The following is a 144,179-nucleotide window of genomic DNA, read 5'->3' as shown; positions in this document are numbered from 1 at the left end:
TACCCACAAGCACCAACCTTAGTGAGGTAGGATGAGGTCACAAATAGGGCACCCACTAGTTTCTAAATCCCGGGAGAAAGTCCTAATGGCTTCCTGGCTCTCAGGCAGGCACTTTAAGATTAGTAATTCTGTCTTCTTCACATATGCTCTAGATGCTTTTCAAATTGGTGTTTTTGTGTTGGGTTCCAGTGTGAGCAAGTCTGTACTTGAACCCTTTAAAAGCAAGTTCTCCTTTCACTACAGTTCTGTATTTTCCTGAACATAATCCCTGTTGGGTTTTCAAAGTCTGGCATTTAGAAGGCTTGTCTCTGTCATGCAGAATCTAAGGGTTGGGATGTCTGATGTAGAACACAAGCCCCTCACTCCTCAGGGAACAGTTCCATATTTTGAAAGATCATTCCCAGCTGTGGACCACTACATGTGAGGTGCGGTTTGTTTTTGTTTTTGTTTTTTTTGGGTTTTTTTGCAAAACAGTGTCTCTGCCTCTCCTACCCATCTTGATGCTGTCCTTTTTGTCTATTATTGTGAAGGATCTTTTTATCCAGTATTCTGGTCTTTTTCAGAGGAAATTATTCCATATGTAGCTGTATATTTGTGATTTCCATGGGAGGGAGAGAGATCAGGATCATCCTTTGCCACCATATTGAATCCCTCACATTTTCCTTTTCTTAGATTTACCTAAAAAGACTAATCTCTTCAGGCCATATCTTTCCCTAAAAAAATTAAGTAGTGTATTATAAAGTTAACTAAAATGGAAAATTCATAAGAACTCTGTAACTATTTGGGTTCAGGAATAGACAATACTAGATAAAGGTAAAACAGTTTTGCAGATATTCCACATACAAGCTGGGGCTAAACATTTTTGATGATCCTTAGTAAATGTCATGTTGATTCTATTCATCCTTTGTCATAAAGGGAATAGGAAGCTTGGGAATTAGACTAGTAAAATGGCCAGGTACTGGGTGAAGGTAATGCTTTAATTAACCAATGTTTACTAAATATTTATTATATTTGAGGCATTATGATAAGCCATAGGATAGGAGAATGTAGGATGTAAATATTTATAAAATGTTTATAATTATAATATTATAGTATAGTGGAGGTTACTGACAAGTGAATAACAGGAGAAGTTAAGATTGCAGAAATCCAACAGTTCAACTCAACAATACTGAATTTCAACCAAGTACAAGGCTCTTATTTTAAGTCCTCATCAAATAAAGACAAATAACTTCAATACCAACTCTCACAATCTGTAAGAGGTGGAAAACAAAATAAATGTGATTAGGTCTTATGAAAACTATGATGGGTGGAATGTGGAACAAGTCAATGCCACTTAGAAGAGTAAGTCTAGGCTTCATATAGAAGATGGTATGTGAACTGTGTCCTGAAACTTGTGTGGGTTGAGAGGGGAAAAATTACTTGTAAAGCAAGATCCTGGAGTGGAAAACAGTCTGATGATTAGCAAAACAGTGAGTAATTCTGTAGAAAGAACCATCTCCATCTACAACATACTAGCCTATGGTCTTCATTTATAAAATGGATGGAATAGAAGTAAGTTCCTTCTTTATGGAGTTAATTTGGAAGTCATACAAGATAGCACATGTAAAATGATGGATACGGTAGCTGAAAAATAAATGTTCAATAAAAGTTAGTATGTTGATAATAATTACAAAAAATATATTGGTAGTTAGCAAGAGGGTGAAGGAAAGAGGAAAAAAGAAGATGAGAAATAAGTCTGGAAACTAGGCAGAAGCCAGATCATGATGGACCTTATGTGCATATTATGGAGTTTAAAATTTGTTGTGTAAGTAATGGTAAATTGTAAATGGTTTTAGGCAAGGAAAAAACTTGATAAAATTTACACTTAAGAAAGAACACTCTGGCATTAGTATAAAGGATGGACTGGAAGAATCAAGAGTTAGAGGCAGGGAGGTGAATTAGAAAACTATTGTAATGGTCCAGTATGACAATGAGCTAAGGCATAAAAATGGGAACAGATATGAGCAGTTTTAAGGATAATTCTCAGATATATATACAAGATTTGTTCTTTGATTTCATGTGGAATGTGAGGGAAAAGAAGAAATCCTGAATGATTTCCATTTCTAGTTTTATTGACTATTCTTCAAAACAGTAAATAAAAGAAAAAATAAATTTTAGAAGAAAAATAAGGAATTCAGAAACTCAAGGTAACTTTTACACATTTAACTTGTTCCATCAAGTGTGCAATCCAAAAAATCAGATCCAGAAATCAGGGAAGAGGTCTCACTTGGAGATAACAGAAGTGAGATCAAGACTTAGAGATGGTAATTGAAGCCAGGAGAGAAAAAGCACACAGAATTAGATGTAATGGGGCCACTTACAGAGCCCTATGAAACATAAATATATACAGATAAGCAAAGAAAAAAGAGTAGCAAAAGGAGATTGAAAAGAGGAAGGATACAAATGCAAACATCAATAATGCACACCTCTGGATATTATAAAAGCCAAAACAGGTGGCTTGAGAAAACTGATGAAGGAGAATGTGGTAGAAAGTCCAGTGACAAAAGACTGTTGTAAGGATATGAATGAAGATATCCATCAGGAGGGCTACGTTTAGATTGGGAAGAAAAACAAGCAAGATTGGAGGTGAAGGGAAATAAGAGCTTAGAGAAAAGGTAAGAATGAGGACTACAGATTGTGATGAGTTCAAAAACGAAGGAATGAGATAGCTGAAAGGATAAAATATTGCAAAAATGAGTGACATACAGAATGATTAATTTAGGGGTGCCTGGGTGGCTCAGTCGTTAAGCGTCAGCCTTTGGCTCAGGTCATGATCCCAGGGTCCTGGGATCGAGCCCCGCGTCAGGCTCCCTGCTTAGCGGGAAGCCTGCTTCTCCCTCTCCCACTCCCCCTGCTTGTGTTCCCGCTCTTGCTGTCTCTCTTTCTGTCAAATAAATAAATAAAATCTTTACAAAAAAAGAGAATGTTTAATTTATTATAAAACATTTCACACTCACTAAAAGAAATGAAAGTAGTATAATTAATCCCTGAACGCCTATCATCTAATTTAAGAAATAAATCAAACCCATGTATTCAAAACCACTTTGAAAAGCCCCCTTAATTCATTCTTCCCCAAAGGGAAACACTGTTCTCCATTTTATGCTTACCACTGCCTTTTTCTTCTTTAAAGCTTTATGACAAATGTATTCATACAAAAATATTAAATTTTGTATATTTTTGAACTTTTTTGTATTCTGAATTTTTTCCTATTCAGCATTTATATTTATGAATTTCATAAATTTATTAGTTCCAACTTATTAGTTCTATGTTGAGCTCAATCATTCAGTCTTTTTTCTCTTCTAATATAAACATTTAAGATTAGAAATTTCCCTATAAGTATTATATCAGTTACATCCCACAAGTTTTTACTTAGTATATTTTATTTATTTGTAACTATTTTCTGATTTCTGTTGTGATTTTTTCCTTTGACTCATGTCTTTCTTTTTAAATTTCCAAGCACTTAGGATTTTTTTATTTAGCTTTGTTGGTTTTTTTTCTTTTTTATTATGTTATGTTAATCACCATACATTACATCATTAGTTTTTGATATAGTGTTCCATGATTCTTTATTTGCGTATAACACCCAGTGCTCCATGCAGAATGTGCCCTCTTTAATACCCATCACCAGGCCAACCCACCCTCCCACCCCCCTCCCCTCTAGAATCCTCAGTTTGCTTTCCAGAGTCCATCATCTCTTACGGTTCGTCTCCCTCTCTGATTCCCCCCACTTCATTCTTCCCCTCCTGCTATCTTCTTCCTCTTTTTTTTTTTTTATCATATAATGCACCATTTGCTTCAGAGGCACAGATCTGTGATTCAACAGTCCCGCACAACTCACAGTGCTCACCATAGCACATACCCTCCCCAATGTCTATCACCCAGCCGCCCCATCCCTCCCACCCCCCACCACTCCAGCAACCCTCAGTTTGTTTCCTGAGATTAAGAATTCCTCATATTAGTGAGGTCATATGATACATGTCTTTCTCTGATTGACTTATTTCACTCAGCATAACACTCTCCAGTTCCATCCACGTCGTTGCAAATGGCAAGATTTCATTCCTTTTGATGGCTGCATAATATTCCATTGTATATATCTACCACATCTTCTTTATCTATTCATCTGTTGATGGGCATCTTGGCTCTTTCCACAGTTTGGCAATTGTGGACATTGCTGCTATAAACATCAGGGTGCAAGTACCCCTTCGGATCCCTACACTTGTATCTTTGGGGTAAATACCCAGTAGTGCAATTTCTGGATAATATGGTAGCTTTATTTTCAACTTTTTGACGAACCTCCACACAGAGCTCCCAGGTATCGGAGCAGGGAAGTCAGCTGCAGAGAGGGAGCCGAGGAGCGGGCTTTCATCTCGGGGATGCCACAAACCCTGATCCACAGCAGTCATACCACTGCTCCTCTGGCAGGGACCCAAGAAGCGGCAGATCCGGGGAGACTCCCCTTCCTCCCCTGGGAGCAGCGGCGCGGGAACACACCACAGGAATCTGCTGGGTTTGGAGACTCCAGACGGGGTCGTGTGCCAGAGACAGAAATGCTCGGTCAAAGGCCAGGTGAGCACGGAGTCGGCCAGAGACCGGAAAGACGGGAGTGACTGACTGCTTTTCTCTGGGGGCGCACTGAGGAGTGGGGCCCCAAGTTCTCGGCTCCTCCGGGGTGGAGATTTGGAGGCCGCCATTTTCACTCTTGTCTTCCAAAGCTGTACAGAAAGCTTGCAGGGAACAAAAGCTCCCGAGAACAAACCCGAGCAGATTACTTAGCCTGGACCTGGCAAGGGTGGGGCAATACCGCCTCCCGCAAAGACATTTGGGAACCACAGCAACAGGCCCCTCCCCCAGAAAATTAGTAAGAACAGCCAGCCAAGACCAAGTTTACTGATCAATGAGAACGGCAGAACTCCAGCGCTAGTGGAATTCTGCACATAGAATTCATGGTTTTTTTACCATGATTCTTTAGTCTTTCAAAGTTAATTTTTTTTAACTGTCTTTTTTTTTTTGAATTTTTCTTTTTCCCTTTTTTCAACCAACATCTTATCAATTCCTTTTTTAAAAAATATTTTCTTATTTTTCATTTTTAGAGTCATGTTCTATCCCTTCATAGTAATTACCCTTATTTTTGGTTTATATATAAGTTGTTCTCTCTTTAAAATTTTGAGATACAGTTTCTTCAAACAGATCAAAATATACCCTAAATCTCTAGTGTATGGCTTTGTTCTAGTCTCCTGCCTGATCACATTCTCTCCCTTTTCTTTTTTTTATTTTTTTATTTTTCTATTTTTTTTTAAGATTTTATTTATTTACTTGAGAGAGAGAGAATGAGAGACAGAGAGCACGAGAGGGAAGAGGGTCAGAGGGAGAAGCAGACCCCCTGCTGAGCAGGGAGCCTGATGTGGGACTCGATCCCAGGACTCCAGGATCATGACCTGAGCCGAAGGCAGTCGCTTAACCAACAGAGCCACCCAGGCGCCCCTCCCTTTTCTTTTTTTTAAATCCTCCTCTTTCTTTTTTCAACCAACTTCTTATTTTATTAATTCCTTTTATAAAATCTTTTATAATTTTCATCTTTACATTCATATTCCATCCCTTCATTATATTAACCCTTATTTCTGTACACATATAAGTTTTTCTTTCTTTAAAATTTTGGGAGGCACTTTCCTCTATTAGACCAAAATACACCCAAAATCTAGTGGGTGGCACTGATCTATGTACCAGCCTGATCATATTTGATCATATTCTGTTATTTTTGTTTGTTTGTTTCTTTTTCATTTTCATTTTCTTTTTTTTTCTTTCCCTTTCTTTTCCCCCCATTTCAGGTCTTTTCTGATTTGTTTAGTGTATATTTTCTGGGGACGTTTTAACCCTGTTAGCATTTTCTTCTCTCATTCATCTATTCTCCTCTGGACAAAATGACAAGACGGAAAAAATTACCTCAACAGAAAGAACAAGAGGCAGTACCAACTGCTAGGGACCTAATCACTACGGACATTAGCATGATGGTGGAACTAGAGTTCAGAATGATGATTTTAAAGATACTAGCTGGGCTTAAAAAAAGCATGGAAGATATTAGAGAAACTCTTTCTGGAGAAATAAAAGAACTAAAATCTAACCAAGTCGAAATCAAAAAGGCTATTAATGAGATGCAATCAAAAATGGGGGCTGTAACTGCTAGGATAAATGAGGCAGAGGAGAGATTAGTGATATAGAAGACCAAATGATGGAAAATAAAGAAGCCGCGAAAAAGAGAGATAAACAACTACTGGATCACGCGGGCAGAATTCGAGAGATAAGCGATACCATAAGACGAAACAACATTAGAATAATTGGGATCCCAGAAGAAGAAGAAAGAGAGAGAGGGGCAGAAGGTATATTGGAGCAAATCATAGCAGAGAATTTCCCTAATTTGGGGAAGGAAACAGGCATCAAAATCCAGAAGGCACAGAGAACCCCCCTCAAAATCAATAAAAATAGGTCAACACCCCAACATCTAATAGTAAAACTTACGAGTCTCAGAGACAAAGAGAAAATCCTGAAAGCAGCTCGGGAGAAGAGATCTGTAACCTACAATGGTAGAAACATTAGATTGGCAACAGACCTATCCACAGAGACCTGATAGGCCAGAAAGGACTGGCATGATATATTCAGAGCACTAAATGAGAAAAATATGCAGCCAAGAATACTATATCCAGCTAGGCTGTCCTTGAAAATAGAAGGAGAGATAAAAAGCTTCCAGGACAAACAAAAACTAAAGGAATTTGCAAACACAAAACCAGCCCTACAAGAAATATTGAAAGGGGTCCTCTAAGGAAAGAGAGAGCCTAAAAGCAACATAGACCAGAAAGGAACACAGACAATATACAGTAACAGTCACCTTACAGGCAATACAGTGGCACTAAATTCATATCTTTCAATAGTTACCCTGAATGTAAATGGGCTCAATGCCCCAATCAAAAGACACAGGCTATCAGATTGGATTAAAAAACAAGACCCATCGATATGCTGTCTGCAAGAGACTCATTTTAGACCCAAAGACAGCCCCAGATTGAAAGTGAGGGGGTGGAAAACCATTTACCATGCTAATGGATACCAAAAGAAAGCTGGGGTGGCAATCCTTATATCAGACAAATCAGATTTTAAACCAAAGACTGTAATAAGAGATGAGGAAGGACACTATATCCTACTTAAAGGGTCTATCCAACAGGAAGATCTAACAATTGTAAATATCTATGCCCCTAACATGGGAGCAGCCAATTATATAAGCCAATTAATCACAAAAGCAAAGAAACACATTGACAACAATACAGTAATAGTGGGGGACTTTTAACACCCCCCTCACTGAAATGGACAGATCATCTAAGCAAAAGATCAACAAGGAAATAAAGTTTTAAATGACACACTGGACCAAATGGACTTCACAGACATATTCAGAACATTCCATCCCAAAGCAACAGAACACATTCTTCTCCAGTGCCCATGGAACATTCTCCAGAATAGATCACATCCTAGGTCACAAATCAGGTCTCAACCAGTACCCAAAGACTGGGATCATTCCCTGCATATTTTCAGACCACAATGCTTTGAAACTAGAACTCAATCACAAGAGGAAAGTCGGAAAGAACTCAAATGCATGGAGGCTAAAGAGCATCCTACTAAAGAATGAATGGGTCAATCAGGAAATTAAAGAAGAATTTAAAAAATTCATGGAAACCAATGAAAATGAAAACACAACTGTTCAAAATCTTTGGGATGCAGCAAAGGCAGTCCTAAGAGGAAAGTATATAGCAATACAAGCCTTTCTCAAGAAACAAGAAAGGTCTCAAATACACAACCTAACCCTACACCTAAAGGAGCTGGAGAAAGAACAGCAAATAAAGCCTAAACCCAGCAGAAGAGAAATAATAAAGATCACAGCAGAAATCAATGAAATAGAAACCAAAAGAACAATAGAACAGATCAACGAAACTAGGAGCTGGTTCTTTGAAAGAATTAACAAGATTGATAAACCCCTGGCCACACTTACCAAAAAGAAAAGAGAAATGACCCAAATCAACAAAATCATGAGTGAAAGAGGAGAGATCACAACCAATACCAAAGAAATACAAACAATTATAAGAACATATTATGAGCAACTCTATGCCAGCAAATTAGGTAATCTGGAAGAAATGGATGCATTCCTAGAGATGTATCAACTACCAAAACTGAACCAGGAAGAAGTAGAAAACCTGAACAGACCTATAACCACTAAAGAAATTGAAGCAGTCATCAAAAATCTCCCAACAATCAAAAGCCCAGGGCCAGATGGCTTCCCAGGGGAATTCTACCAAACATTTAAAGAAGAATTAATACCTATTCTTCTGAAACTGTTCCAGAAAATAGAAATGGAAGGAAAATTTCCAAACTTGTTTTATGAGGCCACCATTACCTTGATCCTAAAACCAGACAAAGACCCCATCAAAAAGGAGAATTACAGACCAATATCCCTGATGAACATGGATGCAAAAATTCTCACCAAAATACTAGCCAGTAGGATCCAACAGTACATTAAAAGGATTATTTACCACGACCAAGTGGGATTTATCCCTGGGCTGAAAGGTTGGTTCAACATCCGCAAATCAATCAATGTGATACAATACGTGAATAAAAGAAAGAACAAGAACCATATGATCCTTTCAATAGATGCAGAAAAAGCATTTGACAAAGTACAGCATCCTTTCTTGATCAAAACTCTTCAGAGTATAGGGATAGAGAGTACATACCTCAATATCATAAAAGCCATCTATGAAAAACCCACAGCGAATATCATTCTCAATGGGGAAAAATTGAGAGCTTTCCCCCTAAGGTCAGGAACGTGGCAGGGATGTCCACTGTCACCACTGCTATTCAACATAGTATTAGAAGTCCTAGCCACAGCAATCAGACAACAAAAAGAAACAAAAGCCATCCAAATTGGCAAAGAAGTCTAACTCTCACTCTTTGCAGATGATATGATACTTTATGTGGAAAACCCAAAAGACTCCACCCCAAAATTGCTAGAACTCATACAGGAATTCAGTAAAGTGGCAGGATATAAAATCAATGCACAGAAATCAGTGGCATTCCTATACACCAACAAGAAGACAGAAGAAAGAGAAATTAAGGAGTCAATCCCATTTATAATTGCACCCAAACCATAGATACCTAGGAATAAATCTAACCAAAGAGGCAAAGGATCTGTACTCAGAAAACTATAAAATACTCATGAAAGAAACTGAGGAAGACACAAAGAAATGGAAAAACGTTCCATGCTCATGGATTGGAAGAACAAATATTGTGAAGATGTCAATGCTACCTAGAGCAATCTACACATTCAGTGCAATCCCCATCAAAATACCATCCACTTTTTTCAAAGAAATGGGACAAATAATCCTAAAATTTGTATGGAACCAGAAAAGACCCCGAATAGCCAGAGGAATGTTGAAAAAGAAAAGCAAAGCTGGCGGCATCACAATTCTGGACTTCAAGCTCTATTACAAAGCTGTCATCATCAAGACAGTATGGTACTGGCACAAAGACACATAGATCAATTGAACAGAATAGAGAGCCCAGAAATGGACCCTCAACTCTATGGTCAACTAATCTTTGACAAAGCAGGAAAGAATGTCGAATGGAAAAAAGACAGTCTCTTCAACAAATGGTGTTGGGAAAATTGGACAGCCACATGCAGAAGAATGAAACTGGACCATTTCCTTACACCACACACAAAGATAGACTCAAAATGGTTGAAAGACCTCAATGTGAGACAGGAGTCTATCAACATCCTCAAGGAGAACACAGGCAGCAACCTCTTCGACCTCAGCCGCAGCAACTTCTTCCTAGAAACATCGCCAAAGGCAAGGGAAGCAAGGGCAAAAATGAACTATTGGGACTTCATCAAGATAAAAAGCTTTTGCAAAGCAAAGGAAACAGTCAACAAAACCAAAAGACAACCGACAGAATAGGAGAAGATATTTGCAAATGACATATCAGATAAAGGGCTAGTATCCAAAATCTATAAAGAACTTCTTAAGCTCAACACCCAAAGAACAACTGATCCAATCAAGAAATGGGCAGAAGACATGAACAGACATTTTTCCAAAGAAGACATCCAAACGGCCAACAGACACATGAAAAAGTGTTCAACATCGCTTGGCATCAGGGAAATCCAAATCAAAACCTCAATGAGATATCACCTCACACAAGTCAGAATGGCTAAAATTAACAAGTCAGGAAATGACAGATGTTGGCGGGGATGCGGAGAAAGGGGAACCCTCCTATACTGTTGGTGGGAATGCAAGCTGGAGCAGTCACTCTGGAAAACAGTATGGAGGTTCTTCAAAAAATTGAAAATATAGCTACCATACAATCCAGCAATTGCACTACTGGGTATTTACCCCAAAGATACAAATGTAGGGATCCGAAGGGGTACGTGCACCCCGATGTTTATAGCAGCAATGTCCAAATAGCCAAACTGTGGAAAGAGCCAAGATGCCCATCAACAGATGAATGGATAAAGAAGATGTGGTAGATATATACAATGTAATATTATGGAGCCATCAAAAGTAATGAAATCTTGCCATTTGCAACAATGTGGATGGAACTGGAGAGTGTTATGCTGAGTGAAATAAGTTAATCAGAGAAAGACATGTATCATATGACCTCACTGATATGAGGAATTCTTAATCTCAGGAAACAAACTGAGGGTTGCTGGAGTGGGGGGTGGGGTGGGAGGGATGGGGTGACTGGGTGATGGACACTGGGGAGGGTATGTGTTCTGGTAAGCGCTGTGAATTGTGCAAGACTGTTGAATCACAGATCTGTACCTCTTAAGCAAATAATACATTATATGTTAAAAAAAAAAGAAGATAGCAGGAGGGGAAGAATGAAGGGGGGGAATCGGAGGGGGAGACGAACCATGAGAGACAATGGACTCTGAAAAACAAACTGAGGGTTCTAGAGGGGAGGGGTGTGGGAAGATGGGTTAGCCTGGTGATGGGTATTAAAGAGGGCACGTTCTGCACGGAGCACTGGGTGTTATACGCAAACAATGAGTCATGGAACACTACATCAAAAACTAATGATGTAATGTATGGTGATTAACATAACATAAACATTTTTTTAAAAATTAAAGAAAAAGATCATCTGTTTGATTTAGTGCTCTGCTGCATCACTATGATATGTCCAGAAATGGACATATTTTGATTTATCCTATTTCAGATATACTTTTTGAAACTAAAGAGCCATTGTAGTCATCAATTCTGGAAAATTAGATTCCAATCCACAAATATGGTATATCCGTTCATTAATTTAAGTCTCCTTTAATTCCTCTCAATGATGTATTATAATTTCCTGTGGTCTTTCATATCTTCCATTATACATACTCTATGTCTTAAGTTTTTGATGTTACTGTCATTTTCTAACTGCTTTTTGTTAGTATCTGAAAGTAAAAAATGATTTGTATATATTGACCTGCACCCTGCAACACTGTTCAATAATTTATTAATTCTAATAACTTACATATAGATCCTTTTGAATTTTCTTAAGTACAAAAGTATATCATCTAAAATAATAATAGTATGATTTCTTCCTTGTCATCTCAGATGAATACAAGAAGCCCATGTGTCATCAGCAAATTGCTAGAATCCCTTCTTCCTCTGCATGAAGGGGTATGAATAATAATTTCTCTATAGGTTCAGATGGCCTGATCTGTAGCTCATGAGTCATAAGATCAGTCCGAATGAGCACTATTTATTTTTCAGATTGCTAATTTTTCTTCACAAATATTTAGTTTAATAGCTCACCGAACTTTCCTCAGAATTTCCAGAATCCCTACAGGATTCAAACTGTGTGATATTTCAAATCAGGTTAGATTTGCCTGGAAATCCATCATCAGAGATTTTTTACATAAAACATTCACCTCACATGTAACTATAAAGTTCCTACTGGTAATATTTACATATAAATACACATGGGTCCCTGTAAACCATACAGTATATAGTACTTGGGGTTTTTTTTCTCTGCATGCTCACATACCAATTTAATTATTGAGAAAGCAAAGAAAGGAATGAGATAGAGATAATTTGAAAATAAATATTTATCCTGTTAAATTTGGACCTATATAAGAGTTTATAAACTCCTAATTTAACTCAGGTCCTAGTGGGGAAATTTTTAGGCTAAGGAAAAGCAGAGAGGAGGAGTTAAACCCAGATTACAGGGTGCATGTCTTTACATGCTCATATTTCCTTTAGGACAAGATACTAGGCATGTATGTAGATTAGGAAAACATCAATACTATCACCTTAGGACTTTTGTATAAGTTTTCCCCCTGCTGAAGAAAATTTTTCCCCAATTCTTCATCTGAATAATTCCACTTATCTCTCAAGTCTCAGTTAAATGTCCCTTCCTTAGGCCCCTTTTAACCCATGTGTTTCAATTGAAATTTACCTTCCCTATGCTGTCCTTTCATCTTTTAGGTACTTTATCAAAAATTTTAATTCCATATTTGTGTGTTTACTAGTAGTTCTCAAGATGCAATGTGCTTAAGAACCATTTGGGGAACTAATTAAAAATGTAGATTCTTACATCTAACTTCAGAAATTTTCACTCAGTAAATCTTAGTTGGGACCCAGAAAACTAGATTTTTAACAAGCTTCTGCAAGTAATCCTGATGTAGGTGGATCTAGGAGCACACTTATGGAAGTTCTCCATGAGGGCAGCAACCATGTTTCTTTATTTCTACATCTCTAGGATCTAGCAGAGTGATCAATAAATATTAGTGGTATTACAAATAGGACAAAAAATGTCCAACACGCTTTGGCAAATAAGCCAGTGGACTAATACTGCTATGGTAAAGACTACCTACAGATCCAAGAAAACCTTCAATATCTAAATAATGGGAAGAAGTTAGAAAAGAAGAAATGGAAGAGTTCAGAGGGGGGTAAAAAAAAGAAGCCAAGTGTTGGAGTTTTGGCCAGAAGTCAAAGTTGATGAGCTGTCAGCAGCCAGTCTTTATTGTGATGAGTCAAAGACTGTATACAAGACTCCCACAGGGTATCCAGTTCAAAATTTCAGCTGGATAAGGGCACTATCTTCCTTTCATCGCAGTGCTGCTTTCAACACATCAGGAAACACCATATCACTCCTTGACAGAGGCTGGCAATTTGAACTAGGGAGATAATCTGATGCCTTTAAAGCTGGCTGATATTTTCATTTGTGATTCTACATGGCAGCACCCTCCCCTTTTTCTACTTTGTCCCCCATTGTGCAGTTTGGCAGCTAGCTCTTATTTCAAGGCAGAGCTGGTGGTGGGGTGTTACAAGGGAACTGTAATGCCAGCAATTCTGGTATCTGATAAAAGACACTCTAAGAGACAATGATGCATAGGAAAATGGCTCTTAGGGAACTAAAAAAAACCTGAAATGAATCAGAGGGACTTGAGAGTTAAGGCCTGAGGTTAACTTCTGGAGCTACAGATAAGCAAGAGTAGACCTTGTTTGCTGTTTTAGAGTGTAGAAAGAGTATTTAGGGTCTGCCTTTTCAACTTTGTCTTTCAAGCATAAGTTCAGGTTGGGTACAGTGACTTTAAGGAAAGTCTCAACAAAATCAAGCATTCAAGAAATCAGTTACCGAAAAAATCAACTCAGTAAGGAATGGTAAGCTGGAAAGAAAGTCAATCATTATATGGCAGTCAATATAACTGTGTGAATTCTACCTGTATCTTTAAGGGAAAACAAATTTTTGCCTTCTCACCTGCCATTCTGTCTTTATAAATGTCTGACTTTAGATGTTCCTTTTTATGGAGCTGGCATACAGACAGTCTCTGACAAGGCAAAATATCTTTAATGGGTTCTCTCTGAGTTAAGATCTTTGGCCTCTTCCAATCTTTCATCTCCTTTGAGCAGAAAATCCTTTTGCTCTTTTAGACAGCTCTTGAGACCAGGTTGACATAAACAGTAATATCTTCCAGGAAGCATGGCAGCTCTGCTTAGAAGAACCTGGAGTGCCTGGGGAATACTTGGCTGCAAAGTTTTGCAGTAAGAAATGTGGCAGCAGAGATCAGAGAGGAGACAGGTCCCTCTGGCTTTTAGTTTGCACTCAATGGCTATGTTGTCAGTGACCAGAGGTGAAAACTAGAACAAAGGTTCCTTAATCTGTGCATCTACCGACATCTTCTGCATCTGGCAGGAAGATTCTCCTCTTCTGTTTTCAGTTACTACCAGTTAATATTTCAAACAGAATTTTTATTTCTGTGGTCCCAGATTCTAATCAGACTCCCCCCAATCTCTAAAAGGCTTGTGTATCTCCTTTTGCTGTCCTGTTCTCTTGACTTTATCTGAAATACTCAAGATACCACCATGCTGACATTTGGCCTCCAATCTGACTTTAATCACAATAAGTATAAATTTCAGATGGCATTTTTCCCTTATCTTAACTCTATCTCAGTATGACATTCTCATTACCTACAACAAAATTACCATGAAAGGGGAGGACTACTAAATGAAAGCTCTTGAGTCCCTGCACAAACATATTTAGGGTCTTTGTAGGTAAGACCTGATAATTTGCATCAGCTTTTGTGGAAACAAGGACTTCCTCTTCCAGCTATGGCAGAAGAACTGCTTATCAGACTAAACTTCCACCATAAACAGCTATAAAAGTGCACAAAATACATAAAACAATTTTTGTATATTGGAAAACAGTACTGAATTGTGATCTCTGAAACAAAGGAAACAAATGAGTTGAGTTTCAAATTAGATCAGCTTTCTGCCCACAATCACTTTCCAGATGATACCCCAGAAAAATATATCCCAAAGAGAGCACAGAGATCTTACTGGAGTTAGGAGACAAAGACAAGAGTTCAGTGTTACTAGCACAGATGAAATTTGTAGGGCATATTACGAGAAGAGGGAGCCATGCAGAAAAGGAACTCCAGAAATCTGCATAGAGGTTCCACTGAGGTTTGCCTCAATACTAAACTACAAATTTTGCAAGTCCTGGCAGAAACTATCAGAGGTCTCTGAATTAAATGGATATTCCAGAGCTTACACAGGGCTGGGAGTTGAGGTTGTGACCATCCATAGTGGAGAAATATTGCTAAACACTTCAGGCATTGAATTGATATCCCCAGAAAGTGTACACCTTAAAAGCAAGATTACTCTAAAGCTAAAGTGAGGACAAATCTATCCACAAAAATCAAATTCAAAGCTAAATAAAAAAACATTGGCTTTGAATGACACACTGGACCAGATGGACTTAACAGATATATTTAGAGCATTTCATCCTAAAGCAGCAGAATACACATTCTTTTCAAGTTCACATGGAACATTCTCCAAAATAGATCAGATACTGTGTCACAAATCAGGCCTCAACTGGTACAAAAAGACTGAGGTCATATCATGCACATTTTTAGACCACAACGCTTGAAACTTGAAGTCAACCACAAGAAAAAAATTGGTAAAGACCACAAATACATAGAGGTTAAAAAACATCCTACTTATGAATAAAGGGTTAACCAGGAAATTAAAGAAGAAATTTAAAAAATACATGGAAGCAAATGATAATGAAAACTCAAGAGTTCAAAACCTTTGGGTTGCAGCAAAGGCAGTCATAAGAGGGAAGTATATAGCAAGAAAAGTCTCAAATACAAAATGTAAACTTACATCTGAAGGAGCTAGAAAAAGAATAGCAAATAAAGCCTAAAACCAGCAGAAAAGAGGAAATAATAAAGATTCGAGCAGAAATAAATGATATAGAAATAAAATTAAAAAAACACTGTAGAATAGATCAATGAAAGTAGGAGATGGTTCTCTGAAAGAATTAACAAAATTGATAAACCCCTACCCAAACTTAACAAAGAGAAAAGAGAAAGGACCCAAATAAACAAAATCACGAATGAAAGAGGACAGATCACAACCAACACTGCAGAAATACAAACAATAATAAGAGTATATTATGAGCAATTTTATACCAACAAATAAGGCAATCTGGAAGAAATGGACAAATTCCTAGAAAAATGAAACAGGAAGAAATAGAAAACTTGAACAGACCCATAACCAGCAAAGATATTGAATCAGTAATCAAAAATCTCCCAACAAACAAGAGTCTAGGACCAGATGGCTTCCCAGGGGAATTCTACCAAACATTTAAAGAATTAATACCTATTCTTCCGAAACTGTTCCAAAACATAGAACTGGAAGGAAAACTTCCAAAATCATTCTACAAGGCCAGCATTACCTTGATTCCAAAACCAGACAAAGACCCCACTAAAGAGTGAACTACACACCAATATCGCTGATGAATATGGATGCAAATATTCTCAATAAGATACTAGCTGATGAAATCCAACAGTACATTAAAAGGATTATTCACCACAATCAAGTGGGATTTATTCCTGGATTGCAGGGATGGTTAAATACCTGCAAATCAATCAATATGATACACCACATTAATCAAAGGAAGGATAATAATCATATGATCCTCTCAATAGATGCTTTAAAAGCATATGACAAAATACAGCATACTTTATTGATAAAAACCTCGGGAAAGTAGCTAGGGAAGGAACATACCTCTACATCATAAAGGCCATATATGAAAGTCCCATGGCTAAAATCATCTGCAATTGTGAAAAACTGAGAGCTTTTCTTTTACCATCAGGAACAAGACAGGGATGTCCACTCTCGTCAATGTTGTTCAACATAGTACTGAAAGTCCTAGCTTCCACTAATCAGACAACAAAAAGAAATAAAAAGCATCCAAATCAGCAAGGAATAAGTCAAACTTTCACTCTTCACAGACGACATGCTACTCTATGTAGAAAACACAAAAGACTCCACCAAAAAATTGCTAGAATTGATACTCGAATTTAGTAAAATTGCAGGATCCAAAATCAATATATATGAAATCTTTTGCATTTCTATACACCAATAATGAAGTAGCAGAAAATCGGGGAGCCAATCCCATTTACACTGCACCAAAAACCATAGATGCCTAGGAATAAACCTAACCAAAAAGGTAAAAGATCTCTACTCTGAAAACCATACAACACTTATGAAAGAAATTGAAGAAGACACCAAGAAATGGAAAAATATTCCAAGTTCATGGATTGGAAGAACAAATATTGTTAAAATGTCTATACTACCCAAAGCAATCTATACATTTAATGCAATCCCTATCAAAATACCACCAGCATTTTTCACAGAGCTAGAACAAACGATCCTAAAATTTGTATGGAACCACAAAAGACCCCAAATAGCCAAAGTAATGTTGAAAAAGAAAAGCAAAGCTGGAGGCATCACAATCCCAGACTTCAGGCTGTATTACAAAGCTGAAGTGATCAAGACAGTATGGTACTGGCATAAAAACAGACACATATATCAATGGAACAGAATAGAAGACCCAGAAATAGATCCACAACCAACTATATGGTCAGCTAATCATTGACAAAGCAGGAAAGACTATTCAGTCTCCCCAACAAATGATGTTGGGGAAAACTGGACAGTGACAATGCAGAAGAAGGAAATTGGATGACTTTCTTACACCATATACAAAAACAAATTCAAAATGGATGAAAGACCTAAATGTGAGACAGGAATCCATCCTAGAGAAGAAGACAGGCAGCAACCTCTTTGGTTTTTTGGGGTTTTTTGGGGGGAGGGTTAATACAATTCTTTTTTTTAATTTAAATTCAAATAGCCAACATACAGTACATCATTAGTTTCAGATGTAGAGTTCAATAATTCATCAGTTGCATATAACACCCAGTGCTCATCACATCACGTGCTCTCTTTAAAGCCCATCACCCAATTACCCCATCTCCCCACCCACCTCCCCTCCAGCACCCCTCAGTTTGGTTCCTATAGTTAAGAGTCTCTCATGGTTTGTCTCCCTCTGTAATTTCTTCCCATTCCATTTTCCCTCCCTTCCCCTATGATCCTCTGTGCTGTTTCTTATATTCCACATATGAGTGAAACCATATAATTGTCTTTCTCTAATTGACTTACTTCACTCAGCATAATACCCTCCAGTTCCATCCATGTCGACGTAATGGTAAGTATTCATCCCTTCTGATGGCTGAGTAATATTCCATTCTGTGTGTGTGTGTGTGTGTGTGTGTGTGTGTGTGTGTGTGTGTATCACATCTTCTTTATCCATTCATCTGTTGAGGGACATCTCAGCTCTTTCCATAGTTTGGCTATTGTGGACATTGCTGCTATAAATACTGGGGTGCATGTGCCTCTTCAGATCATTACATTTGTATCTGTGGGGTAAATACCTAGTAGTGCAATTGCTGGGTCGTAGGATAACTTTATTTTTAACTTCTTGAGGAACCTCCACACTGTCTTCCAGAGTGGCTGTACCAGCTTGCATTCCCACCAACAGTGTAGGAGTGTTCCCCTTTCTCCACGTCCTCGCCAGTATTTGTTGTTCCCTATCTTGTTAATTTTAGCCATTCTGACTGGTGTAAGGTGGTATCTCATTGTGGTTTTGATTTGTATTTCCCTGATGGCAAGTGATGTGGAGCATTTTTTCATGTGACTGTTGGCCATTTGTGTGTCTTCTTTGGAAAATGTCTGTTCATGTCTTCTGCCCATTTCTTGACTAGATTATTTGTTTTTTAGGTGTTGAGCTTGATAAGTTATTTATAGATATTGGATACTAGCCCTTTATCTGATATCTTTGCAAATATCTCCTCCCATTCTGTAGGTTGCCTTCCAGTTTTATTGACTTTTTCCTTTGCTGTTCAGAAGCTTTTTATCTTGATGAAGTCCCAATAGTTCATTTTTGCTTTTGTTTCCCTTGCCTTTGGAGACGTGTCTAGCAAGAAGTTCCTGCAGCCGAGGTCAAAGAGGTAGGCAACAACCTCTTTGATACTGGCCATAGCAACTTCTTACTAGACACATCTCAGGAGGCAAGGGAAATAAAAGCAAAAATGAACTATTGGGACTTCAACAAAAGCTTCTACATTGAGTCTCACTGATATCTTCCATTCTTTTCTCAGGCCCAGTGACTAGCCTTATGATCATTGCTTTAAATCTCCATCAGGCATGTTACTTATATCCACTTTTCCTAGATCTTTGGCTGTGGCCTTATCTCATCTTTCATTTGGGATAAATTCCTCTCTCTTATTTTGTCCAGGTCTCTGCCTTCTTCTACGTGTCAGAAAAGTCACTTATATCTCCTGTTCCTGAAAGTAATGGCCTTATAAAGAACAGGTCCTATAGTGCCCAGGGGGAGGGGCCCTGCTGTGCTGGGACTGAGGTAAGCATGACTAGTTCCACCAGAGCACAGGGCGGTGGGGCTTGGTATAAGCAAGTTAAGCAGCCGGTGTCTGTGCTGCCCTGCTTCCTGCACATGGCTCCGTTTTTATGCTGAGGGGAAGGGGAAAGAAATGGTGCCACCCTTTATCCCTGGTGAGATGTCTCCATAACTGCTGTCTCTCAGGGACACACTCTGAAAAAAGTAAGTGATCTCCCTACTGTGTGCCCCAGGTGCATTTCAGGTCACTGTTTCCATGTTATATGTCCCCAGGTTGTTTGCCTGCCTTCTAACGAAGAGTAGCAGAGTGACCTCTGGGCTCTATCCCAGCCAAGCCCACTGACCTTTAAAACTCCTGGCTTTATTTGAAATTGTGTGGATAGAACTAGAGGGTATTATGCTAAGCAAAATATGTCAGTCAGAGAAAGACAAATACTGTAAAATTTCACACATATGTGGAAATCAAGAAACAAAACAGATGAACATAAGGGAAGGGGAGAAAAATCAAATAAGACAAAAACAGAGAGAGAGACAAACCGTAAGAGACTTAACTATAAGAAACAAACTGGGAGTGGGGTGAGGTAAGTGGGTGATGGGCATTAAGGAGGGCACTTGAAGTAATGAGCACTAGGTGTTGTCTGCAACTGATGAATCTCTAAATTCTACCTCTGAAACTAAAAACAAACAAACGAACAAACAAAAACAAATCCAGGCTTTAAGCCCTGCTGGTTGCAAGAACTCATGAAATTCAGTCCCTCTCATTTTCCAAGCCAATGACTATGGGGAAACATTCTCCATGTGCGTTCCAGTGTACTCCTCTCTCTCACACCCTTCTCCATGACTGTGGCTCCCTCCTCTCCCAGGAGCCAGGGTCCCTTTCTTCCCTAAACCATATCTCTGCACTTCCAACCTTCTTCAAGGTGGCCTTCTCTTTCCCTTTAGTTGTGGAGTTTGTTCTGTCAGTCTCAGGTCAATTTCTGGGGTATTTAGAATGATTTGATAGTTATCCAGTTATATTCATGGGACAAAGAAAAGTTAGGGTCCTCCTACTCTGCCACCATCTTCCTCTATCCTCTCAATAAATAGTTAAATATAAGGATGCATATTAAAATCCTTAAAGAAACCAATAAAAGTTAATATAAATGGTATAACTAAAAAAGGAACAAAGTAAAATGGAATTCTGAAAACCAGTCAAAGTTGAAAGCAGGTAGAAAAGAAGGAAAAGAATAATAAAAAGGAGGAAACAAAATGCAAATAGTAAAATAGCAGATCTAAATACAACCATATCTAATAATTGAAAAACAGAGACTGTCAAAATACATAAAGAACTAAGACCTGGGGTGACTGGGTGGCTCAGTTGGTTAAGCGTCTCTGACTTTGGCTCAGGTTATGATCTCAAGGTCCTGGGATCAAGCTCTCAATCAGGCTGCCGGCTCACCAGGGAGTTTGCTTGTCCCTCTCCCTCAGCCCCTCCCCCTGCTCCTGCATGCGCACACACACACTCTCTTTCTCTCTGTTTCTCTAATGAATAAATCATATCTTTTAAAAAATAACTAAGATTTTGTTTTCAGTATAAATGATTTTATTTTCTTAACAATTTAAAGAGTGGTTTCTCTTGCTTACAGTAATTTGAGAAAACTTAAGAAATATAAATTATGTCTCCATAGAGCTATTGAGATGCCCTATGACAAAATGATTATTTATTATATTTTTATATAATTTTAATTTATAAAATTTAATTTGTAAATTTAATTTTTATATAATTTATTATATATTATATTTTATATTATTTATTATTATAACTATTTACTTAAAATAGTTTATTTAGCTATCTTATTAAAGCTTATACTTTATAATGAGTTGTTTTATGATTTTTTTAAATTTTTTTATTGTTATGTTAATCACCATACACTACATCACCAGTTTTAGATGTAGTGTTTCATGATTCGTTGTTTGTGTATAACACCCAGCGCTCCATGCAGAACGTGCCCTCCTCAATACCCATCACCAGGCCAACCCATCCTCCCACTCCCTCCCCTCTAGAACCCTCAGTTTGTTTTTCAGAGTCCATCGTCTCTCATGGTTCATTTCCCCCTCCGATTTCCCCCCTTCATCCTTCCCCTCCTGTTATCTTCTTCTTTTTTTTTTCCCCAACATATATTGCATTATTTGTTCCAGAGGTACAGATCTGAGATTCAACAGTCTTGCACAATTCACAGCGCTCACCAGAGCACATACCTTCCCCAGTGTCTATCACCCAGGTACCCCATCCCTCCCACCCCCCACCACTCCAGCAACCCTCAGTTTGTTTCCTGAGATTAAGAATTCCTCATATCAGTGAGGTCATATGATACATGTCTTTCTCTGTTTGATTTATTTCGCTCAGCATAATACCCTCCAGTTCCATCCACGTCGTTGCAAATGGCAAGATCTCATTCCGTTTGATGGCTGCATAATATTCCATTGTATATATCTACCATATCTTCTTTATCCATTCATCTGTTGATGGACATCTTGGCTCTTTCCACAGTTTGGCTATTGTGGACATTGCTGCTATAAACATCAGGGTGCACGTACCCCTTCGGATCCCTACATTTGTATCTTTGGGGTAAATACCCAGTAGTGCAATTGCTGGATCGTATGGTAGCTCTATTTTCAACTTTTTGAGGAACCTCCATACTGTACTCCAGAGTGGCTGCACCAGCTTGCATTCCCACCAACAGTGTAGGAGGGTTCCCCTTTCTCCGCATCCCCGCCAACATCTGTCATTTCCTGACTTGTTAATTTTAGCCATTCTGACTGGTGTGAGGTGGTATCTCATTGAGGTTTCGATTTGCATTTCCCTGATGCCGAGCGATGTTGAGCACTTTTTCATGTGTCTGTTGGCCATTTGGATGTCTTCTTTGGAAAAATGTCTGTTCATGTCTTCTGCCCATTTCTTGATTGGATCATTTGTTCTTTAACTGTCTTTTTTTTTTTTTTTTAATTTTTCTTTTTCCCTTTTTCAACCAACATCTTATCAATCCCTTTTTTAAAAAAACGTTTTTATTTTTCATTTTTAGAGTCACCCAAATAACTAAGATTTTGATGGATTCCTGTCTCACATTGAGATCTTTCATCCATTTTGAGTTTATCTTTGTGTATGGTGTTAGAGAATGGTCAAGTTTCATTCTTCTGCATGTGGCTGTTCAATTTTCCCAGCACCATTTATTGAAGAGACTGTCTTTTTTCCATTGCATGTTTTTACCTGCTTTGTCAAAGATTATTTGACCATAGAATTGAGGGTCTATATCTGGGTTCTCTATTCTGTTCCATTGGTCTACATGTCTGTTTTTGTGCCATTAGCGTGCTGTCTTGGTGATCACAGCTTTGTAATATAGCTTCAAATCGGGCAACGTGATGCCCCCAGCTTTGTTTTTCTTTTTCAACATTTCCTTGGTGATTTGGGGTCTTTTCTGATTCCATACAAATTTTAGGATTATTTGTTCCAGCACTTTGAGAAATGTCATTGGAATTTTGATTGGGATGGCACTGAAGGTATAGATTGCTCTGGGTAGCATAGACATTTTAACAATGTTTATTTTTCCAATCCATGAGCATGGAATATTTTTCCATCTTTTTGTGTCTTCTTCAATTTCTTTCATAAGTGTTCTGTAGTTCCTAGAGTATAGATCCTTCACCTCCTTGGTTAGGTTTATTCCAAGGTATCTTATGGTTTTGGTGCTATTGTAAATGGAATTGTTTCTCTAATTTCTCTTTCTACAGTTGCATTGTTAGTGTGTAAGAAAGCAACTGATTTCTGTGCATTGGTTTTGTATCCTGCCACATTACTGAATTGCTGTATAAGTTCTAGTAATTTGGGGGGTGGAGTCTTTTGGGTTTTCCACATAAAGTATCATGTCATCTGTGAAAAGAGAGAGTTTGACTTCTTTGCCAATTTGAATACCTTTTGTTTCTTTTTGTTGTCTGATTGCTGTTGCTAGGACTTCTAGTACTATGTTGAACAATAGTGGTGAGAGTGGGCATCCTTGACGTGTTCCTGATCTTAAGGGAAAGGCTCTCAGCTTTTCCCCATTGAGGATGATATTTGCTGTGGGTTTTTCATAGATGGATTTTATGAACTTGAGGAATGTTCCCTCTATCCCTATACTCTGAAGAGTTTTAATCAGGAAAGGATGCTGTATTTTGTCAAATGCTTTTTCTGAATCAATTGAGAGGACCATATGGTTCTTCTCTCTCCTCTTATTAATGTGTTCTATCACAATGATTGATTTGCGAATGTTGAACATAGGCAGTAACCTCTTTGACATCGCCCACAGCAACTTCTTTCAAGATACAGCTCCAAAAGCTAGTGAAACAAAAGCTAAAATGAACTTTTGGGACTTCATCAAGATAGAAAGCTTCTGCACAGCAAAGGAAACACTCAACAAAACAAAAAGGCAACCCATAGAATGGGAGAAGATATTTGCAAATGACACTACAGACAAAGGGCTGTTATCCAAGATCTATAAAGAACTTCTCAAACTCAACACCCAAAAAACAAATAATCAAGTCAAAAAATGGGCAGAAGACATGAACAGACACTTCTCTGAAGAAGACATACAAATGGCTAACAGACACATGAAAAAATGTTCATCATCATTAGCCATCAGGGAAATTCAAATCAAAACCACATTCAGATACCACCTTACACCAGTTAGAATGGCAAAAATTGACAAGGCAAGAAACAACAAATGTTAGAGAGGTTGTGGAGAAAGGGGAACCCTCTTACACTGTTGGTGGGAATGCAAGTTGGTACAGCCACTTTGGAAAATAGTGTGGAGGTTCCTCAAAAATTTAAAAATAGAGCTACCCTATGACCCAGCAATTGCACTACTGGGTATTTACCCCAAAGACACAGATGGAGTGAAAAGAAGGGCCATATGCACCCCAATGTTCATAGCAGCAATGTCCGCAATAGCCAAACTGTGGAAAGAGCTGAGATGCCCTTCAACAGATGCATGGATAAAGAAGATGTGGTCCATATATACAATGGAATATTACTCAGCCATCAGAAAGGATGAATACCCAACTTTTACATCAACATGGATGGAACTGGAGAAGATTATGCTAAGTGAAATAAGTCAAGCAGAGAAAGTCAATTATCATATGGTTTCACTTATTTGTGGAACATAAGGAATAGCAGGGAGGACATTAGGAGAAGGAAGGGAAAAATGAAGGGAGGGAAATCAGAAGGATAGATGAACCATGAGAGACTATGGACTCTGAGAAACAAACAGGGTTTTAGAGGGGAGGGGGTGGGGGGATGGGTTAGCCTGGTGATGGGTATTAAGGAGGGCACGTACTGCATGGGTCACAGGGTGTTATATGAAAACAATGGATCGTGGATCACCACATCAAAAACTAATGATGTATTGTATGGTGACTGACATAACATAATAAAAAAAAAAAAAGTTAAATAAAACTTTTTCTTTTTTTACAATTCCAAAAAAATAAAATAAAAAAATAAAAAATAACTAAGACTCAACTATATACTATATATAAGAGATGCATTGCAAAAATAAAAATACTGATAGGATAAAACTAAATAGATGAATCTAAGACTTCTACTTAGCTCTGATTGATAAAGAGCTTGGAAATCATCACTCTGATCCTTACAATAAAAAAAGCCTGAAAAATTTAATGTTAACAACTTTTCTTGAGCTGATTAAAGAAATGAAGTTGCAGAGCAAATCACCACCCCAAAATCTGAAGAGACAGACAAATTCAGAGAGACACAACCAAAATCTGATTACCTGGGGCAGAAGCTGCTGAAGCCATAATCTGGTAGAAAACTAGTAATTTTGACAGTTTGCTGGAGACCAAATGTGGACTAGCCTACAAGTGATAAACTCATGGAAATGGCACATTTTCATGGACTTTACCTCCAGGAGCTCCACCATGTTCTCATAAAGAAGATGCAAGAAAGATCACCTCTTAGTTCTGGCAGGGGTAGGGAGAAAATAACCAGTGTGAAGTGTACCCATGGCATATTTCATAACAAAGGACTACTCTTCAGGAGAAATAACTTTGCCAGGGCCATGTCTCAGTTTGGAAAAGAGCATTTCTCCCACTCCACCTACCTCTAGATTTCCTATCTCATCTAACAACAACAAAAAGAATAATCAACAGAGGTCAAGGCCACAAGAAAATAGACTGGGAACACCATAGCCAGGGAAGGGAATGAAAATGGGGGATGGGGGCATTACATCACTGGATAAAACACTTGTGAAGATCACAGCCCCAAGACACAGGCTCACTAAAACACTAAGATATAATCAGATGATTAGAGAACACTCCCCCTTCCCCACACTTTACCACAGTAATAGGGCTCTAGTAAAATAACAGTAGGTTACAGGTGAAAAAGCTGCAAGATACAGACTCTTTTTGAGGAGGAGCGCTTAGGGAAGCTCAAAATCAAGGAGCGAGACAAATACAAGGACACTAGAGGAATCTGAAGCCTCTGACACCTACAGCTACAGAAAACATTAAACATCCTAAGAGATTACTGTAAATCCTCATACTGAAGGCCTATTTACCATAGTTCTTATTATCTAGAACAACAGATCTAGCTTTCAATAAAAAAAATTGTAAGCCATGCTAGAATGCAATAATAAACACAGTCTAAAAAGACAAAGCAATTACTGGAACCAGACAGATATGACACAGATGTTGGAATTATCAAAAAGGGAATTTAAAGTAACGATGAATAATATGTTAAGCACTCTAATAAAAAAAGTAGGCAACATGCAATAACAGATAGGTAATGTTAGCAGACAGATGGAAACTCTAAGCAAGTAAATGGATGGAGAAAGACCATGCAAATGGTAAGCATAAGAAGACTGGAGTTACTATATTAACATCAGCAAAAAACAGACACCAAGATAAAGAGAAATTATCAGAGAAAGAAAGAAACATTTCATAATGATAAAAGGGTGAAATCAAGCACTTAACACTCATAAACATGTACACAGCTAATAACAAAGTTTCAAAATACATGAAAAAATCCACAGAGTTGAAGGGAAAAATAGACAATTTCATAATCATAATTAACCATATTAGCATCCCTCTTAACAATTTAGAGATTAATAGACAAATAATTAATAAAGATATAGATAAATTCAACAACACTATTATTCATCTTAACCTAATTGATATTTGTAAAAGATGACTCCCAACAACCATATTATTTTCAATTACATATAGTATGTTCACCAAGATAGAGCATGTGCTGTGATCTAAAATAAGTGTCAGCAAGTTTCAAAGGACTGAAATAATACAGAATATACTCTCTGACCACAAAAGAACTTAATTAGAAAGCAAATAACTGCTGTAAACATCAAGGTGTATGTGTCCCTTCAAATCAGTTGTTTTTTCTTGTATCCTTTGGGTAAATATCTAGTAATGCAATTGTTGGATCATAGGTAGTTTTATTTTTAACTTTTTGAGGAAACTCCATACTGTTCTCCAGAGTGGCTGTACCAGCTTGCATTCCCACCGACAGTGTAAGAGGGTTCCCCTTTCTCCTCATCTTCACCAACACCTGTTTTTCCTGTATTGTTAATTTTAGCCATTCTGACAGATGTGAGGTGATATCTCATTGTAGTTTTGATTTGTATTCCCCTGATGATGAATGATATTGAGCATCTTTTCATGTGTCTGTTACCCATCTATGTCTTCTTTGGAGAAATGTCTGTTCATGTCTTCTGCCCATTTCTTAACTGGATTATTTATTTTTTGGGTGTTGAGTTTGGTAAGTTCTTTATAAATTTTGGATACTAACCCTTTATCAGATATGTCATTTGCAAATAATTTCTCCCATTCTGTAGACTGCCTTTTAGTTTTGTTGATTGTTTCCTTCGCTTTGCGGAAGCTTTTTATCTCAATGAAGTCCCAATGTTTATAGCAGCATTATCAACAATAGTCAAATTGTGGAGAGAGCCCAAATGTCCATCAACTGATGAATGGATAAAGATGTGGTATATATATAATGGAACATTACTCAGCCATCAAAAAGAATGAAATCTCGCCATTTGCAATGGCATGGATGGAGCTAGAATGTATCATGCTAAGCGAAATAAATCAGAGAAAGAGAAATACCATATGATTTCACTCATGTGGAATTTAAGAAACAAAACAGATGAACATAGGGGAAAGAAAATAAAAAAAGAGAGGAACGCCTGGGCAGCTCAGTTGGTTGGGCATCTGCCTATGGCTCAGGTCATGATCCCAGTCTCCTGGGATCGAGTCCCACATTGGGCTCCTTGTTCAGCAGGGAGCCTGCTTCTCCCTCTGCCTGCCGCTCCCCCTGCTTGTGCCTCTCTCTTTCTCTCTCTCTGACAAATAAATAAATAAAATCCTTAAGAAAAAAAAAAGAAAAATAGAGAGAGGAAGTCAAACCATAAAACAGACTCTTAACCATAGAGAACAAACTGAGGGTTGCTGGAGAGGAGGTGGGCAGGGGGATGGACTAAATGGGTGATGGGTATTAAGGAGGGCACATGTGATGAGCACTGGGTGTTACATATAAGCGATAAATCACTAAATTCTACTCCTGAAACCAATATTACACTATATCTCAACTAACCAGAATTTAAATAAAAACTTGAAACCAAAAAAAAAAAAAAAAAAGCAATTAACTAAACTATCTCGTAAAAAACACATCAAACATTTGAAAATAAACAACATATTTCTAAAAAGTCTGTGGATCCAAAAAGAAATCAGAGGGAAAACAGAAAATAGTTCAAACTGAATAATGAAAAATATGTCAAAATATGTATCAGTGCTTAATGGGAAATTTATCTTTAAATATTATATTTAAAAAGAGAGGTATGAAATCAATGATCTAAGCTTCCAAGCTTCCACTCAAGAATCTAAAAAGAAAAAAATTTTAAAAAAGAATCTAGAAAGAACAAAATGAAATTAAACAAAATTAAGAAAATGCACGAGAATAGTAAAGGGCAGAAATCAACAAGATAGAAAATCACATGAAAATTGACAAAGACAAATACTGGTTCTTTAAAACAATAAGATTAAAAACTCTTTGCTAGAGTGATCAAGAAAATAAATTTGAGAGAAGACACAAATTACCAACATGAAGAATAAAAGAAGGATTGTCACTACAAATCCTACACACATTAAGAATATATGAGATTATGAACAATTTGTGCCAACAAATATGAAAATTTAGATAAAATGAACAAATTCCTTCAGTCAATATACCAAGACTGACACAAAAAGAAAAATAGAATAGCCGTATGTGTATTAAAGAAAGTTAATTTATTATCAAAAACTTTCTCACAAAGAAAGCTCCATGCCCAATTATTTCATTGGTAAATTCTATGTTTAAGGAAGAAATAACACCAATTGTACAAAAACTCAGAGAATAGAAAAAACACTCCAATTTGTTTTATAAAGTCAGCATTATCCTAATAACAAAAGTTGACAATGTTTTTACAAAAATTATAAACAGTTCTAGTGAATACAGATGTACACATACTGAGGTAATAGCAAATTGAATCTAGCAATACAAAAAATTATATTTACCATGAAATATAAAGTAGGATTATAACATAAATGCAAGATTTGAAAATCAGTGTCATTCATATATTAACAGAATAAAAAAGAAAAATGATATCACTTCAAAGGATGCAGAAAAAGCACTTGAAATAATTCAATATCCATTCACCACTCTTCAAAATAGGGATAGAGGAAACATACCTCAATATCATAAAAGCCATCTATGAAAAGCCCACAGTGAATACCATTCTCAATGGGGAAAAACAGAGTTTTTCCCTTAAGATCAGCAGCATGACAGAGATGTCCACTCTCACCACTACCGTTCAACACAGTACTAGAAGTCCTAGCCTCAGCAATCAGACAACAAAAAGAAATAAAAGGCATTCAAATTGGCAAAGAAGAAGTCAAACTGTTGCTCATCACAGATGACATGATACTTTATGTGGAAAACCCAAAAGACCCCACCCCAAAATTGCTAGAACTCATACAGCGATTTAACAACGAGGCAGGATACAAGATCAATGCACAAAAATCAGTGGCATTTCTCCACACTAACAATGTGACTGAAGAAAGAGAAATTAAGGAATCTATCCCATTTACAATTATACCAAAAACCATAAGATACCTAGGAATAAACCTTAACAAAGAGGTAAAGGATCTATACTCTAGAAACTACAGAACGCTTATGAAAGAAATTGAGGAAGACACAAAGAGATGGAAAAACATTCCATGCTCATGGATTGGAAGAACAAATATTGTTGAAATGTCTATGCTATCCAGAGCAATCTACACATTCAATGCAATCCCTATCAAAATACCATCGACATTTTTCACAGAGCTGGAACAAACAATACTAAAATTTGTATAGAACCACAAAAGACCCCAAATCACCAGGGGAATGTTGAAAAGAAAACCAAAGCTGGGGGTATCACAATGCCTGACTTCAAGCTATATTACAAAGCTGTGATCATTCATGATTTTAAAAGCAAAACAAACAAAAACATCTCAGGAAACTAAGAATAAAAGTCAGATTCCTCAATGTGATGAAGAATATCTTCTAAAATGTACAACTAAAGTCACACTTAATGGTGAACTATGAACACTTTCATGTAAGCTTGAGAAAAAGTCCAGGATACTCAATCTCACCACTTCTATTCAACATGATACTAGAGATTCCAGCTATTTCAATAAGGCAAAAAAAAAAATAAAGGCATAGTATCAGAAATGAAAAAGTAAAACTATCTCACTTCACAGATGACATGTTTGTTTACATAGAAAATCCTAAAGAATTTACAAAACAACTACCAGAATGAATAAGTAAACTATGCAAGGTCACAGGATACAAGATTAATTTACAAAAAAAAAAAAAAATTGTACTTTTATATACTAACAATAAACAATTGAAAATAATTTAATAAAAATTTCATTTATAATAGCATCAAAAACCAAAATACTAGGAAATGAATTTAACAAAAGATATACAAGACTTTTACACAGAAAACTAAAACACTTCTGAGAGAAACTGAAGAACTAATGGAGTTCTTGGAGTGATTAAATACATGAATAAATTGTCCACTATCCTCTAATTGATACATGGATTCCAGGCAATTGCAATCAAAATCCCACCACCCTTTTTGCAAAATTTGATAAGCTGATATTAAAATTCATGTGAGAAAGTAAAGAAGCTATCCAAAGCACTCTTACAAAAGAAAAACAAGGTTAAAGAACATTGCTACCTAACTTCAAGATACAGTGTAGGAGTGACGTCAGCAAAATGACTGCAGGAATTTTGAGCACTTGTGCTCCTCCAGAAACGTCAATATGAACAACTATCCGCACAGAAAAATACCTTCACAAGAGCTAAGGATTTCAGGTAAAGCATTACACCAATTACACCACTTGGGCGAAACAAAGAAATAAGGTGCCTTGAGGCGGGTAAGAAAGATCGATTCCCACTACATCCATCAGCCGTCCTCCTTCTCCCCCTCCCCCCAGCCCAAGAGCCTAGGGCCAGAGACACCCTTCCAGTATGAGAAGCAGAATGAGGTGAGCTCCAATTCACTGTAGACTCTAGAGCCAGCAGGCCCCAGCACGACCCAACTCCCCCTGCCTTAAGTGGCTCCCCTGTGAGCTACTACGAACCCAGGCTCCATCCACCCGCTGGGAGCACCTACCAGCAGCCACCGGCCAGGCAGTTCCTGAGCCCCCAGGTTCCCACAAACCCCGACTCCCAGCCCACCCACTGCCAGCCAACTCCAGTGGGAACAGGCACTGGCGGCTCCTGGGACCCAAACGCCCCAGCTCACCTCAGTGCCAGGCAGCTCCCGCAGCAGGGGTGGCTCCAAGAAGCGCGAGTTCCTAGCGGAATCCGGCTCACCCAAGTGCCTGCCGGCCTAGCGCCCACTGGCTCCTGACCCAGGCCGGCTTCCGTAGTCCCAGGCTCCCATCAGTCCCCGCGAACCGTGGCTGCAGGGAGGCGCCCACCAACGCGGGCTTCCCGGCAGGCGCAGAGCTAGGCACACTGCCAGGGACCCAGGCTTTTCACTTATCCCAGCTCAGGCAAGCTTCCAGGACCCCAGGCCTGCAGCCCACCGAGGGGCAGGGCACCCCACAGACCCAACCTCCACACTGGCACAATCACTCCCACTTTGTGTCTGGTAACGCTAGCCTCTGCTTTTTTTCTTCGTTCCAGCCGGCTCAGGACTCAGCTTTCCCGGTCTAGGTGAAATGAAACCAAAGCGGCTCCTCTGGACAGTGCTTTGGACGCTGGAGAAACCGGTGCTCCATCCATTCTTTGTTTATGTGTGTGATAGGTACATACAATGGAATATTACTCAGCCTGAAAAAAAAGAAGGAAATCATGCCATTTGTGACAACACATGGATGAACCTGAAGGACATTGTGCCAAGTGAATAAGCCAATTACGGAAGGACAAATACTGCATGATTCCACTTATATCAGGTATCTAAAATGGTCAAACTCATAGAACCAGAAAATAGAGTGTGGTTGCTAGGGGCTGTGGGGTTGGTTAAACGAGAGGTTGCTTTGTTGTTCATTCGGTATAAAATTACAGTTCTAGAGCTCTGGTATACAACATATTGCATTTACTTAAAACTGTATTGTACACTTCAAAATTTGATGAGTGTTGATCTAATGTTAGGTATTAGGTGTTCTCAACAGAAACAAAACAAAAACCAACGAACCTTTGGAGATGATGGATATGACTGTTATTTTGTGGTGATGTTTTCTCGCTGTGTGCATATTTTCAAATTCACCAAATTGGCATACATTAAATAAGTTGTGGGCTGGTTTTGGTTTTTTGTTTGGTTTTTTTGGTATATCAATTATAGCTCAGTGAAGATGTTTAAAATGAAGAAATAAAAAAAATTTTATGGTAAAAAGTACTTCAGAAAATAGAGAAGAGGCATAGGAAATTTTGGGTAGTGGGGAGAGAGATACTATTTTAAATAGGTAGTTAGGGATGATTTCATTGAGAAATTCATACCAAGTAAAGTTTTCTAGCTCACTCTTCTGGCTTTTATAATATCTTGGTTTTCCTCCTTTATCATGGTTTCCCTCATGTTTTCCATATTGTTCATTCTTAGTTTCCTTTGCAAGATCCTATTCTTCTGTTTACCCTTAAAATTTAGTATTCCTCAGGTTTTGCCTTTAGGTCTTTTCTCATTCTGAATGCTTCCCCTAGATGATCTCCTATGTTCCTATGGTTTCAAATACAGACATGTATTTCCTAAACAAGACCACTTCCATGATCTCCTGGCCCATTATCCACTGAACTACTATACATTTCTATTTTTGTGGTTTACAGACTCCTCAAACTGAAAAAAAAAAGTATATATATATATATATATATACACACACACACACACATAATAAAAATAATTGCAACAATTTTCCTTCTAAACCTTCTCCCTATTCTGTATTGCTTTTGTTATAACTGTCAAAGGCCTGGAAGCCATTCTAAATTCTCCCCTGCTTCATTTCCAAAAATGAGACCGGAGACAGGGAGAATGCATAGGATGCTCATTCTCTTGCAACCCATCCCCCCACCAAAAAAAGGCCCACATGTGGAGAGTAGTAGGTGTTTCCTGCTACTAAGTAGCCTTCACCATATAGAGGATAACTGCCAAGGTGATATGAGTGAGACAGTGATGGCATTTGCTGTATTAAATATATGAATCTGAAGTTCAGGGAAAGGTTTAACTAGACAGATAGATTTGGAGATCTTTGGTGTAGAGTTGGCCAAATTCATATCTCCAAAACCACGAATTTACTAAACTGGTCAAATAACATCTCCAAATGTCAACTGAGGAGAGAGAGAAGATATGAGCTAGTTACATCAGTAATCCAGAGGTCAAGGCAATGTCCCTTAGAGGATGGAAAACTGTGTTTAGGGGACAGGATCTAAAGAGGATATGAGGTCTACTTTGGAGGCAACATTAAAAAAGGAAAGAGAAAGGGAATTGCTAACAACTAGAGGAAAAAGGGAAATTTCCATGGTGAGGTTGAGAGTGTCCAGGGAGAGTTATTTGCCCTCATAATAGGGAGCATATGCTGCTTGGGATAAAGCACTGGATTCACCCCTCAACGGAGCTCTGAGGAGGATAAATATGCAGTAGAGTTGGCATCACCAGAAATTCCAGTAGGAGCCCTCATAGCAGAAGAATTCCATCAAAAGTGAGGAAGTATGAGAGCAAGGCTAAACCAGTGATCTAACTGATCCCAAAATATGAGATTTATCCTCTAGTGACTGTAGTTGAGGGGAGAGATAATACTTCCTATGCATCATCCAGCAGTTGAGTATGCTAGAAGATGTTGTAGCTTCCGTTTATTGCATATCTCATGGTATGTGTTGATTTTTGTTTTCTTTAAAATTGATCCCTTGCAGTGTTCCTTAGTAGGGTACCCCAGTAGGGTACATTTTTTTAGTTTCTGGGAAGGAGCTTGAGCCAAAATATTAAGACCTCAAAAATATATTTGAGCCAGCCCCAATATAACCAAGATCCCAGATTCTGTAGCCATCTTTGATGAAAATATCCCATTAGCAAGTGTTTTGATCTGCTTAGAACTGGACATGGAAAGCCAATGGAAAAAGTATTTAATCTGGATTTTCACTGTGGAAGTCTCCAAGAAATCCCTGATACCATTTCACATATCAAAGTAGTTCACTAGGTTCAGACATCATCCCAAACCCAAAACAAGCTCCTGGTAATTTTAAATACTATGAATCCCAGACATGTGCAAATAGGGTGTATCAAAGAGCCAGCCACTACCATGGTAGTGAGAGTTATACAGTTGGAAGGAAATTGATCTTTATCCCATTTAAGTTTTAAATGTCTTAAGCTTCAGTCTTTGCAATTTTTACTCCTTCCATCCAGTTCTTTAAAAAAAAAAAAAAAGTCTTTCTAAGATTAGTGTCAATTGGAAAGTATTTGTATATCCTGGCTGTTAAGATGGAAAGTGTGAATTTACAGAAACTCTAATATGTAGAGAGATGGTGGTAGGTTTAGTAGAGTGATGGAGGGGCAGTAGATGAGAGTGGGGTGCCTATGGGACAGAGCCAAGAAAATGAGACTCACAGACAGAGTCAATTATGCTCAGATTTCACAGTCTCTCCACCTATGTGCCAAAGGCAACGTGTTAGATGCTGGGTGAAGTCTCAGCCAGGAAAAGAGAGCCTAGTAGTGTGTTGCTGTGTTTAGTAATGAGGCTGGTAAGCATTTGGCCTTTATTTAGTTTTGCTGGCACATGCAGATAACACTATACCAAGCCTAAACATAGTTCTAAGGTTAAATAATCTCTTGTGAATTTTGCATAATCACTTTGAAGGGAGGATATAGATCGAAATAAGCAACTGAAAATATAGACTTCTTTTTTCCAGATCCCATCCTCACTCTCCAAAAATATGGTCCACTAACCTAGGAGAAGTGGAGATGAGGAAATTAAGTCACCTTCTTGATCTTATCCTTAGGTTGAAGTTTGGGGACAAAATTCATAAACAAGTATTTAGTGAACAGTATTTTAAAGTTTTCTTTTCTCCCTTGTCCTGCCTTTTTAAGGAAAACTATTAGATCTCTCTAAAGACTTGGGAAAGAGAAGCAGTTAATTAGAGCTACAGGGAACTGCTTGAGATCTAAGCCAACTGGCTCAAATTGACCTGAGTGTGACTGGAAAGTTAGTTTGGCTCCTTCATGTTTTTGGTACTTTTATGGGCTTTATTTTGTTTTTCATTCAGAGTGATTTCATAAGCTCCAGAAAGTCAGTGCTGCTGGAAAAGACATGTGCTTATTTACTGCTTCCATTTTTCTAGAAGTGAGCTATTCCTCCTCACCACCCTACCTCAGCCACAGGCTTTAGTCTGCATCTCCATTGTTATCCCACATAGCTCCAGAGCCACCTGCTAGCCAATTCTGTGAGCTCACCTCTTGGTTCTCACACTGAGGTCTTGCTAAAGCTTTGCCAAGTCTGGAATAATCAGAGCTGCTTTGGGGAGCTACTTCACTGGGGTCACTGCTTTTCTAAAAACCAAAGTCCACAATGAAATATGGTGAGAGGTTAAGAAATAACATCCTATAGTCCCAAAACACATACCAGTGCCATTACACAACACTTATATATGAAGCCCCTTTTGAACAATTATGGGATGGAGCCAAGGCAGGAGCTGTTGGAGAGAGCAAGCTGAGAACAAATGTTGGCAGTTTTCTTTTAAAGTCACAAAACTATCTAGAGCAGCAATAGCTAGTTTGATCATTGAATATATCCCTCAAAGCAAATTGTTCTTTTTCCCTGTTTTTATATTAAATAATGGTATGCTCATTCTCATTACTATCTAGCTGTAATATACAACAACAAGAATGATATTGATTCTCAGAAGTATTTTAGTATGCCTGAGTGGTGGGAACCTAAGAAGACAACAAGAACCCCTAAACCCATCAGGTTATTCCTTTGGTATAAAATTACCAAAAAAATTTTCTAAAGGCTATCTGCAAAGTAATCCATATATGGATAATAGAGGGCCTTCCAGAAACCCATATTATGTATTACAATTAAAGTAACCAGTGTATGACCTCAGGAGAAGATCCATATTATCGTGTCTAAATTGTAGCCTCATCAGCTGTGTTATATCTTGTGTCATGAAAAATAAAGGTGCTAACATCCAGGAGCTGGTCAGCAGGGAGATTAGTGTAAAGGGTTAGTATAAAGTAAGAGTCTGTTCTGTGTATTTCCAGCTGTGTCCAGAAAAGAGAAAGCTTGGACAAAGGGCCCATATCCATTATTTTTGGTAGGTCTTCCTATAAGTGCATAGGGTAATGGCAACAGCCATTAAAATCTTCCAAAGTACTCACTTTTTTAAGTTCCATGCTTAAACTGATTCCATGCCTTTTGCAGGGAGGCAGGGGGAGATATGAAATAAGCACTGAGGGGTGGTGGTTCACTGTGGAGAGAATTGTTGAAAATGCTGAAAAAAGAGAAAGCAACAAGTCCAAATCTCAAGATCAAGCAGAGGAGCAAAGCTCATAAGCCAAAGAAGGGAGTCTAAACTAGTCTCTCAAAAATAATAGGACAGCAATAAATAGAGACACATGCCCAATTATAGAGCCAAAGACATGGAGCCCTGGGTAAGAATGACCTGCGAAAAATGGAGCAAGAAAAAAAAAGAAAACTGAGCAAGTGAGTAGAAGAAAGGACATGCAAAAATACTACTTTTGAGGCATATGATGCTGTCTGAACTGGTTTTTAAATACTCTCTGTAGCTGGATGTGAGGAAAATATTCAGGATCTGATCATGAAGGGCTGAGAGTGCCTAACTAAGGAGTTTTAATTTTATTTAAAAGATGTTTAATTGAACATAACAATAAAAAAAAAGTTTTAAAATAAAAAAAAAGATATGAGGAGCTACTGAGGGATTTTAATTTTTGAAGTGACATTAGCCAATGAGTAGAATGTCAATAAGGAGAAATGAAATAAACAAAAATAAAAGTTATATATCTGAATAAATGAATGCATTTAAAGTTGATTCATTTAGTAACAAACCAAGTGCAAAGAAAAATACCAATAGAAAAATACTATTCTCTAGTTACTCAGCTAGATTTTTAATTTACTCAGGATGTAATGTAATGAGAAATGAACTGACCAGACCACCTCCAACTCTGGATATGAGAACAGTTCCATCTTAGAGCAAAAAGTTCACTGGTAAAAGTTATATCAGAACTTTATTATTCATCACATGTCTACTTCTTGCTCTTCTCTTTCAGTCAGAGTCATCATTGATTAGTGAGGCCAAATCCTTTCACTAATTACCCTCATGTTCCAATAGAATATTGTGGTTCATGGCCTGTCTCTTATAATCAAGGAAGAAAAACAATGAAGAAAAATGATTTATCCAAATTGTTTCTTAAAAGGTATAATTTGGAAGAGGCTCTGACTTTTGGGGGGGATTTGATGCCTACACCCTGCCATTCCTGTCTACCTCCAAGCTGCTGGCTAAGAGACATGCACAAGAACCAAACCACCTAGCAGTTGCCAGCTCCTGTTTTACTGCTCCATAAAGCAGGCATTGGAAAGACAGGGTGGAACCTCCTTCTAGATTTTGAGGGACAGTAACCCAACATACTTATAAAATGCCATTATCCGAACAATCAAATCGGTTATTCCTCTCCTAGTGGGAGGAAACAGTGGGGAGAGGTGGAGAAGAAGCAGATGTCCTTATTCCTCTATTTTTCCCTAAAGGCATGGGAAATAGAGGACCCCTTTCTGTGGAAATGTGAAGAGGTAGAAAGACATAGCCCGGGGCGCCTGGGTGGCTCAGTCGTAAAGCGTCTGCCTTCAGCTCAGGTCATGATCCCAGGTTCCTGGGATCGAGCCCCACATCGGGCTCCCTGCTCAGCGGGAAGCCTGCTTCTCCCTCTCCCACTCCCCCTGCTTGTGTTCCTTCTCTTGCTGTGTCTCCCTCTGTCAAATAAATAAAATCTTTAAAAAAAAAAAAAGAAAGATATAGCCCTCCTTTCTCAACAATGATCAGCTTCAGTAAGACACAGTTTTACTTCAGAGGAGAAATAATGACTGGCAAAATAATACTTGTCTACGAATATTGAATTATGTCTGAGCAGGAAGTTGTAAAATATCTAATGAGTCCTGCACTGTTTACAATGAACTTAAAAAAAAAAACAACTAACAGGAAAGATGAGATACACTCAACTAGATTTGTAAGTGCCATGAAAAATTTTTAAGAGTCTCTGTTCCACTCACATGTTTTCACAACTCGTCAGAAAATGTACTTTCTGATGAAATATTTATTTTGGAAAATGAGAAACTTGGGGAAAATAATTTACGACCATTTTATCTTTTTACGATGTAGACATACTACTTTAGATTTTACTGTGTAAAAAGTAGACGATCCATGGGTATAAAAGGCTAAAGGGCATATGCATGTGTATGTGTATGTAATCATCTAAGTAAGTCATGCTTCAAACTACTTTTTACCTTAAACAGTTTAGATAATTCAGGAATAATGATTATAATTATTTCAGTTTTTCAGTTGACTTTATAAAAATGGTTCTACTGATAAATGACTTTCTCCTTAGGCAAGATTATTCATGAGTTGCCACTGAAACAGCTCTATCCCACCTCCTTGTAACTAATAGCACATATTTATAAAACTGATTAGAAAGGGAAATACAGTCTATGGCATTAGAACAACATTTTCCTCTGCATGAGGAAAATTGTCCCACTAAAGGAATCAAACTGGACTGAATGAGGATCAGACCTAGACTCATTAACACCATATTTTAACCTAGGAGAGTAAACGGCTGAATGCAAACTTAAGCATTGTGCCTGTTTGAGAGGATTCATATCAGAACTTTGTCAGTATTGGGATATTTTTTTTCCTAAGTTCTATTCAATATCTACCTGGTTATAGTACATGAAATAGCTCAAATGTTTTAGTCTCATCCTGTTCAATTTACTCAAATTGATTTTGCCGTAACTTAAACATGATTATATGATTATATCTCTTGGTGATCCAATCCAGTCTTATTCTTTTAAATATTATCTGTATGCTGTCAACTCCCAAACACACATCTCCAGCCTAGAACTTTCCCCTGAACTCCAAACTCATATAGGCAAGCACCTACTTAACATCTATTCTTGAATGACTAATAGACACTCCTCTCCAAACTCAGTACATCTTCTCCCCAAACTTGTTCTATCTTTAGCCATACCCAAATAGATAGAAAATTATCCTCCTAGTGACTGAGGCCAAAAAACAAAGAGTCATCTTTGACTCTTCTTTTTCTTTTACATCCTACTTTCAGCTAATCAAATCCCTGTTGGTTACACCTCCAAAATATATCCAGGATCTTACCACTTCTCATCACTGTAATTGCGGTCACCTGGTTGAAGCTTCCATAATCTCTTGCCTAAATTATTGCAGGAGCCTTTACTTGGTGTTCCTTCAGGTCACATTTTGCTCAAATTCTGCATAAGCTCCCTGTTTAACTCAGAATAAAAGCCGAATTTATCATTGATTTTAATTGGGGGAGGGGAATTGTTTTACTTTTTCCACTGACTAAAATAACTAAAATACTATCACCTTCATGTTTGGTACCTGACAGTTTTCAGTTCCCCTCAGCACTATGTGCATTTTCACAAAGTCATGGTCAAAATAAAAGAAAGATAGTAGACAATAAGAAAGCCTTTTCCCCTCATTCTAGGAGACTTCATGAAGCATTCTGTGTATGTAAATATCATTGTACTTTACAGACCAAGAAGTGTAATTTTTGTGTATCATTCTCACTAACGTGACAGTTCCTACAGGGCAGAGCCTGTTTTCTTTATCTTAGTTCTGTCTCCAGTATCTGACACATAATGACACGCAGTAAAAGCTTACTAAATAATGGACAAATTAATAAATGGTTAATTGGAGGCAGAGTAACAGGGAGAAAAGATCATAACATTTGAAGTTAGAGTTAGAGTTTTTGTTCTATGTAATGCCAGCTCCTTGCTCAAGAGGAAGTACTTTGATTTGGATTTGACACCAAAAGCAAAAGCCACAAAAGCAAAAATAAACATGGGACTATGTCAAACTAAAACATTTCTGAATAGCAAAGGAAACCATCAGCAGAATGAAAAAGCAACGTACAGAATGGGAGAAAATATTTGGAAACCACATATCCAATTAGAGGTTAATATCCAAAATATATAAGGAATTCATATAACTCAATAGCAAAAAAATAAACAACCCAATTAAAAATGGGCAAAGTACCCAAAAGGGCATTTTTCCAAAGAAGACAATAAACAGTCAAGAGGTACATGGAAAGGTGCTCAACATCACTAATCATCAAGGAAATGCAAATCAAAACCACTGTGAGAGATCACCTCACACCTGTTAGGATGTCTGTTATCAAAAAGACAAGAAATCAAGAGATAACAAATTCTGGCAAGAATGTAGAGAAAAGGAAATGAACCCTTATGCACTGTTGGGAATATAAATTGGTACAGCCACTATGGAAAATGGTATGAAGATTCCTCAAGAAATTAAAACTAGAACTACCATATGATCCAGCAATCCCAGTTCTGGGTATATGTCCAAAGGACAAGAAATCATTATCTTGAAGAGATTTTTGTATTTCCATGTTCACTGCAGCATCATTCACAATAACCAAGGTATGGAAACAACCTGAGTGTCCATCAATGGATGAATGGTTATATATGTATATAATAGAATATAATTTGGCCTTTGAAAAAGAAGGAAATCCTGTCATTTCTAACAACATAGATGAACCTGGAGAGCAATGTGCTAAGTGAAATAAACCAGAGAGACAACGACAAATACTGCATGGTGTTACTTACATGCAGAACCTAAGATAAGTTGAACTCATGGAACAGAAAGTAGAAAATGGTTACCTAGGGCTGGGGGTCAGGAGAAATGAGAGGATAGTTAAAGGGTACAAACTTTCAGTTACAGGTATCCTCTGCTTTGCAGAAGTTCACATTTCACCACTTCACTTTTAGGAAAGACCTACATTACTATCTTTTTCTGCTAACTGAAAGAAATCTGAGGGAGATTTTTGCTTTTACCAAAAAAGGCAAAAATGAAAATAGCATTCAGCATTTGTTTAGCAGCCTGCCATTTTAGAGGCAGCAAGCACCTTGAGCAGTCAGAGTGGCCCCACCATTGCTTCTTCCCCAAGAAACTATACTCATCATCTCAGCATAAAGCCTCCATAGTTATGAACTGTGTCTGTGAGTATTTGTGCTTTACCTCAATTTATTTTGTGCATCCATTAGCAAGATGTGTCCTACAGTATCAGAAAAAAAGAAGAAAAAAAGAAAAGTCTAAAGGAGGTTGTTTTTGGGAGTCTGGGAATGCTCAAAAATGTTTGATATAAATTAATGGCAGTTGCTTCTTCGCTACTCCATTTCAGCTTACAAAAGATTTCATAGGAATGCTCTACTTTGGGATAGCAGGGAGAAGCTCTATAATGTGGATAAGGTCTACAGGTCAAATGTATAATATGGCGACTATAGTTAATAATCCTGTATTGTATAATTGAAATCTGCGGAGAGTGTAGAATTTAAACATTCTCAACAAGAAAAAAGGGTAAATATATGAAGTGATGATGCTTAATTAACTCAACTATGGGAATCCTTTCATGATGTATACATATATCAAATCACATTGTACACTAAATATCTTAGAGTTTTATTTGTCAGTTATACCTCAGGAAAGCTGAAAAAAATTTTCTATTTAAGCAAAAAAAAAGAAAAATATTATAACACTGATCTTTACTTATTGATATTAAGTGGTATATATGGTATGCATCAAATAATCAAGTTGAAGAACAAAACTACATATATAGAATTTTCACATTTTTTTTAAATTGTATATAATTTTCCTTCAAATACTTTTGTTTGGAATTTTTTATAAATATGCTACCTTTGTAATTTAAAAATTACTATTTTTTTAGTGAAAGGACTATATAAATATAAATTCTGTAATTATGAGAATATGTACAAATATGATAAGCTAGATTTTCATAGTTTTTTTATATTTTACCAACTAGTTTATAATCTCTTTGAAATCAGAGAGAGAATTTCTACTGTTTCTGTGTCATACACTTGTATTGTATATAGCAAACATGGTCAAAAAAATTCTTGTTGGAGGAAAAATAATCCAGTGTTCTAGTGGCAAATTGGAGAACGGATGTAGTTAATCCTGGTATGTTTTCTTACCCTTTCACATTGATGGAAAAAAATATATACATACACACACACACACACACACACACACACACACATAGTGGATAATTTGGAGGATTCTGGATATGTATACAACACAATTTAGTCAAATTATCAGATGCAGTAGAGAGAATCCTTGGGTTGGGAAAATCAGAGATTACTCAATTTGATCAAAATCAGTTTTCAGACCAGAATCTTACGGGAAATGAGGATAGATGAAATGAAAATTAGTTAATGGAGAACTTTAAAGATGACAGAGCAGTAGGGGCCCCTAAAAGTTGTATTAGTTGTGTTACTGTCAAAATTTCTAGTATGAAAAATGTAACTAGTATGGTCACCAGAGGTTAAGAGTAAATACCCATTTGGGAATTGACAGAATATCCTTATGGCTGTGGTTTACATGAGACCTTTGTGGCTCACTTGAACCTCTAAAGAAAAGCTGAGTTGATGAATGGAGTACCAACATGGTTCTAGAAAACTAAACCTGGCAATAGCACACACAGACTGTGACCCTAAGCCCTTGACCAAGATATTGCTATCTGTGGACTAACAAATTAACTTACAAAATAAACAATTTTTAAGATACAACCCACAAGAGGGGTGCCTGGGCTTGCTCAGTCAGTTAAGTGGCTGACTCTTGGTTTCAGCTCAGCTCATGAGCTCATGGATCATTAGATTGAGCGCCTCATCAGGCTCCACGCTCAGCAGGGAGTCTGCTTGAAGATTCTCTCCCTCTGCCCTCCCCCCACTCACTCTCTCTCTCTCTATCTCTAAAACTAAATAAATCTTTTTTTAAACAACAACAAAAAGATATAACCCATGAGAGCCATTCATGTGCGTAAGCTATTGAGCTTATTTTCTAAAGTCCTGATGAGCAAAGCTCTAGAGGAAAAATGTCTTCCAGAAACTTCTGGCTGGAGATCTTACAGCCTACAAAATCAACATGCAGTGAGAGTAGAAGTAGGGGAGGAAGTGCAGGATTATTTTTTAATCACAGGAATGATGAACTTGAAATTGCAGGCATACACTCCCCAGCAAATCAGCAGTTGAGTGATCTGTATCAAAGGCTTGTTAGTGCAAAACATTGAGTCATTTCCCAGGAGGAGCATGAAACTAAACTCAGAGCCCAGGATTTTGCCCGGGAGACTACATTAAAACTGAAATTACAAATAGAAAAAATAGAAAGAAAATGGACAAAAAGACCAAGAGCACAAACTTGAGACGAGATGGTGCATAAATGACAAAGTAAAAAAAAGAGTATTAAGAATTCAGAAGTAGAAAAGGTGGGAAAAAACATGAAGCTAAGAAGAAATCATAAAACTAAGCAAAGAAATAATATTTTTGTATAAATACATCAGCAGCTTTGAACTTCTAAGTTACTTTACTACAGAATGGATAAAACAGGAGACAGCTAGTTCTTACACTGATATGAGTATCATTTATTTGATATAAATATATCATACTGGCTATTTGGCTACTTGTAGGTAACTCATATATACAAATAAATGTAGCATAGATCAGATGTGGTCATGAATGTCTGAGAACACAATTGGTTTCATAATTCTTACATAATTAGCTACCAATTAGTATAAATAGGGAAGTATTGAGGTATAGTATATATATATATATATGAAGAGATGAAATGATATATGTAAAAAAATACTTAGCCATGTAAAGCACTTCACCTTGAGAAGAGTAATGACCTACATTAAGGGAAAGAGCCAGGATGACCTCATATGGAAGAAAACAGAAGAATAAATACTCTGACTTGATTCTCTTTCCAATCTCAGATCTAGGGTTCCCCACCAGCTGATGGCAATGAAACCAGTGAGCAAGGGAGCTCTTCGGTGTAAATTCCAGGCTCCTGGGGCACAGAGCTAAGTAGAGAAGGGTGGAGAGGGGATCTAGAGGTGCAAACAGAAGTAGCACACTGACTTTAATGGAAATGTTTCAGATTTTCTTTTTTAAGTAAAATATTTGATGTAGTTTGGTGTAGATACTTTTATCAGGTTAGGAATGTTCCCTTCCAATCCTAGTTATCATCAAGTTGAATTTTTAATCCTTTTTCTACATAAATTGAGATAATTCTGTGGTTTCCTCCTTTAATCTGTTATTGTTTTGATCTAAACTGGTATGTTTTCTGATGTGAACCGACTTTACATTTCATAGATTAAATACTACTTGGTATCAATGTATTATGTGTATATAAAGAATGATTTATTTTGCTGATTATTTCCTTTAGAACTTTTGAATATCCATGTTTGTAAGTCAGAATGAGCTATAATTTTATTTTCTTGAGGTTTCCTTGACTGTATTTTCTGTCGACTTGTTTATCTACTGAAATAAGTTATATAGATAAAAATTGTGATTTTTCTAAAGGGTTGGTGAAATGTGTTTATAAAGCCTCTGAATATAATGCTTTATTTAAGGAGGGGTTTTTTTTATTAAATTGATTAATTTGTCTTTAATGATTGCTCCATCATTAAGGTTTTGTCATTCTTCATAAATCAATTTTGTTAAATTATATTTTCTGTAAATTGGTTTCATCCACATTTTATAAATTATGAATATATAGTGTTTGTAGCATTATGTATTTTTTAAATTATTAACATTATCTACTCCATCTGTGATCATATTACCCTACTCATTCTTTTTTTTTTTTTTTTTTTTACCATGATAATCATCTATGAATTTTTTTGGTAAACAATTCCACTGGAAAGTTTATCAGAATAGTAAAAGAAGTTCCCTATATCCTTCTCCCAGAGACCCCACTCAAGTTTTCCCAATTGTTTCAGTAGTTCCTTTATAGCAAAGGAGTCAACCCAGGATCACATGTTACTCCATTTGTCATGTTTTTCTAGTATCGTCAATCTGGAGCATTCATCATTTTTTCTTTGAAGGTCTACTATGACTTTCATAACCTTGGCATTTTTTTATTGACTTCCTTATTTTTATTTTTTTCTTCAATTTTTTACTTAAATTCTGGTTAGTTAACATATAGTGTAATATTAGTTTCAGGAGTAGAATTTAGTGATTCATCACTTACATAGAACACCCAGTGCTCATCACAAATACCCTCCTTAATACCCATCACCCATTTAGCCCATCCTCCCACCCACCCCCCCCACCACCAACCCTCAATTTGTTCTCTATAGTTACGAGTCTCTTATGGTTTGCCTCCCTCCCTCTCTCTTTTTTTCCCCTCCCCCATGTTCATCTTAAATTCCACATATGAGTGAAATAATATGGTATCTGTCTCTCTGACTGACTTATTTTGCTTGCCATAATACTATTTAGCCCTACTCATTCTTAATATTATTTTTATCTTTTGAGGCTTGTCTCTTTTGTTTGTTTTAAGTATCAGCTTTTATTTTTCTGGATCACCTCTACTGTTTATTTGTTGTCTGTTGCATTACAGTTTTTCTTTTACCCTTATCATTTTCTCCTTTCCACTGTTTTGTTTTCAATCTATCATTCTTTTACTTACCTTCATGAGTTAAGCAGTTTATTAATTTTCAGTGTTTTGTTTTATTGTGTTTTGTTTTCTAATATATGCTTTTAGGGCTATACATTCCCCCTCCAAATACTATTTTAAGTATGTCCCACAAGTTCCAGTAAGTAATGCTCTCAGTGTCATTTAACTTCTAAATATTTTTTACTTCATTATGATTTTTTATTCTTTATGAATTATTTAGAAGTGTGGTTCTTTTAAGTTTCCCTCTTGATTTTTTCGACACACCATTTTTGGGGTATCTTTTCATTGATTTCTAATTTTATTGCACACTCATCAAAAAATGTGTGGAATTTCAAGATACTTCCTTTGTGGATTATTATGTGGTAAAATTTTATAAATAATGTAATTTTGAAAGAAATGTGTAATCTTTATTCCTTGGGTTAAGAATTTATATCCAGCTTGTAAATCATGTTATGGAAATTTGATCAGAGAGAGGCATATGATAATTTCCCTCTATTAATTTTATGATTTCCATATTTTAATCAATTCTCATCTATATGTGTCAATGCTTTTTTAGATGCACATATGCTCATAATTAATTTTAGTTGGTGGGTGTTCCATTTTATCATTATGTAATGTCCCCCTTTATCCCTATTAGTACTTTTTGTCTCAAGTTCCTTTTCTTCCGATTTTAATATAACCAGAATTGAACAGCCTTATCTTGGTGGAGAGTGAATATGGAATGATTTTATCTTTCCCAATCCCCCCCATCTGTCTTTTAGTAACATATTGGGCAGAACCCACAGCTTTTCAGTCATTTACAGCCATTAAAAATTTAGTCCAGTCTAGTTCAAAACTCCAATCTCCTGTATAACTTAAGTCTCATCTCATCCCTATCCCCTAGTTTCATACTACCTTTCCAATCCAGATCCCTCAACCATAGCTAAAAGTTCCTCCACATAAACAATTTCTCATCCAAATCAGTGTTGAAATTTATTTTAAAGTAAAAATTGAAATAAACAAAAATCACCATATCTTTGCACAGAAATGAATAACAAAATGGGAGAGAAAACCTTATTAAAATTACTATTAATTCTGACTCTCAAACAACTTTACCTTAAATATCTAGAGCTAGGAATCCTGGAGGGAGAAGAATGAGAATAGGGGGAAAAATAAATGTTTGAAGAAATAATGGCTAAGATCAGAAACGCTCAACAAAACATTAGCAAACTGGATTAAGCAATAAATTAAAAGGATCATTCAACATGATCAAGTGAGATTTCTTCCAGGGATGCAAGGATGGCTCAGTATTTGCAAATCAATCAATGTGATACACTACATCAAAAAAATGAAGGATAAAAATCATATATAATCACAATGGAGCAAGAAAAAAGCATTTGACAAAATTCAACATCTGTTCATGATAAAAAAATCTCAACAAAGTGGGTTTAGAGGGAACAAACCTCAGTATAATAAAGACCATATATGGGGTGGGGAGGAGCAAGATGGAGGAGGAGCAAGATGGCAGAGGAGTAGGAGACCTGGATTTAGTCTTGTTCCAGGAATTCAGCAGGATAGGGATCAAACCATTCTGAACACCTACGAACTCAACAGGAGATCGAAGAAAAGAATAGCAGCAACTCTCTAAACAGAAAAACGACCACTTTCTGGAAGGTAGGACATGTGGAGAAGTGAATCCGAGGCGATATTTGGGAGGATAGACGGCGGGGGAGGGGGCCTCCGTCAGCCGCTTCTGGCAAGTGATAGAGCCAAGGAGCACAAAATCGGAACTTTTAGAAGTTTGCTCCACTGAGGGATGTCACTCCAGTGGCTAAGTGGGAGGTGGAACACTCTCTGAGACAGTGTGGTCTCAGGACCCTTGGGGTCACAGAAAGACCGGGGGTGCCTGAGTGCAACAGAGCTCCCAGGTATCAGAGCAGGGAAGCCAGCTGCAGAGACAGCTGAGGAGTGGGCTCTCAGCTCGGGGTTGCCATAAACCATGATCCGCGGCACAGTCGGGCCACTGCTCCTCCAGCAGGGACCCAACAAGCGGCAGATTCGGGCAGACTCTCCTTCCTCCCCCAGGAGGAGCAGCACGGGAGCGCACCGCAGGGATCTGCTGGGTTTGGAGATTCCACACAGGGTTGTGTGCCAGAGAGAAATGCTCGGTCACAGGTTGGGTGAGCACAGAGTGCGGCCAGAGACCGGAGAGACAGGAGTGATTGACTGCTTTTCTCTGGGGGTGCACTGAGGAGTGGGGCCCCAAGTTCTCGGCTCCTCCAGGGCAGAGATTGGGAGGCCACCATTTTCACACTCGTCCTCCAAAGCTGTACAGAAAGCTTACAGGGAACAAAAGCTCCTGAGAGCAAACCCGAGCAGATTACTTAGCCTGGACCCGGCAAGGGCAGGGCAATTCTGCCTCCGGCAAAGACGTTTGGGAACCACGGCAACAGGCCCCTCCCCAGAAGATCATCAAGAACAGCCAGCCAAAACCAAGTTTACCAATCAATGAGGATGGCAGAACTCCAGCGCTAGGGGAATACTGCACATAGAATTCATGCTTTTTTCCCATGATTCTTTAGTCTTTCAAAGTTACTTTTTTTAACTGTCGTTTTTATTTTTTGAATTTTTCATTTTTCCCTTTTTCAACCAACACCTTATCAATACCTTTTTTTAAAAAATTGTTTTTATATTTCATTTTTAGAGTCATATTCTATCCCTTCATAGTAGTTACCTTTATTTTTGGTATATATATATATAAGTTGTTCTCTATTGAAAATTTTGAGATACAGTTTCTTCTAACAGATCAAAATATACCCTAAATCTCTAGTGTATGGCTTTGTTCTAGTCTCCTGCCTGATCACATTCTCTCACTTTTTTTTTTTAAATCTTCTCTCTTTTTTCAACCAACTTCTTACCTTATCATTCCTTTTATAAAATCTTTTATAATTTTCATCTTTAATTCATATTCCATCCCTTCATCATATTAGCCCTTATTTTTATACAATATAAGTTTTTCTTTCTTTAAAATTTTAGGAGACACTTTCTTCTAACAGACCTAAATACACCCAAAATCTAGTGTGTGGCACTGTATCTATGCACCAGCCTGATCATATTTGATCATATTCTGTTTTCTTTGTTTTGTTTTTGTTTGTTTGTTTTTATCTTTTTCTTTCTTTTTTCTTTTTTCTTTCTTTCCCTTTCTCTTCCCATGGTTTCAGGTCTTTTCTGATTTATTTAGTGTATATTTTCTGGGGACGTTTTTACCCTGTTAGCATTTTCTTCTCTCATTCATCTATACTCTGGAGAAAATAACAAGACAGAAAAAAAAAACCTCAACAAAAAGAACAAGAGGCAGTACCAACTGCTAGGGACCTAATCAATATGGACATTAGTACGATGTCGGAACTAGAGTTCAGAATGATGATTTTAAAGATACTAGCTGGGCTTGAAAAAAGCATGGAAGTTATTAGAGAAACCTTTCTGGAGAAATAAAAGAACTAAAATCTAACCAAGTCAAAATCAAAAAGGCTATTAATGAAGTGCAATCAAAAATGGAGGCTCTAACTGCTAGGATAAATGAGGCAGAAGAGAGATTAGTGATATAGAAGACCAAATGATGGAAAATAAAGAAGCTGAGAAAAAGAGAGATAAACAACTACTGGATCACGAGGGCAGAATTTGAGAGATAAGCGATACCATAAGACGAAACAACATTAGAATAATTGGGATCCCAGAAGAAGAAGAAAGAGAGAGAGGAGGGGTGCCTGGGTGGCTCAGTCGTTAAGCGTCTGCCTTCGGCTCAGGTCATGATCCCAGGGTCCTGGGATCGAGCACCGCGTCAGGCTCCCTGCTCAGCGGGGAGCCTGCTTCTCCCTCTCCCGCTCCCCCTGCTTGTGTTCCCTCTCTCGCTGTGTCTCTCTCTGTCAAGTAAATAAGTAAAATCTTAAAAAAAAAAAAAAAAAGAGAGGAGCAGAAGGTATATTGGAGCAAATCATAGCACAGAACTTCCCTAATTTGGGGAAGGAAACAGGCATCAAAATCCAGGAGGCAAAGAGAACCCCCTTCAAAATCAATAAAAATAAGTCAACACCCAACATCTAATAGTAAAACTTACGAGTCTGAGAGACAAAGAGAAAATCCTGAAAGCAGCTCAGGAGAAGAGGTCTGTAACCTACAATGGTAGAAACATTAGATTGGCAACAGACCTATCCACAGAGACCTGGCAGGCCAGAAAGGACTGGCAGGATATATTCAGAGCACTAAATGAGAAAAATATGCAGCCAAGAATACTATATCCAGCTAGGCTGTCATTGAAAATAGAAGGAGAGATAAAAAGCTTCCAAATAAAAACTAAAGGAATTTGCAAACACAAAACCAGCCCTACAAGGAATATTGAAAGGGGTCCTCTAAGGAAAGAGAGAGCCTAAAAGCAACATAGACCAGAAAGGAACACAGACAATATACAGTAACAGTCACCTTACAGGCAATACAGTGGCACTAAATTCATATCTTTCAGTAGTTACCCTGAATGTAAATGGGCTCAATGCCCCAATCAAAAGACACAGGCTATCAGATTGGATTAAAAAACAAGACCCATCGATATGCTGTCTGCAAGAGACTCATTTTAGACCCAAAGAGAGCCCCAGATTGAAAGTGAGGGGGTGGAAAACCATTTACCATGCTAATGGACACCAAAAGAAAGCTGGGGTGGCAATCCTTATATCAAACAAATTAGATTTTAAACCAAAGACTTAATAAGACATGAGGAAGGACACTATATCCTACTTAAAGGGTCTATCCAACAGGAAGATCTAACAATTGTAAATATCTATGCCCCTAACATGGGCACAGCCAATTATATAAGGCAATTAATAACAAAACCAGGGGCGCCTGGGTGGCTCAGTCGTTAAGCGTCTGCCTTCGGCTCAGGTCATGATCCCAGGGTCCTGGGATCAAGCCCCGCATCGGGATCCCTGCTCCGCAGGAAGCCTGCTTCTCCCTCTCCCACTCCCCCTGCTTGTGTTCCTGCTCTCGCTATCTCTCTCTCTGTCAAATAAATAAATAAAATCTTTAAAAAAAAAAAAAAAGAAAATATTTCAAAAAAAAAAAAATAACAAAAGCAAAGAAACACTTCAACAACGATACAATAATAGTGGGGACTTTAACACCCCCTCACTGAAATGGACAGGTCATCTAAGCAAAAGATCAACAAGGAAATAAAGACTTTATTTTTATTTATTTATTTTTTTTTTTTTTAGTAGGTTATATCAATTTACTTCACATAAGAACAGCGTATTTCAGGCCTATGATTTCCATTTAGTATCAACAAAAACAATCTGTACAGAAAACCCAAAGGCAACGATAGAGCATTATACATAAAATGTGCAAATATACTTTAAAATGCAAGTTATTCTATAGTATTTGCAAGGTAGAACTTTATAGTAATTAAGGAACCAACCTCATTCCAGCTAATTTAATCATCCTTTTGCATATATAGCCAATGCAAATGCACAAGGCACAACTTAGTGTTGATGCTAAAGTGTGTAACATACACCTTCAGATTTATTTGGAGATATTAAAATAACATAATCATGTTTGTATTTTATTATTTAATGAGACATTAGCTCATTTCTAAAGCTTCACAAGCATTACACTTGATAACATATATGTGGCAAGGACAAACTGTTCCCTGGACTTAAAAGGTAAAAAGACCCTTGGTAGCCTATATTAAAAAAAAAAAAAAAATTATATCTATATATATATATGTACACACACACCCACAAACTTCCCATAATTCAAAGGGAAGCCATTCCTTTTAGCAAAAGTTCCCTTATAGTATTTCATGACAGAATTATTTAAAAAGTATGTATTTATTTGCCATCTCTTTTGGTCAATCTTCCTACAAAAAGATACTGAAATAGACAATTTTCTTCTTCAAGACAAAGACAATACCAATTTAGAAAGTCTTTCTTTTGAGACTGCACAGTGAAAGGTATTATTTAATTATAGAAGCTTGTTGCTTTTAAAGAAATTATTGAAATCTACACAAAGAAAAATGTTAGCCTATCAAAAATCAATGAGACTTGGCTAGAACACAATTCAGAATCTTTCAAGCCCAATCACAGTGCTCTTTGCTGTTTTATTGCCCATTCCTGAGAATATTCTATTATTTAAAATTTTTTAATTAAGTAAATAAATTTTACATTGATGAGAATTATGCTTAAGAATTGTTTTTCAAAATATAAAATAAGCCCTATTTCATTTTGGTAAAAAAGAAAAAAAAAAGAAAAAGAAAAAAAGAAATGTTCTTTGCAAATACCATCAATTCTAAATACTGGTATCTCAATCAATGTTAGTCCTCTTCTTAACTGGGTAATTCCTATTTTTTGCCATTCATGTATCACTCGTTTCCTTATTATCCATTATTTTATAATTTTTGTTAACAGGAGCATTTAACTGGTAATGGAGCAAAAATACATATAAAATTAAAGGAACTCTGGAGTGAGATCTGTATTTCCCTGTGGTAAGAGTTTTACTGGAAATAATCTGAATGCCATCCAAGAAAGGCAAAAGTACCTACGAAATAAAGAACACACATGGTCAATGTCTTCCTCGTTGTCTTTGGTTTAGCCTTCTTGGCCAAAATCTTCTGTAAACTTCTTTAATTTCAACAAGTCATGTTCATTGACTGTGGGTTTTGTGTTAGACAGCGACCGTAACATGTCCGACATGCAAACAATTGGCTCCAAAAGTTTATCCCCAGGAACGTCCATCCATGTCATTTCAATGGCACCAGGGTCACCAGGAGAACAAGGTGTTAGCAGGTCATCTATTATTTTGTTGGGATCATCTCATGAAGGTCCGCGCACCTTTTTAAAATGAGTAGCTGACTGCACTTTTCTAACAGGCTGCATCAGCGCATCGCGCACAATGACACTTATGTCTGCCCCCGAATAGCCGTCTGTTTTCTTCCCGAGTTCTTGGAAGTCTGTTTTTGTGAGACTGTTCTGAGTGGTCCCCAAGTGCAGTTTAAACATCGCTGCTCGGACCTGGGCCTCAGGCAAAGGAATATAAATTCGTTTCTCAAATCTTCTTATAATGGCAGAATCCAGAACCCAGGGTATATTTGTCGCTCCCAGAACCAAAATTCCATCATTGTCTATACCAACACCTTGCATTTGAACTAGGAACTCCGTCTTAATTCTACGGGCAGCTTCACTTTCATTTTCACTTCTTGAGCCGCACAGAGAATCAATTTCATCAATGAAGATAATGGAAGGTTTACTCTCTCTAGCAAGTTGGAATAAGTTCTTAACTAGCTTTTCACTTTCACCTAGCCACTTTGAGACAAGGTCAGAGGAAGATACTGAAAAAAACGTGGAATTGTTTGCTTCTGTTGCTACAGCTTTGGCTAAATAGGACTTTCCTGTTCCAGGTGGCCCAAATAACAGAATTCCCCTCCAAGGTGTTCTCTTGCCTGTAAAAAGATGAGGGAATTTAATAGGCAATATCACAGCCTCTTTAAGTGCCTCTTTGGCTCCTTCGAGACCAGCAACATCACTCCATTTCACATTTGGTCGCTCTATAACAATGGCACCTTGAAGTTGATTCTGTAGTTTCTTTTTTTCAGGATCATCAGATTCTCCTTCCCCATCACTGTCATTCCCCTTCTCATCAGCTGGACTTGGCTGTCCCACTTTCACTGGCTTCTGTGGATTTTTCTTTCTTTTTCAGGTACTCCTTTAGTTTTTCTGCTCTATCAAGATATTCTGTACACTTTGCCCTGATACTTTGCTTGGCTTTATCACCCTGAGCTTCATATTTAACTACATGAAGAAAATACTGAACAGCGTGTTGGTAGAGTTGAAGAGCTTCCTCATAGTTCCCAGCTTTGTCTTCCTGGGCTGCTTTGCCAGCAAGATCTATTGCTTTCTGGAGGTTGGGCGAGGTGGATGTCATGGCGGAGATCCGAGGAGATTCTCTGGGGAGGAACGAGGGCAGAGGAAGCCAACAGCGGCAACGTCGAATCGCGCCCGGTGTTGCCCCAAACGTGTGCAGGCTGGTGGCTCTCGGACCCCGAGCAGCGGCTTCCTCTCTGGAACTTCCAAAACGAAACGGCAGAAATAAAGACTTTAAATGACACACTGGACCAAATAGACTTCACAGATCTATTCAGAACATTCCATCCCAAAGCAACAGAATACACATTCTTCTCCAGTGCCCATGGAACATTCTCCAGAATAGATCACATCCTAGGTCACAAATCAGGTCTCAACCAGTACCCAAAGATTGGGTTCATTCCCTGCATATTTTCAGACCACAATGCTTTGAAACTAGAACTCAATCACAAGAGGAAAGTAGGAAAGAACTCAAATCCATTGAGGTTAAAGAGCATCCTACTAAAGAATGAATGGGTCAACCGGGAAATTAAAGAAGAATTAAAAATATTTATGGAAACCAATGAAAATGAAAACACAACTGTTCAAAATCTTTGGGATGCAGCAAAGGCATCCTAAGAGGAAAGTATATAGCAATACAAGCCTTTCTCAAGAAACAAGAAAGGTCTCAAATACACAACCTAACCCTACACCTAAAGGAACTGGAGAAAGAACAGCAAATAAAGCCTAAACCCAGCAAGAGAAGAGAAATAATAAAGATCAGAGCAGAAATCAATGAAATAGAAACCAAAAGAACAGTAGAACAGATCAACGAAACTAGGAGCTGGTTCTTTGAAAGAATTAACAAGATTGATAAACCCCTGGCCAGGCTTATCAAAAAGAAAAGAGAAATGGCCCAAATCAACAAAATCATGAATGAAAGAGGAAAGATCACAACTAACACCAAAGAAATACAAACAATTATAAGAACATATTATGAGCAACTCTATGCCAGCAAATTAGGTAATCTGGAAGAAACGGATGCATTCCTAGAGATGTAGCAACTACCAAAACTGAACCAGGAAAAAATAGAAAACCTGAACAGACCTATAACCACTAAGGAAATTGAAGCAGTCATCAAAAATCTCCCAACAAACAAAAGCCCAGGGCCAGATGGCTTCCCAGGGGAATTCTACCAAACATTTAAGGAAGAATTAATACTTATTCTTCTGAAACTGTTCCAAAAAACAGAAATGTAAGGAAAATTTCCAAGCTCGTTTTATGAAGCCACCATTACCTTAATCCCCAAACCAGACAAAGACCCCATCAAAAAGGAGAATTACAGACCAATATCCCTGATGAACATGGATGCAAAAATTCTCACCAAAATACTAGCCAGTAGGATCCAACAGTACATTAAAAGGATTATTTACCACGACCAAGTGGGATTTATCCCTGGGCTGAAAGGTTGGTTCAACATCCGCAAATCAATCAATGTGATACAATACGTGAATAAAAGAAAGAACAAGAACCATATGATCCTCTCAATAGATGCAGAAAAAGCATTTGACAAAGTACAGCATCCTTTCTTGATCAAAACTCTTCAGAGTATAGGGATAGAGAGTACATACCTCAATATCATAAAAGCCATCTATGAAAAACCCACAGCGAATATCATTCTCAATGGGGAAAAATTGAGAGCTTTCCCCCTAAGGTCAGGAACGTGGCAGGGATGTCCACTATCACCACTGCTCTTCAACATAGTATTAGAAGTCCTAGCCACAGCAATCAGACAACAAAAAGAAACAAAAGCCATCCAAATTGGCAAAGAAGTCTAACTCTCACTCTTTGCAGATGATATGATACTTTATGTGGAAAACCCAAAAGACTCCACCCCAAAATTGCTAGAACTCATACAGGAATTCAGTAAAGTGGCAGGATATAAAATCAATGCATAGAAATCAGTGGCATTCCTATACACCAACAAGAAGACAGAAGAAAGAGAAATTAAGGAGTCGATCCCATTTATAATTGCACCCAAACCATAAGATACCTAGGAATAAATCTAACCAAAGAGGCAAAGGATCTGTACTCAGAAAACTATAAAATACTCATGAAAGAAACTGAGGAAGACACAAAGAAATGGAAAAACGTTCCATGCTCATGGATTGGAAGAACAAATATTGTGAAGATGTCAATGCTACCTAGAGCAATCTACACATTCAATGCAATCCCCATCAAAATACCATCCACTTTTTTCAAAGAAATGGGACAAATAATCCTAAAATTTGTATGGAACCAGAAAAGACCCCGCATAGCCAGAGGAATGTTGAAAAAGAAAAGCAAAGCTGGCGGCATCACAATTCTGGACTTCAAGCTCTATTACAAAGCTGTCATCATCAAGACAGTATGGTACTGGCACAAAAACAGACACATAGATCAATGGAACAGAATAGAGAGCCCAGAAATGGACCTTCAACTGTATGGTCAACTAATCTTTGACAAAGCAGGAAAGAATGTCCAATGGAAAAAAGACAGTCTCTTCAACAAATGGTGTTGGGAAAATTGGACAGCCACAAGAAGAAGAATGAAACTGGACCATTTCCTTCCACCACACACAAAAATAGACTCAAAATGGTTGAAAGACCTCAATGTGAGATAGGAGTCCATCAACATCCTAAAGGAGAACACAGGCAGCAACCTCTTTGACCTCAGCCACAGCAACTTCTTCCTAGAAACATCGCCAAAGGCAAGGGAAGCAAGGGCAAAAATGAACTATTGGGACTTCAGCAAGATAAAAAGCTTTTGCACAGCAAAGGAAACAGTCAACAAAACCAAAAGACAACCAACAGAATGGGAGAAGATATTTGCAAATGACATATCAGATAAAGGGCTAGTATCCAAAATCTATAAAGAACTTCTTAAGCTCAACACCCAAAGAACAAATGATCCAATCAAGAAATGGGCAGAAGACATGAACAGACATTTTTCCAAAGAAGACATCCAAATGATCAACAGACACATGAAAAAGTGCTCAATATTGCTTGGCATCAGGGAAATCCAAATCAAAACCTCAATGAGATATCACCTCACACAGGTCAGAATGGCTAAAATTAACAAGTCAGGAAACGACAGATGTTGGCGGGGATGTGGAGAAAGGGGAAGCCTCCTACTCTGTTGGTGGGAATGCAAGCTGGTGCAGCCACTCTGGAAAACAGTATGGAGGTTCTTCAAAAAGTTGAAAATATAGCTACCATACAATCCAGCAACTGCACTACTGGGTATTTACCCCAAAGATACAAATGTAGGGATCCGAAGGGGTACATGCACCCCAATGTTTATAACAGCAATGTCCACAATAGCCAAACTGTGGAAAGAGCCAAGATGTCCATCGACAGATGAATGGATAAAGAAGATGTTGTAGAGATATACAATGGAATATCATGCAGCCATCAAAAGGAATGAAATCTTGCCATTTGCAACGACATGGATGGAACTGGAGGATATTATGCTGAGCGAAATAGGTCAATCAGAGAAAGACATGTATCATGACCTCACTGATATGAGGAATTCTTAATCTCAGGGCAGAAATTGAGGTTTGCTGGAGTGGTGGGGGCTGGGAGGGATGGGGTGGCTGGGTGATAGACATTGGGGAGGGTTAGTGCTATGGTGAGCGCTGTGAATTGTGTGAGACTGTTGAATCACAGACCTGTACCTCTGAAATAAATAATACATTATATGTTAAAAAAAAAAAAAAAAAAGGAGGGGGAGAGGGAAGATGGCGGAGGAGTAGGGGACCCTATTTCAACTGGTCCCTAGAATTGATCTGGATATCTACCAGACCACTCTGAGCACCCACGAATCAGCCTGAGAGTAAGAAGATCTGGATCTCTACAAACAGAATATCGCAGATGGTTGGTTTTGAGGTATGAAGTGGGGAGCCGTGATTCTGCGGGCAGATATCAGAGGATAAACGGCAGCAGGAGGGTGCCTGGCTGTGGGGATCCTACACCGCTGGTGAGTAACAGCCTCGCTCGTTGGGGACGGGGCACAGACTCGCAGACTGGTAGTGACAGGGAAAGGACTTTAGGGCAGCCCCTGGGGCAAAAACCCAGAGCAGTGGGGTCGCTCGTGCGAACTGGGAGCGGCTGGCGGTTTTAGAAGCACAAAGGGCAAGGCGCCTGGGTGGCTCAGTTGGTTAAGCAACTGCCTTCAGCTCAGGTCATGATCCTGGAGTCCTGGGATCGAGTCCCGCATCGGGCTCCCTGCTCAGTGGGGAGTCTGCTTCTCCCTCTGACCCTGCCCCCTCTCATGTACACTCTCTCTCTCTCATTCTCGCTCTCTCAAATAAATAAATAAATAAATAAATAAATAAATAAATAAAAACTTTAAAAAAAAAAAAGCACAAAGGGCAGAGTGTGCTCCGACCTGGAAGCAGGACTGGGAGCACTGCAGAGGGGCGCACAACCCAGGACGCTGCAGTTTATAGCCGCAGGGACAGAAACGGGGACAGTGTGGCCTGGAGACCTCACTGAAGAACAGACTGCAAACTCTCTACTCTGAGGCAGAGGGTTGGAAAGGGTCTCTTCTGCTCTGACTCGCGGAAGAGACACAGAAAGCCACCAGGAAAAGCCACCAGAGAACAAAAGCCCCCAAAACTGATTCCCACTGAGCCCATCCCCTGCCGCAGGGGGGCAGGGCAACTCCGCCCAAACAGGGTTGCCTGAGTTACAGTGCGGCAGGCCCCTCCCCCAGAAGACAGGCTAGGAAAACAAGAGGCCAGCAACCCTAAGGTCCCTAGAACACAGGTGCATCTTGCTTCAGTTCTGGTCAATAATTTGGACTCTACATTCCCTCAACCACCCATCAACAGAATGACTAGGAGGAGGAACCCCCAAAATAGAAAAGACTCAGAGATTATGACTTATGCTGCAGATTTACAAATGGATGCAGATATAACCAAGATGTCGGAGATGGAATTCAGGCTAGCAATTGTGAAGACAATAGCTAGAATGGAGAAATCGATTAATGGCAACATAGAGTCTCTAAGGGCAGAAATGAAAGCTGAATTGGCAGAACTTAAAAATGCTATCAATGAGATCCAATCCAATCTAGATAATCTAACAGCTAGGCTAAGTGAGGCAGAAGAACGAATAAGCGACCTGGAAGACAAAATAATAGATAAAAAGGGAAAAGAGGAGGCCAGGGAAAAACAACTCAGAATCTATGAAAATAGAATCAGAGAAATAAGTGACACCATGAAGCGTTCCAATGTCAGAATAATTGGAATCCCGGAGGGAGTGGAGAGAGAGAGAGGACTAGAAGATGTATTTGAGCAAACCGTAGCTGAGAACTTCACTAATCTGGGGAATGAAACAAACATTCGAGTCCTAGAGGCAGAGAGGACCCCTCGCAAGATCAAGGAAAATAGGCCAATGCCCCAGCATGTAATAGTAAAACTTGCAAATTTTAGAACCAAGGAAACCATCTTAAGGACAGTTAGGGGAAAGAGATTCCTTACGTACAGAGGGAGGAACATCAGAATAATGTCAGACCTATCCACAGAGACCTGGCAAGCCAGAAAAGCCTGGCAAGACATATTCAGGGTACTAAATGAGAAGAACATGCAGCCAAGAATACTTTATCCGGAAAGGCTGTCATTTAGAATGGATGGAGAGATGCAGAGCTTCCAAGACTGACAGAAACTGAAAGAATATGTGACCTCTAAGCCGGCCCCGCAAGAACTATTAAGGGGGGTTCTATAAAAGGAGAAAGACCCCAAGGGTAATATACAACAGAAATTTACAGGGACAATCTATAAAAACAACGTCTTCACAGGCAACATGATGACAATTAATTAATATCTTTCAATAATCACTCTCAACGTGAATGGCCTAAATGCCCTCATAAAATGGCACAGGGTTGCGGATTAGATAAAAAGACAGGACCCATCCATATGCTGCCTACAAGAGACTCATTTGAACCTAAAGATACATCCAGACTGAAAGTGAAGGGATGGAGATCCATATTCCATGCCAGCGGACTTCAAAAGAAAGCTGGGGTAGCAATTCTTATATCAGACAAATTAGATTTTAAACTAAAGTCTGTAATTAGAGACACAGAAGGACACTATATCATTCTTAAAGGGTCTATGCAACAAGATCTAACAATTATAAATATCTATGCCCCCAACATGGGAGCAGCCATCTACATAAGCCAACTGTTAACCAAAATAAAGAGTCATATTGATAACAATACGTTAATTGTAGGAGACCTCAATACTCCACTCTCAGCAATGGACAGATCATCTAAGCAGAAAATCAACAAGGAAACAAGAGCTTTGAATGATACACTGGACCAGATGGACCTCATAGATATATACAGAACATTCCACCCTAAAACAACAGAATACTCATTCTTCTCGAGCGCACATGGAACTTTCTCCAGAATAGACTACATACTGGGTCACAAATCAGGTCTCAACCGATACCAAAAGATTGAGATTATTTCCTGCATATTCTCAGACCACAATGCTTTAAAAGTGGAACTCAATCACAAGAAAAAATTTGGCAGAAATTCAAACACTTGGAAGCTAAAGACCACTCTGCTCAAGAATGTTTGTGTGAACCAGGAAATCAAAGAAGAACTTAAACAATTCATGGAAATCAATGAGAATGAAAACAAATTGGTCCAAAACCTATGAGATACTGCAAAGGCAGTCCCAAGGGGGGAAATACATAGCCATCCAAGCCTCACTCAAAAAAACAGAAAAATCCTGAATTTACCAACTAACTCTACACCTTAAAGAACTAGAGAAAAAGCAACAAACGATTCCTAAGCCACGTGTTAGAAGAGAAATAATTAAAATTAGAGCAGAGATCAATGAATTAGAAACCAGAAACACAGTAGATCAGACCAACAAAACTAGAAGTTGGTTCTTTGAAAGAATTAATAAGATCAATAAACCACTGGCCAGACCTATCCAAAAGAAAAGAGAAAGGACCCAAATTAATAAAATTATGAATGAAAGCGGAGAGATCACAATTAACACCAAGGAAATAGAAACAATTATTAGAAATTATTATCAACAACTATATGCTAATAAATTAAGCAACCTGGAAGAAATGGATGCCTTCCTGGAAACCTATAAACTACCAAGACTGAAACAGGAAGAAATTGACAACCTGAATAGGCCAATAACCAAAACGAGATTGAAGCAGTGATCCAAAACCTCCCAAAAAACAAGAGTCCAGGGCCTGATGGATTCCCTGGGGAATTCTACCAAGCATTCAAAGAAGAAATAATACCTATTCTACTGAAGCTGTTTCAAAAAATCGAAACAGAAGGAAAACTTCCAAACTCATTCTATGAGGCCAGCATTACCTTAATCCCCAAACCAGGCAAAGACCCCATCAAAAAGGAGAATTTCAGTCCGATATCCCTGATGAATATGGATTCCAAAATTCTCAACAAAATCCTACCTAATAGGATCCAACAATACATTAAAAGAACCATCCACCACGACCAAGTGGGATTTATCCCCGGGATGCAAGGGTGGTTCAACATTTGGAAATCAATCAATGTGATAGAACACATTAAAAAGAGGAGGGAGAAGAACCACATGGTCCTCTCAATTGATGCAGAAAAAGCATTTGATGAAATACAGCATGCTTTCCTGATTAAAACTCTTCAGAGTATAGATATAGAGGCAACATTCCTCAAGTTCATAAAATCCAACTATGAAAAACCCACAGCAAATATCATCCTCAATGGGGAAAAGCTGAGAGCCTTTCCCTTAACATCAGGAACACGTCAAGGATGCCCACTCTCACCACTATTGTTCAACATAGTACTAGAAGTCCTAGCAACAGCAATTAGACAACAAAAAGAAATAAAAGGTATTCAAATTGGCAAAGAAGAAGTCAAACTCTCTCACTTCGCAGACGACATGATACTTTATGTGGAAAACCCAAAAGACTCCACCCCCAAATTACTAGAACTCATACAGCAATTCAGTAATGTGGCAGGATACAAAATCAATGCACAGAAATCAGTTGCTTTCTTATATACTAATAACGCAACTGTAGAAAGAGAAATTAGAGAAACGATTCCATTTACAATAGCACCAAAAACCATAAGATACCTCAGAATAAACCTAACCAAACACGTAAAGGATCTATACTCTAAGAACTACAGAACACTCATGAAAGAAATTGAAGACACAAAAAGATGGAAAAACATTCCATGCTCATGGATTGGAAAAGTAAACATTGTTAAAATGTCTATGCTACCCAGAGCAATCTATACCTTCAGTGCCATCCTGATCAAAATTCCAATGACATTTTTCAAAGTGCTGGAACAAATAATCCTAAAATTTGTATGGAATCAGAAAAGACCCCAAATCGCCAAGGAAATGTTGAAAAAGAAAAACAAAGCTGGGGGCATCACGTTGCCTGATTTCAAGCTATATTACAAAGCTGTGATCACCAAGACAGCATGGTACTGGCACAAAAACAGACATATAGACCAATGGAACAGAATAGAGAACCCAGATATGGACCCTCAACTCTATGGTCAAATAATCTTTGACAAAGCAGGAAAAAACATGCAATGGAAAAAAGACAGTCTCTTCAATAAATGGTGCTGGGAAAATTGAACAGCCACATGCAGAAGAAAGAAACTCGACCATTCTCTAACACCATACACAAAGATAAATTCAAAATGGAAGAAAGACCTCAATGTGAGACAGGAATCCATCAAAATCCTAGAGGAGAACATAGGCAGTAACCTCTTTGACATCGCCCACAGCAACTTCTTTCAAGATACATCTCCAAAAGCTAGTGAAACAAAAGCAAAAATGAACTTTTGGGACTTCATCAAGATAAAAAGCTTCTGCACAGCGAAGGAAACCGTCAACAAAACAAAGAGGCAACCCACAGAATGGGAGAAGATATTTGCAAATGACACTACAGATAAAGGGCTGGTATCCAAGATCTATAAAGAATTTCTCAAACTCAACACCCAAAAAACAAATAATCAGGTCAAAAAATGGGGAGAAGACATGAAAAGACACTTCTCTGAAGAAGACATACAAATGGCTAACAGACACATGAAAAATGTTCATCATCATTAGCCATCAGGGAAATTCAAATCAAAACCACACTGAGATACCACCTTACACCAGTTAGAATGGCAAAAATGGACAGGGAAAGAAACAACAAATGTTGGAGAGGTTGTGGAGAAAGGGGAACCCTCTTACACTGTTGGTGGGAATGCAAGTTGGTACAGCCACTTTGAAAAACAGTGTGGAGGTTCCTCAAAAATTTAAAAATAGAGCTACCCTATGACCCAGCAATTGCACTCCTGGGTATTTACCCCAAAGACACAGACGTAGTGAAAAGAAGGGCCATATTCACCCCCAATGTTCCTAGCATTGTCTATGTCTGCAATAGCCAAACTGTGGAAAGAGCCAAGATGCCCTTCAACAGATGCATGGATAAAGAAGATGTGGTCCATATATACAATGGAATATTACTCAGCCATCAGAAAGGATGAATACCCAACTTTTATCAACATGGATGGAACTGGAAGAGATTATGCTAAGTGAAATAAGTCAAGCAGAGAAAGTCACTTATCATATGGTTTCACTTATTTGTGTAACATAAGGAATAGCATGGAGGACATTAGGAGAAGGAAGGGAAAAATGAAGGGAGGGAAATCAGAAGGAGAGATGGACCATGAGAGACTGTGGACTCTGAGAAACAAACAGGGTTTTAGAAGGGAGGGGGTGGGGGGATGGGTTAGCCTGGTGATGGGTATTAAGGAGGGCACGTATTGCATGGAGCACTGGGTGTTATACAAAAACAATGGATCGTGGATCACTACATCAAAAACTAATGATGTATTGTATGGTGACTAACATAACATAATAAAATTAAAAAAAAAAAGAAAGCTAATGAACTTACATTTCTTTTCAAATTCGACTACGGCTTCCTATTTACACTTAAATCATCCATATTTGATGTATTTTGGTGTATTGTTTAAGGTGAGACTAACATTTATCTTCCCTTCAAGTTGCCCCAAAGCTGTTTATTGAATTTGTCTTATATATGCACTGCTGCTGGGAGTCATTCTGTTTCAATTATTTGCCTAAAGTACAATTCTTCAAAGCATGAACAAATAAACATAACAAAACATTTTAATATTAAGAGAGAATATAATAAAACATTGTGAAATAGTGAAAAAAAAGAAGAAGAAGAAGAAGATAGCAGGAGAGGAGGAATGAAGGGAGGGAATCGGAGGGGGAGACGAACCATGAGAGACGATGGACTCTGAAAAACAAACTCAGGGCTCTAGAGGGGAAGCAGGTGGGGGGATGGGTTAGCCTGGTGATGGGTATTAAAGAGGGCACGTTCTGCATGGAGCACTGGATGTTATATGCAAACAATGAATCATGGAACACTACATCAAAAACTAATGATGTAATGTATGGTGATTAACATAACATAATAATAAAAAATAATAAAATAAAGGCCATATATGAAAAACCAACAGTTAATATCTTGATGGTAAAAAACTGAGAGCTTTTACTCTAAGATCAGAAACAAGACAAGGATGTCCACTCTTAATGCTTTTATTCAACATAGTACTGAAAGTTCTAGCCACAGGAATCAGACAAGAAAAAGAAATTAGAGGCATCTGTATCAAAAACTAATGATGTAATGTACGGTGATTAACATAATAAAATAAATAAATAAATAGATAGATAGATAGATAGATAGATAAATAAATAAATAGAAATTAAACTGTCACTGCTTACAGATGACATGACATTATACATAGAAAACCCAAAGACTCCACCAAAACACTACTAGAAGTAATAAGTGATTTCAATAAATTCTCAGCATACAAAATTAATACCCAGAAATTGGTAGCATTTCTATACACTAAGAACAAAGTAGCAGAAAGAGAAATTAAGAAAACAACTCCATTTACAATTGCACCAAAAAGAATAAAATACCTAGGAATAAAATTAACCACAGAGGTGAAAGACAGGTACTCTGAGAACTGTAAAACACTGATGAAAGAAATTGAAGATGGCACAAACAAGTGGAAAGATATTCCATGCTCATGAATTGAAAGAACTAATATTGTTAAAATGTCCATCTTACTCAAAATGATCTACAGATTCAATGCAATCCCTATCAACATACCAACAGCATTTTTCACAAAACTAGAATAAATAATACTAAAATTTGTATGGAACCACAAATAACCAAAGCAATCTTGAGAAAGAAAAACATAGTTGTAGGTATCACAATTCCAGATTTCAAGATGTACTACAAACGTGTAGTAACCAAAACAATATGGCATTGGCACAAAAATAGACACATAGATTAGTGGAACAGAATAGAGAGCCCAGAAATAAACTTATGATTATATGGTCAACTAACCTATGACAAAGGAGGCAAGAATATACAATGGGAAAAAGACAGTCTCTTCAATAAATGGTGTGGGAAAACTGGACAGCTACATGTAAAAGAGTGAAACTATGCCACTTTCTCACACCATACACAAAAGTAAACTCGAAATGGATTTAAAGTCCCAAATGTGAGACCTGAAATAAAAATCCTAGAGGAGAACACAGGCAGTAATCTCTCTGACATCAGCTATAGCAACATTTTTCTAGATATATCTCCTAAGGCAAGGGAAACAAAAGCAAAAATAAACTATTGGGACTTCATTGAAATAAGAGGCTTTTGAACAGTGAAAGAAACCATTAATAAAACATAAAGGCAACCTACTAAATGGGAGAAGATATTTGCAAATGATATATCCAATAAGGGGTTAATATCTGAAATGTAGAAAGAACTTACACAACTCAACACCAAAAAAACAAACAATCTGACTTTTTAATGGGCAGAGGACCTGAATAAACATTTTTCCAAAGAAGACATACAGATGGCCAACAGAACATTTGAAGATTTTCAACATCAGTAATCATCAGAGAAATGCAAATCAAAACAACAGTGAGATATATCACCTTACTTCTGTCAGAATGGCTAAAATAAGACAAGGAATAACAAGTACAAGTAAAGATATGGAACAAAAAGTAGCACTTGTACACTGCTGGTGAGAAAGTAAATTGGAAAACAGTATGGAGGATTCTCACAGAATTAAAAATATGGGTACCATATGATCCAATAATTCTACTACTGAGATTTTACCCAAAGAGAACAAAAACACTAATTCAAAAAGATATGTGCACCCCTATGTTTACTATAACATTATTTATAATAGCCATGATATGGATGCAACTATCAATAGATGAATGGATAAAGAAGAAGAGGTGTGTATATATATATATATATATATATATATACACAATGGAATAATACTCAGCCATAAAATATATATGGCTGAGTGTGTATGTGTGTCTGTATGTATATATATATATGATATATGAGTGTGTATATATGTATATATATGGAAGTATATATACACAACATATACATAGAAGTGGTATATATATATATAGAGAGAGAGAGAGAAGTATATATATATTCTATATTTTATATATATAAGTGGTATATATACACACACACAATGGAATAAGACACAGCCATAAAGAGAATGAGATTGTACCATTTGAGACAACATGGATGGACCTAGACAGTATTATGCTAAATGAAATAAGATTAAGAAAGACAAATACCATATGATTTCATTCATATGTGGAATCTAAGAAAACAATGACTAAACGAACAAAAAGGAGAATCAGGTGTATAAATACAGAGAACAGAGTGTTTGCCAGAGGAAAGGGGATAGGGGGATAGGCAAAATGAGTGAGGGGGAGCAGGAGATACAGGCTTCCAATTAGGGAATGAATAAGTCACAGAAATAAAAGGCATAACATAAGAAATACAGTCAATGATATTATAATAGCATTGGTGACAGATGGAAGCTATACTCTAGGGAGCATAGCATAATGTATAAACCCATTGAATAGCTATGTTGTACACCCAAAACTAATATAATATTGTGTATCAACTACACGCAAAAAAAAAAAAAAAAATTTAAAGAATGGCTAAGAAATTTTTTTTAATTTATGATACACACCAAACCACAGATGCAGAAAACTTAGAGGACACCAACCAGGATAAATACCTTAAAAATCTATAAATAGGCATGTCATATTCAAATGGCAGAAAATCAAAGACAAAGAAAAACATCTTAAAAGAAGCCAGAGAAAGAAAACACCTTACTTATAGAGAAACAAGAATAAGAATTATATTGGACATTGCTTTAGGAAATAAGCAAGCAAGAGGGGAATGGGGTGAAATATGTAAAGTGTTGAAAGTAAAAAAAAAAAGCTACCCAACTAGAATTAGGTATCCAGCAAAATTGTCTTTCAACAATGAAGGAGAAATACTTTCTCAGACAAACAAAAATTGAGGGACCCTCTTGTCAGCAGAGCTGCATTGGCAAAAATGTTCAAAGAAGTTCTTTTTTTTTTTTTTTAAAGATTTTATTTATTTATTTGAGTGAGAGACACAGCGAGAGAGGGAACACAAGCAGGGGGAGTGGGAGAGGGAGAAGCAGGCTTCCTGCAGAGCAGGGAGCCCGATGTGGGGCTCGATCCCAGGACACTGGGATCATGACCTGAGCTGAAGGCAGATGCTTAACAACTGAGCCACCCAGGCGCCCCTCAAAGAAGTTCTTTAGAGAGAATGGACTATATGACATTCTGGAAAAGGCAAAACTATCAGGACAATAAATGATCAGTTTTGTGGTTTCTTGGTTTTGTTTTGTTTTGTTTTGTTTTGTTTGCCAGGGATTCAGATGGAGGGAGTAGGTGGAGCATGGAAGACTATTAGGGCAGTGAAACTATTCTATATGTTATTATAATGGGGGATCCATAACATTATATGTTTGTCAAAATGCATAGAACTATAAACCTAGAGTATACCCTAATGTAATCTATAGACTTTAGTCAATTATAATGTATCAATATTGTTTCATCAGTTGTAGCAGATGTACCACACTAATGCAAAATGTTAATAAAATAGGGAGAAACTGTGTGCAGGGACAAAAAAAGGATATACAGGAATTCTCTGTACTTTCTGCGCAATTTGTTTTGTAAATCTAAAATTCCACTTAAAAAATTAAATCTATTGATTTAAAAAATTAAAAATTTTAAAAATTAAATATGTATATATTGCTTGTGTGTGTGTCTGTGTTGTGTATGTAGAGAGAGAAAGAGAGAGATTATTAAAGGGATTCTTAGGCGATGGCAGGGATAAGAGTAGAGTATTAATTATCTGAACAGTGTTTTTAATGTCCCATTTCAGCTTTTGCCAGAAGCCAAGAAATTGTTAAGAAGAATATTTTTTAAGACCCCAGTTATTTTTCTTACTACATCTTAGCTTCATCACCTGGGTGAAGTCAGCATGTGTTGGGAACTTTTCTGTGGGTCACTGGGTTCCCACACAGATGATGCAATAGAAAAACAACATACAAGCAAGGGAAATTATTTGACTTTGTTATTGCAAAGAGAATTTTTGGTTCACCATATAATATGCTGGAAATTAGACCTTGCACCCCAGGATCTCACAGCTGTCCTTCTGCCATCTAATTTTTCTCTGTCAGAATGTTAGAGCCACTGTAGAATACCTTGAAGACGTTTGTTGTTGTTTTTTACACCATTCACGTATGAATCCCTGCATTCAGAGCCCCTTGCTGTGCTGATGTGATTCAAAAGAGCAAATGGAGAACAAATAATTGAACCAAAGGGCTCAGACTCAGCAAAACCATTAAGTGGTTTTACTGTTTTGTTTCCTCACCTTTCTTCATCCTTCCACTCCCTCGTGGTATTTATACTGTGGCCTTTGTCTTCAGAGCAATAGGGAGATGATAAAATGTTTTCATTGGGGTGGGTGGTAGAGATCATATTTACATTTCAATAAATCATTCTGGTAAAAAAGGTCAGGAGGCAAAACTGGACATTGACTTACATATTGGGAGACAGCTATAGTCTTCTCGAGGAGAGGTGGCTCTTCCTAAGGATTTCTGCATTTTAACAGTTAATAATCCCTTCACTCAAAGGAAGGGAGTAAAATTTCAGATATTCTTAAATTATGTGGGAAGACATTTTAAGTAGTCCCATGGCCCCTGAAATTATTCTAATTATCTTTAAGTACTAATATACTTTTTGAAATTAAAGAAAAAAATAATGCAGTCAAGCTTAATATTTCTCACTCAATTACTTACCCAATGGCATTTTGGTTGTAAGGCTACATCTCATACCCTGATTGCTGGAACAAATTCAGACCCAGTGGGGTCATTTAAAGGTTTGATTTTAGCCTCAGTAAAGTTACATGATTTCACTATTCTCAGATGATCTTTATTGGCAAATAGATGACTAAAGGCTGCTGGGTAATATACAAAATGTATGGTTTGGTCAATGAGTGCAATAAGGTTCACTTACTCAGGCACTAAAATATATATTTAAACAGCAATTGAGCCCCTAAAACCATGCTTAGAATTGTGAGGGATATAAAAATTCATAAGACACATTACCTTCCCCTGAAGGAACATACAGAAGAGGTAAGACATGTACACAAACCGAAGAAGAATATATGTGTTATTTAAAATTACTAGGAAGCTGTGAATATTCAGAAAAGGAAAAAATCTAAGAGAAACTTTTTTGTCCCTTTTTTTTTTAAGAGAAACTTTTAAGAAGATTGCATTTGCATATTTTACAGAGTAGGTAATTGGAAGCAGAGGACATTCCAATTGAGGGCACAGCATGAACAAAGGCAATATTCACATAATGGTGAGCTGTCTAACTAGGGTGCAGCATAGAGTACCCAAAAGAAGTGTAGGGTCTGAAACTGAAATGGAGTATAGAGCCAGATTGTAAATAGCCATGAGTACCAACCGGGCTAAGGATCCCAAACTCATACTTTATTAGTCATGGAAAACTAATGAAGGTTTTAAAATAAGAAATGATATATAGAGAGCAGCAGTATATGGAATTATAGGAATTTTTCTGTCTAAGACAACATTTCTCAAAAATGCCCAGGGTTGTACCTCATCTCCAGAGATCCTGAATTAATTGGTCTGGTCATCTATTTTTTAGAAGCTCCCCAGGTATTCTAATGTTCAGTCAGTGCTGAAAAAAACACTACTTTAGAATGTATCTGCTCAGCTCACAATAACCCCCCCTCCTTCAAGACCCTAATACATAATTTGCAAGGCCCAGTGCACAATAGAAATGCTGAGCTGGTCCTTTGCTCAAAAATTATTAAGAAATTTAAGATGGTAATAGCATTTAACCAAGGGTGGGGCCCTTCTGAGCTTAAGACCCTGCATGACTGCACAAGTAACACAGCCCTGAAGCTGGCCCTCCTCCCTCCTTGTTTTCCTGTGAACTAGCATCACCCTAACCCATGTGAGGGCTTTCCGCAGCCATGTTTAAACTTTTTTACTCCATTCTCCCAACCATAGCTGATTACTACAGCCAGAGCTGTGTAATCTGCTCAACAACACAATGTGATGACTGAGACTGAGGGAGCGTACATAAATTGTCCAAGATCAGACAGTTAGACCGCAGCAGATCTGAGGTACAAATCTGGACAGTTGACTCAGAAACAAAGCTCTGCCTCCCAGTGCTTTGTGTCAGATAATTGTGTGTTCTTAAATAAGGTGTATGACAAAAGTGATTTAAGACTCAATTCCTTCTAGCCGATATAATAAATAAGAATGTATTTTATTTATAAATTTTTTTACTTGAGCCACTTATAAAACTCTTTCTTGAATGATTAAATAAGTTTGGTTGGTATTTAGCAACCCTTTTTCAAGAATGTTTTTAAGAAAAAAACTGGCTTTAGGATAGATGTATTTTGTCTCAAACTGCAGTCCTTTTCTTCCATTTCCACTGCCTTTTTTTTTTTAAGAGTTTTTATTTATTTGACAGAGAGAGAGAGCCCACAAGCAGGGGGAGCAGTAGAGGGAGAGGGAGAAGCAGGCTCTCCTCTGAGCAGAGCCCAATATGGGGCTCAATCCCAGGACCCTGGGATCATGACCTGAGTTGAAGGCAGATGCTTAACTGACTGAGCCATCCAGGTGCCCCTCCACTGCCTTCTTTTTAATCTAGGGCTGTATCACATACTCAGACTATTCCAATAGTCTACATCTAAGCTCTCACTGTTCTGCGTTGCCCCAGCTCACTCTCCTTAAAACATTGCTGTAATTATCACATGCCGCCCCCTGCTTAAAGTCCCACATACCTGTCTCCACAAGCAGAGCCATTGATTCACCCCATCAGTAACTTAAATGGAACTCTACTTTTCCCATCAGCTCAATTCCTAACTAAGGCAGGAAATTTACCAGTGTCTCCCACGCCCACTTCTCTAGTAAGCCTTAATATTTAGTCATCCGCTATGGCCCAAAGGACTGTCACAACTGCAGCGGCTTAACTGAACCTGTGTTCCCAGTGATGACTCCTCGACATGTGCGTCACATGAGTGAGCCTCACCCTGTGCCCTCCCCTACCCCACATTCCTGCCCCCTTTGCTCAGGGAATAAAATGGGGCCCTGCCTTCGTTGTTCTTAATACCATCTGTTTTTGTCTCTAGTTCAACAAGTGCCTTTAGAGTTGGAATCCTTTCCCCTGTTAAATGCAAGCAAAACACTATACTTGAGGGAATACTGAGACAAAAATGATATGGTCCCTGCCTTCAAGAAGGCATGAGGATTGATGGATAAGTTAGATTATAAGTTGATAACTATAATCTAAGGCACAATAAAATGAATACTATAGTAAATGTATAAACAAAGTTCTTGGGAATTCAAAGGGGGAAAGCTCTAAATTCTGGCTTCGAGAACTGGAAAAAACTAAACAAAGGAGTGGTATTTGAGCTGGCTCTTGGAGAATAAGCAAGAGTTTGACAGACAGAGAAGAGAATTCCAGAGTAAGCAAAGGCATAGGCAAAGGTACCGGAGTGTAATGTGTTTAGAAAATAACAGTCTAATGTGACTGAATTTAAGGGTATACTGAGGGATTTAATAGGAAATTAGACCAGAAAAAAAAAGGACAGAGGATTAATGGACATTACAAAGCATACTATTTTCATGTTACAAAGCTGAATAACTATCAGTGTAAATCATTATGATTACAAATTAAAGGTCAAAATTAATACCAATCTGATATATCAAACAGAATCTTACTTTGGAAAATTAATAAGTAATTTAACAGTTTAATGAAATTAAAGAACTTCAGCATCATGATCCATGCCATTTACAAAACACGTTGGTGTTTAAAATCTTATGTTTTAATCTGGATCACTTAGAGTGAATTTAGTATACTAATTAGACATCTTTTGGAATTAAGACATTTCTAGTGAAATGGCATCAATGTTGCAATTCTCTATTTGTCTGTCTCCCACTTGACTGAGAATCCCTTGAAGGCAGGGACCTTGTTTAAGTCATCATGAATCCCTACTACCTGGCACATGGTAAGCATGCTTTAACTATTTATGAAGGGAATGAACGAACTGCAACTTATGTGCCTTACCATCAGAAACTTTAATTCCAACAATCAGTAATTTCACAGATTAATCTAAATAATAAAATACCACCACAGTACTATCCCTTACTTAGGATTCAAATACTTGTATCTTTCAATTATAGTAATTCTTAATACTCTATTTTAGGAGAAAGAGATTGATTTCCAGGACAATCTCCTATGCCTTCTTATCAATAGCTACAGGGTATAAAGTTAAAAATAATGAGCCTAAGCACCAAAAGAATAGTAACAATGTTTAATGATTATTTAGTGTTTTCAGTATACAAATTGCTTAGCATGCATCAATTTATTTGAGCTACAATCCTGAGAGGTATGAGTTATTGAAATCACCATTTACAAATGAAAAAAGTTAATGTCAAATGAGGTCATAAATTGCTCAAGATCACATACTTATGAACTGTAGAGCTAAGTTTTGAACATTAAATTATCTTACTATACTTACTGGAGTAGAAAATGCACTAATATTTCAGAAATATTTACCATACAAACTTACAAATTAACCAGAAAAATCTCACTAGCCAGAAATCATATTCCTCAAACAATAAAAATAGTATACTTTTTTTTGCCTTATATGTGAACCCCCTTTCTGTTTGAGGAATTTTATACCATATGAATTTTGGAGGCAGTCAGAACTGCCTTCCACTTATGGAGGCTGAAAAGACAAATACTTGATTTTCCAGCCTCTGATTTGGCATGGAGGCACTTGATCTGTATTCAGTGGCCAGATGTCATTGCCCCAGATTTTGGATCTGGGTGCTGGTGCCACAGAGAAGCAGGGATAAAAGGGACCCCATAAACAATCTTTGGACATGGCTTTGACTGCTTGCCCTCCCCCATTTCCCGCTTATTTGCCCGGTCTTATTCCCTAGCTTTCCAGAGATTCCAGTGAGTTTTCAATAAATTACTTTTCTACTTAAATCAGCTGGAGTATGTTTATTTGCTTGCAATTATGAACCCTAAATGACAGATGCGGCGATGTGCCTCATTAATAGCTAGGTGGCGCAGACCCAATTTTGTCTGTCAGCAAGTATTGGGCTTTTTTTTGGCACCAAATAGACAAATCAGAAAAAGACACATTGTGGAATGAAAAAGTTTAGGAACCAATGCAGTAGACTATTCATTTATTGCTGTCATGTTTACGATATTTGTATATACCTTTACATTCCACAGTGAAAACTTGCCAGTGTTCTATGCTCTGACCTGAAAATTGCACTCTCTGCTTCTCACATTTTTGTCACTTGTTAATCTTTAGTGCCGGCCCAGCATGCAGGAAATATCCAACAAAGCCTAGTTGTTCCCGAGCAGGGATGTCCATTAGAATCTTCTATGGAACTTTTTTTTAAAACATAGACTTCCAGGTCCTACCCCAGATCTGTTAAATTAGAATGTCCAGAAGTGGCACCAACACAGAGATATACACTCCTCTGATGACTCTATAGCCTACCTGTGGTTAAGAACCACTGGCTTGTTCACTATTTCTATTTGAATATTTCATGTGCTTCATTTACAGGAATGCCGCTGTGGTGGTCTCTTAATACAAATAATAAAATCTAAAGAGAAATTATTAAGTTTAATTTTACCTATCAACACCACAGTCTTCTTCCTGATTTCTTTAGGACAGTTTCTCCAATATTAATGCATTGAATCATGTAGTCGTCCTAATATCAATAGAGTCCCTATGACTTTATACCAAGGTTTTTCATCTTTAGAATATTTAAAAAATAGATTTTCTGCAGAGCTTTTGAGTAATCATGACAATTAGAGGAATTAAAGAAGAGTTATTGTTTTAGGCCAAAGTGATTAAAGTCTTATTATATTATCATCACTGAAGAGTGGAAATGAAAACAGGAGGATGATGTCATCAGCACTGTGTGAGGTCAGGAAATTAATCATGACTTTCACAGCTCAAACATTATCAAGTAAACAGATTGTCCAAGACTTCAACACCTTCTACTTTCTAAATTTAAAAATCTGGTAGGTTTCCAGAGTTTTCTCAGACATGCATTTGAAGAATCTTCACATTCCTTTTCATTTTTTATCCCAGGATTCTGATCAGTTTGAAGTGGATTCACTCATCTGAGACAAGGCAACTTTATCTGTCCTGTGAGCAAACTTCATAAAGTCAAGTCTGATAGATGCCACTGTATTTCACACTATGATGAAAACTATCTCTCCTTACTTGAAATTTTTTTTCAGGTTTCATACTGTCTTAAGCCTGTGTTAAGTGTCTCAGGGGAAAAAAGTTTCCTTACAAAAGTTGGAGCTGATGACCTGTGTTTGTTTTTACGGCTTCCTCCTGAGTGTGAAGTACTCTAAATTTCATGTGCCAAATGCAGTAAAAGATAATGTGATAAATATTTTCATCTGTCTGGTCCTAGTTGTATTTTGGTATATCATACAATGTAATAAGATTTATTTTGGATGGCACACATTTTTTGTGGGGTACAAATCTATCAATTTTATTTTGTAAGGTTGAGTATAATGCACACAGAGGAAGGATGGGAGGGGGCTTCTGAACATAGGTTTCTGAGAGGATGAGAGTATTTTAATTATACTCAGTACATGGTATTCTGCTCAAAGCTTATTTAGGACAACAGCTAAAATTGAGAGACCTGTATTCAAAAACGCTGACTACAACAGTGAATGAGGAGGAGAAGAGGATAGAATCTGGGGAGTGATATCTGAGAAAAATTCAAAAAGAAAAAAGAGGTCAAATAGGATAGGGTAAATCAAGAAAATATGGTGTTCCAGAAGCCATGAAGGAGAGGATTTTGAGAAAGAAGGAATGATAGGATGAGAGTCAAGGGAAATTTTAGAGGGAGGAGTGAAAGAATCTTGAGCTTGTTTACAGGCTGAACGGAAGAAACTGGTAGGAAGAAAGGCATTGAAGATACAAGTACAAAAAGAGGCCAAGTCGCAGAGGTAGAGTACGAGGAGGATCACAGGATAGCAAGTGGGATGGCCACTGCTTCTCCAACACTCAGCAATGATCTTATCTCCTGCTACACAGAAAGCATAGAAGATACCAGATCTGCACTGTCTGCCTCCTGTCCCCTCACAAATAGACTTAGAAATGTATCTTTGTCTACACCTCTCCCTTCTTCCTTCCCTTCCATCTGTGTAGAAGATGTGTTTCTTCTCATGAACAAGGTAAATCTCTATATGGGTAAATAAAAATGTGATTGATGTTTGCCACGTATATTATTATATAGCCTAAAGAACATAAGACATATGAATTGACCTATGATGTACTTAGATCTGTGCAGTAAGCATATACTTTATTTCTGCACAAATAGAACAATTACAATATTGTGGGTATAAAATGAATCACTCTTTCATTCAAATAAAATTTGACCATTCATTAATATAGCCATTGGTAAGATTCTTTTTTTAGGATATCATGAACAAATACTAAATAATTGATTGGATTAACCATATAATCCATCCAATTATTTGAATAATCTAAATATTCAAATAATCTAAAACACATTCCTTTTTATATTACATCCTATAGATTCAGTCTTTAGCTTTATTGAACATAAAAAATGACATAGCTAAAACCCAGAGGAATGAAAACAATGGGAAGAATGAACTGTCTCATCTATAATTTTAAATATGCTTTCATCCAAACCCTGAATGCCCAGTAGTCAAAGCATTAGCCTTAGACTGCTTTTGGAAGAAAAAAAGTGCTATAGTAAACTTTTAGAGATAGAATTTTCCCTACCAATGCCAAAATTGTGAGAATGACTGCAGTATAGCTATCACTTAACAATCCATATCCACTCCTTCATGTATTCTGCAAATGTTTCCTTCACGCTATGTGAAAGACCTGTGCTAGGGAGTAGAAGACACAAAATTAGATAAAATACTGACTCTGCCTTTGAGGAACTTGCAATCTCATAGGAGTAAGAGACATGTTCATAATTAGTTATTGTGTAAATATAATATGTAATTATGTGAGACAAGTATGATATAAAGAGACTACCAATAAGTGTTAAAGTTTATATCCTTTGATCAAAAAATTTTACCTCTGGAAATCTATCTAAAGGGAACAATCTGAAATAGAAGGGGAAAAAATCCAATGCACAAGATAATCATCATATGATTTATAGTAGCAATAATATTTAAAACAATTACCCAAAATAGTCATATGCATATTAGTCAAGATAGGCCTAGCTATGCCATAGTCATAGATAACCTTAAAATTTCAGTGGCTTATGGGGCGCCTGGGTGGCTCAGTCGTTGAGCATCTGCCTTCGGCTCGGGTCATGATCCCAGGGTCCTGGGATCGAGCCCCACATCGGGCTCCCTGCTCAGTGGGAGGTCTGCTTCTCCCTCTCCCACTCCCCCTGCTTGTGTTCCTTCTCCCGCTGTGTCTCTCTCTGTCAAATAAATAAATAAAATCTTAAAAAAAAAAAAAATTTCAGTGGCTTAACTCAACAAATGGCACAGTCCAATGTGGTTAAGGGCTCCCTGATCAGCTTTTCTGTAAGCAGTGATTCAGAACTCCAGACCCTTTCTGTCATGAATTAGTAGCTATGATATTTGGAATATGTGGCTTTCAAGAGAAGAGAAAAGAAAGCTAAAGGATCATGCTGGATATGAGTATAGGGTCTAACAGAGGTTGTTATCACTTTGCCTGCTTCCCATCCACTCTAACTCAGTCACATAGGCCACACCTAACTGTAAAAGGAAACTATAAATGTAATCTTGTTATGTGCCAGGAAGACAAAAACAGTGTCATGAACACAGAGCTATATCTCTGTAACATAGAGTTCATAAACTGGACAATGTATGCATGTTTTTATCAGGAATTTATAAAAATACCCAAAAAATTTTTTTGTTATCTTTAACAAAAATTTAGCATGCAAAGATCTATCATGACTGCAAAAAAAATGTGCATATAAAAATGACTGGCAGGAAATATGCTAATATGGGATGAAAGAATGACAATTTAAATTTTTTTCTATTTGAAATTCCACATTTCTATAAAAATTTCCACATTTCTATGATGGAAAAATTTAATGACTTTTTTAATTTCTTTAAGACTGTGTTATATCAATTACCAAACTATTAGGAATAACTGGAAATCACTATCAGAAATAACTGGAAATCAGATACTCTGGGAAGGTGGCAAAGAGGGAACACAGGGGGTGCCTGGGTGGCTCAGTCAATTGAGCTTCCAACTTTTGATTTTGGCTCAGGTCATGATTTCAAGGTCCTGGGATCAAGCCTAGAGTGGGGCTCTGTGCTCAGCGGCGAGTCTGCTTAAGGATTTCTCTCCCTCTGCCCCTCCCCCGGTTTGTGTGCTCTCTCTCTCTTTCTTTCTCTAAAATAAATAATCTTAAAAAAAAAAGAAGAGGGAAAACAGTAAGTAGCTTTTGGAGATAAAAGCAACAGACAATGGGCATTTTAACCTAGGAACAACAAGGGAACATCAAGAATTAAACATGTAAGGAGACTGGAGCCTTGAGAGGCATGAAGACCTGGCATTTGTACAAGAGTAGAGGGCTGATTGCAAGAGTGGCCCTGGTGTGAGGTCATCATGGATGAGGCTAAGGGTACATAACCCACTGGGTGATGGAAGGTATAGGGATCATTTACCTCCGTGAATGTAGTATTGAGTAGAGGAATGAAATATTACCTCTGGATAGGTGTCCAAAGTCATACCATACCTCAGAAGCCACAGCAAATATCAAAATGTACATTTGGACATTTGATTTCAGATTTACTTTCCTGTAAGTTGTTTATGTCCTGTGTACAGATTACATAAAGGTTGTGTGATTAAAATTCTGCCCAGAGAACTATGGAGTCCTATTACTTGCATTCTAATATCAACATAAATCTTCAGTGATATTGCATGCTGACTTTGGGCACATGAGTGTAGAAAACTCTTTCACTGACATTTAAATACATTGCAGGTCACTTGAATTTTTCATTCATCTCTTCTACTTTCTTCCTTAGGCGTTAAACAATCTACTTTTTTTTTTTTTTTTTTTTTTTGGTTAGGTTTATTCTTTTAGCACCAGTTGCAAGGCAGAGTGAAGGCTATGCTTTTAGCTCCTCTGCTAAACTTCAGCCAGGTCCAGGTTTTATCATTTGCTGTCTTCCTCAGGGCCTGACAGTGTCTAGTACCTAGTTTCTTATTTTATTTTATTTTATTGTGGTGCAAAATGGTGGTTTATTAAAGCACAGGGACAGGACCTGTGGGCAGAAAGAGCAGCTGCAATGGGGTTGTGAGGAGTAGCTGATTATATACTACAGGGTTGGGGGAGGTAAGGAAAAAGGGAGGTTTTGAAAGAACTTTCATATGCTAAAGGGGACCTACAAGATACTGGAGGCCTTGCCGTTGTCAAGTTAACAGTTGTTCACCCCTCTAGTAAGGCATTAACAGAAAGATAGTTGGGAGCTTCCTGGAGGAATGTTACATTCCTCCTATCACACGTCCTTATCAGTGGACTGCAGGTTTAAAAGAAATTCAATTTTATTTACATTTCCTTCTGCCTCACTCTCCCTCAATTTTATGGAGGGGAGGGTGATGTTAGGGCTTCTGGAAACTGAGTTACGGGTCTCTGGAATTTAGGCTATTGATAAGAAAACTTATTCCTTGTACCTAGTTTCTTTAAAAAAAAAAAAATTACCTATTGAATGAATGATTCCTTATAGCTCACCTTCACATCTGTCATATAAGTTTATGCAATCTAAATCTAATTTTTACTTTGTAACAAACTTACTGAACATCACTTCTGTTGTCATTTTTCCCAAAGCAGATTGCTCTGAGTCTTTGCAGTCCTTTTTCAAATAGCTTAGCTTGTGGAACTGCCCCACAGGAGCTTGTGGTGTGCCCTCTAGTGACCAATGTCACCAATATATGTACCACACTGAGCACATTTGTTATTTTAAATGTATACATTAAAGTTCTATTAACATTTGAAGGGAAAGACATTGTTTTCTGAATAACCATGTGCATATTAATATAACTGCTGTATAACACTCAAATAATAGAGAAAGAAGGAAAAGGAATGTTGGCTGTTGTTGACCTACTACTAATAAGCATTCCTACAGTGGATACAAAATGACTAACCACTATGCTGATCCTTATTATCACTACTGGTTACTCACCACATACCTAGAGTATGTGAAGTACTGTGAAGAAAACCAAAAATCATTGACATGGTTGGTGCCTTCTCTACAGGCATGATATGCACATATTTAAAAAAAAAATGCGGGGCAGTTCATAACAAGTGATAAATAGCTGATGTATACTACCACAAACAAGTGATAAATAGGTTAAGTATGAAGGCTTCTGAGAGTGGAAAAGACAAAAAGTGGAAAGAGGAGTATCCTAAAAAGGAGAACATAAAGGCAATATTCATAAAGAAGTAAGATAAAGACCCTTGATGCCATACTAAGAAATTCAGATTTTATCCTGCATCCTGCAAGTTATGAGAACCCCTGAACCATTTTAAGAAAGAGAGTAACATGATTTAAATGTCATTTGAGCAGGCATGTAATATAGTTAATGATAAGCACAAGTTCTCTCTTACAAGAAGAAATAGGATACAGATTAAAATTAGAATTATTTAATCTTAGATCAACATAACAATTTAGATAGTGCAATCTATCTAGAGGATACCTGATATTTATTATTATATAGATGATCATGAAATAATATTGGTAAACAGTATCATATTTTTTTTAATTTTTCAAAATATTTTTACAGATCTGTTGCCCTTGCTACATGAACAGAGTAGGGGATGGGCTTGGTTTTCATATAGTTATGGGGGGCAGGGGACTGTCTTCTCTGTTTTCTTTTATATGAACTCTTATAGAACCAGGGGAGAGTTTAAGATGTTTACTACATCTCAGTCCTAATGGTGAGGCTGTAAGGTCCTGCCCGATGATTGACAGGTTCATCTAGGGCAACCTTCACCCCAGCAACACAACTTTGGTTGCTAGATAAACACAAGCAGAGGGATCCCGCTTCAGTGATTTGCAGCAGTGATGGATGGCAAAGGTATTTACAATTCTCCTTTCACCAAGTAGGACACATCAAAATGATTTGACAAGATGAAGAAAAAGTATTAGATTCAAATGACAAATGATTGCCTGACACCAGCTGGGTTTCCCTGGAAGGGTTATACATGAGGCTGCAAATAGTCAGCCAGCATGCATAGGACTGTAATTTTGATAATTTAGTACGAAAAGTAGTAGAAAGAAGGTGACATCTCCTAAGTAAGCATTCAGAAGGAAGGCTCTTTGCCTTCCCATAATTTATGTTGCCATTCCTTTCTATTAGCTTGACTTGTAACATTGATTATACTGGAAAATATACATAAAATTTAATTCTAAAAGTTCTCTTACAATACTTTTTTGAATATGGGGATAATTGTTTTTAAAAAATTGTATCTGCCTAAACCCAATCATATCCATGCAAAAGATGGTCAAGAGGTTTGATAGTTCTGAATCCTTAATAAGAAATTTTTCCTTTATATTTTGTCTGGGTTCATAAAAACATTGTTTTAGACTCACATTTTAAATCTAAATTTAAATGACTATTTAGGTTCCATCCTATGTGATCCAAAGAAGCTACGTAATATTCTCAATTATGATTAAAAAAAAAATAACAAAAGTGAAGTGAAGGTAGCAAAGGAGCTATTTCAATCAATCTTCTGAAAATGACAAAACAATTATATATGTGTATTAAGTAGACCAACTTCTCACTAATTAGCATGAAGGTTTTTTCTGCTCTCTTAATTCCTATACATCCTTTAGAGCTCAACTCCAGCATTATCTCCTCAGGACTGCCTCCCTAATTACCATGCAGCCTTTTCCTCACTGTGTTAAACACTCTCCATGTGCATGTTTCCAGCACCCCATGATTCTTCTTGACTGTAATAAATAACTTTGTAAATAGTTAATCTCTCCCTCCTCCTGCAGAATGAGAGTGCCATGAGAGATGGGCTCTGTGGCCTTTCTTCTCAGCTGTAACTGCAGGGAGGGAGTAGCAACTGAAATCTGGCACCTTTTCAACCCTTCTGCTGAAGCACCTCCCTAGGCCCTGCCCAAAATAATGCCTGTCTTACTACCGTCCCTGTAAGAGGGCAGGCCCTGCATGGCCACCCCACCCAGCTGCTTACCTCCACCCCATCCACCACAGAGCACCTTCTTTGATCCAGGCAAAGGTCACCTCAAAAGTCAGCAGCTTTCTCCTGGCAAGTATCCTGAAGTCCGTGGATGCTTTCCACACCTGCTTCAAGGATCTCAGGGGCAGCTTTCCCCACCATTCTGCCTTTGACCCAAGAAGGGATCCAACTTAGCATGATGCCAGTGGCTTAACTGATAAGGATATAGACAGCTAGGCTTGAAAATTCTTTGAAGAGATTAAGGACACAGCTCCTGATTTTAAGAACATGCATATTATAAAAAGTATTTCAGACTGGGGGTGGGGATAGACAGTTAAGTACAAATACAGTTTACAATGCATCAGAGTGTGAGAGAAACATTGATTATTACTAACTTTTTGGATACATTATATGAGCCACTGAATGCCGTTATTTCCATTGGCTTCTATGGAAATACAGACAAAATCAAATCCAATAAATGTTGACACAAAAGAATTAATTTTCACAGCATTCCAAGACTGACAAATAAAACACTGGTTTCCTAAGATTAATTATGACCTTGCACATTTTTTGCATATCATGTTTGTGAGGATTCTCTGGGATTAGCCAATATGGACTCTGAGGGTGAAATCTTTTTTTAGCAACTGCAACTTCTCAGGGGGTACTGAATTTGGTCATAGAGGCTGTTTGGTTGTTCATGAAATAGGTTATTCCCTTGGTATGAGGCATAATAAGTGATACCATACATGTAATTTGGAGAAGTATATTATAGGTGGATCAGACTCATCTGATTGTTGTGATGATTATTTTGACTGGGCATGCAGTGGTTTGGAATGTTTCAGTGACATACCCATGGTCAGTGCTCTATAAGAGCAATGTGGTAACAAATTGGTGGGAAAAAGGGGGAGGAGCATGACTGGCTCCACAAAAGAAAGTGCAGAAGATGCATACTATCAGACTTTAAAAGAAAACATGATATAAATTATACTTTGGGACTTTACTGTGAGGAGTGCAGTTTTCTCCGTGCTGAATACATTTGCAAGAAAAATGAATGTGATCTAGAGGAGTTTTGTACAGAAATCTCATAAAAGTGCCCAATAAATGTATATGTACAAGACGGAACCTGTGTTTAATGACTCCCATTGCTAACATGGTATTTGCAATTCTCACCTTCAGTAGTGCAGAAACATTTTTGCTCAAAAAGCAAAGAATGGGGGGCGTCTGGGTGACTCAGTAGGTGAAGTGTCCAACTTTTGATTTCGGCTCAGGTCATAATCTGAGGGTCGTGAGATTGAGCCTCACATCAGTTCCGTGCTGAGCATGGAAACTGCTTGAGATTCTCTCTCTCCCTCTTCCTCTGCACATCCCCCCAACTCACAGTCTCTCTCTCTCTCTCAAAAAAAAAAGAAAAAGCAAAGAATGGGCCGATTAAGGATTACTATGATAAAGGAGACAGGTTTTTCACCTGTGGTATTTCAGGCATTAATTACAGAAAGTGTTCATCAGATGACCAATCATGCCAAAGAATACAATGTGTCAGTGCTAGGAGCATCCCTATTATGACAACACAGTTCTCTAATTCAGACTTGAATGGAAAGCAACAATAACACTTAGCAGTGATGCCATCAGGCTTGCATGATATTGGAAGAGTGAAAGCACCTCATGTGGCAAGAATGAAATATGTATTCAAAGGATCTGTCAGTATATATCAGTACTTAATATGACTGTCATCAAGAAAAGCACACCCGACAGAGATATGCAGCAATATGAAATATTGACATTGTAATGGGCCTATCTTTCTGCAAATACCCTAGAAATGGAGGAAGCTTAACATCAACTGCCTGGAAATCCCATGATGTCTTTTCTCAGGGCAGCCATTGAGGTCACCTTTCACAAAATAACTTCTAAAAGACATGAATAAAAAGGCATGTGTCATATGTGTGGGATACACCTATAAAGCAAAATTATCTTATTTTCATTTTTTCAATATAGCTATGGCATCTTTCTCATTATCTTGTGGTCACACCTTATTTAACTGACAAAAAGTATTACATATATATTTTCTTAAATCTTAAATAAAACTTGCTTATAAGTTTCTATAATGTATTTTTGAAATGGCAGGGGAAGTCAAAACCATTAATTGGCTAGGAATTAATATCACTTTTCATAGGCTCGGCTTCTTTAGATCGGACAATGAAATGCCACTTCATATTAAAGCCAAGTGGAATTTTGTTTTCCTTTTTTTTAAATTTAATTTAATTTTATTATGTTATGTTAGTCACCATATAGTACACCGTTAGTTTTTGATGTAGTGTTCCATGACTCATTGTTTTTGTATAACAACACCGAGTGCTCCATGCAGTATGTGCCCTCCTTAATACCCATCACTGGGCTAACCCATCCCTCCATCCCCCTCCCCTCTAAAACCCTCAGTTTGTTTCTCAGAGTCCATAGTCTCTCATGGTTCATCTCCCACTCTGATATCCCCCCCTTCATTTTTCCCTTCCTTCTCCTAATATCCTCCATGCTATTCCTTATGTTCTACAAATAAGTGAAACCATATGATAACTGTATTTCTCTGATTGACTTATTTCAATTAGCATAATCTCCTCCAGTCCCATCCATGTTGATGTAAAAGTTGGGTATTCATCCTTTCTGATGGCTGAGTAATATTCCGTTGTATATATGGACCACATCTTCCTTATCCATTCATCTGTTGAAGGGCATCTCCGCTCTTTACACAGCTTGGCTATTGTGGACATTGCTGCTATGAACACTGGGGTGCCTATAGCCCTTCTTTTCACTATATCTGTGTCTTTTGGGTAAATACCCAGTAGTGCAAATTGCAGTAGTGCAATTGCTGGGTCATAGGGTAGCTCTATTTTTAAATTTTTGAGGAACCTCCACACTGTTTTCCAAAGTTGGTTGTACCAACTTGCATTCCCACCAACAGTGTAAGAGGGTTCCCCTTTCTCCACAACCTCTCCATTTGTTGGTTCTTGCCTTGTCAATTTTTGCCATTCTAGCTGGTGTAAGGTGGTATCTCAGTGTGGTTTTGATTTGAATTTCCCTGATGGCTAATGATGATGAACATTTTTTCATGTGTCTGTTAGCCGTTTGTATGTCTTCTTTTGAGAAGTGTCTGTTCATGTCTTCTGCCCATTTTTTGACCTGATTATTTGTTTTTTGGGTGTTGACTTTGAGAAGTTCCTTATAGATCTTGGATACCAGCCCTTTATCTGTAGTGTCATTTGCAAATATCTTCTCCCATTCTGTGGGTTGCCTCTTTGTTTTGTTGACAGAAGCTTTTTATCTTGATGAAGTCCCAAAAGTTCATTTTTGCTTTTGTTTCACTAGCTTTTGGAGATGTATCTTGAAAGAAGTTGCTGTGGGCAATGTCAAAGAGGTTACTGCCTATGTTCTCCTCTAGGATTTTGATGGATTCCTGTCTCACATTGAGGTCTTTCTTCCATTTTGAGTTTATCTTTGTGTATGGTGTTAGAGAACGATCGAGTTTCATTCTTCTGAATGTAGCTGTCCAATTTTCCCAGCACCATTTATTGAAGAGACTGTCTTTTTTCCATTGCACATTCTTTCCTGCTTTGTCAAAGATTGTTTGACCATAGAGTTGAGGGTCCATATCTGGGTTCTCTATTCTGTTCCATTGGTCTATATGTCTGTTTTTGTGCCAGTACCATGCTGTCTTGGTGATCACAGCTTTGTAATATAGCTTGAAATCAGGCAACGTGATGCCCCCAGCTTTGTTTTTCTTTTTCAACATTTCCTTGGCGATTCGGGGTCTTTTCTGATTCCATACAAATTTTAGGATTATTTGTTCCAGCACTTTGAAAAATGTCATTGGAATTTTGATCAGGATGGCATTGAAGGTATAGATTGCTCTGGGTAGCATAGACATTTTAACAATGTTTATTTTTCCAATCCATGAGCATGGAATGTTTTTCCATCTTTTTGTGTCTTCAATTTCTTTCATGAGTGTTCTGTAGTTCTTAGAGTATAGATCCTTTACGTGTTTGGTTAGGTTTATTCTGAGGTATCTTATGGTTTTTGGTGCTATTGTAAATGGAATCGTTTCTCTAATTTCTCTTTCTACAGTTGCGTTGTTAGTGTATAAAAAAGCAACTGATTTCTGTGCATTGATTTTGTATCCTGCCACATTACTGAATTGCTGTATGAGTTCTAGTAATTTGGGGGTGGAGTCTTTTGGGTTTTCCACATAAAGTATCATGTTGTCTGCGAAGTGAGAGAGTTTGACTTCTTCTTTGCCAATTTGAATACCTTTTGTTTCTTTTTGTTGTCTGATTGCTGTTGCTAGGACTTCTAGTACTAAGTTGAACAATAGCGGTGAGAGTGGGCATCCTTGACGTGTTCCTGATGTTAAGGGAAAAGCTTTCAGCTTTTCCCCATTGAGGATGATATTCGCTGTGGGTTTTTCATAGTTGGATTTTATGAACTTGAGGAATGTTCCCTCTATCCCTATACTCTGAAGAGTTTTAATCAGGAAAGGATGTTGTATTTTGTCAAATGCTTTTTCTGCATCAATTGAGAGGACCATATGGTTCTTCTCTCTCCTCTTATTAATGTGTTCTATCATGCAAATGTTGAACCACGCTTGCATCCTGGGGATAAATCCCACTTGGTTGTGGTGGATGATCCTTTTAATGTATTGTTGGATCCTATTAACTAGGATTTTGTTAAGAATTTTGGAATCCATATTCATCAGGGATATCAGTCTGAAATTCTCCTTTTTGATGGGGTCTTTGCCTGGTTTGGGGATTAAGGTAATGCTGGCCTCATAGAATGAGTCAGGAAGCTTTCCTTCTGTTTCGATTTTTTGAAACAGCTTCAGAAGAATAGGTATTATTTCTTCTTTGAATGTTTGGTAGAATTCCCCAGGGAACCCATCAGGCCCTGGACTCTTGTTTTTTGGGAGGTTTTGGATCACTGCTTCAATCTCGTTTCTGGTTATTGGCCTATTCAGGTTGTCAATTTCTTCCTGTTTCAGTCTTGGTAGTTTATAGGTTTCCAGGAAGGCATCCATTTCTTCCAGGTTGCTTAATTTATTAGCATATAGTTGTTGATAATAATTTCTAATAATTGTTTCTATTTCCTTGGTGTTAATTGTGATCTCTCCCCTTTCATTCATAATTTTATTAATTATGAATTAATTAATAGAAAGAATCCTTTCTCTTTTATTTTGGATAAGTCTGGCCAGTGGTTTATTGATCTTATTAATCCTTTCAAAGTGCCAACTTCTAGCTTCGTTGATCTGATCTACTGTGTTTCTGGTTTCTAATTCATTGATCTCTGCTTTAATCTTAATTATTTCTCTTCTAATGCATGGCTTAGGCATCATTTGTTGCTTGTTCTCTAGTTCTTTAAGATGTAAAGTTAGTTGGTGAACTTGAGATTTTTCTATTTATTTGAGTGAGGCTTGGATGGCTATGTATTTCCCCCTTAGGACAGCCTTTGCTGTATCCCATAGGTTTTGGACTGACATGTTTTCATTCTCATTGATTTCCATGAATTGTTTAAGTTCTTCTTTGAGTTCCTGGTTCACGCAAACATTTAGTTTCCAAGTGTTTGAATTTCTGCCTAATTTTTTCTTGTGATTGAGTTCCAGTTTTAAAACATTATGGTCTGAGAATATGCAGGTAATATTCTCAGTCTTTTGGTATCGGTTGAGACCTGATTTGTGACCCAGTATGTAGTCTATTCTGGAGAAAGTTCCATATGCGCTCGAGAAGAATGAGTATTCTGTTGTTTTAGGGTGGAATGTTCTGTATATATCTATGAGGTCCATCTGGTCCAGTGTGTCAATCAAAACTCTTGTTTCTTTGTTGATTTGCTTCTTAGATGATCTGTCTGTTGCTGAGAGTGGAGTATTGAGGTCTCCTACAATTAACGTATTGTTATCAATATGACTCTTTATTTTGGTTAACAGTTGGCTTATGTAAATGGATGCTCCCATGTTGGGGACATAGAAATTTACAATTGTTAGATATTCTTGTTGGATAGACACTTTAAGAATGATATAGTGTCCTTCTGTGCCTCTAACTACAGTCTTTAGCTTAAAATCTAATTTGTCTGATATAAGAATTGCTACCCCAGCTTTCTTTTGAGGTCCGCTGGCATGGAAGATGGATCTCCATCCCTTCACTTTCAGTCTGGATGTATCTTTAGGTTCAAAATGAGTCTCTTGTAGGCAGTATATGGATGGGTCCTGTCTTTTTATCTAATCAGCAACCCTGTGCCATTTTATGAGGGCATTTAGCCCATTCACGTTGAGAGTGATTATTGAAAGATATTAATTAATTGTCATCATGTTGCCTGTGAAGACGTTGTTCTTATGGATTGTCCCTGTAAATTTCTGTTGTATATCACTCTTGGGGTCTTTCTCCTTTTATAGAACCCGCCTTAATAGTTCTTGCAGGGCTGGCTTAGTGGTCACATATTCTTTCAGTTTCTGCCAGTCTTGGAAGCTCTGCATCTCTCCATCCATTCTAAATGACAGCCTTTCCAGATAAAGTGTTCTTGGCTGCATGTTCTTCTCATTTAGTACCCTGAATATGTCTTACCAGCCCTTTCTGGCTTGCCAGGTGTCTGTGGATAGGTCTGACATTATTCTGATGTTCCTCCCTCTGTACATAAGGAATCTCTTCCCCCTAACTGCCCTCAAGATGGTTTCCTTGGTTCTAAGATTTGCGAGTTTTACTATTACATGCCGGGGTGTTGGCCTGTTTTCCTTGATCTTGGGAGGGGTCCTCTCTGCCTCTAGGACACGAATGTTTGTTTCATTCCCCAGATTAAGGAAGTTCTCAGCTACAGTTTGCTCAAATATATCTTCTAGTCCTCTCTCTCTCTCCACCCCCTCAGGGATCCCAACAATTCTAACATTGGAACGTTTCATGGTGTCATTTATTTCTCTGATTCTGTTTTCATGGATTTTGAGTTGTTTCTCCCTGGCCTCCACTTTATCCTTCTTTTCTGTCAATTGGTCTTCTAGGTCACTAATTCGTTTTTCTGCCTCACTTACCCTAGCTGTTAGATTATCTAGATTAGATTGGATCTCACTGATAGCATTTTTAAGTTCTGCCAGTTCAGCTTTCATTTCTGCCCTTTCATTTCTGACTCTATGTTGCCATTAATTGATTTCTCCATTCTAGCTATCATCTTCATAACTGTTACCTTGAAGTCTATTTCCAACATCTTGGTTATATCTGTATCCATTTGTAAATCTGTGGCAGAAGCCACAGTCTCTGAGTCTTTCCTATTTTGGGGGTTCCTCCTCCTAGTCATTCTGTTGAGGGGTGGTTGAGGGAATGTATAGAGTCCAAATTATTGATCACAACCCAAGCAAGATGCACCTGTTTTATAGGGACCTTAGGGTTGTCCGCCTCTTGTTCTCCCAGCCTCTCATCTGGGGGAGGGGCCTGCCCCACTGTTACTCAGGCAAATCTGTTTGGCAAAGTTGCCCTGCCCCCTGTTGGGGGGTATGGGGCTTTTGTTCTCTGGCAGCTTTCCCTGGTGGCTTTCCGCGTCTCTTCCGAGAGTCCAGAAGAGATAGTTTCCAACCCTCTGCCTCAGAGCAGAGAGATCGCAGTCTGCTCTTCAGTGAGCTCTCCATGCCACACTATCTCCATTTCTGTCTGTGCTGCTATAAACTTCAGCATCCTGGGTTGTGTGCCCCTCAGCAGGGCTCCCCGTCGTCACCTCCAGGTCAGGGCTTGGGGCACATCTCTGCCTTTTGTGCTTCTAAAACCGCCAGCCACCCCCAGTGCACATGCGTGGCCCTGCCACTCCAGGTTTCAGTCTGGGGTGGCTGCCCTAAAGTCGTTTCCCCACCGCTACCAGTCTGTGAGTCTGTGCCCTGTCCCCAGCTCAGGAGGCTTTCACTCACCGGTGGTGCAGGATCCCCATGGCTCCCTCCCCCTTCCGTTTATCCTCCAATATCTGGCCACAGAATCACAGCTCCCCACTTAATACCTCGAAACCAACCGCCTGCCATATTCTGTTTCTAGAGGTCCAGATATATCTTCTTACATCTCAGGCTGATTTTGTGGGTGTTCAGAGTGGTCTGGTAGATATCCAGCTCAATTCAGGGGACCAGTTGGAATAGGGTCCCCTACTCCTCTGACATCTTTGAATTCTCGGAATTTTGTTTCCTTCCTACACCTAATGTAGACAATGAAGAAATCCTGTCTGGTAACCTACCTTGTCATAAAAGCATGAAATCATGTATGCTAGATGATCTAAGTCAGTTATATCAAACCACCCACATCTGACCACCAGCATCAAAATTATCTGTGGGACTTATGTAAATACGTATCTAAACAAACAAACAAACATTGACAGTGTCTAAGGAAGAAATGTATTTATCCATATTTTAATCTACTGAGATAATCCTAACATTATCTATGGTATGCAGCAATCATAAAATCTCTAATTTCTACTTTTTTAGTACGGGTTTGGCATATAGACAGTGAGATTCCAATCATATTACGAATTTTAAAGGAAAATAGTAGATGAACTTGAGTGAATATTTAACCATGGCCATGGTAACACTATTATCTGATCAGTTTCCACTATTTATAAGCTATGTAGTTATATAAACTTCCAAAGTTATTTCATCATCTCTTAGCCAATCAGGTTCCTGCAAAGTTTACAGTAATACATTCAACTCTGCAGAGTTAGAAATTACATTAACAGTACCTTGATTAAACTCTGTTAAATGGTTTTATCTCCCAAAATTTTAGCCACTTAATTTTAGGAAAAGAAGTTCTGCAGGAGAGGCAGCACACTACTAACCCTTCCTGAGCTTCTTTCCTTATCTGCAGACTTACAAAAAGGATAAGCAATACCATATGTTGAGTTATTGGCACAAAGCGTCCACTCAATAATTGATAATTAATATCATACTTATTGTTACTATTCTGTGGTCAAGATCTGTATTTGGCCTTCCACATGTTGCTGTACCTGCTAAAGCTTGATTTTTTTATAAGGCTTATACTATGATGTAACTGGTAAAGGTCAAACCTGATATTGTAAAGTCACAAAGAAGGCTAGAAAATTTTGTGGTTACAGACCTTCATTTAATCACTTACTGATAAAGTCAGCATATTCATTTGATTCTAGACTTCCTTGTCAATATGAATTGCTATACTTGGTGTTCACATCATTCAAATTGCATCTTAAAGCTTCATGTATGTGACTCTTGGGGTCTCTCTTTGCTTTCAAAATCCCCCTTAATATTTCTTGCAGGGCTGGCTTGGTGGTCACATATTCTTTCAGTTTCTGCCTGTTCTGAAAGCTCTTTTTCTCTTCATCCATTCTGAATGACAGCCTTGCTAGATAAAGTATTCTTAGCTGCATGTTCTTTTCATTTAGTACCCTGTATATGTCTTGCCAGCCCTTTCTGGCTTGCCAGCTTTCTGTGGACAGGTCTGATGTTACTCTGATGTTCCTCCCTCCATATGTAAGGAACCTCCTCTCCCTGGCTATTCTCAGGATAGTTTTTTCATTGGCTGTAAAATTTGCAAGCTTCACTATTATATGTTGGGGTGTTAATCTACTTTTATTGATTTTGGGAGGGGTCCTCTTTGCCTCTTGGACTCAAATGCTTGTTTCCTTCCCCAGATTAGGGAAGTTCTCAACAATGATTTGCTCAAATATACCTTCTAGCCCTCTTTCTCTCTCCACCCCCTTGGGGATCCCAATATTTCTGACATTGGAATGTTTCATGCCATCATTAATCTCCCCAATCCTTTTTTCATGTACTACTAGCAGTCTATCTCTGTTTTCCTCAACTTCCTTCCTTTCCATCAGCTTATCTTCTAGATCACTAATTCTCTCTTCTGCCTCATTTACCCTAGCTGTTAGAGTATCCAGTTTAGACTGCATCTCATTCATAACATCTTTTAGTTTGGCCTGTGATGAGCACTGGGTATTATACACAACTAATGAATAGTTGAACACTACGTCAAAAACTAATGATGTACTATATGTTGGCTAACTGAACATAATAAAAAAATAAAAAATAAATTAAAAAAATAAAATTCACAAATAAAAATTTAAAAAGAAAATCTTCATGTAAAGTTGAGCCTTGAGAAATTATTGCTAGGCTTTGCAAATTGCAAAAAAGTAACTTATACCATTATGCATACAAACTAGAATAGTTGTAACCAGTCATCTTTCAAGGACAGGAACCACAAATCCTCCAGATTTCTAATCAAATTTAAACTCTGGCAAACTGGAAAAGAAGAGCATACATGACTTAATTTATAAAAATATCTTTGTTTTTAGAATTTTGCAGTTCAGACTTTGGTAACATTCCAGTATTACTCATTTGGAAAAATAAAGTTTATATTACAGCTTAAGTGGTGGTACTAAAATATAAATTCACACCAACATTAGAAATACGTAAATATCTTTTCATAATTGAACAAGTATGTATACATACTTTTGTTTGGTTAAATGCATGAGAAAGGTTGGTATGAGGTGCCAAGTCTGTTTCTCAAGGATCTAGCAGCTGCAGCTGGAGTAGAAGAACTTAAAGGATGTATATATCCAAGAAAAGGGTAGCATAAAGTTGAGAAGCACCAATTAAAAAAAAAAAGAAACTGGTACCAGTTCCATTTTCAGCAATATAGGCAGATAAGGTATCCTAAAGAAAAACTTTCTACCTCAAAACACCCAGAAAGGTGATGGATAAAATCTATCACATATCCTTTAAATTGGCAGCTGAACTTAACAATAAGAAAATGTCCAGGGGCCAAAAAACAAAGAGAAAGCTGAAAATTAGAACTGGCCTTGTAACCCTGGAGGCATTTACCAAACACATAGGGATTTGGATTTAGCAGCCATACAGGGACAGAAAAGAAGACCTTGGGCCAAACTGAGAAAACAAGAACTAAATAACATACATAATGCTTATGTTCCTAAAAAGGTACACCCTTAATGAAAGGATTAGATTGGAAGAAAAATCTGCTCACTGACAAAGAGGGATGAAAAGAAAGACTATATGCTTTAGCCTAGGTGCTGTTCTCATAATCATCAACTTACCTTCATGAAGATTTGGATTTTAATTTACTGCCAATAAACCAAGAAATAAACAAGATAGTACAAAATGAAGTGGCTGAAAAAAAATTCAAATATGTCAACAGTTACAATAAATGTAAATAGACTAAATCAATTGAAATAAAAGGCATTTTCAGTTGAATACAAAAACAAAATCCAGCTACAAGAAAAAATATCTAAAACATAAAAAAACACAAAAAATTGGAAAGAAAACAATGAAAAAATATATACCACAGGGTGTTAAGTAAAATAACATTAGAGTAGCTATATTAACATTAGGTAAAATATATTTTAAGTCAAAGAACATTATCAGAGGAAAGAGTCACTACCTAATGACAAAAAGTACAGTTCACCAAGGAGCTATAACAATTCTAAGTTTTATATAAGTTATAACATAGATGCAAAATACATTTTTAAAAATGACAATTACAAGGAGAAAATCACAAATCCAGATTCACAGTGAGTGATTTGAATATATTTCTATCAGAAATGATAGATTAACCAGACAAAAAAATAATTAAGAGTATAGGATATGTAAAGAACACAATAACAATGTTGAATAAAGGCACATATTTAAAATACCAAACTTAGCAATTATAGAATGTCCACTTTTCTGACCAAAAATTGACCTTGTATCAGGCCATAAAGCAAGAGTCCATACATATCAAAATATTGAGTATCATAATATAATAATCAAATGAAATAGATTTAAATTAGAAATTAAATAAAGTTAGAAAACAACAAAAGTGATAATCTGCTCAGAAATTTTTAAAAATATATTTTCAAGATCAAAGATAAAAGAAGTCAAAATGGAAATTATAAAATATTTAGAACTGAATAATCCTGAAACTACTACATCCAGAAATTTGTGAGAGGCAGGAAATAAGGGAAATATAATGCTAAATACTTATATAGGGGAAAGTGAAAATTGAATAGCTACATAGTGACTTAAGGAATTAGAAAAAGTATAATAAGTCCAAGTAGACTAGGCAGAAACAATAAGGATAAGGGCAAATACGTGTACAATAAAAATCAGAAGTATCATAGAGGAATCATAAAGTCATTTAGTTTAAAAAGCCAGTAGGTAAAATTCTGGAAAAATTAATCATGGAAAAAACAGAAGGTACAAATCAAATAGTAGGGGGAACATAGTAGATATGCAGTCAAAATTTTAGAGAAAATAAGGGAATGGTGTGAAAGTCTTTATTTTAATAAATTTGAAAACTTGGATGAGGTGAAGAGTTTGCTAGACATAGCCAAGATGGTGAAGTAGGAGAACCTAGCCTTTATCCCCCCACAAAGATCAACAATTTGACATGAAGATAAATTCCTAGAAACATACACCATAGCCAGGCTGAATCATGAAGAAATAGAAAATCTGAACAGACTAATAATGAGTAAAGAGAAAGTAATCAAAAGCTCCAAACAAGGAAAGGCCCAGGACCAGATGACTTCTCAGATGAATTCTACACACACTAAAAAAAAAAAAAAAAAAAAATCAATGCCAATTCTTTTCAAACTCTTCCCAAAAATTGAAGAGGAGGGAAGACTCCCCAACTCACTTTACAATCCAGAATTATCCAGATACCAACGCCAGATATGGATACTACCAGAAAAGAAAACTGCAGGACAATACCTCTGTCAAAAATAGATGCAAAAATTGTCAACAAAATACCAACAAACTGAATTCAACAGCACATTAAAAGGATCATTTATCATGATCAGGTGGGATTTATCCTTGGGATTCAAGAATGGTTCAATATATGGAAAGCAATAAATGTGATACAGTACATTAATAGAATGAAAGAAAATGTCATGATATTCTTAATAGATGTAGAAAAGTCATTTGACAAAATTAAAAATCCTTTCATGATAAAAACTCTCAAGAAATAAGGTATAGATGGAATATACCTCAACATACTAAGGGCCATATGTGACAAGTCCACAGTAACATTGTGCTCAATGATGAAAGTTTGAAAGCTTTCCCTTTTAGATCAGGAACAAAGACAAGAGTGCTCACTCTCACCATTCCTATTCAACATAGCACTGTAAGTCCTAGCTAGAGCAGTTAGGCAAGATAAAAGGAATAAAAGGCATCCAAGTCCGAAAGGAAGAAGTAAAATTGTCTCTGTTTATGACATGACCTTGTATATACCAAATCCTAAGGATTCCATCAAAAAACAAACAAACAAACAAAAAACCTGTTAAGATGTGGAGAAAAGAGAACTTTAGTACTCTGGAGTTGGTCAGAATGTAAATTGATACAGCCCCTATGGAAAACAGTATGAATGGGACACCTGGGTGGCTCATTCGGTTAAGCATCTGCCTTCAGAGCAGGTCATGATCCCGAGGTCCTGGGATCAAGTCCCGAGTCAGGCTCCTCACTCAGCAGGAGTCTGCTTCTCCCTCTGCCTCTGCCCCTCTCCCTGCTTGTGTTTTCTCTCTCTCTCTCTCTCTCTCTCACACACACACACACACACACAAATAAATAAATAAAATCTTTTAAAAAAAAAGAAAACAGTATGAAGTTTCCTCCAGGAATTAGAAAGAGAATTACCATATGTTCCAGTAATCACACTTCTGAGTATATCCAAAGGAAATGAAAATGAGATCTCAAAGAGATATCTATACTTTCATGTTCATTGAAGCATTATGCACAATAGCCAAGACATGAAAATAACCTAAGTGTTCATCAGTGGATAAATGGATAAAGAAGATGTGAAACACACACACACACACATTCCCACACAGAGTGGAAATCCTGCCATGAAACAACATGGATGGATCTTGATAGCCATCCCTCATTTATTTAATTAGAATAAGTCAGAAAGAGAAATACTGTATAATCTCACTTATATGTGGAGTTCACTGAACTCAGAAATTGAGTAGAGTGGTGGTTGCCAGGGGCAAGGGAATTAGGGAAATATTTATCAAAGAGTACAAACTTTCAGTTTTAAAATGAGTAAGTTTTAGAGATCTAAGGTACAACATGGTGTCTGTAGTTAATAATATTTGTTTGTATAAAGTTGCTGTGAGAGTAGAGCTTAATTTTCTCACCATAACAAAAAACAAAATAGTAATCGTTGGAGGTAAAGGATGTGTTAACTAATCTTACTGTAATAAACATTTTACAATCTATACATATATCAAATCATCGCATTGTAGGCCTTAAACTTACACAGTGTCATATGTCAAGTATATCTCAATAAAGCTGGAAAAATTAAAAATAAGAAATAAACTGAAAATCTATAATAACTAAATAAACTGTGTTAGTAATATGATTGATTGAATTATTTGTTCAAAATACTTGCTGCATCTCTTTACCAAGCCCTCCTCATAGGAAGTGCTTATTTCCCTCCCCATTGATGATTTGTTTGGCCACATGACTTATTTGGCCAATGAATCTGAGCAGAAGTGACATATGCTGTGTCTGAGAAGCAGCTTTCTTTCACCTTTCCTTGTGTTACTTTTTTTCACCTTTGACTTACATCATTTAAGTGTGCCCAGTATTCATAATTGAATAAAATTCTGATTTCCTGTCCAAGTGTCTATAATGAGATCCTCTTAGAGCACTTCAAGATATCTCAGATTTAAATCTTCTTTTCCTTAGAACACTCCAGTTTCCTTTCTCACCGGCATCCATTGTCATAACCACTGCAATCATCCCTGAATGAGTATTTCCATGGTGAAAAATATCTATTTATCAGGAAAAATCACTGACTCTCAGGCAAATGCTTAAATATTTCTTTCTTCCCCTGCCATCCTCCTCACTGATGTTACCAGCTCAAATCACTGTTACTCTGCTTCTCCTCTTACAATAGTTAATTCCCCAGCAATTCACAATATAGCTTTCTTCTCATCAGTGGGCAGCTGCGTGCCACACCCTGCCATTAATTTTTATGAGTTGTGGATGTTGGTTTTCCATTTGTTCTTACACATGGTTTTCTAATGCTGACACTGGTTTTCTCATGCTGGTTAGTTTATTTTCCCTATTTGTTAGAAGCAGGTCAAAAATCATTCAAGGGGAAAATAATAGAAGGCTATAATTTCAGTCTGAGTCACATAGAAGTAAAAAGAAAGGTTAGAAATCAGAGGCACACACTCCATTCTTCCTCGAAATTTACTTCCCAAATCAAAGCCAGAACTCAAGTCACTAAGATTCTGCCCATCTTTAATGAAAGAGAAAAAGTTCCACAATGAAGCCAGAATGCAGCCAGAAAGCATGTTATGGTGGGGGTAGAAAGAAACTTATAGTAGCAAACATCAGTTGGTGCCAACCATCTGTTATTACTGTAAAAAGGCAAGTGAAGGCTGCTGCCAGGGCCTTGCAAGCCAGAGACCCAGGCTTCCTGGAGCCCACGAAGAACACTGTTAGAGAGTCTCTGGAAATGTCTTTAGGGCAGTTGCCACACCACTAACACGTGGACTAATTAAGCAGCTTCTGCTGTAATTAACTTTTTGGTCATTTTGTCTGGTCAAAGATGGAAAAACTGTATTTTTAACTATCTTAAAAGTGTACATCCTTGGTCTTAAAATGGAAAGGCTAATAGACCCTAAAACAAAAGATTCCACATATTTTAAACAAAGCTAATTTCCTGGAATAGCTTTCTGCTACAGGGAAGCTATGAAACTTGTATCTTTATATAACCTTTATGAAGATTTCCTTCATAGCTTTATTTTTTAAACACTAGTCTTTCCATTGCTATAAGCCAATTGGAAATATCCAGCAGGCAAACACTGGTAGTTCTATTCAGACCCTATCTGGCCAAGCATTTAAACTGAAACTGTCTCACTGACTAAGGAAAGAACTGATAAGGGGTGTCTGTAGACTTATAAAAGCATACAGGGGTACCTAGCCATATTTGACTCATAAAGTCCAAACTTCAGAGGAAGAAGAGGTTTAGAATCTCCTAGTCCACTCAATTTACAAATTAGCAAGACAATGCTATAGTGGATATCTGTTGTATTTGCCTGCCAATCATCCCTTTCCTGTTCTTCTGGTGACAGACTCCACTTTTCCTGGGAATGAACCATGGCACCCCTTGCCCTCATCCTGCCCTCACTAGGGGATGAGTACATTAAGCAAACTATGCCAGTCAAGAGCTTTATGGAATCTAAATTGGAGCCAAGTCCCCTCTAAGGCAGTATCCCAAAAGGACATATCAGTTCCTGACTCAAGTATCCCTGGAACCACTCTATTTCCCCAACCTGGTTGCTTCCTTTGTTTCTGTGAAATCTCACGTATCCTTCCAAGAAATTCACCCTGCTTTATCCCCAACTTAACTTTTTTTTAATTCAATTAGCTAAGGTATAGTACATCATTAAATTTTGATATAATGTTCAATGATTCATTAGTTGAGTATATCACCCAGTGCTCATCATATCACGTGCCCTCTTTAATGCCCAACTTAACTTTTGCTTAAGTTAGCCAGGTTGCTTTTGGTTTCTGTAACCAAAGAAAGTGATAGAGACCCTGTCAAAGGTGGAGGGAAACATTCTCACTTGTTCACCTCTGACCATGCTGTATGTTGCACAAGGCTGGTTTTATAAGCAGGCAGAGCAGGTGGCCAGCTATGAAGTGTAAATGACATTCTCACAGAGCCAAAAATTATGCTTTTAACTAAGTAACCTTAGTTGAAATGCTACCAATTTAGAATTAAAGTGGTTCTCCTAAAATAAGCCCGTGACTTATTCATCATTTGATATCAAATTGATTGCTTGCTCCAATATCTGACAAAGATAGGCTTTGCTAGATAGAAATATGAATGGGAAATGAGAGGAGATAGGCAGAATGGGGGGTGGGTAATCTGGGACAACCAGAGGTGTCCTACCAACACCTGGTATAAGGGGGTGTCCCTGTGGCCTTAGGATCTTGCTAAGGTGCTTGCGGCCCCTCCTGATGGGGTCTCCTGACTTCAGTCCCACCACCTCTCCTCAAATCCACCATCTCTACAGAGGTCCGTGATCAATTACGAATACAAATTTGGTCATCTCTCACCTCCTTTATTAATGATTCACTCACTGCCAACTACAGGGTAAAACCCAATTCTTCAGCATGGATTAGAAGGCCTTTCATGATCCTACTGTTCAGCTTGTTTCTTGCCACTGCCCTATGTTCCCTCACATTCCAGCTATACCTAACCACTTGTATTTTCCTACACCTGTTCCACTCACCCTCCCTTTGTGCCTTTGTAAATGCTTTCTTTTCATCTGGAATGCCCTTCCCTTACATCTCACTGGACTCACACTATTCCCAGTATAAACTCCTCGGGTATCACCATTACCAGCAAGACTCCCAGGACCCCTTAGTTAGGACTAGGTGTCTTTGTTCTCTTCTTCTATATTATCTTAGAATTTTACTCCAACTAAAATATACACCACAGACTTTAATTGCTCATTTATGGATCTAGATAGACATAGAGTGTCTTCAGGGCTTAGGGTGTCATTTATCTCTGGGACCCAACACCTAAAATATGGTAGGCTCTCAATAAATGTTAGTAAATGAAATTCAATGTTCAAAACTCAATTTAATTTTCCTTTTCTTTTTTTTAAAGCACTTCTTCACTGTTATTCTTTATAAATAATATTGTTATTCATCCATCCCCTCAACCATGCTGAGAATTCAGTCATATTTACCTCCTTTCTGTTTCTCTCTACCTTTAAGCATTCTGCACACCCAGTGGGCTAAACACCCTAACCAAAGAATAATATTTATATCCCATAAGGAGTAGCTATTCACTTCTTTATCTTTTCCACACAAGTTTATGAGACACCATGAGTCTGCATTACTTACAGCAATGCCCTTGTCATTTGAGTTTTCTGGTTTGAACTTTGGTTTATTAAAAATAGTAGCTAGTTATTATGGTGTCCATTTGCTGAGGGAACCAAATCCTCTGGGTTTAGCGATAAAAGCTTTAAATGGTACTACATATCTCAAAGATAGGAACATCCGCCGCAATAAAATTATCACCTCAGGTTAGGAAGAAGGGACAGGCCTAAATTGGAGTTGGTGGGGATTAACATGGGGGAAGGCAGGAGCAGCTGGTAGACATTCTACCTTGAGCACATAGTATTCAGAGTTTAAGATTAGCATGTCAGAAACCTTCTTTAAAACCACAAGCTCCTTTCACTCTTTTCAACAGCTGAGGCTTCCAGCTGAGAGACAGAATACTTGCCTATCTTAGAATATTTCCCTGCTCCGTGATTGATATGTTCTCTACTGCTGTTGGGATGTGGGGAAAAAGCACTCTTATATAAATCCTTAGAAGAAATGTGAATTGCCACAGTCTTTTTTGGACAGCAATCTGGCAATTTCTTTTAAAATTAGAAATACACATACCCTTTGACCCAGCAATCCAACTCCTAGGAATCTATCCCACAGAAATAAAGGCATGAGTATGTAGGGAAATAACAGAGCCAATATTCAGTGAGCACACACCCGTACAATGTACCAGCCAGCATCTGTTCTGATTGGTCTGTACCTGTGCCACACCGGTTGTTAAATATTTTTAATGCCACCTCTGGATATATAAATAAAATTTTACATAAGTGAGATTTTTAAAATTATGAGCACTTTTTTCCTTACAAACTGTGTGTGTGCATGTGCCTTGCTTCTTTCCAGCCCCTCCATATCCCCAATCAATATTTTCTACTCTTTTGTGCTCATATAATTTATATATAGATGTATACACTTATGCACATAAGATTTGGGGGGGCTCATTACTTATTTAAAAAAGGAGACCATAGATAGAAAGATAGATGATAGATAGATAGATAGATAGATAGATAGATAGATAGATAGATGATAGATAGATAGACAGAGATAATATAGATATAGATATCTTGATTTTCTCTGTACATTTAGAAATCCCTCAAACTAGAAACTCTAACTCATTCTTTTTAATTTCCATGTAATATTTATAGTCTGGATGTATTAGAGTATAGTCAGTCATTCTCGGATTGATAAGCATTTGCTCTGTTTCTGCTTTTAACCTCTATCACAAAGACTGCTGCAATATACATCCTTGTGTTACCAATCTAATAGAGGAGATGTTCCTACTACTAAGGCAGAGCATATGTTTATATTCTAATGAACCCTTTGAATTTGCATTTCTTTGAATTGTTTTTTCCCATTCTTATGGTGTTTTTGTCTTTTTAGTAGCAATGTAAAAACTTTGTATATTTAAATATTATTTTTCACACGCATTGCAGAGAAGCTATTCTGTCTACTCTGTATTTTGCGTATGGTATCTCTTACTATACAAACATTCTTAATTCTTATGTAATCAAAAAAATCAGTCTTTTCTTTTATGGCTTCTAGGTTTTCTATCTTGATTTAAAAGTTCTCATCCCAGGGGTGCCTGGGTGGCTCAGTCGTTAAGCATCTGCCCTTGGCTCAGGTCATGATCCCAAGGTCCTGGGATTGAGCCCCACATTGGGCTCCCTGATCAGTGGGAAGCCTGCTTCTCCCTCTCCCACTACCCCTGCTTGTGTTCCCTCTCTTGCTGTCTCTCTCTCTGTCAAATAAATAAATAAAATCTTAAAAAAAAAAGTTCTCATCCCAAATCTAGATGTATATGACATTTTTCTGCTGAATGGGTAGGGAGAGAGAATAAGAGAGGACAGGGGAGGGAGAGAGAGGAAAACCATTTCTGGGCTTTCTCTTCAGTTGCACTAATGCAATTATCTTTACAGAATATCTCTTTTTGTTCATCATTTTGGAGAAATTGACATTTGTACTTGTTAAATTTTTTCACCCAAGAATATGGCAATTTAAAAAATTTCATTTTTTAAAGTCAGGGGTCAGCAAACTATAGCCCATTGGCTAAATCTAGCCATGCCCATCATTATATCTTGTCTATAGCCGCTATAATGCTACAACTGAAGTTGAGCAGTGGCAGAGTTGAATAGTTGCTATGGAGACCATACGAGCCACAAAGCTGGAAATATTTACTATTTGGTCCTTTACAGAAAAGTTAGCAGATACCTGGTTTAGATTATAATTTATATTCTTGAGTAAAATTCTATGGTTTTACTCATAAGTACCTTTCTTGTTAAATTTATTTGTAGCTATTTTCTAACCTTGGTTATAATGGTGTTGTTACAATAACATATTTTCCCAACTCTGTTTTTGATTGATTATTGTTATTATATGTAGAATACGAGTATCACATGTTTTTTATGGGCCAGGTCCTGTCCAAAGCACTTTTTACTATCACAATTCATTTAATCCTCACAACAAGGCCCACCACTAGATGCAAGCAACGGCCTTCCATAGACTTCACCAGCTCTTCTGTGTGACCTCTGGTTAGACTTCTCTCTGATCCTTCATTCTTTCCCTTTTAGACCTTTATACCCCGGTTTCTCCCACAGTTATTTCATGTCACTCAGTTGCAATGCTTCTCCAATCAAATATGCATTTTTTTTCTTCTTTCCGTGCTCAGGATTTTCTCTTTGCACTTTCTTTCTAAAATTTTTTTTTTTAAGATTTTTTATTTATTTATTTTTGCAAGCGAGAGAGAGCGTGCAAGCATGAGCAGGGGAAGGGCAGAGGGAGAAACAGGCTCCCCGCTGAGCAGGGACCCCCATGTGGGACTCGATCCCAGGACCCTGGGATCATGACCTGAGCTGAAGGCAGATGCTTAACTGACTGAACCACCCAGGCACTCCCTTTCCAAATTTTTAAGTTGAAAGCTTAGTACATTTGTTTCCAACATTTCTTGTGCTCTAATACATATTTTAAAGTTACACATTTCCCTATAAAAATTACTTTAGCTTTTGACAGATAGTCTTTTTTTAAACAGTTAATTGTGGTTATCCTTTTCTTAATTTAAAATCAGTTAATTTACATATAGTATTATTAGTTTCAGAGGTACAGTTTAGTTGCATATAATACCCAGTGCTCATTACATCAAGTGCCTTCCTTAATGCCCATCACCCAGGTACCCCATCGCTCCACCCACCTCCCCTCCAGCAACCCTCAGTTTCTTTCCCATGGTTAAGAGTCTCTCATGGTTTGTCTCCCTCTCTGATTTCTTCCCATTTGTTTTTCCCTCCAATCCTCTATGATCCTCTGCACTGTTTCTTATATTCCTCATATAAGTGAAACCATATGATAATTGTCTTTCTCTGATTGACTTATTTCTATCAGCATAATACCCTCCAGTTCCATCCACATCGATGTAAATGGAAGATTTCATCCTTTATGATGGCTGAGTAGTACTCCATTGTATGTATATACCACATCTTCTTTATCCATTCATCTGTTGATGGACATCTAGGCTCTTTCCATAGTTTGGCTATTGCTTCCTATAGTTAAGAATCTCTTATGGTTTGTGTACCTCACTGATTTCATCTCATTTTATTTTTCCTTCCCTTCCCTTATGTTCATCTGTTTTGTTTCTTAATTTCCACATGAGTGAAATCATATGGTATTTGTCTTTCTCTGACTGACTTATTTCACTTAGCATAATATCCTCTAGTTCTATCCATGTCATTGCAAATGGCAAGATTTCATTCTTTTTTGATGGCTGAGTAATAATCCATTGTATATATGTACCACATCTTCTTTATCCATTCATTGACAGTCTTTTAAATTTTCTTTAGTTTTAAATATTTTTCAATTTCCCTTACAATTTTACTTTTAACCCAAGGCTTATATATTAATAGTGGAAGAATACAGTCTGTATGACACTAATTACCATTTATTTGTCTTTAATACCTACTGGTTTGTTCATGTTCTCTATTTCTTCTTGTACTAATTTTGGCATTTTAATTTTTTCTAAAAATGTCTTCATTTTACCCAGATTCTCAAATTCATTAGCATAAGATTGTTAGTACAACATAATGATTAAGAACAGTTGCACAGGGTGCCTGGGTGGCTCAGTTGGTTAAGCAACTGCCTTCGGCTCAGGTCATGATCCTGGAGTCCCAGGATCGAGTCCTGCGTCGGGCTCCCTGCTCAGCGGGGAGTCTGCTTCTCCCTCTGACCCTCCTCCCTCTCATGCTCTCTCTCTCTCTCATTCTCTCTCTCAAATAAATAAAATCTTAAAAAAAAAAAAAAAGAACAGTTGCACAGTGGAATGAATTGGACAAGTTACTTAGTTTTTGTGTTATAAAACGGAAATAATAATGGACCTATTTTTTAGAAGATTTTATTTACTTATTTGAGAGACAGAGAGATAGTGAGAGAGAGCACGAGCAGGGAGGAGAGGGAGAAGCGGGCTCCCTGCTTGGGGAGGGAGGGAGCCCAACGCCAGGCTCGATCCCAGGTATCCCTGATATCATGACCTGAGCCAAAGGCAGACACTTAGCCAACTGAGCCACCCAGGTGCTTCAATAATAGACCTATTTCATAGGATAGGTTTCTCTGAAGATTCAAATTACTTAGAACTGTGCTTCACACATTCTAAACACTTAACTGTTAGTTTTTGTGCTCTTTTTATGCATCGTTCCTTATTCCTTGGGATGTATTGAGGCTTCCTTTGTACACGATCAAGTTTTATAAATATTCTGTGAATGCACAAAAATGTGTATTCAGTGTTGCTGAGAATTCTCTGTGTAATAGCTCGAGCATATTAATTGCATTGTTCAGGGCTTCTATATCTCAGCTGTTTTTTCCTACCTCATTCCAAGAGGATTGTGTTAAAATTCTAAAACTCTAACAGTTGATTCATCTGTTTCTCCCCACAATAGTTGCATTATGTACCTATATATACCCACATATAACCAGTATGTATACACAAAAGCTGTTTGGGGACTGCAGTAATATTTAAGAGTGTAAAAAGGTCCTGAAACCAAAAAGATTGAGAATTGCTGATATACACAGAGAGATATTCTCAAATCATTGGGTACAACACTCTATACATATCTATTAAATTCAGACGGTGTGTGTAATAGTGTAATTCAAGTCTTCTGTGTCCTTATTAACATTTAACCACTAGATTCATCAGTCTTAAAATGGATAACAATATCTCCCACTACAAGTTTAATTTTTTATAGTTTTCTTATATTTTAATTATTTTGCATTGCATGTTTAGCTCCATGATTTGATATACATTAATTTTTTTATTGTTATGCATGTTCATAAACTGTACCACTTAACATATGTATGTCTCTTCTTATCCTGTTTTATATCTTTTAACTTATCTTTTCTGATAGTAATAGTATGACTCATGTTTTTCTTTTAATTTGCACATACCTGGTATTCTTTTATTTTTAAACTTGGGTCATCACTTTGAGTTGTTTGTTACTTGTAAATAACTTGTAACTGGGTTTTGTCTCTTAACCTAAGCAGATCATCTTTGTCTTTTAATAGAGGGATTCAGTCTGTTTCTGCTTAGTGTAACAACTGATATATTTGACATTATGCTTTCCATGGTACTTTATGTAAGCTATTTATTTTACTTTGTGGTTTTATCTCGATCAGCTGTTTTAAACAGGATAGACATATAAGATATTCACTAAGAAGAAGCTTGGGATCAATAAACAGACATCTTCGAGCAGTTAGGTCAAATAAAATAATTCAAGTTTTAATAAAAATGTGTTCTTTTGTATCTGTGTTTATTCTTACAGATATCATCTGTGGGAGATAAAAACTCCCATTGTGCCTCAATCTCAAAACATCACACCACCTGAGATGAAAATATTGACCATCATAATATTGTCCAAGCATTGTTCTAAATGGTATATAGCCAATATTTCAGTTAATCCTCACAATAAACATATGGGATAGATACTATGTTAGCTTCTTTAACACATAAGAAAACTGAAGCTCAACAAAGTGACTTGTTCATAGTCATATAATCTGTATGTTTGATTAGGAATTAAATTTCCACTTCTAAAGTTGGAGATTAGAGGATAAACAAATAAGCCTTTTGCCAGAGACACAAACTGAAAGAATGTGGATTAAGTGCAAATAAGCTTTCTCACCACCTCCCACCCTCCTGTGTTGCATGGAAGAAGGTTGGGGAGGACGCACAGTGGAAGATGGGTGTCAAGGGCTACAGGGCCTCACACCTCCAGACAGGTTTCAGATGTGCTGTTAGAGAAGGGTGGGTGAAATCTTTTCCAAGCAAGAGAGAGAAAATACTACCATCAGTTGGTCTGAACAGGTGCCACAGTGGCCATAAAGGCTGAGTAATTTTCATTCAGTGTTCCGTAATTGGCTTTCAATCCAGTTTACAAAGTTCCATCTTCTAACAACTGTTCAAGTCTTGGCTCTTCCCCAGCCTGCCCTTTCCCATGTGTCACACTCATTCCCTCTGTGGATCCACCAGGAGAGACAAAGCCTCTTAGGTGTCTTTCCACATTCACAAACAGCAGTATGGCCAGTTCATGGTATCACCTTTATTTTTGTACTAGACTATAAATCTTTTTCAATTTGTTGAAGCTACATAGCCATGCTGTAATTTAAACAATATTCCCAAAAGAGTTAAAAAGTAAGCTTAGATCAGCAGAATTTATAATCACATACAGACACTACATAAGAGATCATCAAATTCTACCACTTTATGTTACAGATAAAGTCTTGAGGCCCAAAGAAGAGAAGGCAGGGCGAGCCCTGTTAATGCCCCGCTGGAGGCATTTAATTTTGCTTGGTAGTTAACAGTTTGCCCTTGGGACTTTAGAGATTTCTCTTGGGCCCTAGAGCCTTTGCCTTTTATAGAGAACCTGAGGAAATTGATTGTTTGGGTCCCCACTCCAGCCCCTCACCCAAGCCCAGGACAGCCAAGAACTAACTGGTATAAAGATACAAAGTTCAGGGCTTGGGGTTTTGTTTTGTTTTGTTTTACAAAATCACCTTCATAATAGGTCACTTGTACCCAAATACAAGTCTAAGAGTTTATTTCTGGGGTATCCACCTTGGGCAGGAGTAGATGTGCCCATGGTTACACCTCTACTCAGAGGCAGGACCAGGACAGAAGTATATGTCTTCTGCCTCCTAGTTCAGGACATTTTTCATCTGTTTGCAGGGATTCCCTAAAATTCAACTGCAAGAAGTAAGCTAAGGTTACCCAGTCAGGGTATCATATTTACCCAGACCTCATTACTCTGATCTTTTGCAGAGTTGCTGCCACTGAAGTGAGTTGGTGTTCTGCCATTGGCTTCTCGGAAAGATACAATAAACAATGTTGTAACACTGTCGTGTTTATGGTAGCTAGGTGACCAAAAACAACATCCACCACATTATCCAGTATCCCCTTTGTGAAAACCTATAGAAGAAATTTCTATTGGACCTCAATACCAGGAAGCTCTTTGTTTCTCTTAACAACTCAGTGGTCTATTTATCATATGGTCAGAAAGAATGTTGTAGTTCATACTTTCTCCTTTTATTTTGGCCATTAGGAAGTTCAGAGGCAAATTTGCTGTTCATATTCAGTAACCATGCTGTGCCTTATGGCATGTTTGTTACTGACTTTTTCTTTCCCTTCATTTAGCATTCCACACTGTTTGTCTCCGCCTTTAAATATTCATTTTTCCATCTTTTGTTATAATTTTCCAGCTCTCCCCAGACCGAAGTGAAACAGAGTGTTAAAAAGTCTAAGATGACGACAGTCCATTTTGTAGCTATAGCCCCAAATACTTCTACTTCAGGAAAACTGTTCTGCAAATACTGGCTTAAAAGTACTACATACTGTTCCTTCCTCATATTATAGTAAATAAGCTTTCCACTGATTATTTTTAAATGATTTATGGTAATGACTGTGTTTTCCCAAAAAATATCTCCACAGAATTACTGTGTGTGATACAACAAAAATACAGAGACTTTCTGTATTTAAATCATTGCAATATAACTTTCCCATGGCTTATTTTTAAAAATTGTTTCCTGCATCATTAATATAGCAAATGTTTTCAACTTCTATTACATTTACTGCAATTTGTACTCATGAGGCAGAACTTCCTAGTAAATATTCCCAGCATTTCTGTAATATTGGTCATAACAAGTAAAAAGGACTTTCATCCTAAACCATTACAGGATTGGTACTTTCTTTAGAGAAACATAACTCATTGCAATTCAATTGCCAGGGACGTCTTTTCAAAGGTAAAAAATATTTTAAAAATATTTAATGACAATTAGAGATATTTCCTTGACTAATACTTACCTCATACTAAGAGGTAGTCCAAATAATAATAGCATACACTTATTTGACACTCCTATATACAATGTACTATTCTAAGCTCTTTACATATATTAACTCATCTAATTTTCACAATGACCCCTTGAGATGGGTTCTGTTTTTATCTGTTTTATCTCCATTTTATACACGAGGAAACCAAGATTAAGGAATTTGCCTCATACTTTTCCTCTTTATCTGGAAAGGGTAGGTGGAAGTGGCAAGAAGTAGATTCACAGAAAGCTTGAATTGTTTTTGGTTGTCATACAAAAGAACACTGGAATTGCCACCATGGAATTCATGGTTTCTGGATCACAAACCCAAATTTAGCACCTCTGTTCTCTGTTTATACCCTTATGGGTTTAGAAGTACCTTCACATGTCTTCTGTGTATTTCCCTGAAAGACCTCACAGGAGTCAGAATTTCTAAGTCCCATGGCCAAATGTTTGTTGAATAAAGTAAATTTGTCAAGTGTTTATGGAAATCAGGAGCAAAAGATGGTGGACAGTGATCACTGACAATAAGCACTACAGTAAGAGGAAAGGATCATTCAATCAAACAGCATCATCAACAAAACATATTATCTATCTATCTACCCATCATCCTATTTTGGGAAAAGTACAAAGTAAGTAAATAGTCATAATTATTCTTTTTGGGGGAGTTTACAAAATAAAAAATGCATGAATATCAGTACTGCTTGTGAAAATTAAACAATGGATATAAGAGGAAATAGTTAATATGTATTATATTTATGTTATGCCTGCACTTTGTTTCCAGTAGAATGAAGGAGTAATTTCCTTACTACATGCTAAGACTGAAACCAAGTTGGTCACCGACATACTCTGTCAGCTCTGACACTTTGCTGCATATCTCTAAAATGCCCTCACTCCATAACAATGTTCAGCAACAGTAGCATGTTGCCCTTTTGAGTCTTATAAGTCACATGAGACCTTCAAGAATGGAAACATCTAGTCTCCCAATTCTTCTGCACCCTCCTTGGAGGGTGACCCCTATATAAACTTCTCATCTATGGCTCATAGAGTCTCCTTGTGGAATGTAAATCAAGAATTCTTTGAAAAGAAACAGGAAAAAGGAACATTCCAGGCAATGGGCAAAGCTAAAGGATGAAAGAGTCTAAAAGCAGGATTAGGATATTCATTAGGATAATGAAAGTGTTGAATAGATTTGCCTAAAATTAGTTAAGAGAAAGGATGGGAGAATAGGAAATTACAAAAAAAATGGGTGCATATTAACATGGTACCTTGAAAAAAAGAGCATGAAGTATTAAAATGTTTGACTCATCACATAATGGCAAGTCAATGAGGGGTCCTAGTCACCAGGCCTAAGATAGTGCCCCACAAACAGCAGTCATGCAATAAATATCTCCCTTTGTGAAGACAATGATGGCAATATGATTTTAAAGAAAAGCAAGGATGATGTGCTCTGGTGTCAAACAGAGAAGTAGCTTTGACAGTTTGTTCCTTTTCATTGTGTTTGGAGTCCACTAAAGAATAAACATTTAGCAGAAAACATTTAAAACACACACATACACACACACACACACATTGGTCTTTAGAAATGCAAAGGGGAGTGGCTCAGTTACAGCCAATAGGAGAGCTGTACCCATATCACAACTCAGCTTGAACATCACATCCTTGAAGTCAGCCCCTCCTGCTCTCGCGTTCTAAGTAACTCCCACCATACTCTGGCTCTCAGCATCTACTATGAGACCTAATTCTACTCTTTACATTCATACATACATCAGTAGCACCTAACCTCCCCATCATGCTGCTGTTATCTTCCAGCTCATCTGGATTTCACCAGTGTAAAATGACTGATCATTCTCTAGTGGATAAATCTCTAGAAATTCTCAGGGAATTAAGGCAATATGAATATGGTTAAAAGACTTTCTGCATACAGCACTGTGAAAAATGGAGGGAAAGGATTTGTCAGGGAAGGTAAGATCAAGGCATTGGGTCTTTACCTGGGTGCTATTGTGTAAAACAAAACCTGGATTTTTAAGTAATGAATAACAAAAAACAATAATAATAATCTTGCATCATACTGTGTAGTTTTGGAAATTTTTATAACCTCAGCATCTGTAGATACTTGGGGAAATAGCAGTAAGATAGATAGTACATTCAATATCAAAAAGAAGATGCCCTATGACCTTGGAGTTGTAAATTACAAAAAACTGAGAGCAATTTGAATGTTAATTACACCACTGATTCAGCAGCTTGATATACTAAAGAAGCTTGTGTGTGTACCAGGAATGGGACTAGTTAAAAAGAAGGAAAATTCAAGCTAAGAGACAGCCATTGGCTTTTAACACACACAGAGAATGTAGAGAGCTGTGAACCATCAGAAGAAATAACTAGCAAATGATAGGATAATTGCAAACAGATGTATCTGAAACTACTGGTGGGATTTAAAATTGTGGATTTTATCAGATGGTAATTTATCCTGGAACAAATGTCAATCAATGAACTATCCCATTCCAAAACCAGGATTTATTTCCATGGTTTGCCAAAATATCATAGGAGAACAATTATTATTAGACAGTAACCACTCTCTCAAATAAATGGAATATTCAGGGAATGAGTCATTCTGTTTAAAGTATACTAACTGGTAAACTGAAAATTATCCAGAGAACCCTTGCAATTCTCATCTATATTTTTGGAAATGATTTCCTGTGATTTTCTGTAGAGGATGGTGAACATCATGGAGTTTTCTTGCTGTTGGGAAACGTGATGTCTCAGTTTCTTCCTCTAAGAGGAAGGTGTAAAGAACTGGGTTTCCTGTGTCCTGGTCTCAAGTCATCCTCTGAGGGTCCCAGTATTGCCCATGCCCAGGAGACACCATTCACACTGAAAACTGGGCTCCAGAGTACCAGTCCTATCGTGAATGGGATCCCCTGGAAAGACAATACTCTCTGGCAATGTTACTTGTATTGTTTTAAACAAATGCCTGATGTTCATTTGTTTGTTTCTTTTGTCACCTGCCTTTTTTTCCAAAAGCAAAAGGCTGGGGGTGCCTGGGTGGCTCAGTCAATTAGGCAGAAAGCTGAAGAGAGGCAAAAAGGGATGGGTGTGATGAATCCAGTTGATATTTAGCAGTATCTTAAGCAAGGACTATTTTGTTCCTCCCAGAGGACATTTGGCAGTGTCTGGAGGTATTTTTGGATGTCATAACCATGGGGTTGCCATGGGCATCTAGTAGGTAAAGGCCAGGGATGCTGCTGAACATACTACAATATCCAAGACAGCCCCCTACAAAGCCCCCAACCCTTTATCTAGCCCAAAATGTCAACAGTAATGAAACAGAGAAATCCCAGTCTACACTTTTATTTATTTTGGTTGATTGTTTAATTTAATAGGCTATCTAATGGTGTGTTTATTTCACATATGAAAAGCTAATTCAAAGAAAAGGATCATCGTGGGAAAGGGGGGAAGGTAAGAGTTGGGGGTAGGAAAATAACTATTTTTTCCCAAAATTGAGTAACTGCTGTATTGAGAGAGTTGTGTGTGGTCCATTGCTCACTTTATCATTTTCACAAATCCAAAGAATTTTGAGACACATTTTTCCTACACTTTCTTTATGAGCAGACTCTTCAACTAAATAATTAACTTGAGGAATTTGTAAGCAGCACTATAGATAAAATGAATTTAAGAGGCAGGGTTAGAGGACATATTTAGATCTCTGACAAAATAGTAAAAGAATCCACTCAATTAAAATCAAAGAGCACCCAAGACATGAACTATCATATTTAGCCTTCAATCTGGTGGAAGTGGCTCTTTTGCCATGTGGGAGAAAGTTCTTTTAATTGCTCAATCACAAGAACAGCCGGCTCCTCAATACAGGATGCCTCTAAGCCAGTTGCACACACATTCTGAGTCCTGTCTTGGATTTCTGACCTGTGGTCTAAGCCTGTGGTCTCAAGAAGACTGTTAGAGGGGAATGAAAAACACATTTGTTAATCTGCATGACATTAGCCCTGACCACCCTGCAATTGGACAAAAACTATCAGTGCCAGGCATCTGCAAACCCACAAACACCAGGATGCCAGGATATTTTTCTGACTAACTAGGATGCTCTAAAGTTTTCAGTTTTATATCTGAAATGTGCCAACCAGCAATACCGGCTGTAGTGGTGTTCTGGGGATTTTAGGTTACTATCCTTAATTAGTTAGATCTACAAAGATATGTGTTGTGCTGGCTCTTATGTTACTATTTCTCTAGTTCTGAGGCCACCATAAGGGAAAATGTTTTGCTGTTGGTGAGAGTCTAGTCCAACATTGCCACGACGGATGGTCCAGAGAAGGAAAAAATGCACAAAATCCAATTAGTAGTGTTTCTTCTATAAAATTGCTGATTATTACTCAAATGATTTTAAAAGATTATACATAAAAGACCACAAGGAAGAAAGACTGAAAGAAAATAGTACAATCTAGTTATGTTCATATTTTCTACTCAATTTCTTATCTTTAACTTTTAACTCTTATCCTTGCCTTGTCTCTGAGAAGCCTTTTCTTATATTCCTGGCATTGCTTGTCTTTGGCTTCTGGATTTCTTTGAGGTTTCTGGGCTTCAGAGCTTTCTACGAAAGTTCAACATTTTAAGACTTCATCAAAACTTGTAATGCTTTGCTTCCTTTACTTCTTTAGAGAGGACCTTATCTGTTCCTGTGTGCCAGGCTGTCCTTGCCTCCTTCTGCAATTCAGAATTTGTCTTCACAGTCAGGAAAACACAGTCCCTCTTCCATTCATATTTCTTATACAGTTCCAATCAATCACACAAGAGATCTGAATGAAGATGGACCTGAATACACACATCAACAGGGCTTCCTCACTGAAGAACTGCTAGAGTCCAGGAATTCTCAGGCTGCCATCTTTCCATGTGGCTCTTCACTCTCGTGCATCATGTAGCTAACTTATTTTACTTCATCTTTTATTCTTTTTCTAAAATTTAATCAGTTTTTGAGCAAAGCATGATAGTTTTTTTTAATTTACTGAAGAAGTTATATAAATGTCATATAAACACATGAAATGATTCTCAACATCATTAAACATTAGATAAATGCAAATCAAAACTACAGTGAGAGATACCATATACCTAAATACTGGTGAGAATACAGAAAACTGGACCACCCGTACACTGCTAGTAGGGACGTAAAATAGCACAACCACTCTGGAAAACAGTCTGACAGCTCCCTTAGAAAGTAAAAATGAACTTTTCTTTCATTTTTTATTTAAATTCAATTAGCCAACATACAGTACATCATTAGTTTCAGATGTAGAGTTCAATAATTCATCAGTTGCATATAATACCCAGTGCTCATCACATCATTTGCCCTCCTTAATGCCCATCACCCAGTTACCCCATCCCCCCAACCACCACCCCTCCAGCAACCCTCAGTTTGTTTCCTATAGTTAAGAGTCTCTCTTGGGCGCCTGGGTGGCTCAGTTGGTTAAGCAACCGCCTTCGGCTCAGGTCATGATCCTGGAGTCCCGGGATCGAGTCCCACATCGGGCTCCCTGCTCGGCAGGGAGTCTGCTTCTCCCTCTGACCCTCCTCCCTCTCACTCCCTCTCATGCTCTCTGTCTCTCGTTCTCTCTCTCGCAAATAAATAAAATCTTAAAAAAAAAAAAAAAAAAGAGTCTCTCATGGTTTGTCTCCCTCTCTGATGACTTCCCATTCAGTTTTCCCTCCCTTCTCCTATGATCCTCTGCGCTGTTTCTTATTCTTCATATACTTGCAATGTATTTGTTGATGTACAGGTGATTATTTCTTTAGATTTTCAATAAATTTATTTCAATAAATTGCATCTGCATTTCCTAAATCAAAAAAGTTCTCACATAAAGTTCATGCTGAAAAACTGATGAGACTCTAAGGGTTTAAAACTATCTTGCTTTTTCTTGTGAAAAAGCTCAGCATGAATTTCATGTGAGAACTCTTTTGATTTAGGAAATGCAGATGCAATTTATTGAAAATCTAAAGAAATAATCACCTGTACATCAACAAATACATTGCAAATACATGAAGAATAATAAAAAGAATTCCAGGTTTCTTGGGCTTTAAAATGCAAAGTTGTTTTTTTTTTTATTTTCAACAACCTGCTAACAAAAATGTGAAAGGGAAATTAGGTAATTTAAGCAGTTGCAAGTTTCTTTCAAATTGAATCCATGGGAAAAAAAAAAAAGTAAATGAGTAGTGAATACGGTTAATTATACCTCTGAACAAAATAGGTGGCTGCCAACAGAAGTGTGATTTGAAGGATTCCAGAAATACACACTTACCTGAAAAATAAATCTCCCCCCTCTAATCTGCCAGAGTGTTTTTAATGTCATCATTAAAGGTTTGAGGTTTTTTTTTAAGTAAATATTGTCATGTATAAGATACTTATTAAAATGTAAATGACCTTTCTAAATAAATGAATTAAATGGTTTTGATCATTAATATATTAACAAGACTCGGGGGGAGCAGATTGTAACCCAATGGGATGACATTGAAGAAATGAGACCTTTAGATAAGTGTGATTGGGCTCCCCACTCTTACCCTAAAGGCCTAAGTACAGCTTAAGAAAATAATGCTGTCACTAGGTAGTGTGTTTGCAAGAGAAGAGAGTATGAAGGACCGAGGTAAATAGGAAAAGATGTGAGGGAAGAGAAATAAGAAAAAGAAATAAGTAAAAACAAGGAAGTGAAAACACCTAATTCACAATTTTGCACAGTCTGGAAAAGTATTATTCTATACAGCTATCCCCCTCTGTCTGACATTAAGCCTCTGAGAGTTTTTTTAAAAAGAACACTTTTCCTCCAACTCCTCTTAATACTCTGCTTAAACCCAGCTTAGCACAGTGCCTTTCACTTAGTAAGCACTCAATAAATACTTGATTGATTGATACCCACTCTCTTGTCAGACTTACATGTTTTACGACTGACAGCACATCTCAAAGGAGTCTGAAAACTCATGCTGAATATGAAGGAGGCAGATATATTCCCATAGTTAACGGCACACATCCACACAAACTGGGTGCGTACAGTGGGACAGCACACCACAATTGCCATTTATATAGTTTACTAAGATGGATGAGGAGCAAATGCAATATTAACTTTTCTGGGAATAAATATCAAGAGAACTTCCTGACATAGGTTATTTTGGTCAGAAAAACAGATTTAATAATCCTATGTTGCAGATGTAAGACACCAGCTAATAAAAATTACAGTATTCAAATACATTCTAAGTGAACAGAGTCAATAAGCAACAAAACTTGGCCTCTTGAAATTATCCACCCAATTCATAGCTTAGCCTCAATGAAATGGACCAAAAGTCATTAAATTCTAGCTGGTCACATATGGAGGGCTCTGAAAGGAATTCTGCAGCCCTTTCATATGCTATAGCATTATGCTGTTTGGGAAGTTCCATACATTTTTCTGTAATGGTACAAATGAAACTATAAACTGCTGTTAGTGAATAAAACCAGATTGCTCTGGGCACAGAGCCACAGCAATCCAAGACTAATGTGTCAACCAGATCTGAGCTTGGTAGGTAGCCTCTGCAGAGCAAGAAAGTTATATTAATGAAATGAGATGCTTATAGCTATTCTATGTGAGCAAATCAATCCAGCTACTAAGTTGAAAAAGACTGTTGGGTGTCCAGGGCAAAATCATAGAGACCAGTTAGTGACAGAATTGCAATAACGCAGGCAAGAAAGATGTAATAATGCTTAAACTAAGATAGTAGCAGTAGGAGCAGTGATAAGAATTTTGGATAGTACCTAAAGGTAGAACTGAGAGAATCTGGTAATGGATTGAAAGTGCGATAGAAAGGAAATAAGGATGACTACATTTTTGACCTGACCAGTTGGATGAATGGAGGCACAATATATTTAGTACATGAAAATGGAAAATTCAAGAAAAAAATTCAGCTGAACTTGTTATAGTTGAGATGCCTTTTAGACATCCAAGTGGAGATATCAAGTAGGCAAATGGATTTATAGCTCTGGATTTCACAAAGGTTTAGATGGAGATATAAATTTGGGAGTCATTAGCATATATATGGTGTTTAAAACTATGAAATTAGATGAAATCGCTTGGAGGTAGATGTTGTTATAAAAGAGAAAATGTCCAAGGCCTGATCCTAGGACACTTCAGATGCAAATCTTGGCCATATTAATGGAGTTTGCTAGAAGATGGGTATGAGGAGACATTGTGGGACCACTCACCCATAAAAGATCAAATGACCAGTATGGCTCATGACTATTTCCATAGTTAGAAAATCAGACATGTTAAAAGTTCTTAAATTCTCTAAATAAGCATGTTATTATTTGTAATGCTCACATAGGGAAAACTGATATAGGAATCAAATAATTATTCTGTAAATAATTATTAAATATTACTAATTTAGCTAAGTTTAGTCAATCCACAATCCTCACCTCTTCAAACATTTTTTTTAATCCTGCTTTTCTCTTAAGAAGAGAATTTGGGGACTGAATTACCTTAATTGTCCATTTCATTTTGTGTGGGATAAACCTAGAGTATCCATAGCCAAAAATCAAAGAATTTATCCATTCATTATCTGGTTAATTTAAGGGACACCTGATTTTGCTTGCAAGCTTGCTCATATTAATCAGATATTATTTACTTATGTTTATAAATTCTTGGAAATCATATATCCATTTTACATGATTTAGGAATTGGGGTAATGAGAACATATAGCTTTGGACACATAGAAAAGTATTAATCTCTTTAAGATAATGTTGACTGGATGGATGGATGAAGGAAGGAAAGAAGAAGTAAAAATACATTGTATAAACCATCTCTAATGATTAGTATACATCAAGACCAATGAAACTGAGTACTTTCTATGACCTTATTTTGAAAAGAACTGAGCTTTCTTGTGCACACACCTAGCTGTGGCTTCTGCACCAATATGCTTGCTAGTAAGCCCAAAAACTCATTTCAGATAAATATTCAGAAACCATCTCTTTGATACTATCAATTCCTTGATTAAAAACAACATTGACAATGACTTCAGCAAGATAGCAGAATAAGAAGCCCTGAACTCTTCTTACCAATTCCACAGTAGTACATAAATCAATTCCTTTTGGGAGAAATAAGAAACTATTTGAGAAGCTCCTACATCCCAGGCAAATGTGAAACCATCCACATCCAAACTGGTAGGAAAATGAAGAAACCCTCTCTCCATAATCCCCATACCCAGCACAATGCCACATAATCAGGAGGAAATCCCCAGCTCCCAGCTTCTTCCAGGGAAGAGAAAGAGTTAAATTGTATATCTAATATCTCAACTTTTCTAGATGATTCCCAAGGGACTGGCTTTTATCTCGCCTGTCTGAGAGCACTGGTGGGACCATGTGTATACTAGATTCTTCTGGGCTACAGAGAACAAATTTGGTAATTTGAACTAGGGAGCAGACACTTGCCACAGGAGGAGTCCTGGTTCAGTATAGAGCAAGCAGGTGGAGGAAGAAAATTCTTTCTCTCTGGGGAGGGAAAGAATTGGACCACATATCAAACATTTAAACCTCTGGGGGTTGCCCAAGGGATGGTTTCTGTCTTGGAATGTTAACAGGATCCAGAATAGATACTTGGGATCCACTGAGAGCAAAGAAGGTAGTTTGCACTAAAATACAAGCACCCTTCAAAGCTTCCTGCTATAGCCCAAAGTAGAGCACTGACAGAATCCATCAGAGGTATAATCTAGTTGTTTGGAGGCCACTAAGAACAAAGATGGCAGTTTGGACTAGCACGAAGATTTGAGAGGCCCACACAAGCTCTGGCCAGGTTGATTGGTGAAGATCTTCTGTACATGGCTAGGAGAAGTGGCAGATTTTTCTAATGTGTAGATACCAATACAGCATCAAGGAAAATAAAGTAACTGGGAGACACAATTCAAACAAGGGAGTAAGATAAAACTCCAAAAAATGATCGCAGTGAAACAGAGATATATGAAATACTTGACAGAAAATTCAAAATAACCATCATAAAAATGCTCAGTAAGCTCAGAAGAACAATACATGAGCAAAGTGAAAATTTCAACAGGGGCACCTGGGTGGTTCAGTCGCTTAAGCCTCTGCCTTCAGCTCAGGTCATGATCTCAGGGTCCTGGGATCAAGCCCCATGTTGGGCTCTCTGCTCAGCAGGGAGTCTGCCTCTCCCTTTCTCTCTGATCATCGTCCACTTGTGCTCTCTCTATCTCTCTCTGTCTGTCTCAAATAAATAAATAAAATCTTTAAAAAAGAAAAAAGAAAATTTCAACAAAGAGATCAAAAAGAAAACATTAAAAAGGACCAAACAGAAATCATGAAGCTGAAGAATAAAATAACTGAACTGAAAATTCAGAGAAGAGGTTTAACAGCACACTAGAGCACAGAAAGACAAAAAAAAAAAAAAAAAAACTCAACAAATTCAAAGACAGTTCATTTGAAAGTATCCAATCAGACAGCAAAAAGAATGAAAAAGAATGCAGAAAACTTAAGGGGTTTATGGTTCACTATCAAGGAAACCAATATGCATATTATGGAAAGCCCAGGAGGAGAAGAAAAGGGGGGAAAAAAGGATAAAAAATTATTCAAAGAAATAATCACTGAAAATATGGGAAGGAAATGGACATCCAGATTCAGGAAGCCCAAATGATCCCAAATAAAATGAACCCAAAGAGATCCACACAGAGATATATTATAATCAAATTGTCAAAAGATAAAGACAAAAAGCAAATTTTGAAAGCAGCAAGAGAAAAACAACTTGTTACACACAAGGAAAATCCTATAAGATTATTAGTGGGTATTTCAGCAGAAACTTTGCATGCCAGAGTGAACAGGATAATATATTCAAAGTGCTGAAAGGAAGAAACTGCCAACCTAGAATATTGTACCTCTCCCTCTGCCCCTTCCCCCACTTGCACACACTCTCTCTTTCTCTCTAAAATAAGTAAATAAATCCTTAAAAAACTATGTCTAAAAATATATTAATGGATACATAATATATACAACATATGATATATGTTTCATATATATCACATATATGGTACAAAACATGTAAATTGTAACATCAATAACAAAGTGTAAGAAGGATACTAGTAATGTGCAGAATTTTGGTATATGATTGAAGTTAAGTTGATATTAGCTTTAAATAGACTGTTATAAGATATTTTATGTAAGCCCCATGGTAAGCACAAAGAAAATACCTGTAGATGTTACACAAAAGAAAAAGAAAAGAGAGGAATCAAAGCATATAAATATAAAAAAATCAACAAAACACGTAGAACTATAAGACAAACAGAAAACAATTAACAAAATGACAATAGTATATTCTTCCCTATCAATAATTACTTTAAGTGAAAATGAATTAAAGTCCCAAAGCAAAAGACATAAAGTGGCTGAACACATTATAAAAACAAGATACAACTATATGTTGTCTACAAGGTATTTATTTTAGTTATATCTGAAACACATAAATAAGGACACACAGGCTTAAAGTGAAGGGATAAAAAGAGATATTCCGTGCAAATTGTATCCAAAAGAGAACAGAGGTGACTATATAGACACAATACACTAAAACTTGTCACAAGAGAGAGAAAGAGGACATTACGTAATGATAAAAGGGTCAGTTCATCAGGAAGATATAAAAATTATAAATACATATGCACCCAATATCAGAGCACCTAAAGATTTAAAGCAAACATTGACAGAACTGAAGGGAGAAATAAATAGCAATACAATAACAGTAGGGCGACTTCAGTATCCCACTTTAATAATGGATAAAACAACCAAACAGAAAATCAACAAAAAAACAGCAGATTTGAATAACAGTGTAGACCAACTGGACCCAACAAATACGTGAAACCCAATAGTAGCAGAATTCAAATATATAGAGAGAGAGCGAGAAAGAGAGAGGGAGAAAACTACCATAAGCAATCCCACTTCTGGGTATTTATGCAAAAGAAATAAATCGGGATTTGAACAGATATTAGCACTCCCATGTTTATTGTGGCACTATTTACAAAAGTCAAGGTGTGAAAACAATCCAAATGTCCATTGATGGATGAATGGATAAAGAAAAGGTACTATATACATACAACAGGATATTATTCAGCCTTTAAAAGAAGGAAATCCTGCAATATATGACAAATTGCATGAACCTGGAGGAAATTATGCTGAATGAAATAAGTTGATCACAAGACAATACTGCACTTCTACACGTATATGACTTCTCTATAGATGGAGAAAATAGAATAGTGGTTTCCAGGGGCTAGGGGGATGGAGAAATGGGGAGGTGCTAATCAATGGGTATAAATTTTCAGAAATGCAAGATGAATAAGTTCTAGAGATCTTCTGTACAACATTAGGCCTATAGTTAACAATACAGTACTATACACTTAAAAAGTTATTAAGAGGGGCACCTGGGTGGCTCAGTCGTTAGTGGCTGCCTTCGGCTCAGGTCGTGATCCCAGTGTCCTGGGATCGAGCCCCACATCGGGCTCCCTGCTCAGCGGGAAGCCTGCTTCTCCCTCTCCCACTCCCCCTGCTTGTGTTCCCTCTCTCGCTGTCTCTCTCTCTGTCAAATAAATAAATAAAATCTTTTAAAAAAAAAGTTATTAAGAGAGTAAATCTCATGTTGTGTTCTTAACACAATAAAATAAATTTAAATTAAGAAAAATCCATTCAGTTTTCCCTCACTTCCCCTATGATCCTCTGCACTATTCCTTATATTCCACATATGAGTGAAACCATATAATTGTCTTTCTCTGATTGACTTATTTCACTTAGCATAATACCCTTCAATTCCATCCATGTCGATGTAAATGGTAGGTATCCTTTCTTTCTGATAGCTGAGCTGAGCTCCATTGTATATATGCAACTAATGAATCATTGAACACTACATCGAAAACTAATGATGTACTATATGTTGGCTAACTGAATTTAAATTTAAAAAAAAGATAACATAAAAAAAGAAAAATCCATTGACTTCTTCCTACTTACTTGAAAAAAAAAATGTTTACATTCTTTCACCTAGGGGCACCTGGGTGGCTCAGTCGGATGAGTGTCCAGCTCTTGATTTCAGCTTGGGTCATTATCTTGGGGTCCTGAGATCAAGCCTCAGATTGGGCTCCCTGCTCAGCAGGGAGTCTGCTTGTCTCCCTCTCCCTCTGCCCCTCCCCCTCCTCATGCTCTCTCTTGCTCTCTTTCTCTTTCAAATGAATGGATGAATCTTTTAAAAATAAATAAATAAATTCTCTCACCTAGTGTTCAAAGCCTATTCCTCACCTTACTTAGCTCCCACTATTTCCCTGGATGACTGCTCCCATGAAGTCACTATCTACTCATCATTTCTATCTCACCTTGAGCTTTCCTGTGTCTTTGCCTTTACTCATATCATCTATGCTCCACTGAAATGACCTTCCTATTCAGCTCTATCTATATGCATTTAGGCTCCTTCAAGGCCAAATTTAGCCTTTTTTTACCCACAAAATCTCTTCTGAACATCATAGGTAAAGCAACACTTACCCAAATGTCGGTAGCATAGTAACTATATACTCTTTTCAAGGCACTTGTCACTTTCTATCTTGCTCTATACTTACTACCCCTATTAGACACTAGTCTCCTTGAAAACAGAATCCACCTCTAATTCATATTTGTACTATCTTATGCGATAAAAAAAAATAGTGCTCAAATATAGTGGGTGCTCAAAAAAACATTTGTTTAGTGAATGAAGCTATCCTGGAGAACTTAACATAAGGAATGCATTGAACAAAACAATTGCTAATAGAAAATAATTTATGCTTGGCTTTGGCAAGCATAGATAGGTACATAAGCCAAATTTGTGAGCAATAATTTTTTTCCTCAGAAACTTCTTTAACTTCTTCAACCAACTTCAGTCCAAAAAGCCAGGTCATCTGTGCAGCCTCTCTGTTTAGTAGTTATAATAGCCAAAAACTGTAGATAAACCATTTTATATCCCACATTTGCTTTCCTATAGACACAGTCTACATGTCACCAACAGAGAAGCTCAAGTCCAGAGGTTTTACCTTTCTTTTGGCACCCATTATGACCATTTCATTCCTCCTTAGTGCTGCTTCAATCACAGGAGGGGATCTTCAGATTACTAAAATAATTAGCCAAGTAAACAGTCAATTCTGATGTAAGGAATAATTGACCATTGTGCTTTTCAACAATGTACTAAACCATCACACAAAGCCTCAGTGTAAAATGTTAATAACCACTGGTTCCAGTCTTTTTGCTTCTTTATTCCTCCACCTTTACCCTGCCCTGCCCTAGCACCTTTTCCTGCCAAGGAAGCTTGCAGAAGGATTTCCTTACTCCTATTGTATGTGTTATTTTCCATCTTCTCATTTGGAACAAAGGCTTGCTATGGTCTTGTTTTAAATTTTGTGTTGGACCAAGGTAGCCATTGGTTGAAGTGGAACAAAGTGAAATCTAGTCTGGAAAATGATAATGCTGCTTTCCAACTTCTCATCACTGCATATTCTGCCCGCCTTGGCTCCAGAAAATTCTCCAGTTATTTCCTTTTGGCAGTACCATTTTAGTGCACTTAATAAATCTGGACTTATGAGGGCGTAGAGTAGCCTTCCCAGCATTTTTTTAATGTTATGGACATTGCTGTTTCCCTTAGAGAGAGCTAAGTAAAACACCTCCTGCTCTTTGTCATTTCTGGCTCTGCTGTCAGTTTCAGGTTTTGCTGCTCTTGGTGCTGCTTCAGGGCAGGCAGAATAAGGATTCTTCTACCCAACATGATTCAACAGGGTCCAAGGGAGTCCTGAGGCTCAAAATTTTTCCCCTCCTGGAAGACAATCAGCTTTACCCTTTAAATGTATTGGGTGCTTAAAATTCCCCCATTATTTATTACCATAGATTATTTATCTCAACTGTCACTTTTCTACATGAAGCCTCTCATGATTTCCTCTACTCAATTCAGCCTCCCACTCCAGATATAATAAATCAATCCATTATCTTGTTTCCATGATTAAAACTAATCATATTGTATTATATAATTAGTTTTTTATGTTTCTGTCTCCCCTACCGGACAGTGAAAGTCTCAAAGGTTAGAGCCACATCTTATTAATCTTTGTTTTCCCAGCATCTGAACAGTAATTAATGTTCCATGAATGAGTATAGTGCCTGAGATTCTACCACACAGCATTCCTTTCCTACAAAGCTTCTTCTTAAATGTGAATACTGTTGGGTAGAATATCATGATGTAATACTATTTGGGCAATTATTATTGGTAAACTATTAAAGCATTTCTCTTGAGAGGGACCAAGATGGGGATGAAAATACTGGGGGCTAGAGAGTCTGCCAAAAGATGATTTAAAAGGGAGAGAAAAGGCTCACAAAGTGAGGCATCAAAGATTATCTACTTGATGATTTTGTTTTTTAGGCCAAATCTATCTCTCAGCTCAAGGCTAATTTACTACAGAGAATTATGCTTTCAAACTTTTTGCCCATAGAAGATGAAGGAGTTGACTGTCACAATTAATCTAGAGATGCATTTGTATCTGCAATATAACAGGGTACATGGAACCTTGCCTAAAGCCAATACGCCTTTAGGCTAGAACTCAATAATGATGCACTTATAAAAATGTTCCAGCTATTACCAAAAACCCTGGCAAGCTGAGGGGCTCTTTTCACAGCCAGTCCTCTGGGGTTCTCCAGTGACTCAGTGTGCCCCTGCTACACCCCAGCTCATTAAGTTGCTGGGTTATACAGACAGACATTAATTACTCAGAATTAAGTGCCTGTGTGTAAATGATTATTTTGGATAATTCCAAAGGTTATTCTAAAGAAGTACCATTAACTCCGTAGTAATTTTGACTTATGTTCAAAAAACTTTACTCAGGAAGGCCAGTCACCCCTTGACTGAACTGGTTTGCTTTCCAATCTTCTTCCTGGCTCTCCTCTCTGTAGAATCCTTAGCATCTAAAAAGATTGTCTCCCCAGAGATTAATAAATTAATTAATTTATTTAATCAGGACCCCTGAAAAAAAGTCTCAATAAATATCTGAATCACTCTCTGACTGGCTGTTGTGTTGCTGACACAACTTTTGTGAACAGCCATGTTAAGGTGCTTCCAATAGAGGGCTCACTTAAGAAGCAAGACGAGGCTGAAACTCTGTCCATACTGCCCTCACCACCACAACTACTGCTCTTCATACCAGCAGGCTTCCTGGGACCAGACAGTTTTAGGTATTTGAGCATAATCTTTTTTTAAACAGAAAATTCACATTTTAATTTTTCCCCCAAAGGTAGTGATTTTTCATTAATATTTGCATCAAATTGAAAGTTTCCTTTTAAGTGGTCCCCTTGCCCACTTCACACACACCCCTTGCCAAAATATTAGCATTAAGATTAATATCTGATAATTAAACTACAGAATTCACATATCATAATGAGGATTTGAAAAGTCATCTTGAAAGAGATGATCATTTCCATGGTGATGAGACTTTAAACCAGATAAGAGGCTATGAGCACTACATCATTACACTCAGAAAGTTCTTGTCTTGCTCCCTTACCTACCCTTGACATGTTCCATAACTTTTTGTACCTCAGGTTCTTCCTCTTTAAAATAATAATAATAATGATAATAATAATAATAAAGACCTATCTCGTAGGATCGTTTGGGGTGTGTATCAGTGAAATGATACACCTAACACAGTGTCTGGCTCATAATAGGCACTCAATAAATGTTAGAAATTATTATTATTAACCTCCACTGACAGAATATATATTCAGATTGAAGCACCGACCTGTGCCTTGTACTATGCAAGAAAAGGGCATAGAATCATGAAATTTCAGAATACCAGAGATAAAGAAGAGAGTCTAGTAGAAATGGGAAATCCAGATAATTTACAAAGAATTGGAAATCAGAATAATATCAGACTTCTCAACATAACCACTAAAGCTATAAAAGAATGACTAATGCTTTAAAAATGTTGAAAGAAAGTGATTTTCAACATGGAATTCTGTGTAGAAACAATCTAGAGTGATGGAAGAATGATACATTACCCTCAGTATCCTCAGAGAGAAAAGATAATGCATCTGTAAAACAAAAACAAGATGCGATGAAAACAGGAACTAAGTGAAAAAAGGGGAGATAGAATTCTTGAAAGAAATTTTTAAGAGAATTACTAGAATAACTCAAAAATAAGTACTGGAAGATAAGGTCAAGACAATATCTTAGAAAATAAGGGAATCATAAGTCAAAAGAAAAGACAATAGAAGATAAAAGAAAATTAACAAATTCAGGAATAACATTCAACAAATAATAGCTCCAAAGAGACAGAGACAGAAAAGGAGAGGAATAAAATTATCAAACAAAAATATACATCTCCTTAAACTGAAAGACATGAGCCTCCAGATTAGAACACTCCATCCTGTGCTTTATCATAAGTGGAAAAAAAAAATACTATGAATGAAAAAGGCATGTAATCAGGAAAATTCAGAAGCATTGCAAGAGGGAAAAACCCACATGGCATACAATAAGAAATCAGAATGACTTTAGTTCAACAACTGCTGGAGATAGAAGAAAATGCAATTATAGACTTAAATAATAGCCTTAAACATTCAGATGCACAACCAATCTATCCATCTACTATGAGGATAGAATAACACATTTTCAGACCTACAGGTCAAAAATTTTATCTCCTTCATACTTTTTTAGGTAACTCTACCGGGGATGCTATCCAGCACATGAACGCATGCTCCAGTAAACCCAAAGCAAAGTGAGATTTGGGATTGAGGAGACGGAAGTTCTATTATAATTTAATAACAAAGAGAAGTCCTATGTAACAGAGGAGGAAAGTCTAGGAAGATAGCAGTGAAGCAGACCTGGAATAAAAAGTAAGTCAAGAGGATAGATGACTCTGAGAGACTGATATCTGAGGGGAAATGGAACTGACAGCTTATATGATTGTTTGAGCTTTTGTAAATAAGATTTAAAAACAGTTGGCAGATCCATTGGAACACTTAAGAAAAGTTAGCAATAGACACGTAGAAAACCAAGCAATAAAAATTAAAACAACCCACATTCTGGTCACGATTTCTAAATACCATTTCCCAATAAAATGAACTGAAACTCTTAGAGAAATGGCTAATTCTAAGGCCAAGAAGGGAAAATCATACAAGATGAAACTGGAGCACTTTGTAGTGTCAGAAAGTAGGAAAGTACTCAAAAAGCATAAGCATGGGATCATATCAAAGGGATGCAGGAGTCAACCTGAAAGAACTCCCAATGGCCAAAGCTGGAACAATTTGAGCAAGAAAATAAATAACCCAGTATATGACATAATCCAAAGTATAAAATAAATACCTATAAATTCATACTGATATAAATAAATGACTGAATAAATAAATAAATAAGTGAGAGAGAAGAGACAAATATTTAAGGGAAAAAAAAAAAACTTACGTAGATCTCTCTCTCCCTTCCAGGAGATGAGGCCTAGTTATGCCTTTCTGTGAGTGTGAGCCAGACCTTGTGATTTACCTCCAAAAAGTGGATTATATAGAACAAGGATAGTAACTTCACACTGGAAAATACTAGTAAATACTTCCTTGGCCAGCAATTAAGGTTAGCACCACCAGTGATAATTCATGATTATGTTATATATCCAATAATGTGATGAAAAGGGCACTCTCTCTCTCTCTGAGTCTGTTTTTCCCGAAAACCCATAATCCCAATCTTTAAAATTTAAACAAACCCTTATTGGAGAACATTTTACAAAACATCTGCCCAATACTCCTCAAAACTGTCAAGGTCATGAAAAACAAAGAAAGACTGAGAAACTGTAACAGACCAGATGGGACTCAAGAGACAGGACAACCAAATGCAATGTGACACCTCAGGTGGAATTCTGGAACTGAAAAAAGATGCTAGTGGAAAAATGATTGAAACCCTAACAAAGTTTGGGGTTATTAGCAATGTACCAATGTTGGTTTTTTAGTATGGACGGTGTACCATGATAATGTAAGATATTAGTGGAAACTAGTTGAAAGGTGTATAGAAACACTCTTTACTATCTTTACAACTTTTCTGGAAATCTAAAATTATTCCAAAATTAAAAGTTTATTTTTCATAAAGCACCAGTTAACTCCAGGAAATCAAACATTTGTATAAAAAGAAAATATAATTTAGTATACCACCTGGCTCTACAGTAAATAATACTTATATTGTCACAATAAAATAATTCCAAATACTGATTTAACCAAAAATTACAACATCACTATGATGGAAGAATGGGAGGGAAGAAAATAGAGGAGGTGTGTGAAAGAGACTTCAGTCTCATTTATCAGAGGGAATCAATAGGTAATGTAAAATATGAATAAACTAAGAAATAGCAGTGTACAGATGTTATTTTCAAATATGGAGGTAGGTAACAGTACAAACTAAAAGAACTGAAAGTGATTGGAATTAAGACATAAGAATGGGGAAAAGGACTGCTATTTTTTGTATTTGGTGCTTCATTTGATTAAAACAAACAAAAACCTCTCTTCAACAAAATACCTGGTCTTTTTTTCCCTTTGTGAAATCAGAAAAGAGGTTCAAGAAAGAAAATTCTTTACAGCTTTATCTAAGCAGTATCTAGGAAGGAGTTACCCCAATCTGTGAAAGAAATAGCCCTCCTGTGACCAATATTATCCTTATTTTATGCCTAGTATTATTCTCACATAGTAGGTCCACAAGAAACACTTTTTGAACCAACAAAGTGAGTATATGAGCCATGGGGGTTAGCTCACACTCTGTACTGGGCACTAAACATATATCATCTCGTTTAAATTCACACACAAAAAAACTTCAAGGTGAGTATTATTTCCACTTTACAAGTTATGAAACTGATGTGTAGAGGTTAAATATTTTGCTTATTGTCACACAGTTAATAAATGGCAAGTGCGATCTAAACATAGCTCTGTCTGGCACTAAAATCAAGTTACTTTAGTGCTCATACCACCTTGCTTTCTATGAACCTCATGGAAAGAACGAGTTAAGGACCAGAATGGTGAGGGGTTAGTCTGAAGAGGCTTCTTGGAGAACTCAAGCATGAAATAACCAGAAGGAAACAGCAGAGAACTCATAATCCATCAAAACAAAATTCATGAAAGCCCAGAGGTAGAAAAGAACAGGAAATGATAGGGTGACTGGCTGGGCTAGAGAATAAGAACAAAAGGGAAATGGTTAATATTTCCAAAGCTTCTTAGTATCAAGCTATGAAGGCTTCAACCACAATTTCACCAGCTCTCTTTTAGCATTAAAGTTAAGAGTTGGACTGAAGTTAGACTACCTAATACAAATCTCAAGTCTGCAACCTTAGGAAAAATGACCTTTATGTGTCTTGGTTTCTTCATCTGTTGAATGAGGAAAGTAATTGTATAATCCTCAGAGTATTGTAGTGAGGATTAAAAGAGACAAAACATTAAAATTCACAAAACTATTCCTGGCATATTAAGTGCTCAATAAATGCTGGCTATGATTGGTTCTGACTTGACTAGTCATAAAACAAAGTTGGTGCCCTCCTCCAGCTTGGCCCAGTGCATCTTTGTAGTGGATTAACTGGTTGGAAATAGGAGATGCTGATGTATTTTCATGGAATCAGACAAACTTAACAACAAGGAAGGCAGGATTTTCTAATCTATCTGTGCCACAGGAAACCCTTTGGTCCCTCAGCCAGTCTCTCTCTTTAGGAATGTGAATGAAAACAGGCCATTATTGGACTGCCTCACATCTAAACATCAACTCCGTCACATTGATTTGATTCATTTTTCATTCTTTTATTTGGTCAAAACATTTCATTGGCACTTTCCATGAGCAAGGAGCTCTGCTAAGCCCTGTATCAGATATAAAGACACAAAGTTTGTACCTCATTACCTCTTGGTTGGGCTCTAGCAACAGCACCATTACTTATCTCCCTGCCTCCTCTCTCTTACCTGTCTACGTCAATTTATACAAAGCTCCGGATAACTCTTTTTAGAGTGTAAAATTTGGATCATGTTGTTTTCCCCTCAAAAATCTTTTGTAAAGGCTTTTCCTTCCCAAATAAAGTTCAAACTTACAAACTTGTCATTTACAGTCCTCCAGCACCTAACCTAAATTCACAGTTCTTATTTCTCTTTATAGGTTTACTACATAACTCACATGGACGCTGAATTGCATTGCTGCCAGGGATTTCCACACTCCATTTGAAATCCCTCTAGCCATTGAAATACTATGTATCCTTAAAGATCAGCTCAAAAACCACTTTCCCTTTCAAACCTACATTCATCCCATCCACCCAGTCCACCAACAAATATATGTTGAGCATTTCCCATGTTTTGGGTACCACACTAAGGACAAGGATACACAAACTAATGAGAAAGTAAGACTTCCCCACTTACGAAGCTCACAGCCTAGTGAGGGGGAGACAAAATTTACTCAAGTAAGACTGGTTTGAATAAAAATATCTACACAGGGGGGCGCCTGGGTGGCTCAGTCTGTTAAGTGTCTGCTTTCGGGTCATGTCATGATCTCTGGGTCCTGGGATCAAGCCCTGCATCGGGCTTCCTGCTCAGCAGGGAGTCTGCTTCTCTCTCTCTCTCCCTCCGCCCCTCCCCACCACTCATTCTCTCTCTGTCTCAAATAAATAAATAAAATCTTTTAAAAAATAAATTAAAAAGAAATAAATAAATACACGGGAAATGGACCAATTAGGAATTGCCAATGTGATCTAGAGGATCCAGGAGCAGTTTCAAAGAAGAGTTGGCACTTGGGCTAAGTGTTGAATAAGCAAGCATCTACTAGGCAAGCAAGGTGGTAAATAGCACACAAGGTGGTGAGGACAGCATAAACCAAAGAACAGGGCATGAAACCATATGGCAGCCCCAGAGACCATCAGTAGACGGGTTTGGCATGGAACATGAGGAAGAAACAAGGGAGGGCTGGTCTCATATGCCATACTAAGAACACAAGGCCTTTTTCTAGGGGCCACAGGAGCCATAAAAAGCTTTAAACAAGTAGGTCATATAATGAGATTCCAATTTTAAAACATTCTCTGGCAGCAAGATAAAGGATGAATTGGAGGGGGCGTGATGATGGGGGAAGGGAGACCTGTTAGGATTCTATTCCAGTTTTCCAGTGAGATGAGAAAGGCAGGACTAAAGCAGGGGCAGCAGGCATACAGTGGAGGGTACTAACTGAGGAATGGTGAAAGGAGAACAGAGAGGATTTGGTCAGAGTCCAGATATGCGAGGATAAAGAAAACGAGAAGTGGAGGATGACTCCCAAAGCCACCCTCTCCCAGAGCTCTGTCTTCGATGTGGGGAGGGTAACATTTGCTACACAGGAAATAATATAAAAAAAAAAGTAACAGGCACGTATCAGCAATAAAGTTTTGTAATTAAGAGGAGCAATTTCAGTGACTTCTTCAACCCAGAGCCTCTGCTTCAAAGCAATTTTCTGAATCCAATTACGCAGAGGATGATAAAAGGCTTACATATCTAAAAATTAACCTTCTATTTCTCCAAATATCCTGTTTAAAATACTCATACCTTAATGGAGACGACTATGCCCTATTCATTTGGGATTCCTCATGGTACCTCATTCATGAATTTTATTCCAGTGGGCCTGAAAATCCTCAATTACAGAAGTGTCATAGAGGTTACTATTTTCATCAGCCAAATACACTAAGCAGTTAAGGATTCTTCCATTTACTTGTAGGTATCACATTTGTCTGTGCAAATGAATTTGAGGTAAATCTAAACACCAAATTTTGTTTGAGCACCTATCAGTTTCACCAACTACAAAATATAGCACTAGGACACAATATCCCTTTAAAGTAGATTTATTGGCACATTAGGTACAAAATAAGGACTTGCCCGACGTCCAAGAACAAGTAATTAATGGTAGACTCTGAATACAAACCTATCCAGGATCCAGGTTCTGTTGGTAGCTCACACCATTTCTGAAGTGCCAGAACCCATGCAACAAAAAAGGGAATTGGAAGGTCCCTACTGAATAGCATGAGCATGTACTTCAGGTGGTAGATCGGAAAAAGCAAGTTGCAGTCACAGCATATAAAGGTAAGAAAAAGATAGTGAGTGGTTTAGGTGTTGGGAGATAGTTCAGCTGAAAACTAGTATCTTTTTGCTGGAAAACAATATTTGCAGCACATAAAGTGGGTGAAATATTAGTAATCAGAATATTTGAAGAACTAAAAGAAAAAGATGATCAACCCATCAAAAAATGAGTAAAAGAACATGGACCAGAATTTCACAGATTAGAAAACACAAATTGTCCTTAAATGTATGAAAAGAGGGGCACCTGGGTGGCTCAGTTAAGCATCTGCCTTTGGCTCAGGTCATGATCTCAGGGTCCTGGGATCAAGCCCTGCATTGGGCTCCCTGCTCCACGGGAAGCCGGCTTCTTCCTCTCCTCTGCCTGTGGCTCTGCCTACTTGTGCTCTTGTGCTCTCTGTCAAATAAATAAATTTTTAAAAATCTTTTAAAAAATGTATGAAAAGATATTCAACCTCATTAACCATCAGAAAAAGATGTAAATTAAAACACCACAGTGATATCAAATTTTATACAAATTTTGTTTATAGATTAACAAAAATTTGAAAAGTCAAAAGCACCAAGAGGCAGCAAGAATAAAAGCTTTTCTTACTTATTAGTAGAGGGAGTATAAATTGTTAAAATCATTTTGAAAAAGTTTGACATTACCTAGTGAATTTAAACATGCTTATACTTTGACTAGAAATTCAAGTCTTATCTATGTACACACCCTAGAGAGAAATTTTCATACATGTGTTTATGAAGAGACATGTACAAATGTCCAAAACATTGTTTATAGTAAGAAAAAGGAAAAAAACAAATATCTATAAATAATAGAATGGATAAATAAATTGCGGTATGTTCATAAGATGGAGCTCTATATAATAGCTGAAATAAATTATCCACAGCATTAACATGGATAAATCTCAAAAGCAAGTTTCAGAGAGAGAAGCAAGTAACAAGGAATATACACAATAGGATACAGTTCATATAAAACTTCAAAACAGGCAAAACTAAAGAATCTGTCTCATATAATTCATATATAGGTGATAAAATCATGTAAAAGCAAGAATATTGACACAAAATTCAAGAGAGTGACTATTTCTGGAGTGTGATCAGGAAGGGGCACAGAAAAGGCTTTTTAGTCACTGATAATGTTCTAGTTTCTAAATTGAGAGGTGATTGCAAGATGTTTGTTTTAGCATTATTCTCTAAATGGTACATATATCATAATTTCATATCATAATTTATTCACAATGAAAACTTCTAAGCAATAAAAATCTTAAACTAAAGAAGTAACAACTGCATTTTTTTACAATGAGTTCATGTAGGTTCTTTGCCAGCGTGTGGCCCAGCATAGGTGGGCTTCAGGAAGCAGGCTCTCCCACAGGTGCCAGCAGAAAAAGAAGAAAGTGTTCATGGCAATTGTTCATGGTGATTAGGATCCAGCGCAGAGAGCTCCTTCCCAGAGCTAAAATCTCTCCACACCTGTCCACCATAATCCCAAACCTGAAACAGCAAGCAAGGAACAGAAGTTTAGTACTTCAGTGGCCAATGATCAGAACCCATGATACAGGGTCATGGGAGAAAATGAGCAAAAGGACTATCCTAGAGAATCCAAGTGGAATGATCAAATTTTGTACTCTTGTCTTTCCCGGTCTTTTTTTCCCACCTTGTAAACTACTCAAGGGCAAAGTCTGTCTTCTGCTTTATTCTACTCTTTGAAATCTTTCTTTCACATCTCAGATAGCTTTCAAGTAAAAATATACTGTGTCTGTCCAACAATGGGATAGATTACTTGATGAATACATAAGGTCACTCCTGGGGCGCCTGGGTGGCTCAGTCGGTAAAGGGTCTGCCTTCCTCTCAGGTCATGATCCCAGGGGGACCCTGGGTTCAAGCCCCTCATGGGGCTCCCCGCTCAGCAGGGAGCCTGCTTCTCCCTCTGCCTCTGCTGCTCCCCCTGTTTGTGCTCTCTCTCTCCCTCTTTCTCTCTGTCAAATAAATAAATAAAATCTTTTTAAAAAATACATAAGGTCACTCCTGAAAGAGTATGGTCCATTCTGAATAACTACCTTGGGACATACTGACTTCTCAGCCAAAAGCCTTGATCAACCCTCAAAACCTGCTGTTTTCCAAGGCATTTTGTAAACCTCTTTTTGTAAGTCATACATACATACAAATGTGCAAAGCCAACCTCTTGACTTTAGAGTCACACCTCCAATTTTACTAAACCAAGATTGTTCATTTTGATTAGTACCAGATTCACTGACATTATGAAGAATAGCAGTGCTTCCCACAGAAGAATCTTTTGTTCCCTTAACATTAATTGAAGACTATGCTTCAGACTCTAAAATCAATTCCAAGTTAGGTGCATGTTCTAAAGCCCATGAACAGCTATGGGATAATAAAAAGAGCCCCAGAGTTGGAGTTAGAAGTTCAGAATTTGAGTTCAGGTCTGCTGCTTCCCAGCTATGCTACCTGAACAGGTCTCAGTATCTCTAGGTCTTAATTCCTGAATGACTGATTGATCCTTAAGAGTTGGCTAACTCTCTAAAATAGTTGCTAGAAGGACCAAGTAAGAATTGTATGAAATCACTTTGTAAACTGCTAAACAATGTGTAAATGTAAAGAGTCTTAATTTTAAGCTTAGAAAGTATACACTGAGTTTCTTTTACAAGAGATCCAGCTTTGGGGTTAGAGATCTTTGTATCCCCTTTCCAGACCTACTTGCTGATTCCAGACAAGTAACATAATCTTTCTAAACTGGTTTTTTTAGCTGGAAGATTGGATTAGTTAATAGGACCTACCTCTTGGTGTCAGAGTAAAGGATTAAATAAGGTAACGTATGTAGATACTTAGACCTATCCCTGGAAATAGTAAGTGCAAAATAAATGTTTATTGCTATTGTGTGCAATGAAAATCCTTCACTGGGCTCCTCCATACAAGTTAGACATTCTCTTTTCCTAAGATCAAATAGTTTATAGTTGATACTGATTAATGGAAGCAAAATCAACTTGTTTTGAATTGTTCATGCTGTTGGTAGGTGAACTGCTAAACAAAGTTTGAATAAGTATAAACATAATCCGTGCTACTGTAACTGCTCATTCCCCCAGTGGGGACTTCTTTCTTGCTTTGATAGATACTAACAAATGAGGTGCTTGTGTAGGGTGTGAGGAGGTGCCTTTCCTCTGCCTTCAACTACATGTTTGGGCCAATCTAGACTAAATTCAGCCCTACTGACTCCACATATTAGAAAGAGAACTTTGAGAATTTATAACCACTCATCATTCAAGCATCAATTGAACACTGATTGAACACCACTTTTGAGGAAGGGGTTGTATGAAGTACTAAACATAAAAATGAAGCAGACCTTTTTTTTTTTTTTTAAGCAAGATGGTGAGTAGGACCTGACTTCTCACATCATACATCATTTGGATGGGAATCTAAATTTTCTGTTTTCTTTTAACAAGGAAAATATATAATGAAAAATAAGTATTATAAGGGAAATCAGATATTTTTAGTGATGCTAATGTGGTAAACTCTGCTGTGGAGTTCACAAAACCTTTATTTTGATAACTTTATGCTTTGTTAGAAAAAAAAAAAACCCCACAATTGTTGCACAACTGAAACAACTTCAAGCAGAAATGGAACTATTATAAAGATGTTTGAAGATCAAAAAAAACAACAAGGTAAATGCAGTCAACCAGAGACAGACAGATGCTGTTTGACAACCTAGCTGATGAACAGGATTTTAAGTAACAATATTTTAGACAGGCTCTCAGGTATGCAAAATTCCAATATGAATGTAGTAATTATTCAGGAACAGCAGGATATCTTTACCTTTTTTTTAGAGTCTGTTTCAGTAATGGATAGAACTGTTTTGAGTTTACTCTGAGGAAAAGAGTCCTCCGAAATCCTAATGCAGCCATAGAAGGCCTCACATGATGAAGAGGAAACATAGATTCTGTCATTCTTTTACTCTTGTCTCATCATCAGTGAACATGGCTCATTCACTGATCTCTGTGTTCTTCAATTAGCCCCAAAGCAGTTAATAATATTATTAGTCTCTTCTTTTATCAGCCACAATATCTTGAAATAATTCAGACCATGTGTGCCCACATTCTCCACTATTTGGCTACATCAGTCATAACAAACATGTTGGAAAATGCAAGCAGGTGCTAAAAGCCCTTCAAAGTTGTTCAGTAAGAGTTTTTCACATATAAAGACTATTTCAGTTTGTTGAATGAGGAGATGTGAGTAGGTGCTTATGGACTTCTTGGTGGCTGGGCTTGAGGATTTCCTTGAAAATGCTGCTCTTTTCATATTTGAGACCTTTGGTTGCATCTAGCAGTGTATCAGTATTAAATATGCTGGCACAGAAACTGAACGTGACCCTAGAAGAAGCTGAAAGGTGTATTCTGAATTTATTAGAAATACAAGATTGATTCTAAAATAAGCCATATGGTGATGGGCAGTCTCACCTCATCCACAAGTAATCAAAAAGAACAAAGTCTCTCATTTACAAATCAGATATTGGCCATGAATATGGAGAAGAAACTTAATCAGAATTACAGGACAGAAGTTCCCAATTGGGCAACTCAGGACTTTGGTTCTACAGCATACCAAATGTATTTCCCCTAAACTTGCATATTGAAATCCTAATCCCGGTGTTATGATGTTTGGAGGTGGAACCTTCAGGAGGTGATTAGGTCTGAGGGTAGAGCCTTCATGAGTGAGATTAGTGCCCTTATAAGAAGAGGCCAGAGAGCTAGCTCACTCTTTCCACCATGTGAGGATACAACAAGAAGTCAGCCATCTGCAATCCTGAAGAAGACTCTGACCAGAACCTGACCATACTGGCATCATGATCTTGGATTTCCAGCCTCCAGTGCAATGAAAAATGAAGTTCTGTTGTTTATAAGCCACCCTGTCTGTGGTACTATAACAGCCTAAACTGACTGATAGCCCCTACTAATGAATTATAAAAGAAATATTTAGAAATTCAATATCATAAATCCATTATAAAAGAGTATGATATACATTTTAGAAGTAATGAAAATACTGTGTAGAAATTTGGGTACAGTGAAATAAATCAGACCTAGATCTTGTCCTCAAATCATCTATGACCTAATAAAGAAGAAAAAACAAAAATAACCAAAATGCAAAATGGAAATTTAAAATGGCATAAAAGATGATAGAGTTAGGTTCTGTAGGATTTCAGAAGATGAGAAAATCCTTAAAGCTGGAGGAATCAATGGAAGATTTATGAAGAAATGGGCATTTGATCTGGGCATTGAAGAATGGTAGGATTTGATATATGGAAGAGGGAGGAAAAAGCAAAAAGAAAGCAAAGGTATAGGGGAGACATGGCTTTTGTACATCAAACTAGCTTTTCCCCTTGATTGGAAGGCATGTAAAGAACATTAGCAGGGCATTAGTGCAAGAAGCCAAGCTGAACTAACTCACAAAGGTCCTGAAGCCTAGTCACAACATGGCACAAAGCAGCCCTCCTCCACCTCCCCTTTTAGCCTTCTTTCTGACAGAATTCTTTCCAGAAAGTTCCCATTTATGGTTCCCCACTTAATGCCATGGCCTTATTTAAATAAGGCCTGACACCCAACACCTCTCTCCTTTCTTCCCCAAGACATTTCCCTTCTAGCCTTGACAGGATGCACGGCTACAGAGCAGCCTGAGTACCAAGTTCCCACTTTTGCAGATCTTACAGAGAAACTTGTGGTGTGGCAAGCTGCCAGACCCTGATCACTTAGCCAGGGGAGCCCGCCATGGGGGAGTTAATCTGACGTGCAGAATGAGCTGCGAGGCTCCCTCTCCAAAGACACTACTAGGGCGTCAGTGCTAAATTGCACCTGACATTTAATTCCAGCTTTGGGCAGTTCTGTGTGAAACTTGACTTCACTGAGACATTGATCAGCCTGCAGCTCTTCATGAGCTTTGACACAATCAATTTTCTCCAGTGGATTGGGTGATCATTAGCTGACTTACAGAAAGGCCTGGGTCACGCACAGCTTTCTACAGGCCTTGGGACTGCACACCGGGAGGAAATGATGAAAAATTGCTGCTGGCAAGTGACTGCCCCCTTCCCTGCAGAACATAACCAACAAGAGTATGAAGAGCAGACCCACATTCAACCTCATCATCTTGGAAATCTGGGTCTTTGAGAAGGATAAGAAAATTATCCAGTTGATATAGGAAAAGGGGACAAAGTTGGATAAGACTCTACTCACTTGAGGTATCCTTTACAACCATGCCTTATTGTCTCAAATGTTCTAAACTTATTCCCCCCATCTTTACTTATCTAGTACTGTCTAGAAATGAAACAAAAAATACGACACTAGTGTGGCTTCATATGACTTATTGTGAGGCTTTGGTCAGTCAATCAGCAAACATTTATTGTGTTCTGAGAAACAATGTGAAGGCAAAACAGGTTTTTAAGCCACTAGTTCCCACCCTTATATGCAGAACTGCCCTGCAACAAGACAGTATGGATAACTTCTTATATTATATGATTCATAAATTGCAAAAAGGCTTGCTACTCCCAAAATATGAACCACACTTCAGAAAGCACCTCTACATTTGTTCCCAACTCTGTGCCCAGTGGTCAGCTAAATACTTGCCACATGGTCAGCACACATTAAAGTAATCATTGAATGAATGAATAATTCAAATGTCATATTCCTGATATTGGAGTATTTCCTGTGGTGAACGTGTTACTACAAATGTTTCTAGAAAGTTCCCACCAAAAATCCCATAAATACAAGCTTATTTGCATACCTATATGTGTTAGCACAGCATGGCATATATTTAGTATTTCATGAGTGACTGAACCTTGTTTATTCAGTCATTTTGGAATATGAAGTAAGATAGGCAAATCTGAAGATGAAGGAACAGTCTTAGAGCAGTACTACATCTATCTCTGGAGACAGGTACAATCTGAAGGAAGCCCATAGTCACCTGGCTGCAACATTCTTGGGGAATAGACGTGCTATCATCCCTATGTGGGCAACTGGGGGGCTTATAATCACAAAGGTAGCTCCTACCCACTGCCCACAACTTGAAGAAGGGCTCTTAATGAAAGTGTTCCCTAAGCATGTCTCCTGTTCTTTCCCAAATGAAAGCATAGGTCCTTCTGCATCCTCATGAGGAGATGCAGGTTTCAATACTTTGAGGGAAGATGTGTGGGGCTTGAACTAAATGGGCTTTGCATTACCTCCTCAAGGAAAGCCAGCACCATCTAAAACAGAATCAATCTGCCAGAAACTGGCAAATGGTACAAGACAGGCCACACTCAGCAATAGCAGGCACTTGGGATCAAAGAAGGCCTGGAACATACCAGGGATTTAGGAGATAGTTTAAAAAGTTTGCTGAGGGAGTTAATTTCATTTCATTAGGTATTTTATTACTTTGTAGAGCAGACGTTCTCATATTTCTTAAAGCAGCATGTCAGAAGGGAAAATGCTTTAGGTTTAGAATTAAAAGACATGGATTTCAGTCCTGGGTCTGCCCACCTTGTCCTTAACTTCTCTGGCCTCAGTTTCCTCAGTTATAAAGTGGGTATAGTACCTTTGCTGCCTTCCTTGCAGAGTTTTTATAGGGATTAAACAAGACAACAAATATGAAAGTTCTGTGGAAAACTAATTTACTGGGTAAATAAGGTGTAAGCTTTCATTAGTAGATATAGGATATAGGTTAACATACAAATAACTTGTATTTGAAGCTTAAATGGTATTGTTGGTACATAATTTTATATATACTGCTGAAAAATCTCAAATTAGCAAAATAAAACACTGCTTGAAGATAAGGAGCACAGTAGCACTTCAGACAGAATTCTAATTTCAGCTATCCCAACCCCAGTATGATCTTGAAAAAGTCACTTGGCTTCTTCAAGCTTCAACGCCTCCATCTGTTAAAACTGATCGTACCTGTCCTACTTATCTCACAGATACTGGTGAAAGTCACTTCAGATGGTAGATAAGAATACACTTTGAACAATAAAAATGTAAGGTGTAATTTGTGCTTTCTTTAAAAAATGTGGAATCTTCCCTTAATACGGTCCAATAAAAAACCACATTTTCTTTGTTGATATGAGTCTCCCCTGAATATGGATTCTGGCTCAGGGATTGTCTGCCTCTGAACACAGCTCTCCTGTTCATTAAGAAAGAATAGGAAGCATGCTCAGCAATATAGAAAACTTCAGCTCTGGGTATTGGTCAGGATTCATTCAAAATACCAAATGGGAGAAGATATTTGCAAATGACATTACAGATAAAGGGCTGGTATATAAGATCTATAAAGAACTTACCAAACTCAACACCCAAAAACAAATAATCCAGTCAGGAAATGAGCAGAAGACATGAACAGACACTTCTCCAAAGAAGACATACAAATGGCCAAGAGACACATGAAAAAATGCTCCACATCGCTTGCCATCAGGGAAATCCAAATCAAAACCACAACGAGATACCACCTTACACCAGTCAGAATGGCTAAAATTAACAAGACAGGGAAAAACAAATGTTGGTGAGGATATGGAGAAAGGGGAACCCTCTTATACTGTTGGTGGGAATGCAAGCTGGTACAGCCACTCTGGAAAATAGTATGGAAGTTCCTCAGCATGTTAAAAATAGAGCTACCCTATGACCCAGCAATTGCACTACTGGGTATTTACCCCAAATATAGAGATGTAGTGAAAAGAAGGAGCACATGCACCCCAATGCTCATGGCAGCAATGTCCACAATAGCCAAATTGTGGAAGGACCTGAGATGTCCTTCAGCGGATGAATGGATAAAGAAGATGTGGTCCATATATACAATGGAATATTATTCAGCCATCAGAAAGGATGAATACCCACCATTTACATCGACATGGATGGAACTGGAGGGGATTATGCTAAGTGAAATAAGTCAATAAGAGAAATACAATTATCATATGGTTTCACTCATATGTGGAACATAAGGAATAGTGCAGAGGGGAGGAAACCTGAATGGGAAGAAATCAGAGGAGACAAACCATATGAAACTCTTGACTCCGGGAAAAAAACTGAGTTTTGCAATAAGGGAGGTGGGTGGGGGGATGGGGTAACTGGGTGATAGGCATTAAAGAGAGCACATGACATGATGAGCACTGGTGATATACTCAACTAATAAATCATTAAACATTATATCAAAAACTAAAAATATATATATATATATTCAATGTGGCGGAAATAAATAGCCCTGGCATCTGTGGTCATTCTCAGGTCGCCACCCAAACACAACATCTCCCTTAGAAAGGAACAAGCTTACCAGCCATGGGCCGCTGTATCCATCAGGGTTATATACCAGCAACTGTAACAAACCCCCAACTCCCAGTGGCTTACCACAAATACGGCTTATTTCTTACTCATATCATAGTCCAATGCAGGTTGGGTGGCTCTCTTTTAAGCATAGCTCAGGGATCCAAGTTGTCTCCCTTTTGTGGCCCAGACATGGTTTAATGTTTAGATGTAAGGAAACAGAGTATAGACAAACATACCAGGTACTCACCATGTCAGCCCTGAAGTGACAAGCATCACTTCTCACAATCCATAGGCTATACTAGTCACATGGCCAACTAACTGTAAGAGAGCCTGGGCTAAACACTGAAAATGAGTGCTGTAGACTAGTCCTCTTTTTTATGGATATGAAAAAATGAGCCATATAAGAGAAAAGGGCTTAGCCAAGGAGAAAGTGAGTGGCCAAGATGATGTAGAATCTTACTGCCCAATATGGTAGCCACTAGCTACATGTTGTATTAAGCACTTGGAATGTGACTAGTCTGAACTGAGATGTACCATAGTGTAAAATACACACAGAGTTTCAAAGACTTAGTGTAAAAAGAATATAAAATATCTCAATTTTTGGCTTTGATAACATGCTGAAATTTTATATTTTTATTGTTAGTTTAAATAAAATAAATTATTAAAATTAACTTCTTCATCTATTTTTTAATGGAGTTGCTAGAAATTTCAAAATACATTTGTGCCTCAGAATATACTTCTGTTGTACAATGCTGATCTAGCAGATAGGCCTCTCACCATTATGAAAGCTGTTTTCCATGCCACAATACTACTTCCATTTGCTTTGTTAGTTTGTACATTTATTTGTTTGCTTGATTACTTTCTTAAGCACTAACAGCCTACTCAGGACCTCATCACTTTTGTCAACCTTAAATCAAAAGAAATTTAAGTAAATGATCTAATCATTCTGCTTTACTCCAAATATGAAAATGCTCTTCTACACAGAAATAATCTTTCACATGTATTCCTTATGTCCCTCTAGTTTTCCCTAGCTGAGATACAGGTGGCCTTAGAGCATAAGCTCCATGTCTTAATCCGCACCCACCGCCAGTCTCAGTAAGGATTCTGGTAAGCCCAGTATCTGCTAACTCAGTAAGAACTCCTGTGCAGGACAGGACCCAGCAAATGCTATAGCTCTCCATCTGTCCTCTGGAAGACTTGGCCTCATGATTTGGGGATTTTGTTGTTATTCAAACAAACAAACAAAAAACAATTGCTGTTCCAACTATTCAGTCTTCTTTCCAGTCACTGCTTTTTATATCAACTTTTTATCAAGTACCTATTTGCTAGGAATTGAAATAGGAAAGAGCTCATGGGACTTAGAACAAGTGTCTTTTATTATGCTGTGAATTCAGAGGGAAATCTAAAGGCAAAAGTTACCCTAGATGGAAGGAGAGGAGAAAAGCAGAAGAAAATGCAATCTTCTGCTACTGTTGTCATGTCTTGCGTCCTTTTTCTTGGCTTCTTACTCTCTTTTATTCTGGCTTCATTCTCCCATCTTACTGTGTTCTGAAAGATTGTCATTATAGGTTGGGTGATAGAAAGGAAGCATATCTATTGGGGGAGCCAAAATCAGAAACTATCTTGTGTGCCAAGACAGATCACTTGCCTGCTCTTGCCAATAGGACAGAGTCTTTCAATCAGACAGAATCTGATTAGCAACTGAATGTAAAAGGCAAGATACTGTGCAGCAAAAGATGGGGGAAGAAATTGACCCCATACAGCCAGCCCTGCAACATCACTATCCTGTGATATAGTCAAAAGTGTTCCATCCAAACCTGCATTCAGAGAAAGTAAAAAAAAGCCACCTTTTTAAGGAGATTACTTCTGAATGCAGTGTCCTGAGAACTCAAGCCCAGTTAGAAATACCTGATCAGTGGTTCACTTTTTTACTTTTATTGATTTCCCTCTCATTGATCCTTGTTGTAATCCCTTAATAGGAGTTTCTCTATGGTAAGGTCATGGATTAGAGGTTTACTTTCCTCCAGGGAGTATCAATGTCACTAGTAAACTCTGCCCTTCTGAGTTTCTGCCTTGTAACTGTCTTTTGAATGTCATTGTCAACTATTGTTGAATCTCTTTTACTTTTCAGTAGCTTCAAATGAAAGTATTTTTCTTAAGACATATGTTCTGAAGCTTGCAAAGGAACTCAGGGTGTGTTGCCTGAGTAGGCAATTTCCTCTCCTTCAAAATTTGTTCAGTGGAAACACAAATGTTCACTTAACAACCACTCCTGCCCTTGACCCAAGAAAAGAGGAACAGAGGTGATGCTGGAGATAGAACCAGTCTCAACTCAGCCTTTACTCCTAATCATAAAGATTCTATATTCTAAGAACAAACCTCAATCTTGTCCCCCCACTGCTCCCCCCAAAACCCAGCAGAACAGATCCTTCCCAGATTGTCAACAAAACCAGCCATAAAAACAACACCTGTCACCTGGGTTCCTCACCCCTACCCCCTAACTTCTGCATGCCATCTTGGGTGATCATCAGCCACATTTTGTCCCAGACTCCAAGGGCTCCAGCACATTCTCCTGGACATTCCATCACATCACTCCCAAGTACATCTATTTTCAGGGGCATTAATGTCTCACTTTAACTCAAATTATTTTATCCCTCCTTTACTCTGAATAAAAACAAGCGGGGGGGAGGGAAAGAAGGTGGGTTTCTAACAAAAAACATGTTATGCTGGGTGTGACTAGCTCAAGGAGGGAATAGGAAGGAAGAGGGAAGAATTGGTAATGAACCACAGTAAGCCAATTTGCTGAATTATCAGACAAGGTCATGAGTAAGTCTTGATTTTACAGAAAGTATAAAGAAGAGAATGTAAATCCACCTTTTAGGACACTATTGGGAATTCAACTCTCTTGTACCCTGTATTCATATTCTAGTACTGTGCAGCAAATTACTCTAAAAATTAGAAGCTAAAAAAAACAAACATTCATTATTTCACAGGTTCATTGGGTCATAAACCTAGGCCTGTCTTAGATGTGTACATCTGGCTCAAACTTTCTCATGAAGTTGCAGTCACAGGCCAGGGCTGTGGTCTCATCTGAAGGCTTGGCTGTAGGGGATCCACTTCCAAACTCATTCATATGATTGTTGGCAGTTCTCAATCCCTCACACCAAGAATTCTACTAGGCCAAATGTCTGCTAACTCGGTGAGAATCCCTGTGCAGAAGAGGACTCAGCAAATGCCAAGGCTGTCCACCTGACCTCAGGAAGACCTGGCCTCATGGTTTGGGGAGTTTGTTATTATTTAAACAGAAAAACAATTAGTGGTCCAACTACTCAGTCTTCTCTCCAGTCCCAACCCACTTCTTACATGATCTTTATATTAAGGTTTCTTCACAAGGGTGCCTCATAACATGACACCTGACTTTTTCCAGGATGAGCAATCTGAAAGATAGCAAAAAAGTATTCCCAAAATGGAATCCGCAGTCTTTTTTTTTCCTTCTTCTCCCTTATTTGACCCATCTCTCTATTTACATCCCCTAGGGTAACTATCAATTTGTTCTCTATAGTTAAGAGTCTGTTTCTTGGTTTGTCTCTTTTTTTTCCTTTGCTCATTAGTTTTGTTTCTTAAATTCCACATATGAGTGAAATCATATGGTATTTGTCTTTCTCTGACTTATTTCACTTAGCATAATACTCTCTAGATCCATCCACATCCTCGTAAATGGCAAAATTCCATTCTTTTTTATGGCTGAACAATTTTCCATTATGTATATATACCACTTCTTCTTTATCCATTCATCTATCAGAGGGCATTTGGGCTGCTTCTATAATTTGGCTATTGTAAATAAAGCTACAATAAACAGGGTTGCAAGTATCCCTTTGAATTAGTGCTTTTGTATTTTGGGGGTAAATGCCCAGTAGTGTGATTACTGGATCATAGGATAGTTCTATTTTTAATTTTTGGAGAAAACTGCATACTGTTTTTCACAGTGGCTGCACCACTGCACCTTGGTCAGGGAGAGTTCAGGCCTTTAATCTGTATCCAAGTTGGGAACTGAAGTATAGTTTATGGGAAGAAGCAGCCTTATACATAAGAGCTGCCTGGTAGAATATCAGGGACATCAAGGAAGGCTCTTACCTAGTAAAATACCAATCCCACTGCTTGATGGAATAGAGCTTAAATTCCTCTAGAAACAGGCAAAGTGTTGTTATATATTTAGAGGAAAATCTTAAAGTGCATATGCCCCAGGGAAAGGTAACATACTGGTCTAAATTTGCATCAAGGTGTGAATGATTGGTGACAGATTTTTTCCTGAGAAGAAACTTTCGTAGAGGTTGGGCGCAAATAGAAATGGAAAGACTCTACAAAAAAATATGGGAGAGGCTTCCAGGGAAGTAGAAGTCAAATCATTGACGTCACCATTTTTCCAGGACCCACACTT

General features: G+C 37.6%; 2 pseudogenes; one reads left to right on the top strand and one right to left on the bottom strand.

Moving 5' to 3' along the window:
- Window positions 1-50,830: 50,830 nt before the first annotated feature.
- LOC118522177 (vacuolar protein sorting-associated protein 4B pseudogene) lies at window positions 50,831-53,699 on the bottom strand (annotated as a pseudogene).
- Window positions 53,544-135,086, top strand: LOC118522183 (eukaryotic translation initiation factor 3 subunit E-like; annotated as a pseudogene).
- Window positions 135,087-144,179: the final 9,093 nt, after the last annotated feature.

Source organism: Halichoerus grypus, chromosome 5 (assembly GCF_964656455.1).
Source record: "Halichoerus grypus chromosome 5, mHalGry1.hap1.1, whole genome shotgun sequence".
Taxonomy (NCBI): Eukaryota; Metazoa; Chordata; class Mammalia; order Carnivora; family Phocidae; genus Halichoerus; species Halichoerus grypus.
The sequence above is the reverse complement of the archived record's forward strand: the minus strand, read 5'-3'. Positions and strand labels throughout refer to the sequence as shown.